Below are 144,179 nucleotides of genomic sequence, written 5' to 3' on the forward strand. Positions count from 1 at the left end.
CGACACTCACTTGTGTTGTGAGTGGAGCTCTTATGGAACTCACACCACTTTCCTGTGTCCTTCTTCGGCTTCGCAGTGTTGTCCTTTACTTGTGGCTTTGGCGGGTTGTCTTAGGTCGTCCCGCCTTGGCTTTGTCCTTTGTTCTGCGGTTTGGGGCACCTTTCCCTTGCTTCAGATTTGCAAATCCAAAGTCTTGCTTCTTCTATTTAAACTTCTACTCAATCTTGACAGCGTATCGGTATGTCGTGTCGAGTGAGGAGATGTCCAGGAACTCCATCTCATCCTGGATGTATCTGTGTAGGCAGTCGCGATACATGAGTACCAAATGTTCATTAGAATCCTTGATACCCAACTTCGTGCAAAGGGTATGAAAAAAATTGGTAAACTCTGGCACATCTTGGTCCCTTCCCTGCCGCAGCGTGGTCCACTTTATGTATTTGTCCTTATAGCTCCCGACAGGGTAGTACTGCTCCTTGATGGAATCCTAGAATGAATTCCAAGTGGGAGCGGCTAAAAATAGTGAAGTCGTACTTTCATCCTTCTGCTCACAGTAGGTTCCCACTAGTCCTTTATGTGGGGATGGCTTTGAGAAGAGCAAAAGTAATATTTTCCCAGCTGGAAAAATCATGAACAAAAAAATATCCTTCTAGCAGATTTAATCATTTATCTACGGTGTCTGCATTTATTTGGCCCTCAAATATGGGAATGTCAAAGTTTACTTATACTTTAAAAGGTGCAGAGCCTCCAGAGTCGCTGTTAGATGTGGATGCGCCACCGGTGGTAATCGTTGAAGGATCTGGGCAAAGTTATCCATCATCGTGTTCCTTTGTTTCTCGAGGGCCTCCTCGAGCAATATTTTGATAGGATCTCTTGCTCCCTCATCTTTCTTTTCTTCCCCCATGGGTGACTGTTGGGGTTTGCGAGGCTAATCTTGCAAAGGTTCAACCAGATCGAGCCCTAACTCCTTATATCCCGACCTCATTGTGGACATGCAAAGAAAAATAGAGAAAGAGAAGATTGCTCTGATACCACTGATCCATATTTAAACAAGAACGCAATAAATTACAAATATAACCACAAATACAGAGATGCAGTAGAAATAACACTTCATTTCATTAATATCAAATACTGAAATATGCTTACAAAGTTAGTAGAGGACTACAACTACTAACACAATTTCAATAGAAATTTCTAAAGACATTTCGCCAAAAAACGTCGTTTAGGGCTTCAAAACTACTTCGAAAATTCAGGGCCCGGAAAACTGCCAAAAATCATAAACTGTGCTACAATTAAGGAAAAATAATACATATAATAATAATGGTGAGGGTCCAAGTGGTATAGGCGGGTGCACCAATATCCACCTGGATAAAATAACCTACCATCTCTAACTACGTCATCCCTCTCCCACCTATGCCCACCATGAGATCTACTGCCATATGCCCCCATTTGTTTTGTCCTCTTGCCCATTGTTGATCCGAAGTGGTCCCTGTCTCTGCAATTCTGAAAAAACTCTAAAGGGTTATTGCACTGGCTTCTGCTTGTTTCTCCTATGCTTGCATGATTTTGTCATTATCTACCTTGCTACCTCTTAATTCTTCCTTCAAGATTCTCAATGTGTCTGCTAATTCAGAAGAATGCCCAACACCATGTTGCTCATCTGATCCATAGGGAGAGTCTTGGGAACTATAGTCTACCATCTTGTGAGTCATCTTTGTTGTTTTCTTCCTGCAAGATATATCATGTGAGCTAAACCAAAATATAAACATAATCAACATACCTCAGTATTGTTTTGGGAGGATATATTATTTGCAAGATCAACCAGATTAGCGCAATACATGTATAAACATAATCATAACAACATATATATATCATCCTAACCATAGTCTAGTCATCAATGCATGACCATATCAACCACACATCATGACCTCATGCATGACAACTACAACCATGTCAATGTATGCATAATCAACATATGTACGACATGCATGCATACACGATACATACAAACATTGTCATGCATAACCAGTGCATAACCGACCTATACTCATGATAAACACATCCAACAACACACCATCCACTTTCACATGGCGACACCACTGCAACCATGACCAACACCATGCATATGCCACAAGCACATAAACCACAAGCATAAAGAACACATATGCAATCGATATGAATGCATGACCAACACACCACCCATCTAGTCCAAGGGGTGAATCATGCTCTAATACTACTCTATAACACCCTCCTCCCACATTTACCCAAGTTAACTGGTTCTTTGGGGTAAACATGCGACGAGAGGCTACTAAGATTTGATTCAACTCCCCATGTACAGTTAAGGAAGCAAAACTGACAAAACATAACCAACCTGACCTTGTACACATGCTACAGAACCTCCAGGAGCCAACCAACCTTCCCAGGTGACCAACCCCTAAGCCAACCCACCATCTTACTAACATAAGGCCTCAGTCACTCCCATGATGTGGGCATGCATGTGATTGGGGCCCTCCAGTCACTCTCACAGCAAGGGCATGCAAGCGATTGGGGTCTTTTTCAACTAGTTTAGAGCCAACAACCCCGGATTCCGTGCCACTTTTTCAGGGCCAAGTCTTAGGCCACTGCCCAGAACTTCATGAAAGTTCCAGAAATGAAAAGTAACATTGAAACAATGATACAAATGCAAATACTTGAACAAAGACTTGACTGGACCCCTACTAGCCATGACAAACATTTCGTCAAACATGTCACAAATATGCATTCTACAGGTCATAACAACAAATCTGAGCATAGGGGTCTCATACTTATCTGAAAATCACTAAGAAGCATTGATGCCTTATCACATTAGCTGCATTATCATCTATTAGGTCATATATTCATTGTTCATTCATTTACAAATCAAAACATGATGAGATCCATACATCATCATTGTCATAAAACATACTCATAACCAACATATAAACAACAAAAATAATAAGGATACAACAACCATAGAATCCACATATAAACCAGTACATTTACACATGAAATACCAAGGAGAAGGAACTCTTATTAATGAATGCAAAAGCCAACCAGGTTTGGGACTTCCATGAACCACCCGACCATAGATTGGCTGAACCAAATATTTCTTTCAACCAATCACCCCCGTGCCATATTCCAAGCATGAATGTGGGACTCATAACCAAAAAAGAACCAAATGAGCATGGATGCCACCAGATTTCTCCACCTACACTGTGAGGAATTTTACTGTCTCCTAGTCTCTAGGCTTTACCGCAATCCACAGTCTGATTCAGGGATCACTAGGCCATAATCGAGACACCACCCTCCAGGCTTTACCATATATCCTGCCATTCATCGACCAAGGATTCTAGGCCTAATCAAGGGAACCCAACTCTAGACTTTAGTGTATATCCCGTCATTCATCGGTTGAGGATTCTTAGGCCCAACAAGGCAACACAAAATCTAGCTTTACCGCAAGCTACAGTCTAATTCAGGGGTTACCAAGCCAAGGCTTTATTACAATCCATAGTTTGGTTCAGGGATCACTAGGCCATGTGTTCTTCCTTTTAGAGATCCACCTCACTCAATTTTGAATCCATTCGACAATCCAACTCAACCAAAACATGAGAACCCCATCACACCAAGGTTGTCCAGAAATGGCAAGGTTAGGCTGAAAAACACCGTCACACTTGGAAAACCCCATGCCAATGACAATAAGCAAACCAATAACACACATGCATAACCATGCATGCTAAAACTAGTAAGGAAATCACACATGAAAATCGGTACCTACAAATAATCCTACTGTAGCTGTTAGATCCTGCTCTTCCTTGCTTGATCCTTGCTTTCCTTTGCCTTCTTTTCTTTTCTTGATCCAATGTTGAAGTTCTCCAAGAAAAATATATGTGTCAAAGAGTGAGAGAGAGAGAGAGAGAGAATAGAGAGAGAGCTCCAAAATTGAACTGAAAAAAGGTACCAACTAATTCTCAGAAGCCTTTTTATTAATGAGGCCTTTATTTTCTTAATTTTCCATTATTTTTCATCGTTTTCCTCTTCACATGCAACTTGTGAACTTTCGCCTTCATTCTCTCCTAATTTCGATTATGTTCATAAATAAAATTCCAATTAATGCCTTGTGCCTTTCTAAAGCCTTTGTTATTGCCTTTGCCAATTTCCTTAGCCACAATAAACCAAATGAACACTCACACTAGGATGTCTTGCCCAACATTCATCTTGGAATAAGTGTCCCATAACCGTGGTTATTATTTTTCCCTTATTAACTTTTATTACGTGGAATTTTCACCAGGGCTGTTACAAACACCACCTTTTATCTCTAGGAGAAAACCTTCGGGGAAGAAATACTTCCCATCTATGTCCATCATAGTCCATCACGGTGACGTTTTGAAACTTTGTTTCGTTGTGATGCGTCACCCTAGCACTTTGAAGGTACACGATGTCCCAATGCTTTGGAAATATATTTCACTCCGATGATTTGGTAATATAGGTCACCCTAGTGTTTTAAAAATACACATCACCTCGAGGTTTTGAGGGTTGGCCTTGTCAGGAAGATTCTTCTAGGGAAACTGTCCCTTGAAGGAAATCCTCTGACAAAACTCTAGTTTTGTTCCTTGACTGTTGTTAGCTAACGAACTCCTGTCAAGGGTAAAAAAATCAAGTATTCGCCCCTTTTTTCTTCTACTATGTTCTCGACTTCTATTGCAGATGTATTACAGGGTTAATAAAGGTTCATACACATTCACAAAGTTTCATACAAGACTTCATCGATTTCAATAATCCTAGAGAACCTTGTGATTCAATCTAATCGACTCAATCATGAACAAAACACCTAATTAATAAGGAATAAAATGCGCCACACAAGATCCACATGTCAATTCCTCTATTTTTTTTAATAATAATTTGATTTTTTTTTTTTAAATTAATATTATTAATATTTATAACTTTGTAATTAATAATTAATAAAAAAAATCATCACATTTATATTAAAAAAATTAATAAAAAAAATCTCTTTAAAGTTGCTCTCTTTACAATTACGACGATGGAATGAGGAAATATAAAATCCCTCGACACCATGTACAATTGTAACAACCCTAGTGAAAATTTAATGTAATAATGTAAATAAAGGCAAAATAAGACCACACACAAAGGGACACATATTCCAAGATGAATGTTGGGCAAAGATATCCTAGTGGGCATCACTAGATGTGTGCTCTTGGCTAAGGAAATTGGCAAAGGCTAAGGCAAAGATATTAGAAGGCAAAAAGGCATTTTTGGCACATTTATTTATACAAATAAAGGAATTAGGAGAAAAGGAAGGTAAAAGGTCACAGGCTGCATGTGAGGAGGAAATTGATGAAAAACAATAGAAAATGAAGAAATTAGAGGCCTCATTAATAAAAGGGATTATGAGGATCAGTTGGCAGGCTTGGTTGGTGGGGCTCTTAGTCATTTCAACCTTTTGTCAGTTCAAGTTTGGAGCTCTCTCATTATTCTCTCTCTCTCTCACTCTTGGTCACTTAGAGTTTTCTTGGAGCACTCTAGCTTTGGATCAAGGAAGGAAAAGTAAGCAAAGGGAAAGGAAGGAAAGCAAGGATCGAGGAAGAAGAGTAGGATCAAGCAGCTTCAATAGGAATACTTGCAGGGAACCTTTTGCATGTGTGATTTCCTACTTGGTTTGGAAATGCATGGCTTTGCATGTTGGTGTATGGTTCTAATCTTGTCGGTGGCATGGTTTTGTCAAGTTATGACTAGCCTTGCCTTTTTTCCGGATGCCATAATGTTGGGAAGTTTATTTCGGTTTTTAGCTCTCGTTTACCATATGGATTTCAGAATTCGGGGCGGAGTTGGTCTCAAGTTCCATTCCCAAAGGCTTAGGAATCCCTTGACTAGTTTTGGCAAGATACACGGTAAAGCTTGAGGGAGAGGTCTCGGTTTAGGGCCTAGTGATCTAGGTTTGGATTGTGGTAAAGCATGAGAGACAAGGAGACGAAAAATTCCTCAAGGATAGTGACAAATTATAGATGGCATTCCAAGTTCGGTTCGATTTTGATCAGGCACCGGTTTTGGTGTGATCACGGTTTGATGAGGGTGGAGGTGGTTTAACCTCTAGATTCCCTTGGTTGTTGTTGGATTGGTTGTTCTATGAGATCCCACATTCATTCTTGGAATATGGCACGGGGGTGACTGACTGAAAGAGAGATTTGGTTCAACCATGTCTACGGTCGGGTGGTACGTGGAAATCCCGAACCTGGTCGGATTTGCCTATGATTAATAAAAGCTAAGTTCTCTTACTTTTGCACTGATTTATATGTGGATTTAATGGTTGTCATATCTCTGATATTTATATGGTTTTATGTTGGTTATAAGCATGGTTAAATGACTAGTTTATGTCACGGTTATTTCATGTACTTACTTGTAATTGCTAAATGGATGGATGCAAGACCTAATTGATGATATAATAGTTCAATGGAGAAGGAGGTGATCCTTCTCGTTATGTTTCATAAGTTATTTCAGTCATTTATGTTCTGTCTTGTATCCTAGACCTGTAGGTTGCATTGATGCCAAGTGTTTGACAAAATGTCAGTCCTGGTTGGGGATGCTCAAGCCTAATCTTGAGGTTTATTTTGAGTATTTAGTATTGTTATGATGTCTTTGAATGATTCTGAAGGTTGTAACAAGTTCTGGGTAGAGGCCAGGATTCTGGGCTAGAAAAGTGGCTCAAATTTCAGGGTCGCTGGCACAAGTTTGCTGAGAAAAGTCCACAGTCGCTGGCACAAGTCTGCTAAGAAAAGTCCACAGTCTATGAGAGTAAATTTGAGTTGTTGGTCATTGTCTTGCCTATAACATGAGAGCGACTCTAGGTTAAAAGGCTTAAATCATCAGTGGGACTCAGGGACAGGCTGTCTGAGTGGCTGACATGTCTCCTAGGGGTGTTTTTACTGATGTGGATGGGTTTGTTTGAGGTGTTATGTTGTGTATAGGTGATGTTATGTACATGTTGGATATGCAGTGTTATGTACACATGGTGCTTTATGCATGTTGTACATATGGTGCTATGTACATATGGTGTTGTGTGCATGATTGTACAAGTGGTGTTGTGAGCATGTGGTGTCGTGTACATGTTGTACATGTGGTGCTGTGTGCATGTGGTGTTGTGTACATGTCGTGCATGTGATGTTGTGTACATATGGTGTCACGTACAGGTCGTGCGTGTGGTATTGTGTACACATTGTACAATGATGCAGTGTACAAGTGGCATTGTGTACACATTGTGCAGGTGGTGCCGTGTACGTGTTGTTGCGCACACGTTGTGAAAGTGGTTGCAGTGTACAGGTGGTACTGTGTACATGTGGTACATATGGTACTGGTGTAGATGCATGTATTGCATGGTGTTGTATGACGTGTGTACTTGTATGTGTGTGATGCACACTATGTGTATGTGCACATGGTTGAGGAGAAGACACTGGGTGTTTGTTTGGTGTGGCAACCGATCCAAAGTGCATATAAAATAAAGAAAAAGGTAGAAGCTAAGGATTGATGAAAGGATAAGTATCAACATTTTATTTCAGCTTTATTATGCATGTGATTTATGATTATGGTATATGATGATTATATGTGATCTATTATTATGGTTTATGATTGTTACATGTGATTTATGATTTTGATCTATGATGGTTGTGTTTGAGCTAACCATATGTGAAATGTTTATACATGATGTTTGATCAAACTGTTAGTTTGACTTGTTGTGACAGGAAGCGAGCAAGATTGCAAGTGTACCTTATTAACGAACTACCAATGAGGTATGGTTTGAGGTCATTTCGATTTATTTGAATCTAATGGAAATTACGTGCTTGGAACAAGAATGCATGAATATGCCCGGTTGGGTGGTTGAAATCAACTGCGAGAATTGGAAACAACAACAAAAGAAATTGGAACATGCAGCAGTATGATGGTAAAGTACTTCAGGAGTAGGGCCATTGTGGGACATTGATACCCAATAGTGTCCAGTGATTTCCATGAGCATGCTATGACTAATATAATGGTTTTGAGGAAGGTATATGCCTTGGTTTTGTATATTTTGATGCGAGGAATCCTTTCAAAGGGATGGATCGCCTGGGATAGGGGATGTTGGGGAACTTGGAAGGTGAGTGACTGCATGAAAGGGGGTGACCGGATTTCCTGGGGGACTGTGTAGTAGAGAAGGGAAGGTCACTGATATACTTGTTTTGGTCATGAGCATTTCCAGATGGAATCATATACACATTGAGAGTGCGCCCTGGAACAATGAGTTGGTAACTGTTCATTGAGGGGACAAGTGGCACAAGATTGTAGCATTGGACATTGGATGTAGTTTTGACTGTGGCAATGGACTTCCTAGGAAGGAGGTGAATCCTGGTACTACTTTTGAGGGTGGAGGCGTGAGCCTATAAATTCCCTTGTTGATTGATACAGGCATCACATCCTTTTATTTGCTGGTTTAGCAAATGTGCATATGTGTATATGTGGTTATTGTAAATACCGTAATGAGCTGTGTTATAAAGCTCCAGTATGCTAGTAAGGTTGTTATCTGGTCATGTTGTCATGGTGTTTTGCTTTTGAGCAGGTCTTCCATTGTAAATACTGCAACGAGCTAAGTTATAAAGTTCCATGGGCAGTGTGTTTGCTTTTCAATGATCTTTTTGAGGTTTTGGTATGGTTTAACACTAAGGACGGTGTTCCCTAAGGGGGAGGGTTATGTAACAACCTTGGTAAAAATTAATGTAACAATGTAAATAAAGGAAGAATAAGACCACAGGTAAGGGATATGTATTCCAAGGTAAATGTTGGGCAAAGATATCCTAGTGGGCATCACTGGATGTGTGTTCTTGGCTAAGGAAATTGTTAAAGGCTAAGGCAAAGATATTAGAAGGCAAAAATACATTTTTGGAACAATTATTTATGAAAATAAAGGAATTAGGAGAAAATGAAGGTAAAAGGTCATAGGTTGCATGTGAGGAAGAAATTGAAGGAAAATAATGTAAAATGAAGAAATTAGAGGCCTCATTAATAAAAAGGCTTATGAGGATCAATTAACAGGCTTGGTTGGTGAGGTTCTTAGTCAGTTCAACCTTTTGTCAGTTTAAGTTTGGAGTTCTCTCATTATTCTCTCTTTCTCACTCTTGGTCACTTAGAGTTTTTTTTTAGCACTCTAGCTTTGGATCAAGTAAGGAAAAGTAAGCAAATGGAAAGGAAGGAAAGCAAGGATCAAGGAAGAAAAGAATGATCAAGCAACTTCAACATGAATACTTGCAAGTAACCTTTTTCATGTGTGATTTCCTAGCTGGTTTGGACATGCATAGCTTTGCATGTTGGTGTATGGTTCTCTTGTTGTCGGTGGCATGGTTTTGCCGAGTTATGACTAGCCTTGCCTTTTTCCGGATGCCATGTTGTTGGGATGTTTATTTCAATTTTTAAGCTTTGGTTTTCCAGATGGATTTCAGAATTCGGGGCGGAGGTGGTCTCAAGTTCCATTCCCAAAGGCTTACGAATCCCTCGACTGATTTTGGCAGGATACATGGTAAAGCCTAAGGGAGAGGTCTCGGTTTAGGGCCTAGTGATCCAGGTTTGGATTACGGTAAAGCCTAACAGACAAGGAGACATGAAATTCCTCAAGGATAGTGATGGATTCCGGATGGCCTTCCAAGTTCGGTTTGGTTGTGATCAGGCACCAGTTTTGGTGTGATCACGATTTGATGAGGGCGGAGGTGGTTTAACCTATGGATTCCCTTGGTTATTCTATGAGATCCCACGTTCATGGTTGGAATATAGCACGAGGGTGTCTGGTTGAAAGAGAGATTTGGTTCAACCATGTCTATGGTCGGGTGGTACGTGGAAGTCCCGAACATGGTCGGATTTTCCTATGATTAATAAAAGCTAAGTTCTCTTACTTTTGCACTGATTTATATGTGGATTTAATGATTGTCATATCTCTGATATATATATGGTTTTATGCTAGTTATAAGCATGGTTAAATCACTGGTTTATGTCATGGTTATTTCATGTACTTACTTGTAATTGTTAAATGGATGGATGCAAGACCTAATTGATGATATAATAATTCAATGGAGAAGGAGGTGATCCTTTTGGTTATGTTTCATAAGTTATTTCAATCATTTATATTCTATCTTGTATCCTAGACTTGTAGGTTGTATTGATGCCAAGTGTTTGACAGAATGTTAGTCCCGGCTGGAGATGCTCAGGCCTAATCTTGAGGTTGCTTTTAAGTATTTAGTATTGTTATCATGTCTTTGAACGATTCTGAAGGTTGTACCAAGTTCTGGGCAGTGGCTGAGATTTTGGGCTAGAAAAGGGGCTCAAATCTCGGGGCCGCTAGCACAGGTTTGCTGAGAAAAGTCTATAGTCACTGGCACATAGGCCTATGACTGTCTTGCCTATAGCATGAGAGCGACTTTGGGTTAAAAGGCTTAAAATCATCAATGGGACTCAGGGACAGGCTATTTGAGTGACTGACATGTCTCTTGAGGATGTTTTGTTGATGTGGATGGGTTTGTTTGATGTGTTCTGTCAATTCCATTTCCTTAAGGTTACCAAGGAGATTGAATCCCTTATAGTGACCTCTCCCATCACATGTTTGCCCCGGCTGGTTGGTTACTTGGGTGGACCTAGGAGGAGGAAGCGTTACAACAATTACGATAATAAAACCACATAATCAATTCATACCATGGTGAGAAAAATGATTCTACATACACCCAAACTCTTAAAGATCTATTTGAATTTGATGCGTTTCACTCTATATTCATATGGTGCATGTCAAATAATAAACACCTTATATAACATGATTAAAACCACCAAAAACATAAAACATACCCAAAAAAAAAATAAAAATTAAAAAAAATAAAAAATTAATACTAACGGAACATCATCCCATCACCCCATACCAGGCTGAATTTGAGACATGACCTCATCTCTAACCATTCAACAAAATTTTAAAAAATAAAAATAATAATTTTTTTTTATTATATATAAATATAAGTTTTACTTTAAAGAGCAAAATTAAAATATTGTTCAAATTAATACATCAAAATGGATGTTATATGTGCCAAGGGACATAATAAGTGGGTATTAACTTTCTTACAAATTATTCCACTTTGGTTGAGAAACGTAATACCCAATAATATATAAGTTGATACCATAATATTTAAGACCTAAATTTAATTAAGGAAGTAATTAATAAAGTATAAAGCATAAAGTATGTTTGTCCTTGTTTTCCTTCGTAGAAAGTAAAGCTCGAGGGTGGAACGCATTTTGTTCAGACATTTCGGTGAACAGAAAAGGTACATTAGGGAAAGGAAAAGAGACAGGTTAAAGGACGAGAGGCGGGTTGGAGCAACGAAGAGAAACAAAAGCGAGGGTCTTTGTAAGAAGGAAGAGAACAGACAACCATGGCACCTGATCCAGAAGAAGACTTGAAGGAATCCAACCCCAGACCTCTTGACGAGGATGACATAGCTTTGCTCAAGACCTATGTATGTTTCCTATATCTGTTCCCCCGCTTCGCCCTGTTTTCCTCCCAGCAATTTTACTTCGGGACGCAGCCAAGTATTTATTTATTCTGTAAAATGTATATTTCATATTATTTTGCAGGGTTTAGGACCTTATTCGACCTCCATAAAGAAAGCAGAGAAGGAAATCAAAGAAATGGCAAAGAAGGTTAATGATCTTTGCGGTGAGCTTTTCCTTTCAGACCTCTTAAATACCGCTAATTAAACCTAATTACATTTCTTGTGAAGAGAATTTTGTACTGTGAAGTGTAACCTGCGATAGATAGTCATGTTTATTGACAGCTGGTTGAATGTCAAGTAGGAGGCCCTTACAATTGTGGATTCCTTGCCCGGCTTTGCGACAAGATAGATATCCATCTTCAATGCGTATAACTCCCCAATTCTACTTTTTAGCTCAACTAGTACCATGCATGTGAATAGATATTGTTAGTGAATGAACATCTCTAAGGAGACGTGCGAATTATACCAATTGAACAGAGATAATGGGAGATGAGCTCCTTGGGTACGCGGTAATGTCATTATTAGCTTATTTTGGAGTGCTAGTGATGCTTTAGTTTTGATTTCTTGCAAAAAGATGTCATTTGGAAAAATGGATTCAAGACAATGGCAATACCACCCAAAGACAGGTCTTTTACAAATGTATTTGTAACACAAGTATGCATAATTCCACACAAGTAAGTTATTTTTTGTTTTGTTCGTAATATGGTTGACTAAATGAAATTTGCTGGGTCTGGTTGTTGCTTGTGAAGCTCATCATTCATGTCATCTATCTTCTTCTTAAGTCGTTTCTTCATATCTGACTGTTATTTTTCGTCTAGACCATTCTTTCTCCGACCCCTGCTACTGCTTGAAGATTGCTTTCTTGTATTGGGATACCGCCTTATAGATGTTGCACCTAGCTCCGAGTCGTTGGGGTCACCTCAATTGTAGGTTCTCCGATTTCTGTGGTAGGTTTCTTCCCAGAGTCACTGTTTTATCCAGCTATTGATGACTTTCTTCCGAGGCTTATCAAGACCTGACTTGTGTAATCGCTATAACATGGGACAAGAGAACTTTTTTCTTGGCTTTTTCATATGCCTTCCCGGAATCAGCCATTTTGGATATAGGCTTCTTCTTCCGTCCCCTCATTTTATTGAGCCTTCTCCCTGCTCCATTCTAATAGAATTCCAATAAATCTAGGAGAAACAGAGTTAACTTTGCTTCATCAAGGACGTCAAGGAAGACAAAAAAATTGGGATGAAAAACTGCAAAGTTGTAATTTCATCCTCCTATTACGTCTTCTGGATTTCTGGTGACATTTCATCCTCCTAATTAATTTCTGGTGACGTTTGTTACGCAAACTCTTTCTTCTTCAATATATATTTCTACTTGTCATTCTTGATTCAGATTCTCTTCCAAGTTCTGCTCTTAGATCCCCTCCCAACCTTGATCCGTTTTCAACTTGGGAGTTAAAGTTTAAATACTCTTAGATCTCTGTCCTTCAACCTCGTCGCTTGGTTTGCCACCCAATCTACCACTCCTTTGGCAGATTTTATGACAGGTGATGTAGTTCAATAAACTTACCCGTTTGCTCCACGTCCACTGATCTTAGAGCTTCCGATTCTGAAGATTGAGCCTCCCTTACATCATGTTGATGATAATTTGGGAGTCTCCTTCCACATTAATGTCTCGAATCCAACCATTTGGTAGGAATCAGGATATTACCCAAGCAATTAAAGCACCGACTTCAGCTTGGTTGTTTGCATTGCCCCCAAAGCCTTTCATGTAGATTTATTTGATCTGAACTTTGGGATCTTAAGGACTTCACACCATGCTTTCCCTGAATTTCCTTTTGCTGCCCCATCAAAGTTGATCTTTTATTTGCCCTTCCACTGGGGGTTGCTAGGATGACTCCTTGAGAGTAGTCAGCTGTCTATTGGGAGTATCTCTCGTATTAACTAGATATGGTCAGAGTCAAGGGATTAGCTAGCGGTCTCAAGTTTTCTTCTACGTTTAGGTGGTAACCTTCAATAGGGGTGGGTCCTACTTCTGATTGCCTCTAAACTTCTGTGCCATATCATTCTTTCTCTCTCTCGTCTTAAATTTTAATAAACATGAGCTGCTGGTATTTCAAATTGCGATATTAAGACTTTTCATTGCCTTTCTACATGTCTTTGTCAATCGGGAAATTTTAATTTAAAATTTTCTTCAACCCATAACCATTTCCAAGTTATCAACCAATGCAGGAGGCTGTGTGATGCATTGTACTAGTCTGCAAGCAATGTACCCATAAAAAAAAACTAAACTAACATTCAAATGAACTGGTATGCTATTTGGATGAATTGGTCTGGCATATTTAGGAAGATCAAACCTCAGAAAAAACATGTCTATTTTTTAATCGTAAAGAAGTCTTAGACATTAAAGTTACAGTACTTTTATAGTAGATGTATAAAATGCTTCCTACAGGTTTATTGGCATGGGGTTGATTGAATACAGTCTGGACATACATGGCCTAATTTCCAAGAGGGATTATTTTTTCATACCAAAGGTGCTGTAGCTGCTGCGACTATGATGCAAAACTGGACGCATAGCATATCTATCATACTAGGCATGGCTCAGATAGAGTAGTTACTGGTGAAGAAATTTCTTCTGGCTTTGACTTTTAATGTAACAGAAATTTAATCTCTTAAATAGAGGTTTCCTGGATCTTAATCCTGTGAATTTTCAGCCTTGGCGCTGCTATGAAATATAATACGAAACAGCAGTGGAAGTGAACAATATTCCAATTGTAATGTCCTCTTCTAATTAAATTGCCCAAGGGAGGACGGAGTAGCCTATCAAACCTGGTAGGCTATAGTCAATTATAAAGGGGGACCCCACTATTCAATGTTTTTGGGGTAACGTTGGGTAAATTTAGGGTAATTGGAGGAAAACTTGTGAAAGAAGCCAAATTTGGGGCAAAGTGGAGGGAAACTTGTTAGCCTTTCAAATTAAAGTTAGGAGAAGAGACCTTAAAGGGAATCTATAAATAAGAGAGGAGTATCATTTTTCTCATCACGGTTGGTGGATATTTCTATTTTGTGAGCTAAGGCTCTTGCGTGTTTTAAGACCCCTTTCTTTCTGATTGTTTTCAGTGGTGAAAGATTCCACGGTCCACCCTCTCCATTCTGTTTGGCATAATTTTCTGAGGCATCTTCCATCTGATTTTGGCAAGCAAGGGAGGATTTCTGTGGATTGATTGATCTGAGGAGCAATTCTGTGGGCTCTGAGACCTGTTTAGGGCAATTCCAGGGCAGCAAAACCCTTATCTGGGTAGCAAGCAGCTTGTTCTGTGGCAGCGTAAGCCTGTTAGGGAAAATAACAAGGGCAGCAAGGTTCCAGACAGTCCTGAAACCCCAATTTCAGGGCATATGTTTAATCTGAGCACGTTTCCTTGCAACAACGAGGCCATTTTAAAGGTAAAATTTGGACAGAAAGGTCCCCTAAGCCCCTGGCCTGAGGCAGTGGCCCTCTTGGAGTGATTTTCAGTGGTAAAACAAGGTTATCAATGGCAGCGAAGTCCTGCCTGAAGCAGCAGAGGCCTCAGAGGCTAGCGTGGTCCATCGGAAGTTAGTCAGAGAAGCAACGAGCTTATCCTGTGATTTTGGACCCTGGTCTGAGTATTGTTTAGGGCAGCAACTCAAACCTAGGTCAGATTCGGACACAGTTTGTGGCAGCAAAGTGAAGTCGGGCTGGGAAGGGCTGTCCAAGCAAGCAGCGTTCTAGAAGCTGTCCGAGCAAGCAGTGTCCATTCTAGAATAGCAACAAGGCCAATTAGGGCTCTTTGTTGGCAACAGGACAGCAGGACAGCGAAGTTGTGGAGGCAGAGTAAGCACTAATGGAGAATTTGTAAGCTGGTTAGTTGTTACTGATAGGGTAATTAGTGTTGTTACTGTTACTAAATGACTAAGTGTTGTACAGTAGACCTTGCTGGTGTAACAACCCTAGAAGTGAATCTGTGAAAATTGTAACTGGATGTGTACTGTTGATATTATTAAAGATCATCCACTTGTTTACTTTGTTGTGTAATTACTGTCATCTTTGTTGAATTGGAAAGGAATGCTGTGATATTCGTACTATATTGTCTCATGACCCAATAACCCTTGGGGCACATTCTTCCTAAGGGATATTACAGTGGTATCAGAGTTGTGCATCCTACCATCTTGAGGGTTAACAAGGGAATTTAGATTGTTTGGGTGAGGGACCAACATTCAGAACAACAGTACGATGGTGGGAAGAATGACTGAAGAAAAGTTTTTTTAGAGCAGGAGATCAACCTTTATCTCCATCCAAAGATGTCCTTCCTCATTCGTTGGAGGAGGTGACAAGGCAACTACAAATGGTGGGACAGCCAGTTGGCTCTAGTAGCAATGGTTCCAGGAATGACTAACTTGGGTGAATACAAGCTATTGAGGCATAAAGATGGAAATGTAAGGCTTGTTGCACATCGTCTGAACAAAGTTTTAAGGGTTATAGCCCCTGAAATCCCTTATAAGGAGAATATAATGCAGGAAATTAGGGAGCTCCAAAATTCTTTGGAAGAAATGCAACTTGAATCAGATGTAGCTAAAACACTTGCATTAAAAGAGGAAGAGGCAAATTTGGTTCTTCGAAATAAACTTGAGCTTGCTGCCAATCGAAGCTCAGCCTTGGAAGAAAGCTATGACATGACAAGAAAAACCCAGTCTCTTAAGGTTTCAGTAGCAGGTGCACACCGAGAACTGGTGATGTCTCAAAATGAAGATGATGATATCTTGGGGAGCATTGATCAGTTTGATTCCATGTGCTATCAGTCAGGCTCGACACAGAAGCCTCCAGTTTTGAAATTTCCAAGCACAAGCCCTAGTGTCACTCTTGCTGATGCTAGAAAACAATCATATTTTATGGAAACTAGTGTGCGTGGTTCAAGCCATCCAACAATATAAAAAAAATTATATCTGCAATCACGGTGGGTAGGTAACTCTTTGTGCAAATGAACAGGACAATAGGAGGGAAAACACTGTGGAAATGAATGGAAAAGATGCATCGGAGCAGCGATTGAAAGAAGAATCAATTCCTAATCTAAAGAATGCTACACAAGAGCATGAGTAGCCCCAGAGAGCAGAGCAAGCAAAACTCAGAAACCAAAATTGATGGCTTTCTCATCAAGTTGGTATGGGTGCATATGAGCAGAATAAAGGGGAAGAAAACACAGAATTGGACGCAAAATCTACAGTTGAGTAGACATAAAAAAGAGAAGAGGGTGAGTCCCAGAGACGGAGAAAAAGGCCAGAAAGGGTGCAGATTAAGGGGGATGTGGATTCAACTGGTTTTTATCAGGTTCACTCTATTTTTGTCAGTGTTCAGGATGATGCAAACAAGCTTAGCAAATTGGTCACTGTAAAATCTGAATACCCCCTAAAGTTGCATGTTGTTTGTGTTGATATTAATGTTGTGCAAGGCGGCAGTAAGCAACAAGCTAACAGAATGAGGGTTTCATTGTCCAGTGGCATGCTAAGAAGTGTCCCTAGTGATAAAGAGAAAGTTGGTGTAGGGGCCAAGATCAAAGTTGTTGTTCGTAAAAGGCCTCTCAACAAACAGGAGATTTCTAAGAAAGAAGAAGATATTATAACCATTGAACCAAACCATACTTCTCTTACAGTTCACGAGACTAAGCTTAAGGTGGACTTGACGGCATATGTTGAGAAACATGAATTTGTTTTTGATGCAATGTTAGATGATCAAGTGTCTAGTGATGAAATGTACAAAGTGATTGTCGAGCCCATTGTTCCAACAATATTTCAACAGACTAAAGCAACATGCTTTGCATATGGGCAAACAGGTAGCAGAAAGACTTTTACCATGCAAACCTTGCCACTGAAGGCCTCCCAGGACATTTTGAGATTAATGGACCAAGTTTACAAAAAATCAAAGATATCAATTGTGCTTCAGTTTCTTTGAAATTTCTGGTGGCAAGCTTTATGATCCACTGAGTGAAAGGAGGAAGCTTTGCATGAGAGAAGATGGCAAACAACAAGTCTGTATTGCAGGCCTGCAAGAGTTTAGAGTATTTGATGTGGAGACTATTGAGGATTTCATTGAAAAAGGAAGTGCTTGTAGGAGCATTGGCACAATGGGAGTAAATGAGGAATCATCACGTTCTCATGCAACTCTTCAACTTGTCAAAAGATCAGTTCATGGCAGTAATTGAAAGCCTGCTCGTTTGGTTGGGAAGCTTTCATTCATAGATCTTGCTATAGTGTGGTGATGATACCACCGATGATGATCACCAAACAAGAATGGAAGGAGCAGAAATCGATAAGAGCTTACTAGCTTTGAAAAATGCATACGTGCTCTAGATAACGCTCAAGTTCGCATTCCATTTGGATGGAGAAAGTTAATAGAAGTACTTTGAGATTCAGTGATTGGTGACTCATGTAGAAAAATTATGATCTGCACCCTTAACCCAATTTACAAGTTTGCATGTGTTTGTTTAGGCCCAACCCACATGTTTTGTCATGCTGATATAAATTTTAGTATGCATTCATTGCAAACATTAAAAGAGTACTTCTACTATTTTTCACTTTCCTATCAGCTGGTAATTAATACAAAATTTAGGCAAACATTCACACATATGAGACACTTATTTTTGGTCAAGTTGACCCTGGAAAAACCCCACAGCCTCTTGGGGAAAACCGGTCTTCAAAGGAGGATTTTATTGCTTAAGAAATTACAAAATAAGTACAAAAATTCACTGTACTTATCTCCCTTTTTCTGCTGTAGCATTAAATGCAAATTCTGGAAATTTGTGACCACTGAACAATTCAGATTTTCACAAAATGCATGCCCAGAATTTCTGCATTAAATTCTCTGCCCAGCTCCTAGAGAAATGTGCCCAAAATCTGCCTCGAAAACTGTGCAACTGCTCCTCAATTTCTACGCTGAAGGGTGACTGTTCTGCTTCAATTTTCATGCCAGACAGTCTTTGAAATCCTCCTCAAAAATCATGCTGACTGAAGCTGACTGTCCCGAAATTCGTGCCTTGAATTTCAGGCATGAACTGAGCTGTTTCCTCAAAATTCGTGCTTAGAACCTCCTCGAAAATTGTGCCCAGCTCCTTGAATTTTGTGCTGCTGCTCCTCGAAATTCGTGCAGCTCGTCTCCTTGATTTCTGTGCCTCCTTGAAAATCATGCTGAGTACAAATCCCTCCTAGAAATTTGAGCCCTCCTTTCTCTGCTGTAATTTCTCTTCCTTCATGAAGCTTCTCCTCTCATCTCTTCTCCTTATGCTCTCTCTCAAGTGTGAAGTGAAGAATGAGATCCCTTTTCTCTCTTTTGTCTTCTTAGAAAAGATTGAATCCCTAAACCTAAGGTACATTGGTTGAGATTTAATCTCAAAATCTCAAGATGTGTGGTTGAGATGAAGTCTCCCAAATGACCCCCCTCACACGTTGGCCCCATCACTTAAAAGTTTCCTTGTACCTTTTTCAAGTTGTGTACTTTTTTCTGTTTTTTTCATAAAGTGATTTTTCAACTCACTTTAATATTAGGAAAGTACACTTAGTATTTTACACTTAAAGTCACTTTATAAATTACAATAGTTCTAATTACCTTTTCCACCAATGACATTAATATAACTCATAAATGTCACCAAGACAAAAGTAATTAATGTGTTCACTAGGCTAAAAGGGATAAATGCCTAGTAACACCTCTCCTTGGTACTATTTTCAACACTCCCTCTTACCGAGGAAGGTGTTGCTCACCACTCCCATCATGTCTCTGAAGAAAACATGCTTGCCTCTTGGCAAAGACTTGGTGAGAATGTCTGCTACTTGCTCATCAGTGGATATATACTCAAGCTTCACTGCTCCTCGCTGAACTCAATCTCTCATGAAGTGGTATCTCAACTCTATATGCTTTGACTGATTGTGAAATACTGGATTATCAGAGAGACTGTTTAATACAACTCTGATTATCATAGTAAATTGTAGTTGGTCTCAACATCTGACCAAATAATCCATGAAGCATCTTGCGAAGCCATAATGCCTTGCACCCTGCCTGACTAGCTGCCATATACTCTGCCTTTGTGTTGCTCAATGCCACTGACTTCTGTTTCCTGTTGAACCATGACACAACTGCCGAGCCCAATCAGAGACAACATCCAGAAGTACTCTTTTGGTCACTGACGCTGCCAGCCCAATCTGAGCCTGTGCAACCAATCAATTTGACTTCATCACATCTGACATAGTTTAAACCATGATCCACTTTGTCCTGTAAGTACCTCAACACATGTTTTGCAGCCACCCAGTGTACTCTCCTGGTCTCCATCATAAGTTGACTCAATGTGTTGGCTGCAAAACAATTATCTAGTTTAGTGTTGGCCAGATACATCAATGAACCAATTAATTGACGATACGAAGTGGGATCCACCAACTCGGAATCAACATCATGCAACTTCTTCCAGTTGGTGATCATAGGAGTAGCCATAGGCCTGCAACCATTCATACGAAATCTCCTCAAGATATCTTCTGCATACCTACTCGAGCCCACAAGGATGTGCCCATCCTCCTGCCAAACCTCCAACCCCAGATAGTAATGAATCAACCCCATATCATTCATATCAAACTTTGAAGCAAGATCTCTCTTGTAATGATAGATGAGATTGTCCTCATCTGTAATAAACAAGTCATCCACATACAGTACCAGAATGAGTGGATCGTCACTTACCAGGATAAAGTATAGGTTCAGATCTGTATCACTCTTCTGGAATGCTAGTACCATGCCCTCGGTGCCTGCTTCAGTCCATACAAGGCTTTCTTCAGCCTACACACATGAGACTCCCTCCCATGCAACTCATCCCTCAGGCTGCTCAATATACAACTCCTACATAACACCATTAAGAAAGTCGGTCTTCACATCCATCTGGTGAATCCTTCATCCCATCTCAGCTGCTATAGATATCACTGCTTTAGTGGAAGTATAGCGAGCAACTGGTGCAAAGGTCTCATAGTCAACTCTTTCTTTCTGTGAGAACCCCTGCGCCACAAACCGAGCTTTGGACTTCACGTTGCCATCAACAACATGTTTGATCTTGTAGAGCCACTTGGAAGTCACAACTGACTTCCCATTAGGATGTGGCACTACCTCCTAGACATCATTCTTCATGATAGAGGCATACTCCACCATGGCATCTCTCCAAATCTGCTGTCTAGTGGCCTCCTCAAAACTAGCTGGCTTTGTCTCCACAACATCTGCCACAAAGCCACCCAACCTCTCTGGTGGTCTGCTCTCCCTCATTGACCACTTGGGTCTCCCCACTGCCTCCTGAGCCTCCTTCAGGGTCTCCCGAAGCCATCTTGGCTTCCTCTTCCTTGCAGTAGTCTCTTGTGGTGGTATGGGAAAATCCTCAACTGGTGCCTCTCGTCCAGGCAAGGAAGGCTCTGAAATAACCAATGGAGATCCTGAACTCTGAGATACTGTGCCTAATGAACTTGCACCAGGTGAGCTTGTACCAGGCAAAATTGTGCCTTATGAACCTGTCACCCCTGAAGAAGGTGAACCTTCTGATCCTGATGTACCACGTGATGCACCTTAAACCTGTGGGGTTGCCCCCTGCCGAGGAGCATGTTGCTCTACCTGATCAACCTCCTGAGACCTCCTCAAAGCCCTCTCCTCCTCAAATGTCACATCCCTCCTTAGGGCAATCTTCCTTTGCGCAGGAAGATATATGCAGTAGGTTTTGCTGGTCTCACTGTAACCCACTAAGATACCCCTCTTTGCAGTGGGTTCCAACTTCGCCCCCTCTCTGCAGTGGGTTCCAACTTCGCCCTTTTCTCCACAGGGACGTGTGAATATGTAAGGCACCCAAATCTCTTGATGTGCCCAACTTTTGGCTTCTTGCTGGTATACACCTCCTCAGGAGTCTTGCTCTCCAAGACTTTGTGTGGGTCCCTGTTTTGCAAATAAACAACAATGTTACACGCCTCGACCCACAAGAAGAAAGGTAAACTCTGATCATGCAACATAGCTCTAGCTGCACCCACAATGGTCCTAGTTTTTCCTCTCTGCCACCTTGTTAAAATTGGCAACTAGGGCCAAACTCCATGTGGGTCTTCTTATATATGGCAACTGATATTTTTCTTGGATTCCTCTTGTCAAGAGGTGGAGGATTGATCGAAAGATCATCCGATTCCGACATGTATTCATAGAGATGAATTTATTTGTGTTATGTGACAATTCGTCAAGGTCGGCCAACATCCAAACTAACCCACTTGTCCTCAACGTTTCACCATAAATAGAAGAGGTCTTCAAGTCATTTCATAGTCATCTCTTATGATCTTTCTTCACTTTTCTTTGGGTTTTGGTGGTAGGAGAGATCTAAAGAGGATACGCTATCCTAAGAAGATACACTAGCCCTAGATACTGTAAAAAGAGAAGGCCTTACGCAGCCCTAAGAGGAGACACCTCTACATAGTTAAGGAGGATTTATCTACGCAAGGAGAGGTCTTCTATCCACAATCTTTAAAGAGACTAGGCCGCAATTTAAGGAGGGTTTTTATGTGCCCTAATTGCAGTCAGTACAAGCCCTGGCCGCAGTCATAGAGTTGGTTCTCATACGCTATTCAAAGTGTCCCCAATACGCTGTTCAAAGGGTCCTCAATCCGCTGTCCTAAGGAGAGGTCTACACGCTATTCAAAAGAGACCTAGTCGCAGTTCTGTGTGTGCGCTAGTCACAGTCCAGATGGAAGATGCACCCTAATGCTGGCCTTATTCCGTAGCAAAAGGACTCTATGCTGCCCCAACCGCAGTCCTCAAAGGTGATATAATCCGTAGACAATGAGGATTCTATGCAGCAAAAGAAGGCTTCTTATACACTGCCATGGAGAGCCCTAAATTACAGTTAGGGAGAGTACTCTAGATGTAGTTGAAGGGAGGAACATCTGGACACATAGGGGGCTAACATGCCCCTCTCCTTCAAAAAGTGTTGTCCTCAACGCTTGAGTAGTTCTTGATGCTTCTATATAAAATTGTTGTCCTCCCATGTGGAATATTCAGCGGGTAAGTTCTTCCACTTGATGAGATACTCTAAAATTGATCGATTTCGTAGTTGTTGGGTTCTTGTTTCTGTGACTGCTCCAGGTTCCAATATGATTTTTCCTTCCTCTTCAAATTCTGGCAATATTGTTTGAATTGGGATCTTTTGCAACTTTTGAATAAGTGGCCATACTTCTTCGTCCTTCTTCCATTCATCCCTTGCTTCGTTTATCCAATCTGGTTGGATAATAGAAATAGCACAAACAATGCTTCCACATCTGCATCCTTTCTTGAGAATGCATCTGCAATAAAATTTTGCTTCCCTTTTCTATAGATGATGTCAAAGTATAACCCAACATATTTGTGACCCATTTTTTTTGTTCTTCTAAAGATAATAGTTGTTCTAAAAAGTATTTAAGACTACCATGATCCATTTTTACCTAGAAGTGTCTTCCCATTCGGTAAGGTCTCCATTACTTAATTGCATATGGTATTGCCAACATTTCCTTCTCATAAATAGCTTGCTTGAGATGTAGCAGTAAAAATACCCAATCACCTACATCAAAACATTTTTCACTACAATGTTGATCTACCTATTGTTTCATTCGATTTTGCACCAAAGTGGTGTTATCCTTTAAAAGTTGGAGAACTTGTTGTTGATGCTCGATGTGATCTTTCACTGCTTGAACCTTTTTCTTCTTGATATGCCCCTCTATCTTTAGAGTTTGAGGAGTGGTAATTTCTTCCAATCCTTTACAAGATATGGTCGGATTCATTTCTTGATGCTCGATGTGATCTTTCACTTCTTGAACATTTTTCTTCTTGATATGTCCTTCTATCTTGATAGTTTGAGGAGTGGTAATTCTGACCAATGAATTACAAGATATGGTTGAATTCATTTCTTCTTTCTCAATGTGATATTTCACTTCTTGCACCTTTTTCTTCTTGATATGTCCTTCTATCTTGAGAGTTTGAGGAGTGGTAATTCTTGCCAATGCTTTACAAGATATGGTCTGATTCCTTTCTTCTTTCTCTGGGGTTGGGTCCTGGCGTATATCCTCTTATTTTGATGTTTCTTGATCCTTTTCTTCCTCCTCTTCATACTCTATGTAAAATAATTTCTTTTCAGCACACTTATGACCTTTAGTGCATTTGCTATCACAATTGTAACAAAGCCCTTTTTCTCTTTTTTTCGTCCAATTGTTGTGGTGTAACCCTTGTAGGTTGTGGAGGGCTAGGAAAAACAACACTTCCATCTTTATAGTTGTGAGGGGTAGACTTCCTTGTTGCCATAATTTTACTTTCCACTATGTAACAAAGCCCTTTACTCTTTCCAATTGTTCTGGTGTTGCTCTAAAGAAGGTATTGCTCTTTGCATCCTCATAATGTGCTATCATTTCCTCCGTGAAAATTGACCACGTAACAAGTTGTTTACGAGAACAAAGCCCTTTATACCATAAAAATTGATCTAGTTTTAAATATGAAGATGCAATACATACCTTTTCTAACAGTGGTACACCATGTAGATCAAAATATTGCTCCATCTGAAGTATCCAAATTACCGGATCCTTGCCATCAAACTTCCTCATCTTGCTTTTTCTTGATTTTAGGATATCGATCTTGAAATGACTGTAACTTTGTACTTTCGGATCTTTAAGTTCTGAAATTGCGACCTGCAGTAGCCCTCTGTGTTCTCTTTCCAATGCCACCAGTCTGATCCAAATTGGATTCTCAAAGAAGAGTTATGCCAAATCTCCCACAGTGACCTGATTATAGACTAGTTCAGTGGAGCAAACTTGTACGACGTGCCACGTGTCACTGTTTCGACCTTTGGCTTTGAAAAATATATACAAGAAACTACAGTTCGTCCTCTTTCTGTACCTTCTTACGAAATTTCAATCTGATGCTTAGAAAGAAAGTTATGACGATTTTCCCCAGGTCACTTTTTTGGAATGTAATTCAGGAGTCTGCAAAAAGACCAACTTCCTCAGATCATATCTTCGCAAATATAGCGCGAACAACTCTGAAATTCGGACCCGAGATTCAGTGCGATTTCGTTTCAAATGGTTTTTTTTTTGCTTTTGAAATGTCGCAGAAAAAAAGTTATAATGAAAATGCCACGATGACCTATTTGGAGCAGCGAAACCCTAGAATCCAAAGCTTTGATACCAAATGTTATGAAACCAGCTCACAAAAAGATAGAAAAGATAGTTGAACGCCTTAGAATTCAGCTTCTTTGAGGGGGCAACCTCCTTTACATTACACAAATGAACAATTCTTGGATGATACAAATGACAAGACCTCTTTTCTATATATAGGAGTCTAAGGGGTTATAATATAATCGGAGTCGACATGACAATAATAATGTAAGGGCACAATAATAACAATAGTGGGCTTCTATGGGGCATGATAATAACAATATGGGTACTACATGGGTACAACAATATAATAAGGGGGTTATACTAATAACAATAAGGGGTTATACTAGTAGTATAGGGGCCTAACATATTTAGGATCTTGTTTGGGTCTGATTAAGGACTCTACTGCTATAGCTAGCTACTTTGCTAGGCTGCAAGTCATAGCAAGCAACCAAGGCTGTTCCAAGACAATATTATAGTTTGCTTTGAGTTTGGATGGCAACATGGATTAGGAGAGACTCTCCTAGGTGGACTGAAGCCCTTGAAGGGCTTAGTTATCTAACAACTTGGAAGCATGATGATGGATGCAACATGGTTGAATGCAGCATGATGATGGAATCACCTTGGAGAATCAGTTGAAGTATGAGGATTGATAAGGTTGCCTTCACCTGAGTTCAGATTTGCAATCTTTGTAATCAGAACTTTTAGGTCATCTTCATGGTGAAGATCTCTGAAGCCTAATTTTGTTAAGTCAAAGTGTTGACTTCTGATGTATATGTACTATCTCTCTCTTTGCTAAACTATTGAAGATCATAAGAAGATTTGATCAAGGGTTTCCCCACATTGGGGTTTGTCCCTGGCTGGCGCCACATCTTGTGTCCTCTTGTCTTGGCTTGTTTTCTGATGTTTATGTTTGTTAAAATTGGCAACTAGGGCCAAACTCCATGTGGGTCATCTTATTCATGGCTGATAATATTTTTATTAGATTCCTCTCGTCGAGAGGTGTGTAGGATTGATCTAAAGATCATCTGATTCCGATAAGTATTTATGGAGATATGAATTTATTTTGATTATGGAATAATTATCAAGTTGACCAGCAACTCAAAAGCTCAACAGTCGCATCTATTCAACCATTCAACAATTGTGTATAAATACAGGAGGTCTTTTCCTCATTTTCACTCATCTAACTCATCACATCTCTCTCTCTCTCTCTCTCTTGTGCAGAAAAGAGGCTCTTCTCCTACTGCGCAGAAAGAGACTCTTCTCTCACACATGTGGAAGGAGGGTGCAAAATTTAGGGCTGCAACTGTAGAACCAAAAGTTTGACTAGTGTTGACCATCAGTTTGCCTCTCTAAACTGTGCTGTAGGTGAATCTGGATTTACTCTAAAGGCCACATTTTTTGGTGAAGGAATCAAGCCGATCCGACGGTCAGTTTGCAAGATATTGTTTGCCCTAGTTTGGCTGATCTAGGGTTTGCTGCTGCTGATGTAAATCAGATTTATGTACTATTTCTCTCTGCTGAATTATTGAAGATAAAGGAAGATTTGATCAAAGGGTTTCCCCACATTGGGGTTTGTCCCTGGCTAGCCGCCACATCTTGTGTCTCTTGTCTTGGCTTGTTTTCTGTCGATCGTTTAATGTTCTATCTGCACTTTACTTTATGTACATGTGATTGCTAATCTATGGAAAATAATAAGAAATATAAGTAAACTACTATAAGCATAGAACATACCATAAATTAACATGGTATCGGAGCTGAGGTGAAGACAAAGCCCAAGTAAGAGCAAGAGCAATCACCGAAGAGAAGATTGGCAAGGCTATCCTAAAAGAACTATGGGGTCCTCAACACTCTTCCCTACCGAAGACAAGCTCCGTGAGAAAGCTGACTATCACGGATGGAAGATGTCTATCGATCTAACCTTAGAAGATCAAGGAGTGTTGGACCATGTGAGAGGCAATATTGTTGAGCCTCCATCAAATGCACCCGTTGCTGCCAGGAAAAAATGGAAAACCGGTGAAGTCAAAACAAAGAAGATCATCCGGGATTCTATCGACAAGCGCTTGGTGGCCTACATTTCTGACCTGAACACCTCCAAGGAAATCTACGATAGACTGGTGAGTTTATTTAAAGTTAATGATGCAAATCAAGTTTTGTTTCTTAGAAATATGCTGAAGGAAATTAAGAAGGGCAAAGATGAGAGTATGCAAGCATACTTCTTAAAAATCACCGAGATTAGGAACGATCTCCTATTTATTAGGGAGACTATTACTGATAGGGAAATGGCACTCACGACTCTTGGAGGATTACCATTCGAATGGTACGTGTTCAAGACTACTCTTTTGAACAATAATGTAATTCCCGGTTTCGAGGAATTAATGGCTAGATGCATTCAAGAAGAAACAAGGATAGAAGAGCAAGAAATGCCCATGCCTAAAGGTCCTCCTGCTGCCTTTTCTTCTCATGCTAAGAAAAGAAATAATTCCGGGAAAGAAAGGTTGGACCTAAGGGTGGAAGAAAAGGACGATGTTACATTTGCAATAAAGCAGGTCACTATGCAAGGGAGTGCCCTGATAGAAGGGACTCACACCGGGATGATGGTCAAAATCCCTCTCATGGCAATCAAAGGAATGGCAGATCTAATAACAGAGGTAAAAGGAGTCTAATAACAGAGGTAAAAGGAAAGCTGGAAATCAAGGAAGAGGACAACCATTCAAGAAGGCTAGAAATTCCAGGTATGAATCCAACACTGTTGATAATAATCAGGATGAATATTATCTATCAGCTGCTCTATCTACCTCTGCTCCTTCAGACGCAATGGGAATTTGGCTCATTGATAGTGGTGCCTCAAGGCACTTCACTAGTTTCAAAGAAGTTCTCCATAATCTGATAGAGAAAGAAACTAACCTGGAAATTGTCCTTGGAGATAATATGAAATATCCCGTGAAAGGTGTAGGCAATGTCTCTCTTAAATTGAATCAAGGTAATACGATCCACTTACAGGATGTATTATATGTACCTGACCTCAAAAAGAACCTGGTGTCCATCTCGACGATGGAAGACAAAGGCTATAAAGTGGCCTTTAGCGATGGCAAGGTACGTGTATGGAAAAACAATGTTAAAGATGCCTTCACTCTTGGGTTTCGAGTTGATTCATTATATCAGGTCGGAGGAAGTCCGCTAGGTGTCATGTCTTGTGACACATCTCAAGCCTTGATCGAGAATCAAACCGAAAAGAAGATCAAGATCTTAAGGATTGATAATGGGACTAAATATGAATCTAACGAGTTTCATGACTTTTGTAAAGAGGCTGGCATCAAGAGGGAGACTACTACACCATATACTCCTGAACAGAATGGTGTGGCGGAAAGGAAGAACCGTACGATTGTGGAAGCTGTCCGTGCCATGCTCCATGATCAAAGACTTCCGAAGTTTCTATGGGTCGAAGTTGCAAACACCATTGTATATGTACAAAACTGATGCCCCCATCAAGCATTGGGTTCCAAGACTCTTGAAGAAATGTTCACCGATAAGAAACCTGACGTATCTCATTTTAGAATTTTTGGAAGCCCTGTATATTTTCATGTGCCGAAAGAGAAAAGCAATAAATTGGGTGCGTCTGGAAAGAAAGGAATCTTTGTGGGCTATGGTGAAAATACTAAGGGCTATAGAATCTATGTAGCTAGTCAAAGGGAAGTCGTGATTAGTCATGATGTCACCTTTGACGAAGATATGGCCCTCAGCAAGGTGGACAATCTTCCGACTTTGAGGAGCTCTCAAGAAGCCATCACCAGGGAACCGAAAGAAAAGGATGATGAAACAATGTTTGATGTGGAAGAATCAATGGATCCTATTGATCCACCTAAGCCTTCCTCTTCTACGAAGAGGCCCTCTTGGCTTGGGGGCTACTCGATGATGCTGAAGGGCACACTGCACCCCGAGGAACCTTCCGTGAAAGTAAGAAACCCAACAGGTATTATGGATACCTGACCATCATGAACACGATCATACAAAATGAGCCTTCATCATTCTCAGATGCCGTCAAGAATCAAGTATGGAAGGATGCTATGACCGAAGAATATGAGTCTATTATGAAGAATGATGTCTGGGAAGTAGTTCCCAGACCCCAGGACAAGACAGTTGTCACTTCTAAATGGCTTTACAAGATAAAGCATGCAGCAGATGGAAGTACGGAAAAATATAAGGCTCATTTTGTTGCTCGTAGCTTCTCCCAGAAGGAAGGTATAGACTATGACGAGATATTTGCACCTGTTGCCAGATATACCACCATCCGCTCGATCATAGCCCTTGCGACTTCACAAGGATGGAACCTACATCAGATGGATGTTAAGAACGTGTTCTTGCATGGTTCGATCAAAGAAGAGGTCTACGTGGAGCAACCCGAAGGATTTGAGATTTATGATCGAAAATCTCATGTATGTAGGTTGAAGAAGGCCCTCTATGGGCTGAAGCAAGCACCCCGAGCATGGTATGAGATGATCGATAGCGACTTAATGAAGCTGGGATTCACTAGGAGTGAAGTCGATCTTAACCTTTACTTTAAGGTTGAAGATGACAAACCTCTCATATTGGTGTTGTATGTTGACGACCTCTTCCTAATAGGTGCAGACCCTCTCATTCACAAATGTAAGAGGGAGTTGGCTTCTGAATTTGAAGTGAAGAACCTAGGACTGATGTACTATTTCCAAGGACTTGAAGTCTGACAGAAGCCAAGGGAAATTTTTCTATCTCAAGGAAAATATGTGGTGAAAATATTGGAAAGATTTGGTATGGTGGACTGCAAGCTTGTAACTACCCAGATGGAGCTTGACTTTAAGAAGTTAAGCGGTAGCGCTGCTAGACCTATTTTACGAAATGCCATCGAGTATCGTCAACTCGTCGGAGCATTAATGTTCTTGTGAACTCCCGTCCAGACATATGCTTTGCAGTCAACACGTTGAGTCAGCGTATGGTTGAACCTCACCACATACATTGGATTGGTGCCAAGAATCTGTTATGATATCTTCGTGGCACAATCACATATGGGCTCAGATACACTGCCGAAGATGTGAGACTACTTGGATACACTGATGCTAATTGGGCAGGCAATGTGGAGGACCGTAAGAGCACTTTCGGGTGCTGCTTCTCCTTGGGATCTGCTTCGATATCCTGGATGAGCAGGAAGCAAAAGTCGGTGGCTTTGAGCACCGCTGAAGCAGAATATATTGCTGCTAGCATGGCCTCCTGTGAGGCAGTCTGGTTGCGAAAGCTCTTCAGTGAGCTATTTGGATTTACATTGGATACCACCGTGATCCTATGTGACAACTAGAGTGGGATTTGTTTGTCAGAGAATCCCGTATTTCATGATCACTCCAAGCATATCGATATTAGGTACCACTATATTCGAGATATGGTGCAGCGGGGAGCTATAAGGCTCCAACATATCCGTACAGATGAACAGGTCGTCGACATCCTGACAAAGCCCCTAGGGAAGGTCAAATTCCTGACTTTTCGAGAACGACTTGGTGTCGTTCAAAGACCCTCTGATGAGGGTCCTGTATGATGTATTGAGCTCTGGGAGCTCCGGGGGTGCAGGGTACTTCTTGGAGAGACATATGATGAACAGGGTAAAAGAATCAAAACTTTCCCTGTGACACCCCGTGGCGACTATGTAGCAGGATGATTAGTTCTCCTGTGAGGTCTGGATGATGTGTTCTCCATGACAATTATGTAGCAGGATGATTAGTTCTCCTGTGAGGTTTGGATGATGTGTTCTCCATGACGATTATGTAGCAGGATGATTAGTTCTCCTGTGAGGTCTGGATGATGTGTTCTCCATGATAATTGTGTAGCAGGATGATTAGTTCTCTTGTGAGAACATGATTGATTAGTTCTCCTGTCAAGGAATCCTACCCATGTAGTCTGGGACTCATGGGAAGTACCTGTTATCTGATCAATGAGCAGGGAAATGAGGATAGGGACCATAGTAGTACCGATGGACGCATCGCTGTATCTACCGTACTCCCTATGATAGGATGACCTTCATTGATCTGGGATCAATGATATTGGTCTGGGACTAGTGGTAGGAGTTGTACCCACTATGACGCTGACTTCGGGTCGGTTGAGACTGGTCTGGGACTAGTGGTACACACTCTGAGACTGACTTTGAGTCAGTGGAGGATGATACTGGTCTGGGACCAGTGGTAGGAGTTGTACCCACTATGACACTGACTTCGGGTCGGTTGAGACTAGTCTGGGACCAGTGGTACACACTTTGAGACTGACTTTGAGTCAATATGATACATCCTCGATCATTTCTTCCTCTTCATAATTCGGACAAAGCAGAGCAGGGGTCAAGTTGTACAGGGCAGTGCATTTGATGGATGAATAGTAGTGACCGATAGATGAATTGCAGATGGAGTTCTCCTAAGTTGAGAGGGAGTGTTAAAATTGGCAACTAGGGCCAAACTCCATGTGGGTCATCTTATTCATGGCTGATAATATTTTTATTAGATTCCTCTCGTCGAGAAGTGTAGGATTGATCTAAAGATCATTCGATTCTGATAAGTATTTATGGAGATATTGTTTGCCCTAGTTTCGCTGATCTAGGGTTTGCTGCTGCTGATGTAAATCAGATTTATGTACTATTTCTCTTTGCTGAATTATTGAAGATAAAGGAAGATTTGATCAAAGGGTTTCCCCACATTAGGGTTTGTCCCTAGCTAGCCGCCACATCTTGTGTCTCTTGTCTTGGCTTATTTTCTGTTGATTGTTGTTTAATGTTTTATCCGCACTTTACTTTATGTACATGTGATTGCTAATCTATGGATAATAATAAGAAATATAAGTAAACTGCTATAAGCATAGAACATACCATAAATTAACAATGTTTATGTTCTATCTGCACTTTACTATCATGTTGATGTGATTGCTAATCTGAAAATGATAATGAGCTAATGGAAAAATAGACGTAAATTGCTCTAAGCATAGAACATACCTAAAACCAACACACCCGATTCTGCTGAGGGTTATAAGGCACAATGAGCTCCCTCTTGATGCCAACACTCTCATAAAAGTCCCTTGTCTTTGCAGAAGTGTACTCGCCCCCCTTGTCTGATCTCAACACCCTGATTTGCCTCCCCGTCTGGTTTCTCTTGGAATCTCTTGGAATACCTCATTCCTAGTCTTCAGGAAGTAAATCTAGGTCCTCTTGGAGTGGTCATCAATGAATGTCACATAGTACTCATATCCACTCAATGAAAGATGGGACATAGGACCACATATGTTAGAATAAATCAAGTCAAGGATACTTACAGCTCTGGAAAGGTCTCTTGGTGTACTTTCCCAAAGTACACCCCTTGCACACATCATGATGCTCTGTGTTGAAGTTAGGCATCCTTGTAGCCATCTCCCTCAACATCTTGAAAGCTCCATGGTGCAAGTGGGCCATCTTCCTGTGCCACAACTCACATAACTCACTATTATTGGTTTGCGCTACTGTAGCTCGAAGAGGCTGAAATAAAAATTTGTATAGTCTCCCACTGCAAGCTCCAATCACATGAGCAGACTCGATACTGGATCCCCTGGGATATATCAACACTTGTCCCTTCTGGAACAATACCTCATACTATCCTCCAAGCTAGAGACTGATGTCAAACTATTCTTTAAACCTGGAACATAAAGAACATTTGCCACCTTCAGAGGACTCCCTCTGAAATGAAACTGTCCCCATACCTGATGCCTTGACTTTGGAGTTGTCGCCAAGCACAACCACCAAGTCAATGCCATCCTCCAAAAGGCTCATGAAGTGCCCATTAACTTTGGTCATATGGAAAGATGCTCCGCTGTCTATGAACCAAGCACGGGAAGATGTGACATGAGTGGATAAATTCACCACCAAAGCACACTCTGAATCAAACATAGGCGTAAAATCATCCACATTTGCTGAAGCTTCATCTCCATGTTTCTTCTTACCCTTCTTGTTGGGACACTGAATAACATAGTGACCCATCTTCCCACGAGCAAAGCATTTCACTTTGCTCATGTCCTTCTCCTTAGCCTTTTGCTTCCCCTTCTCCTGCTTTGCCCCACTAGAAGACCCCTTCTTGATCTTCTTGCCCTTCTTGCCCTTTGCCGCAAGGGCAACATTCTCCTATTCACATCCCTCACCACTCTTGTTGCCACCTCTCACACTCCTTCTGATCTCCTCTTAGATGAAATCGTCCCACATCCTCCTCCAACCAAGAAAGTGTTCTTAGGCCACTAGGCCGTGGATAAAACCATCCCACTTCTCAGTGAACCTATTTAAGGCAATCCTAACCAATTTCTCCTCTGGAACGACCTCTCCAATGACAACTAACTCATCCTTCACCGGGAGACTCTGGTGAGGAAAGAAGTGACACTATTGGTGTTGGTCATCTTGGTGTTGCGTAGTTTTTGTCTCACCACCATCTTCTTGTTCTCATTAGAACTCTGGTGCAAAGCGACCAAGGACTCCCACATCTGATATGCATATCTCATCCTTGAAAGATGAGGGAATAAATGGTCCTTGATGGCATCTAGAAGGATCCTCTCTGCCTTCACATTTTTCTTGAACTCCACCAATTGAGTTGGATCAGTGGTGCTTGCACAACTGCTTCAACAACATTCCACACTTCCACCTCCTCTAGTAAAAGCATAATCCTCTCTTTCCATGGGCCAAAGTTTTCAACCCCTATCAATCTGTCCTCTACTCTCAACCCAATAGCCATGACCCCACAACCAACAAAATGAAGCAAATTTGGAAGCTAGAACCTTCCTCCCTCTAAATTGTTGTAGTCCTTAGGTTTCTGGCAAAGTTTCAAAGATATGTTTTGCTATTTGAAGACTTTAGATGCTTGCTGCCCTCTTTATCAGTTGACTGAAAATGAAGATTTGAGCCTCAACTTAGCTCAACTCGGCTCTGATACCATGTAGAAAATTTATGATCTACAGCCTTAACCCAGTTTACAAGTTTGCATTTGTTTGTACTTCTACCATTTTTCACTTTCCTATCAGCTGGGAATTAAGACAGAATTTAGGCAAACATTCACACATATGAGACACTTATTTTTGGTCAAGTTGACCCCCGGAAAAACCCACAACCTCTTGGGGAAAACCGGTCTTCAAAGAGAATCTTATTGCTTAAGAAATTACAAAATAAGTACAAAAATTCACTGTACTTGTATCCCTTTTTTTGCTGTAGCATTAAATACAAATTCTGGAAATTTGTGACCACTGAACATTTCAGATTTTCACAAATGCATGCCCAGAATTTCTGCATTAAATTCTCTGCCCAACTCCTAGAGAAATGTGCCCAGAATTTGCCTCGAAAATTGTGCAATTGTTGCCTTGATTTTTGCATTGAAGGGTGACTGTCCTACCTTGATTTTTGTGCCATACATTGGTTGAAATCCTCTTAGAAAAATTTGTGCTGACTGTCCCGAAATTCGAGCCTAACTCCTCCAATTTTGTGTAGCTATCCCTCAAATTCATGCAGTTTGTCTCAATTTTTGTTCCTCCTTGAAAATCGTGCTGCAAGTACAACTCCCTCTTAGAAATTCAATCCCTCCTTTCTTTGCCGCAATTTCTTCTCCTTCACGAAGCTTCTCCTTTCATCTCTTCTCCTCATGCTCTTTCTCAAGTGTGAAATGAAGAATGTGATCCCTTTTCCCTCTTTTGTCTATTTGGAAAAGATTGAATCCCTAAACCTAGGATCCAATGGTTGAGGTTTAATCTCCAAATCTCAAGATGTGTGGTTGAGATCAACTTTTCCAAATGACCCCCCTCACACATTGGCCCCATCACTTAAAAGTTTTCTAGTACCTTTTTCAGGTTGTGTACATTTTTCTATTTTTCTCATAAAGTGACTTTTCAACTGACTTTAATATTATAAAAGTACACTTAGTACTTTACACATAAAGCCACTTTATAAAGTACAAGTGACTTTAATATTAGAAAAAGTACATGTTACGACACTTCTAAGTACCTAAGAAACCAGATTCATTGAAAATCCTCCGTGTCCCGAATCGAGCAAATCAGACACGATTCACTGGGACACGTGTCCTTCGATCTAGTATGGGGAACGAGTACATCATATCCCGATTTTGGGACACGTGTCCCCTTGATTTGCGTTCTGCACGACCCATAAACGCTAGTTTTGGGTCATTTCTCCCTCACTTTTCTTTGTCTCTTTTGTTGTGGGTGTGTGGGAGTGAATAGCAAAGTGTTTGGGACCATTTTGGAGGCGATTCAGGCAACATGTAAGTGCATTTTGTTTCTATTTTTATTACAACAATTTATATGTGCATTTTTTATAAGTTCGTGCATTTTTTATAAGTTCGTGCATTTTTCTTTATTTTTTGACAACATTCATGGCTCAATCAAGGGCAGCAGGGAAGGGGAAAAAGAAGGTGAAGAATGTTGCCATTGGAGATGCCCCTCTTGTTCCAATTTCATCAGGGTCTGCAAGTGTTCGCGCTATTAGAAGTGGGGCTGCAACAACAACTTCAAATGTTGAGGGAAAAATTAATTTAGAAAGACATCAGGCTCAAGAAAACAAATATCCCTAGTGGAAGTATGTCAGAAGAGAGCAAGGGTCAAGCAACAACTTGAAGGGGGGAGGCAATGTTGCTTGGAAATGCAACTATTGCAACAATCATTTCATGAGCACTTATTACTGTGCGAAATATCATTTGTTGGCTTTACCAGGTTGTGGAATTGTAGCATGTACACAAGTGTCTTTAGCTAAGAGGAAAGAAATGGAAAAAGATGTCAATGTTGGTATGGGAAAGGTGGCTGCAACATCTAAGAAAAACAAGAATGATGATCCCCTTCCATTCTTGAGGAAAAGCAACAACAAATTTCCATTTGAGAGTTTTGGTGGGAGACAAGCAGCAAAAAGAAAGGTAGTGGCACTTGGTTCAATGGACAAGATTTTGCAGAAAGAGAAATGGGAAGAGCTTGATCTCACCATTGCATTCCTTTAATGAGAATTTCATATCCTTCAATGTTGCATTCTCACCTTTATTTATTGAGATGTGCCGAGCTCTAACTCAAGGGGCTCCATCAAGGTATGTGCCTCCTGGGTCAGAGAAGCTTAAAACCACATTGTTGACTAAGGCAAAGAAAGAGGTGGACAAAATGCTTGAGCCTATTAAATCAGTATGTCCAACATCTGGGGTTAGTATTGTTTCTAATGGATGGACAGATCCAACACGCCACCCACTCATCAACTTCATGGTGTCTTCCTTGAATGGTCCAATTTTCTTGAAATTAGTGGATGCACTTGGACAATACAAGGATGCACAATATATGGGTGAGTTGTTCATTAAAGTTATTGAAGATGTAGTTGTTGATTCTTGTGTGCAAATCACTACAGATAATGCTCATGTTTGCAAGGCTACTATCATGATTGTGGAAGCTAAATATCCACAAGTATTTTGGACACCTTGCATTGTGCATTTCTTGAATTTAGCACTTAAATCTATTGCTCTTGATATGCTTTGGATTGGAAGTATTATTGAGGATGCACGACATATTCGCAACTCTGTACAAAATCATACAAATGCCCTCACAATCTACAAGGAGTACACCAATCTATCATTGTTGAAGATTGTAGATACACGGTTTGCCTCTTCATTCATCATGTTGAAGAGGCTGAGGGAGGTCAAGACTACTCTTGGAGCCATGGTTATTTCAGGGTTGTGGTCTTTTTGGAGGAAGACAGATCAAGTAGCCTAAAAAAGAGTGAAGGACATATCGTTAGATGATGCTTGGTGTGAGAGGGTGGATCTACTTATTAAGATCATGGACCTTGTCATTGCTTTGCTAAGATTTACTGATAGAGACCAACCCATTCGAGGAGAGGTTTATGAGGGATGGGATTCCACGATTGAGTTTGTGAGGACCATTATTTTACAGAGTGAGTGCTCCGAGTATGAGACATCATTAGAGGCCTTCTTCACCACCATACATGATATTCTTGTCAGCAGATGGACAAGAATTGCACACCTTTGCATTGTTTGGCTCACTCATTGAACCCAAAATACTACAACCATGAGTGGATGAATGGTGGACCTTCCTGCAGATTCCCTCCTGACATGGATGGTGAAATTTCAGAGGGGAGGGGATGCATTGAGGCAGGGTTTTGAGGATAAAGCATCCCTTGATGAGGTGGAGGATGCCTTTGCAGAGTTAACCACTGGCACTGGTTGATTTGCAAGATATGATGTGATTAGAGACAGGGGGCTAAGAAGCTCTATTCTTGGTGGGCAACTCATGGGGCAATAAGCCCTCCTTTACAACAATTATCCATGAGGCTCCTCTCTCAAGTGACTTCATCCTCTTGTTGCGAGAGGAATTGGAGCACATATGGGAATTTGTATAGTGTCAAGAAGAGCAAGCTTGAGCAGTCCAGGGCGGAGACAATGGTGTATGTGCACACCAACCTTCGTCTTATTTACAGGCAGAGGAATGAGTGGTTGAAGGGAAAGACAAAGATGTGGCATGTCTTTCCTGATGATATGGGTTTGGACATCAGTGTTGAGTTGACATTGGCCAAATGATTGATGAATCATGAGCTACCTACTTCCTTGAGGCTTGTTTTGTATTTGCTATTTCTATTTGCCATTTGCATTGCTACTACTTATGTAACACATTTTGATTTTGATGACTTAATGAGAAAACTGCAGTTTCTTGTCTTTCTCCTATTGGATCATTGATGAATCTGTCACAATTTTATTTGTATGCATAATGTTACTTTGTAAAACTTACATCTAGATGAAAATCTATGTTTGAATAAATGAATTTGTACCATGAATGAGAATTTGTGTAAAGACATCTACTTTTTAATATATATATATATATATATATATATATATATATATATATATATATATATATATTTTTAATAAAATAATCAACGTGCCCGTGTCGGACAATTGAATCCTCGTGTCCTGCGTGTCCCGTGTCTCTGTGTTAGGTGACTTGACTAAGTACTTTTTCCACCCATGACATTAATATAATTCATAAATGCCACCAAGACAAAAGTAATTAATGTGTTCACTAGGCTAAAAGGGATAAATGCCTAGCCACCTCTCCTTGGTACTATTTCTAACAACTCACACATTGTCATGATATCCTGTATCTCTCCAAACTCGGACTCTTGTGAACACACCCTCAACATACTAAGATATGCTAATAGGGTTAAATCAAAGAAGGAAATGAGCTCTCCTGCTACAACATTGAGAGAGTCATCCACTGCTCCATTGACTCTACCATTGTCGTCATCACTGCTTTCACAATACACTTTTGAAACCAATAGCTAGGATCTTCAAAGGTATTGAAATAGATTTGGCTAGCATAAACAATCAGATGGTGAGACTTACCAAGATGTTACAATGGATCATGGTCCTCCAAGAGGACGAGATGATAGCCACCCATATTCAGCGTATGCAGATCCAATAGTGAAAATTAATAATGCTGTTGGGCTTGATCTTTCCACTGCTGAGGAGTCACAGGAGCAAGACAAGCAAACAACTTCCCAATCTGGGAGGAAGGGCAAAGCTGATGGACATTCCAATCATAATTCGAGAGAAAAAACAATAATAGGAGGCAGAGAGATATTTCTGGTGCAATTCATACAAGATTAAAGTCTAGGGATGCAATAGATTCAAATATGGCTATTTTAGATCTCGATGAGGAGCTTAATGTCGTACTTAAGGAAGAGGAGGATCTTGTGGTTGCTCATTGCAAATAGGTTGAAGACACAATAAATATTGTTATGGAGGAAATGAAGATGTTGTTTGAAGTCGCTCAACCAGCAAACTAGATAGAGAAATACATTTCTAAATTGGGTGATGTTATTGGAGAATCTGAGAAGGACGTGTTTGAATCAACTCCTATTAAGCTATTTAAGCAATGTCAAGTATGTTTTGCAAATACAAGACATGTAATCTGGAAAATTGCTTCATAATTTGCCAATGGATGCTGGTCAGTTTCTGGAATATTAGGGAGGTGTAAAGACAAGGAGATATTTATTGGTTGTACCGGCTTCCTTACCCCTGGCATTATCTATTGATGCAACCTAGATGTGGAAAAACCAAAGTTGGTAGTTTTTAGAGAGATTGTTGTGCTAGGCTTTGATCGGACAGAGTTTGAGGCTAAACATGTTTTCATAATCAGCAAGGATGGAACTTAGATTCCAATGTTCATTGTATCCAAGAAAGTCACCACTCTTGATAGTCCTCATCCAACTCTATTTATGGGGGGGTTTAATATCAACATCAGCCCAAACTTTAGTGTTGGTCGCTTTGTCATTTCAAGACATTTCGGGGTGGGGGGTGGGGGGCAGGGGGTGCAATTGTAAATATTCATGGTGGCGATGAATATGGAGAAGGGTCAGGGACTAATACATCGCTTGTTTTGGCTGAAGATGGGTTGTTTGGAAGTAATGAGAGGAAGGAATATGGATTAATTGAGAGGTTGTCATCCTTGAAACCATTAGGAGAGAAGAACAATTTCGTAAACCTTGGGGACTGGAGTCATAGTATTGATGTGCCGACTCTGCATTTGGTCAAGGACAAGCAATTTCAGGGAGGGGGGGCTGTAATGTCCTCTTCTAATTATATTGCTCAAGGGAGGACGAAGTAGCCTATCCAACACCATAGGCTATAGTCAATGATAAAGCGGGGAACCCATTATTCAATGTTTTGGGGTGTAACATTGGGTAAATTGGGGTAATTGGAGGAAAACTTGTGAAAGAAGCCAAATTTGGGGCAAAGTGGAGGGAAACTTGTTAGGCCCTCAAATTAAAATTAGGAGAAGAGACCCCAAAGGGAATCTATAAATAAGAGAGAGGAGAATCATTTTTCTCATCATGGTTGGTGGATATTTATGTTTTGTGAGCTCTTGAGGGTTTTAAGGCCCCTTTCTAGTTGATTGGTTTCAGTGGTGAAAGATTCCACCCTAGCTAATCCCCTTCTCTCTATTATGTTTGGAATAATTTCTGAGGCATCTTTCATCTAATTTTGGCAAGCAAGAGAGGATAGGGAGGATTTTTGTGGATTGATTAATTTGAGGACCAATTTTGTGGCACCAAGATCTGTTTAGGGCAATTCCAGGGTAGAAAAACCCTTATATAAGTAGCAAGCAACCTGTTTTGTGGTAGCGTAAGCCTGTTAGGCAAATAACAACAACAATGAGGTTCCAGACAGTTCTGAAACCCCATAAGGAATCCTTGCAACAGCGATGCCATTTAAGGGTAAAATTTGGACAACAAAGTCCCCTAAGCCCCTGGCTTGAGGCAACGTCTCTCTGGAGTGTTTTCTTGTGGTAAAACAAGGTTATCCAAGGCAGCAAAGCCTTATCTGAAGTAACAGAGGCCTCAGAGGCTACTTTTTATAGTAGTGTGTCCATCTGAAGTTGGTCTGAAAGGTGAGGAGCTTATCTTGTGATTTTGGACCCTAGTTTGAGTACTGTTTAGAGAGCGACTCAACCCTAGGTTAGATTCAGACACAGTTTGTGGTAGCAAAGTGAAGTCAGGCTGGGAGGAGTAGTCCGAGCAAGCAATGTCCACTCTAGAATAGCAATAAGGCCCATTAGGGCTCTCTGTTAGCAACATGACAACGAGGCAACAAAGTTCTGAAGGTAGAGTATGTAGTAACGAAAAAATTGTAAGCTGGTTAGTTGTTACTGATAGGGTAATTTAGTGTTGTTATGTTACTGTTACTAAATTACTAAGCGCTGTACAACAGATCCTGTTGGTGTAACAACCCTAGAAGCGAATCCATGGAAATTGTAACTGGATGTGTACTGTTGGTATTATTGAAGATTGTCTACTTGTTTTCTTTGATGTGTAATCATTGTCATCTTTGTTGAATTGGAAAAGAATGCTGTGATATTGGTACTACTACTATATTGTCTCATGTCCCAATAACTCTAAGGGCAAAATTTTCCCTAGGTATATTTCACCAATCCTTTGAGGCAATACCAGAGAAAACATAATGAAGTGTTCTGATAAGTTTCAGCCTTCTAGGGCAATCTTATCACTCATAAACCAGATCTGAAAACTCTTAGTTACAACAGTAAAACAACCCTTATTTTCTTCAATTACATTGTTAAATCACTGAACATTATTACCTGGGCCTTAACTTACGTCAAATCACGAAAACTTATATAGCTAGAAATTACAAAGCAAGAAGAACATAGATGGCAGAAAATCAAATCCTCATTTTACACAAATATAGGACAACTGAAAGTTTGGTTTTTATGATAAGATGAAGATGTACATACCATAGCTTTATCACAAGGCTAGTACAATTCATTAGCTATCCAAAACCCTAGCTAGAGAAAACTGAGAACCTTAGCTCAACCAAATAGATTCGACAAGCAAGATTCAGTTAAGCAAGCCCTCCAAGGCAAGATGTCTCCTTTTTCTTCACCAAATACAATCCAGGGTTTCATCTGGAAACCCTAATGTCCAATTATACAAGGTATGAAACCCATTTATTAGACATCAAGATGCTCCAAGAAGATCAGGAAACCCCACTGAATCCAAGAAAAAGAGAGACCAATTATAAATGAAGATATAAAAGAGAGGATGATTGGTGCATTCCTCCTAGTCACATCTCTATGCAAGAGTGAATAAGAATAACAAGTGTATGAATCGTTGATATTCTCCAATGTTTTCTCCTTCACAAAAGTAAACCCTACTCACAAGAGCAATCTCCAACAAAGATGTCCTTTGCCCATGTTAAATCTCTTCTAGGGTTTCATCATGAACCCTAGTGAATCACTCCAAGAAGACCATGTACAAAGAGAAGAGTACAATGACAATGATTAATGGAAGGGCTCTCCTTCCTCTATATATGTGGAAGGTAAGGAAGGCCAACAAGACAACGTGGACGAATGCCCTTACAAGCAACCCACAATAATCACATGTCGGTTCACACAAGTCAAGTGCTTCACTTCAAAGGTACACATGTTAAGCTCTAAGGTGATGTTGCACAAAATAAGTGCTTCGAGATGATGTGGCCGTATAAGGTGTGTCCAAACTCCTCTGCCACAAGCCCTTGTGGACTCCATCACTCTTGCTAAGCCATGTACTCCACTGGTTCCATTCCCCTTGCATGAACATTGTTGCAACCTAAGCATCCCTAAGCTAACTCCATGTTTGCACATAGGAATTCGAGCTACCCCCTGCTCTCTAGGGTCGTTGCCCTCCTTGAAGTGCACATTGGTCCTTCGCATAAATAAGATGATCTCCAAGTAAGCAAAACTTCCTATGTGGCCATCAAGAAAGACATCCCCCAAGTTGTTAAAAGAAGTCATACGCCCATTTGAAAAAAGCTAAGTAGACACTGAATTGAGGTCATTGAGTAAGCTATCCCCTATGTGCAAATCCATCATAGACCATTTCCCATGTGCTAATTTATCTCGGACCATCTAGCAGGTGAACATGCACCATATATGCCAAATCTCAAAGCATCCCCAAACATGGTGTAAACATTTCGAAGTAACTTGAAAGCGAGCTATTGGTGGTGGCTCATGTGGATTGTGGATAGGACATATGTGGTCTAATTTTTGTGAAGGAATAACACTTCTCCTTCAAAGAAGTGTTACTTCGCTTTCGAAGTAACTTGAAAGCGAACTATTGGTGGTGGCTCATGTGGATTGTGGATAGGACATATGTGGTCTAATTTTTGTGAAGGAATAACACTTCTCCTTCAAATGTTTGGAGGTATGCAGAGAGGATTAATTCATCGAGAGGTTTAAGCTTTTTAGGTATAATTACTATCAAAAGGTTAAACCTTTGGTTGAACTCTCTAACACCCTCAGATGCTTCTTTCTTCACTAAGAGGAGACATTGATTTGCAAGTAGTCCCACCCGTGTTCTACAATGTCTTTTTATTCTACCCATCTAAATGAGCAGACATCAATGAAGTCTTCCCATGAATGTATGCGTTTAGTTGGGAGAGTTTGGAGCCATTCCTTGGCATTTCCTTTAACTTTGACATTGTCTAATAGTTGCATTTGCACTCCCACATTGTACTCGTACTAGATGTATCTTTTGGTCCCATTGATCTACTTTTGTGGTCATTTGTTGGACATTAATAAAATCATATTATCTTAGGGATAGAACAAAAATCCTCATTGGCAGATCATCTACTACATCTCTACTTAAGTGGGAAGAACAAGCAAATCCAAAATTGGTCAAGTGTCTCTATGGATCATCATAAGTAATACCATGGTAGAGAGGCAACCACTTAGGGTTTTTAGGAATGGGATGAAGATTCCTTAGAATTCCATCTAGGTCAAGAGGAGTCATGGTGTAATCGATCCAATGCTTTTTAATGGTAGCCCTATTGAGTCTTTCAAGGATAGAAACTTCAGGGGAAGCTTTAGTTCTCACATGATAAGTTAAAATGGGATCAAACACTTCAAGCTTTATGATTAAGGAGTTGCCGATCGAAAATTTCTAACACAAGCTTGGGGGTGTTCTCATAAAAAATTATTGAAGCATAGATTTCGAATTTTGAGGAGGTAACTCCTCCCTGACAACAATGCCAAAAATGGTGTTGCGAAATCTAGTAGGCTCAGTGCAAAGCCTCACCAGGCAGGGCCAAACTTTATGGCAATGAGAGAAAGGGTTGCCATTGTGACCTCATCAACCTTTCTCTTGCACTTTAGTGGTATTTGACCACAAGGGAAGCTTCCCTAAGTCACTTTAAGGATATTCTAATGCTATGGCTAAAGGTGATGTATAAGAGGTCTATCGAGTGGTAGAAAGTATTGACGAAGCCTAGAAAGGCACAGATATTCTATGCTAAGGTCCAAGTACTCTACACCTAGACCAAAGCTATGAATGTTAGAAGTTAAGGTTTGGTTTATTTGCAATGACATGGTGCACAATGTCATACAACAACCAAAGAAAAGGCCTTTCAGTGACAATCAATAAGAAGGGACCAAGGACTTCCAATAGACACTTAGGGTTAGGGTCACTTAATGGGAAATTAGGGCTGAAACACATGCATAAGCAACAAACAAGGTGATATTAGCCCTAACAAGGAAGGATTAACCATGCACAATGCTAGATTTTGCTTTTATGTTATTTATTGATGCAATTCCTAATTTATTAAACACAATTCACTTTTATGCATAAATTTACCCTAGAAACCCTAACAACTAACCCTAGACTTCTAGGAGCAAGGTAAGAAGAAGAAACTTAATGAACTTTATGAATGATCAACACAATTATGATTAGTGCTTTATCGTAAATAGTCTTAATGGAGTTTTCTAGGGCTAACATTTCATGAAGAGGTCTTGATGGAGTAAGGGGGATGGCTAGGGCATCCACTTTTAAAACTATAACTATTTTCCCTGTGAGGGGAGAAATTAAATATAAGGAATGCACATTCAAAATTTCTGTATAGGCTTCAAATATAACAATTTTCCATGCAATAATGAAGCATGATATCAACATAAATTTAGCATTTAGTCATGGCATAAATAGAAACCCTACTTCACACATACAATATGCAAAATATCAAAGATAAAGCATGAAACTTACAAAATTCTCCAAAGAAGCACTTCTTTCAATCCTAGAAAAACATTTCCATGCAAAATACCATCTCCACAAGAATTCACACCATAGAAAAGTCACATCTTGCCCAAGTCGTGAAAAAGAGAGGCGGTGATGATCAAATGAAATGAGGTGGATCCTCTATTTATATGAGACTTAACACCCTCATTTTTACTATAATACAAGTAATTGCGTGTTCTACAAGTGTGAGGTTACAATGCAGCCTCAAGGCAACCTCGTAGCTCAGAAACATAACAAATAATGCCAAAATTTCCCATGTGCAGGAGAAAAGTCGCCTCCACTATGACATCATTCTCCAAAGGAGCTCAAAATGCCACAAGGAAGTGTCAAATGGGCTAATGATTGCTCCATATTCCAAAATCTAGCTTTTTATCCATGGGTATGCCTCCAAAGTGCCTCCAAATCATGACATCATCACCAAAATGCCCTGCATCACCCTCTAAATGGTAATATCTACTCAACCGTTGGGGTCAAATAGTGATGTGCAACCCCTTCCCTGTCATCTCAAGGATAACCATCATTATTCGGTCTTTAAAACAAGCAATGGCCATCAAACAATGTCAAGGCCAGCTTAGGGGGCATCCTGGGTCCATTTGGGCACATCATCAATATTCCAACACCAAGCTTCATGGGCTCAACGTTTTAGCATCTGGGGGTACTCGAGAATACCAAGTACCATGTGGAACCATCACATAGCCAAATGCCCTGCGCTCGGTGGGAAACTCTACATCAACAAGGTCATATTTGCTCTTGGGAACATGTAGGGACGAGATCTAAAGGGTTGAAAGTTTCCATTAAGGCAGAGTGTGTGAATAATTAGTTCGTATTTTGGGTGCGATCTATCAGTCTATTTAGATGAGGGTCTTGAGGAAGAGATTTGGAGACCAAGTGGTGTATGACCATGATCAAGTCTAAACCATTGTCATCTTTTTAATGCCTTGATTCTTCATTATCTAGACTCTTAACTAAGGAGTTAGAGCCTGAACCTGATTGTTGGAGGTTTTGCCAATTCCCTATGTGTAAGAAGTTTCCTTTTTTCCTTTGGGGTCAAAGATCACTCCCCCCTCCCACCCCCAAATTTCTCTAGGTGTAAGAAACTTCCCTAGGATTGCATGCAACACATGTTTGTCTAGCACAAACCACCTTGCGATACCCATCTATGCGTTTAGCGAGATACTCATGCTTTTGGTTTGTTCGATAGCCAATTCCAGTGCTTGATTAAGAGGTTATTTGGTCGATGATGGAGTCAAAGGTAGGTCAATTTGTGATCAAATTTCTACAGGGAGAAGGGTAGGAACTTGTAGATCATGTTTAAATGAAGTTGAGGCATGAGTTTGCATTGAAAGAAAGGGTGTTTCTTTGTTGATTGACAGGCTAGTGTTGATGCAAAAAAGGCCTAGGATTTTGGCAAAGACTTTGGCTTTAGTTGTAGTATACCTAGGGGGGATAATATGGGGTATAGAGGGAGGTACCCAAGGGAATAATGTAAGGATGATAAATAAATGGGCCATAATTAATAAATAAAGTGGTTAACCCACATTATGCAAGGGACCACAAGTAGTTAGGAAATAATGTGATAAGCCCATGGTATTGGATGTATGGTATTTAGAGACCCATGGTAATTACCAATGTTCCACCAAGGTTCCGGGACAAGGGGGCGAGGGAGCGAGGGGGCGCGGGAGCGGCCTATGCAAAAGCTCCCTACCATTTTTTAGGAAACGTGGGGGAGCGTCAGGGTCTTAAAAATTTATAAATATAAAATATAATTTATTAATTGAGTCCACTATGACAATTTGGTTTGAATTGAAAAGCTGCAAAGCATGATCATTGATATGAATATCATTTGACATTATCCAAATTTATAATATCATATAAAATAATAAATTTAAAATTCTAATTTATAATCATACATCAATGATCATACATTATGATTAAAGTTTAAAGTTTAAACCATATTGATGTTCCACTTCCTAATATGACATTGAATATTGAACAGCGAATATTCAATATTAACATAAAATTATAAAAGTAAAGTCTGATACATCATACATCAAGAGTCCAAATTTTATAGAATTATAAAAGATTAAAGTCAAGTCTGATACATCAAGAGTCATCATTGGCAAAAAATGCCAAATGCTAAAGGCTCCCATATGCTCTAAATTTTTATAGAAAACAATTTTATATTATTAGGCACGGCTGAAATTACCCTGAAAAAGCCACATTTTGCAGCTGTAGAAACTTTCTTTAATTTGAAATGAACATTACACTGAGCTTGCAATAGGTATAAGTTTATCTAACTGCAATGATATGTTTCATGCAATATAAACATCAATCTTTAACAGCATCACAAGACAAATAGTTAGTAGTAGATAAATATGGACATGATTAAAACTAAAAGCGTGAAACATATAAATCTCCAATTTATTATAATTATCTTGTTCGAATATAGCTTGACTGCACCATAAAACCTTCTAGGGAGCCTGAGATGTTCTGAACTGTAACATAGCTTTTTTAGTATTTACAATACTTGTACAGTGCTTCTCCCTTTGTGGATCCCTGGTTTGTACACTTTGACCATTGTCGATGTGAAATGATTCACTCAGAATAAGCATATGATTTTTATTTCTGGCAAGAAATGAAAAGTAACATGATATATTATGGATATCTTTTCATGAAGCCAACCTAATATGGGCCCTCACTTCACCTGGAGAGAGAAATAAGCATATGATTTTATTTCCAGCACGAAATGAAAAGTAACATGATATACTATGGATCTCTTTTCATGAAGCCAACCAAATAAGGACCCTTGCTTCACCTGGAGAGAGAGAAATAAGCATATGATTTTTATTTCCAGCAAGAAATGAAACACAACATGATATATTATGGATCTCTTTTCATGAAGGCAACCTAATAATGGGCCCTCACTTCACCTGGAGAGAGAGAGATAGACTGCACAAACAGAATATGGTCAGCTTTTATGCAGAATTATATTATATCTCTGAAACACCCGCAAATTTGCAAATCTGAAAATATGAAAGTTGGGCTTTACTCCACCTTGCAAATCTTCTGTTCAGAAAGAGCCTCGATAAACATCAACCAGTACAGACGAGACCGTAACTTGGAGAAGTTAGATATTTGCACCAAGTTCAACAGAGGAAAACAGAATAAAGTGATCATATGTGCAAATATATATTTTAGATAAATTGAACTGAATTTAAAATTCTTATGTATATATGAATACCTAGCCTTACTCAAGTATGCCAGTTGGTTGTTAGATATTCACATGAGATGAAATCAGCTCCCTCTGGAATGATGAATCCGAACGATGAAATCCAACGCTGTGAGTGGAGTGCTCAGCGAACTTGCAAAGGCTGTGCCGCTGCGAGTGTGTTGTTCATGGTTCAGGGTGCTGGTTTTATAACATGAAACAACGATTTCCAAAACCCTAAACGTTAATTAACTCTTAATTAAAGATTAAGTTCAGAGTTTAGTTAATTAAAAATTAAAAATGGTTTTTAATGCATTAAAAGTGTGCCACGTCCCCCTCGTCCCCCCACATCCCCTCTCGCCCCTTCTCGTCCCCCCACGCCGCCCCACATCCCCCTTCTCGGAAATGCCCCCTCAGGGAAGGGAAACGTTTCCCTGGCATGTCCCCCTGAGTTTCCTCCATTTTGGGAGCGTGGGGAAACGTCCCTTACTCGTCCCCAAGTCCCCCGGAGCGGGGGGAGCGAGTCCCCGTGGAACACTGGTAATTACGCATGGTATTGTATGTATGAAGCTATATAGAGGCTAGAGACATCCCATTGAGATGTCAAAAATTGTTGTATTGACAAGCATATGGCTTGTGGAGTATTCTCCTTCCTTAAAGAGTGATTGTATGGTGTTACCCTACCTCAAGGGTTTTGATATTAATAAAGATCAGAAAATTCTATATTTTGTTATTGTATTTGTATTGGGATTATTGACAATTATGGGGCATATTTGCAATTATAATATATTTATAGGTCAGATCTACTACAAGTGGTATCAGAGCACTTTCTTGCGCAAAGTGGGGAGACTTTTTTTTTTCTTCATTTTTGCAAGAATTTTTTGGGTGGCGAGTTTGCAGATCAAATTTGAAAATTTTGATGCAAAATTTGCAAAAACAAATTGCAGATTTGAATTCCTTGTGAAAAAATACCCAATTGAAAAAAAATTGTCGAATCAAAATTCGAATGAGAGAGATATCACTGATTTAAAATCAACTATTTTCTAGAATTTTTTTGACAACAATTCGTGGACAACGGCTCTCCACACATTTTTTTGCAGTTTTTGTGCAAAATTTCAGACAAATAGGTGCAGATTTGAGATCCTCTTGAAAAATCACCCCATTTTAAAAAAAATTGGTCGAATCGGAGTCTAGATGAAGGAGATATTGCTGATTTAAAATTAGCTCTTTTTTAGAAATTTTTGTGACAGTTGGACAGTTGCAACACATATCTGATTTCACAGAGTGCCCAACTTGTGATTCCAGTGACATGGGAAGATCCAGAATGGTCATTCCATTTCCTAAAATAGGTTATAATTAGGAGTCTAAGCTATATTGATCGAGTTATACCCATTTTAAATTTTTGCCGAAGTAAGTGATTTTCTTCAAAACCCTTACTCTATTTTAAGGGTTCTAGCAAATATGAAGTTTATAGGAAAAGATGATGACCCTACTATTGAAGAATTTCTAAAAGTGGGAAAGTCAACATTTCCGAAAGTTTGGAAAGAGACAACATGGCTAAATTTTAGAGATGAGATTGCCATATGGTGGGAGTCACTTGACAAAAAGAAGTTGGTAAGCCTTCCTAATGAAAAATTTGAAAAAGTCATTTTGGAAAAACCCTCTCATGCTAGAAGACAAGATAATAAGAAACATAAAGGGTTGTTTTCTACTGATATCTCCATACTATAGGTTCATGGAAGTATTCAAAAAGAGAATATCATTGTTGCTATTTGCCCTAGTTGCAAGCAAAATCTAATCAATATCAAATTCGCCAAACACTTGCAAGTTCTAGCACAACATATTGCAAACACACAGGTTGATGGGGCGCCCATTCAAATATGTAGGGATTTGAAGATGACCATGGATAAATATGTATTACATGTTGACTTTTATGCTTTAGACATGGATGAGGCAGATGTTGTTTTGGGTTATCCTTGGATGGACTCAGTGGGCACCATCAATATTAATGTACAAAAGAAATTCCTGAAGCTATGGTATAAAAAGAAGAAAATTACCCTGCAGGATATTTCCATTAGGAACTAGGTAGATTATGTGGAGGTAAAAGCAAAAATCTCTAATGACACTGATGCATATGAACCTTTGATGGTAGACAACCAAACACATACATCAAACCAGGTACTAGAAAAAGCACCAGACACCACTCAGGCACCAATAGTAGAGGAATTAACGAAAGATATACCATCAGTTAAAGCTTTAGCATATCACCACCTACATCACCCAACAAGACAACAACTAGCAAGGTGGCAACAAATTAGCAACAAGGAAAACAACCCCTGGACGACACACAAAGAGGTGTGATGATCCACCCACAACACATCAACATAGAGGAACCGCCAAAACCAACTTCCATCTCAAGCGAGCGAGGCACCAACTAGATCAAGTGTTCACCTTTCTTTGGGATGGCTAGATGCATGTGCATGGTACTAGTGGACTACTCTTTTGAGTAGATCTTATTATTTGTGTTCTTCTCATGTTTCGGGGACGAAACATGTTTAAGGGGGGTGGGATGTAGTATACCTAAGGGGGATAATATGTAGTACAGAGAGAGCCACCCAAGGGAATAATGTAATGAATTTGTAAGGACGATAAATAAATGAGCCATAATTAATAAATAAAGTGGTTAACCCACATTATGCAAGGGACCACAAGCAGTTAGGAAATAATGTGATAAACCCATGGTATTCGACGTATGGTATTTAGAGACCCATGGTAATTACCCATGGTATTGTATGTATAAAGCCTTTATAGAGGCTAGATACTCACCATTGAGATGTCGAGGATTGTTGTATTGACAAACATATGGCTTGTGGAGAATTATCCTTCCTTAAGGAGTGATTGTATGGTGTTACCCTACCTCAAGGGTTTTGATATTAATAAAGATCTGAAGATTCTATATTTTGTTCATGTATTTTTATTGGGATTATTGGCAATTATTGAGCATATTTGCAATTATAATATATTTGCAGGTCAGATCTACTACATTAGTAATGTATCCATTCCCAAAGAGTAGGAAGTCATCCACAAACATGAGATGAGTGATCTAAGCCTACCAACGATCTTAATTACCATTGGATTCGCAATGCTTAATTCAATTTTGAGTGCTCTGTTGAGGCCCTTTGTGATTAAAAAGAACAATAGAGGGGAGAGGGGACAATCTTGTTGAAATTCTCTTGAAGTGGGGAAGAAATGAGTTGCATTGTCATTAATAAGAATGGCAAAGGAGGCCACACTAATGTGGGTTTCAATCCATGAAGTTAATGGTTATGAGAAGCCAACTTAGACAAAGATCATTTTGAGATTGATCTTGTTTGATCATTCAAAAGATTTAGATAAATCATTTTTTCTATAAAGGCCTTCTTGTGGTTGACCTTGATAGTGTGAAACACCTGTTGGGTTGGTGCCAATGGCATCTTGGATGTCCCTCTCATGGAGGGAACACATTTGTTCTTTTGAAATAGTTTCCTATAATATGGGGTTTAGTGATTTACACCTACCAAGTCATCCACAAACATGAGATGAGTGATGTACGCCTACCAACGATCTTAATTACCATTGGATTCCTAATGCTTAATTTAGTTTTGGGTGCTCTGCTGAGGCCCTTTGTGATTAAAAAGAATAGAGGGGAGAGGGGACAATCTTGTTGGAACTATCTTAAAGAGGGGAAGAAATGAGTCGCATTGTCATTAATAAGAATAGAAAAGAAGGCCACACTAAGGTGGGTTTCAATTCATGAAGTGAATGGTTATGAGAAGCCAACTTAGACAAAGACCATTTTGAGATTGATCTAGTTTGATCAATCAAAAGCTTTAGATAAATCAATTTTTCTATAAAGGCCTTTTTGTGGTTGACCTTGATAGTGTGAAGTACTCTTGGGTTGGTGCCAATGGCATCTTGGATGTCCCCCTTATGGAGGGAATACATTTGTTCTTTTGAAATAGTTTCCTATAATATGGGGTTTAGTGGAGCAACAATAATATAGGAAATGAGTTTATATATTCAATTAAATCATGAAATGGACCGAAAATGATAAAAGATTAAGGGGTTGTTTTCCCTAGGTATGGTGGCGAGGAAGGTTGTATTGAAGGCAAGGAGTACCTTACTCTGAATTTTGGATTCCTTAATGACTTTGAAAAGGCCATTATTGAGTAAATCCCATGCATGCTTTGTCACTTGGCACATTTTTTAGTTAATTCATTGTGGTGGGGGCCATTGGTGTTTCATTGTTGTCATCATCTACCTATCTAGGAAAGACCACATTCATAGATAGTGTTAGTAAAAGCAAGAGAGAAATAAACCAATAATAACACAAACAATTAACATCACATGAACACCATATTTTACCTTGGAAACCTTTGTGGTAAAACCAACTGTGAATAATAGATCTATTTTTCCTCATGGATTAAAAGTAGCCAAGCTGACCAACATCCTGGCCCTGCCAAGTGAGCCTTCAACTCAACTCAAGCACATTACAATGGAAAATCCTCAAACCTTTTAAAGGCTTCATCACATGGAATCTAAAGGCTCTAATACCATGGGCCACCAAAACCATCTGCCCAAAACCACCACTGTGGACTTAACAACTTTCATTCTTTCATCAAGTTAGGTTCTTAACATCCCCCCTTTAAACTTGAATGGGGAATCTACATGCTCTCCTCCCTTATAACCTCGGTCTACTCCAAGACTTCGACAGGGGTACGCATGCATAACCATGTCTTAGAGTCGTATGCCCATATACACGTAAATTACAAATTTCATCTCTAAAGTAATTTTTGTTTGTTTCTTGTTATTGCTATCTAGCACTAATGCTACCATTCTCTCACGTTTGCACACCTACTCACAACGGGTGCTCCTCACCAAATCTTGCTCCTCACCAAATCTCGCTTCTGTGTCTGCATCTCACCAAGTGGGGCCTCTATTTCCTCTTAGGCAATCGTTGTGTATGCGGGTCAAATCCCAATTGGGCTTCTATGTGTTAGCTTCGACCTCAACATACAATGTGCCAACATTTGCAACCATAACCTCCTATAGGCCACGATCCCTTGGCTCAAATAACACTCATTGGGCTTTGTTGCCCCATTTCTTCTCTCCATTCAAGATCAAATTTAGGTTCCTTTCTAAGCTGAGGTGAGGGTAGCCCATGAAGCCTTTGGCTAGAATGTCTTTCCAAATTTCCTATCTATTGTTAATTGGACCATAAATGTTGAGAAAATCCATATTGTGGTTGTGCTCTTCCAAGAAAAGGGTGACATACTTGGCGTTCTTAGTTTTAACATAGTTGATTAGGGGGAATGGGAGTTCAATAGAGCTAGTGCATTCATATTTCTACTCAAGGTGTAGAGGATTTACAAGTGGCATCAATAATCATTGTTTCTTGTATAGAAAAACCTTGGGCTTATCTACATTTATAATTGCATGAAGGGATCTTAGCTTATGGGTAGATCTTAGGTCCTTGTTATGGATGGAGATCAAAATTATCTGGAACCCTCCTTGGGGCTTCAAGTTCTCTAAGTGCTTCATGGACGTTGTATTATCTACCTTGTTGGACCTTTATGTTATTCTAGTGATACTTTGATGTATTAGATTTTCTTTCCACTACCTTTTTGTTTGATGCATTGAGAGGGATCATATCCATTCCTTCACAAATGGTTTGGGGAGGAACCTTGATGGCCTTCTTGGTCTTTGATCAAGAGCAGTGTTGGTTGTCAAATTTGCCTATCGTGGATAATTAGCTCACTTACAAGGGGGAAGGGTGTTGGAAAAAGTAACTATGTTCGGTCTTCAATAATGTACTTGAGTCATCATGTTATGTACTTGTCAAAAGAATAAAGAAAAGAATTTTTATTATTATTGTTGTGACTTATTAAAGCATGGGTTTCATGCTTAGGTCACCATGTTTTAGGTCAAAGTCCCCATTGAGGACTTCTAGGATTTATTCTGAGTCTATAGAATTATTGTACATTTAAAGAGACCCTTCTTTGGCTTTTGAATCATGTAAAAAGGTTAAGTATTGAGTCAAATATGAATTATGTAACCTCCACACCATGTTGGCCTAAGAGAAGATCAAGTTGGCCTAAGGACCCATTCGACCCCACAAGAAGCCTATAAAAGGAAGCACATCGAATTCATTTGGAGCATCTCTCTCTCATCAAGTTCGAACTCTCTTGTTGCTGGGCAGAAGTGTGAAGTTCTCTTGTAGTTGGGAAAAGGTGCGAAGTCTGTTGCCGGGAAGCTGAAGTGAATGCGAGTTTGGGGGAGTCTAAGGAGACAAGGAAAATCAAAATTTTGGTGGTGGTCTCTCTGTTTCGTGCTCTGGATTGGGAGATCGAAGTCTTCCAAGTTGGACTACTGCCGAAAGCTGCCAGTTGCCGTAAGTTGCTGCATAGTCGAAGTTGCTGGGAAGAGGTCAAACTTCTGGAGGCTGACTTGGTGTGGAGGGAAGGTTTGGTCTTGGTCTAGGGTGAAGAGTCTCAAGGAATACTATTGAAAGGAAGAATTATCTTGACTGGGTTTTCCCCTCGAGGGGGGTTTTTCCCTGACATGTGCGTACATCCGGTGTCTATTGTTTTATGTGCTGCTGCTTTTTGTAATTACTTGATGAAATAAAGAAAGAAGATATAAAGAATCGTAAAAATAAGAAACATCACAAGTAATTATCAAGATCAAGAAAATCTTTACTTCCTTTATGATTTTCAAACAAGGGGGGATGGGAAGGTATGGGGTTGGTGAAAGCCAACAGGATACCTTTCTACAAGTTGCCAATGTTGATGGGGGAAACAAAGATGGTTGAACAAATAGTGGGCTTGGTTGGGGGTAAGATAGTTAGGGTAGCTATTAGGAGAAGTGTGAGAGGATGACGGGTCGACCATAGGGGGTGGCGCATCATAGAAGGTAGTGAACAACTTTCTTAAATAAGGGTCCCTTTCGCATTTCTTTAGAACTTGGGAAGTGAGGTCATTAAGTGGTCCAGTGATGCCCATTGATTTTGAAGAGGAAGGTAGAGAAAGAAAGGAAGTGTCCAGGGGGGCTTTACCGGTACCTTGAACCTGAGAGGGGCCTTCACCAATAAGATATGGTTATAACACTTTCCTATTAGCCACTCCTCTTCATACTCTTCCCTCTTGCTCTTGACAAGTCTCCTAGGGCAGGAGTACCTAAGGTGCCTAATTTCTTGGCAGAAACAACATCAAAAAGGAAGTTTGTGAAGTCTAGTCTTTGTGGGTGCAATCATACTCCATGGTTGAAACCAATGCCCTTCAACCCATATCTTGGCTACAACTAAGTTTTATTAGATTATGTTCATAAAACCATATAATATGTTTTATTTAGTAAAACTTATTTTTTTTATGTTATATCCTATATAATACTTCTTGTTATCTTTTTATTTAGATAAAGTTTATAAATCTTATATATCATGTTTTATATTCAAAAACCTATTTTTATTATGTTATACACTACATGATAATATATTTGTTGAATATATATTATATAGTGAGCTGAGATTGTTTCCCTCTTCTACACCATCAGGTGGTCACTGCAAGGAGGTTTGCAAGTAGTGATGAGGGGAGACTAGTAGTGTCTTGTCTCAACTTTGACGAGACAATTGGGTTTCTCATGATGGGACATAGGCAGGGGGGAGGGACTATGGAGTTGGTGGGTGCTATGGCTATGATTAAGAGAGGGCCTCCATGGTTAGGATTTCACTCCATTGAGCCTTGCTCATTGTGTTTTTGTTTTCATGTGATTTGATTTTGCTTTTCATTGCTATTCTCATTTGTTGCAAAGAATTCCTTTACCTTTAACATATGTTCATTGCCGGTTTTACAATTTTTGAATCAAACTTCAAGCAATTGTTCACTACAAACTCTTAGTACTTCAGATGATGTATCATAATCCTCACCACAATCTTTCTACTTGCTAGTTAATTTTGTTTGTTCGATGCTGTTGATTTACCAATTCACTGGTAAGTTTAGAGTATATTATTTCCTGTGTTAGATTCCCATCCTGGTGATGTTTGTTTTAGGTGCTTGTATACTTATAGCCTATATCATAGGGTTTACCATATCTCAAGCTTCAAGTTTGAATTTGCCTATTTTTGAAGGCATGCAAAAATTTGCTTTAGTTTGCTGTTTTTGGATAAAATTCATTCACCTTTTCTTGGTTAACGTCTTACCTCATGTCGATTGTCATGCTTCATTCACTCTGCCTTGCACTTGCACACATTCTTATCTCCTTAAGGTTTTCGCATTTCATGCTTCCCTCCCAATGGGTTACTAATTGTGCTGTGTAGTCCTTTCCCTCTTGACGGTTGATGATGGTATGTAAACATGCCTTGTATTCCTTTCCCTCCTGATGGCCAATGGGATATTTAAGGTTTATTCTTGCATAAATATGTGGGTTGATTCTTATATTCTCGCAAAGAACAGTTTATGTGGGTTCACTACTACAAACATGCATCACAATATTATGCGGGTGACATACTGAATCATTGTCTTTTATTCTTTTAACTCGAAATACAAATCCCGGGGAAACCTGCCAGACTCTTCTTCTCATTCGAAGAATGGTACCCAGGGTAAATCGGATGCTGTAGAAGCTCAAGGCTTTGTCAACAATCTCATGATGATCAAGATTTTCAAGAAACAGCTCACGAGAGTACCATGTCACAAGGTGGGATTTGAACCCAGGTGGGGAGGATAACAATTTTTCTTGCAACCACTTGAGTTAGATCCGCTTGACAAAATCACAATATCTTATACTTCTATTCTAAATATTATTTATTATATATGTGATATTTTAATATATTCTAAAATATAATTTATATTCTGAAAATATGTATATGGACAAACCTAATGGTGAAGCTCATCTGAATCTTAATGGGAAATTTGAATTCGAACTGAATTTCATCATTGCCAAACTCGAACTTGAACCCACATCATATGACTTTGCTTGTAGCATCTGGTTCACCGAGCTTTTTCTCTTTCATGTCAGGTGTATCGTAAATTTGTGTATTAAAGATTCAAAATTCACATTGAAGTACAAACTGCTAAATTATAAAATACTTGAAGCTGTTGTGAAATATCTACAAATTATGTTCACATTATTTTGGATCCAGTAAGTTCTCCGAAGCCTAGGAGCTGAGTAGAAGCTGGGTTTTTTAGTCTTATCCATGTCTATAATTTCGTATAAAATCGTGGCACATACAAATGCAAGTGAGAAACCAAAATAAATTGGTCAGTATGTATGAGTAAAGTAGCAACCAACATTCTAACAGCATCTTTCTGTTTATTCAGTTAACTAGTAGCCTGTCTGAAAATTTGAAGGCAACTGTTGACAAGTTGGTATTACATGTCTCAATGACAAGGAAAATGCTGATACATGCAATACTATGGTAGTGTTCTCTGCATTTTGTTTGCAGTTTCTCTGTTGGTTGCCTTTCATAAAATCTTATTCTTTTCAGGTTTCTCGTATACTATTGTTCTGCTGTTATGCATCTTCAGGCCGTGATCTCAGTTTTTGGCTTAGAGTCATGTTGAAACTTAAAAATATTCAAAAATCTACACTGAGAATAACTATTTTTTTCCCTTTAAATCTAGGGCTATTGTGTTTCGATTAATGAATGAGGTATGTTGATTGTAATGTTTCACTTGCACAGCAGTTTTGGTCTCTCTCAAGGAACTTATCTGTGTTCTATAAGTAGTTTGTGCTCCTCACAATAGGGGTGGATGGGTTGAAAGACATGCACATAGATTTAAATATTTTTAAATGCTATAATGATTTTGAAGATTGTTATATTGACAGGGATAAAAGAATCAGACACTGGCTTGGCTGCTCCCAGTCAATGGGATCTTGTTTCTGACAAGCAAATGATGCAAGAGGAGCAGCCTCTGCAGGTATTTCTTTGATCAACATTATAAAACTATGAATAAGAGGTTTAGATAATCCTTTATTTGGAAGGTATTCTTTTTTCTCCTGTAGATGCCTACTGCAAATCAGTGTCTGAAGCCGTCAGCATAGCATCTGGTTTGGTGGCAGTTTTAGTCATGCTTATATATGTAGCATGGTTTCTCAGTCAACAATGGCCAAATGTATCAGAGAGTGGAAATGGTTAGGGAAAGCATTATTTCATGCATCAAGCAAGTCGGTTTTTGTCATGCCTAAGTTATCACAATGTTTTTGTTTGTTCTTCTAGGTTGCACGGTGCACTAAGATCATTAACCCAAACACTGAGGATGCCAAGTATGTTATAAATGTTAAACAAATTGCTAAGGTATGCCAATTTCTCCAGATTGTATTGTCCTTATTTGAAATGATTATCCTATTCTAGATTTTATTGTGCATTAGTTGATTTGTGTTAGTCAACAATCAATGGAAAAATACTACTGTAACCTGGATGTCTCTAACAGTAAAATTATAGCGCCATCAATTTTTTTTTCTTGCAACAAAAAATTTAAACCGATGTTCACTTAAAACCCAAGATTCTGAAATGCATTTCATATATTAAGGCTGAGTTTTGCAAGTGCAGTTTGTTGTTGGATTAGGTGATAAGGTCTCCCCAACTGACATTGAAGAGGGGATGCGAGTCGGGTCAGTTATTTCCCCTTAAAGCTTTAGTGCATGTCTAATCTTTATAGGAATTTGTTTTATTAAAAATTTACTCTATGCGCAGTTGCATATATTGTGACACATATAAGAAATCATAATGTTGCCTTGTCAATTACTACTATACTTGCTAACTCGAATATAGTATGACATTTTTATTAATGTCATGTATAAATGTAGAGGTTTCTTCTGGCCACACCTTCTGCGCTTGGTCATGAATGTAATGATTGATGGTTATATTTTCTTTATGCAGAGTTGATCGCAATAAGTATCATATTCAAATCCCTCTACCTCCTAAGATTGATCCCAGTGTGACAATGATGACCGTTGAAGAAAAGCCAGATGTTACCTACAATGATGTTGGTGGTTGCAAAGAACAAATTGAAAAGATGAGAGAGGTCTGTCAAACTTGCTTATATTCTTTTAATTAGTTTTCAGATTTCTTCATATCAATTCTAGTTTGCTGATGGATTTGTAGAATTGACAGCCATCAATTTACCCAAAACTGCAATATGGAAAAATTGTGTGTCTTAGCAAGTGTTTTCTGTTGGTAATGTGAAGAGTGCCATGATTATAAATGGTCAGCAAGTAAAAATTTATTCGAACAGTTGAACAGACAATGGTGGCCAATCTCATCCTTAAAATTTTAGCAATAAAAAACTTAGGGGACTTTGGAAGATGGAAATAGCATGTATGCATATGTATGCTATAATAATAAATAAGGTAAATGCTAATTTTATATTCGCATCCATTCATATGTACTTCAGATGCATTTGTGTGTTCCTTTGTTCTCTAAAAGGACCATCATATGCTAATAAATTAGGAACAAAAATGTAAAGTCTATATATTATAACTCTCTTACAACATTACTAAATATTAGATTGTGCATGACACAACAAAATCTAGCACCTTAGTGCAAAACCTTACTAAGTGATTGAGACAATGTGCAGCATTGGAAGTGTTGCCACTGTCACCACATCAACTACTTTCCTTGTGTTTCCCTTGAAATTGTTACGGTTGTTGTTGTTATCATCATCCCGAGGTGTATCCCTTTCATTAGGACACTCCTTGGCATAGTGGCCAAACCTGTTACAATTGAAGCATCTTCCCTTTCTTCCATCTTTGAATCCCTGTCTTCCTTGACCTTGCTTCTTTGAACCAGCATTGTTCTTCTTTCTAGCATGATCGGAGAATGCAGTAGGATCATTGCTATTTGAAGGCATGTCTCTCTCCATCATCCTTGTCTCTTCTTGAATACATATAGTCAACAATTCATCAAAACCTGGAATTCGGTCATTGTTGAGGATAGTAGTGTTGAATACATCCCATTCACGAGGGTGACCTCCAAGGGAAATGAGAGTGAGCTCCCTGTAAGCAATAACTTCTCCAATAGGTAGAAGATAATTTTTGATTTTGGTAATCCTCATGAAGTAGGATTGGATATCTTCTCTTCTTCCCTTCTTTATGTCCTTCAACTTGTTCTTGAGAAAGAGGACTTGGTTTGCATTGCTAGCTTTAAACATGCTAACCAACTTGTCATACATCTCCTTAGATGTGCCCAAATCGGAGAGGTAAGTAACTAAATGCTTGTGAATAGAATCCCTGTTGATCTTCTTAGCAATGTTACCAGACTCGGAATCGGCAATAAATCGGCGAGGCAAAAGAGCGAAGAGTTTTAATCAGATCGGCAAAAAATCGGCAAAAAATCGGCAAATTCATTAAATAAAAATATACACATATATTGAATTAAAAAAACCATTTTTCATTAATATTGGGTAAAGGCATGTCCAAACAATGCATAATATCAATAGATGTCCAAAATATCATGAATAAATAAGTATCTCATATATATGTTATGAGTCCAAAGTTCCAAACATGATCCAAAGCACTGAGTCTTGAGTCCTTAGAAGCATATGCTTCTAAAAGTTTACAAAAAAACTGCATACTAATCAGAAAAAAATCAGCAACTAAGAGTCTAAGACTCTTAAGAGTGAGAACTAGAAGCGATTCCTTCCACTCCTTCGCTTGCTTGTCTCTCAAAGTTCTCCAAGTCATGAAGGCTTAAAAGAGGAGGCTCATCTGATTGAACCGAGTCTGCCGCATTTGTAGGTTGCAAATCTATCTCTTCAAGGTCGATTGGTGAATGATCCATACTTGTCATTATCATGAGACATTGAAATGTGAATTAAAGTTTCACTTTGAAGTTTGAAGTTTGAACTTTAAAGTACGAACTAGATTACGAAACCCTCAAATTCAAGCTCTCGAGTCTCACCTAGTATTTGTTTGTTGCGAAGTCGTAGATTGTAATGGACAAATACAAGGTCATTCAAGAGTTTTTGTGTCAATCGGTTGCGCTTCTTAGAATGTATTTTCTCAAACATGCTCCAACTGCGTTCACAACCTAAAGCGCTGCATGCTTGGTTTAAGATTCGAATGGAAAATCTCTTCAAATCTGGCGTATCACTACCAAAGTTTTGCCACCAAAGACCTAGCAAGTGGTAAGGGTTTGTGAGTAGAAGTACTAAATAGTAAAAACTTAAAAAGAAAAGAAAATTTAATAAAACATTTAACATACAAAATAAAGTTTAAACAAATTTAATGAATTGATGAAGCCTTCAAGCTGGGTACCTGGCAACATCTTAGACCTTTGTCTTATAGCACTGGTATAGGCAAACAATTTAGATGGTGCCCTATAATCTTGTAGTTGGGAAAAGACACGACTTTGATGTTCTGGATCAGGGAAGCACCTTTCCATGCATGTCATAAGTCCTCTGCCAACCTCCCCATCCTCATTAAATTTGCTCTTATCATAAAAATATTGTGGGTTTAAGAAGTACCCAACAACATGTAAGGGGGAATGCAATTGCCTATCCCAACATGCATCTATAATGTCCCAAAGAGGCATATACTTTGTCTCATCATCCTCATATCTTCTTTTGATGGCCTCCTTTGCGAGATCCATCGCCTCATAAATGTAACCCATAGCGGGTTTGTCACCAATAACCATCCTGAAAGTTCAAGCATTCAAATTTAAAGAAATATGAAACATTGTAAATAAAAAGAAGCTTGAAATGAAATTTAAAAAATGAAAAAGTTAAAAGACTTGAAGTACCTGAGAACTCTAACAAGGGACTCCGTCATAGCAATAATCTCTTCGGCATCTTTCCAGAAACCATCATTAAACACAAGTGCAACAATTTCGATGCCTTCAAGGGTCTTGGAATGTTTAGATCCCATCCACTCAGGTCCCAAGAACATGCTCTTCAGATTTATCTTTTGCTCAACCACAGATTGCAAAGATATGAAATTTGTTGCAAATCTAGTCACTGCAGGTCGAACAATTCTTTACCTTCAGTGTATTTTCTCATAACGTTTAGGACAATAGTGTGGTTGTATAGGTATTTGGTTATGGATTTTGCCTTCTCCCCAACCTCATGTATCCAATGAAGCTTACCAATGTCCTCAAGCATTAAATCTATGCAATGGGTAGCACAAGAGGTCCAAAAAATAGTGGGGTGCCTAATCTCAAAAAGTCTACCAGCAGCCATATAATTAGCTGCATTATCAGTGACAATTTGTACAACATGTTCTTCTCCCACTTCTTGAACAACTTCCTCCCTCATTTCACAAATAAGTTGGGCAGTCTTAACCTTGTCTGAAGCATCCACTGATTTGAGAAACATTGTGCCTGCGGGACAAGATACAAGGAAATTTATTAAAGTTCTATTCCTCTGATCTATCCATCCATCACTCATGACGGTGCACCCTGTTTCTACCCATGATGAACAAAACTCAGCTAGCACAAGCATGACATCTTCAACACTCTCTAACAACATATCTGTCCTAAGGCTCTCTGATGTAGGGGCTTTGAACCCTGGACCTGCAATAGCAATTGCATCAATCATAGTTTGTCAATAAGGACTTTTGGCACAGTGGAAAGGTATGTTAGAATAGTACCAAAAGTTAGCAATGGCCTTCCTTGCCTGACTATGGATATTTTTTTTTCCAACCAGTGGCATCCAAGGTAGGTTGGGAATCGGGTTTTGTGCAGGGAGCAAAAAAGGTGTTTATGTTTCCACCTCCAGTGTCGAAGGAAGGAGTCGAAGGACTCGTATGGCTTTGAGTTTGACTTGGCCTTGGAGGCATGTGTGGAAAACTTGGGAACGACATTGAGGATTCAACAGAGTGAGGTGACATGGGGATAGTGGTAGAAAAACTATCAACTCCAAGAGTTCCTATTTCAGTATTTTGCTTTGCTTTCTTGGCATTATGCTGATCTAACATCTCAAGGGCCAAGGCTGCTTGGTATTTGACATTATCGTCAACCTTGCTGCAAAGACCTATATCATGGCCAGGTATTTGTGCAAGGTGGAACTTGAATCTATAAATGCCTCCACTACATTCCTTTTTGCAAAATTTACAAAGGAGCTTGGGGTCTCTGGGAATCTTGTCACAATAAGCCCAAGCAAAGTCCTTCTCTCTCGACATTGTTGTTGCTTTGAACTTGTGTTTAATTTGTGGCTTCTGTTAAGATTTGGAGTCGTGGCTTCTATTTAATTTGTGGCTCCTGTGAAAGACAACAAAAAATCAAATTTAAAAATGATCCAAAAATTTAAAATATGCTAGAAATTTAAAAAATTAAATGAAGACAGATGTCAGTAAACATATAGAAATGTTGCCTTTCAATAAAACCAGAAAACATGCAGAACCCTGGTTTTATTCAATGGAGCACAACATAGCTCTAAAAATTGGCACAAAAGCACACCAAGAAAGTGCCATCATCTGTCATCTATGCATATGAAGATTGCTGCAAGATCACTTAGATCTCTGCCATGTATCAAATATATGTGTCAAATCACTGTCAAGTCTATATGTTAATATGTCAAGTCACTGTCAATGGAATCTATAGGTCAGGTCAATCACCATCCACAAGCATCAGCTCTATCTTGTATCAAAGGGCTCACAATGTATCACAGTCAACTTGAAGATTGAATATGTCACTATTTTATGAATGCCTCTGAAGATATATCATGTTGTGCCATCGAAGCTTTCTACAACAAATGATAGTTTCTTTGTTTCTTGAGAAGGGTTAAACAAAGGCCACAAAACATTTAGTTTAGTCAATGATCAGAGTTACCAAGGAAAGCTCTGATTAAGGCTGAGACTAATCATAAATATTGTAGAATTTGATTCAGAGAACTATCTTAAAAACTGATGCTCTACTAGATGTTTGATGATCTAATGATGCCTGGAATATACACTGATGCTTTAAGGTAAGTGTGCTTGTTGCTCAAGTCAGGGTAAGATAAGGCTTCAAACAACCATTATTTCTTTTTGATACACAAAAAGTTTGTTTCAATTCTATCTTTGTTTTGTTTTGTCTCAGCTCCAAGAATTGCGTTCAAACCTTGATTTCTGTTGTTCCACTGACACAAAAGAAACTGCCTTCGTCCTGGATCACAATATCACTATTAACAATATGACAAATTTTTGTGTATCATTCTGAGGTTAAGACTCTGGCCTATGCTACTAGCCTTAATAAGTTAATATTCACCAAACTCAGATCTCGGTGGGACCTCCACTGGCTCTTCAACTGGAATCTGCTCTCTCGTTGCTCTCATTGTTGCTTTTTGGAGTACGTGGTGCTGACTCTAAGCTACTGTATGTGCTGCTAAAATCACAATGTCACTGCGTTAAGGCTGTTATATACATGTGACAGTGCAGGCATTATTGTTGTATGCCATCGCAGTTATATGTATGGATGGAGTCGATGGACTAGCCGACTAGGCACTCGAGTATGACATCACAGTTATATATATGGCATTGCCGCATTAGCATCTCTGTTCTTCTCTGCTGTATCGCATCACAGTATCACGATTCACATCTATATCTCAGACATCATTATATATAAAGTTAAAAGGAATACCGAATACGTCACCGTTCACGCAGGTTACCTCAAGGCTGAAGGCTCACGCAGGTATATGAATATCTCAGCAATCCGGCTCTGCGGCGTCGAATGTAGCTCTGCGGCGGTGTCGACTGAGGACTCTGCAGACTCGGGACTATGAAACATTGAAACAGCTCACGTAACCGATAAAGTTATAAACGCGCCACAATCCGAAACCCAAAACCCGATAAACCTAAACGCAAAACTGGCGGGACTCGCAAAAAAAACGCAGAATCGGAATAATCGCCATACTCGTGAGTCAAACTCGTGTTGACCATGAGTCAAACTCGGTCAACGCGATTTGACTCGCAAAGATTCACTTCGGATCGTTTCATGGCCGAGTAGAGTTGGAATCGCGATTAATCGGCAAAATCGCCGATTCCTGTTTCACTGCTTCTTAGCTTTGACCTCACCTTTCTTGTACTTTGTCTTAGTGGCGATCAGTGCATTTGAAGGAGGTTCAACAATCTTTCCCTGCACATAGTCCATAGCATCATGCTCTTCCAAAGTCAAGTCAAGAGACATCTTCCATGCATGATAATCAGAGTTATCATTGAGCTTGTCATCAAATTTGAAGTAAGATGAGGAGGCCATTGAATCTTGTCCTTGTCCAACAAATCTTAGTGATTGATTTTCTCACTCTTGCTTGGGCTTTGTCTTCACCTCAACTCTGATACCATGTTAATTTTAGATAACAATGGTATGTTCTATGCTTAAGAGCAATTTTACTTCAATCTTTCTTATTAGCCCAATATCAATTTTTAGATTAGCAATCACATTGACATTGATAGTAAATGCAGATATAACATAAACAATAAGCAGAAGACAAGCCAAGACAAGAGGACACAATATTTGGCAAATGCCAGGGAAAAACCCCAATGTGGCGAAAACCCTTTGATCAAATCTTTTTATTATTCTTCAAAAGTTCAGGAGAGAGAGAGAGAGTACATCATACAAAATTTACTTGCCCAATCACTGTCAAAACAATCCAGCCAAACAACAGTCAACAAGATGCCCTAACTAGAAAGTCAACGTTGGTCAAACAAGCATAAAATCTCCTCCAAATAAGCTCGGTCAAGCCCAGTCAACTCGGCCTCTGAAGACAGTGAGAATCAACCCAAAACAATCCTGAAATTCTCCGTCAAACTTGGTCAACATAGAGTCAATGCTGCGGTCAAAGGTCCTGCAGTCAACTTGCTCCAAATTCCTCTTTTTTCGTGCCAAGAGATGCAACCTCAAAAGGTTGGATTATCTGCCTGAAAATCGTAGTCAAAGAAGGTGATTTGACCCTCGGTCAACGCTGGTCAATGTCCCTGCAAATAGTCCAAAATAGTGCTTCGATTTCTGCCTGAAATTTTCGGTCAACCCAAGTCAACATGAGAAGAAGAGCTTCTCCTTTGCTATACGAACCAATGAGGAGAGGAGAGAGAAAGATGTGTTGAGTGATGATGACCAAATGAGGAGAATGTCTCTTATTTATGAAATTCGATGAGAGGTGGAGACACATCTATTGGGGCTACTTGAGCCTACATTAGACTTTTGGCTGACCTTGAAATTTTGTACATGTGTGAGAATTAAATTCAAAATCTCACTTTTGCTCATCCAAACAAGATGATCTTTAGATCAATCTTACACCTGATCATCTCCATCAAGTTCTCCGAGGTGGAGTTTGGCCCTAGTTGCCAATTTTAACACTCTTTAAATGGACAATGACTCGAATGAATTAGGATAAATTCTAGAAGTCCTCAGTGGGGACTTCAACTTAAAACATGATTACCCAAGCATGAAACCCATGCTTTAATAAGTCATAATAATAATAATAATAAAAAATAAATCTTTTTCTTTCTTTTGATAAATACATTTCATTATGACTCAAATACAACAATCTTGAAATTCTCGGTCAAACTTGGTCAACATAGAGTCAATGCTGCGGTCAAAGGTCCTGTGGTCAACGCAGGTCAACTTGCTCCAAATTCCTCTTTTTTCATGCCACGAGATGCAACCTCAAAAGGTTGGATTATCTGCTTGAAAATCGTAGTCAAAGAAGGTGATTTGACCCTCGGTCAACGCTGGTCAATGTCCCTGCAAATAGCCCAAAACAGAGCTGTGATTTCTGCCTGAAATTTTCGGTCAACCTAGGTCAACATGAAAAGAAGAGCTTCTCCTTTGCTGTACGAATCAATGAGGAGAGGAGAGAGAAAGATGTGTTGAGTGATGATGACCAAATGAGGAGAATGTCTCTTATTTATACAATTCGGTGAGAGGTGGAGACACATTTATTGGGGCTACCTAAGCCTACATTAGACTTCTGGCTGACCTTGAAATTTTGTACGTGTGAGAATTAAATTCAAAATCTCACTTTTGCTCATCCAAACAAGATGATCTTTAGATCAATCTTACACCTCTCAGAAAGAGGAATTCAATAAAAAGATCATCTCCATCATTTGAGTTCTCCAAGGTGGAGTTTGGCCCTAGTTGCCAATTTTAACACTCTTTAAATGGACAATGACTCGAATGAATTAGAATAAATCCTAGAAGTCCTCAATGGGGACTTCGACTTAAAACATGATTACCCAAGCATGAAACCCATGATTTAATAAGTCATAATAATAATAATAATAATAAATAAATCTTTTTCTTTTTTTTGATAAATACATTTCATTATGACTCAAATACTATAATCTTGAAATTCTCGGTCAAACTTGGTCAACATAGAGTCAATGTTGCAGTCAAAGGCCTTGCGGTCAACTTGCTCCAAATTCCTCTTTTTTCATGCCAAGAGATGCAGCCTCAAAAGGTTGGATTATCTGCCTGAAAATCGTAGTCAAAGAAGGTGATTTGACCCTTGGTCAATGCTGGTCAATGTCCCTGCAAATAGCCCAAAACAGTGCTGCGATTTCTACCTGAAATTTTTGGTCAACCCAAGCCAACATGAGAAGAAGAGCTTCTCCTTTGCTGTACGAACCAATGAGGAGAGGAGAGAGAAAGATGTGTTGAGTGATGATGATCAAATGAGGAGAATGTCTCTTATTTATACAATTCAATGAGAGGTGGAGACACATCTATTGGGGCTACCTTAGCCTACATTAGACTTCTGGCCGACCTTGAAATTTTGTACATGTGTGAGAATTAAATTCAAAATCTCACTTCTGCTCATCCAAACAAGATGATCTTTAGATCAATCTTACACCTCTCGGAAAGTGGAATTCAATAAAAAGATCATCTCCATCATATGAGTTCTCCAAGGTGGAGTTTGGCCCTAGTTGCCAATTTTAACACTCTTTAAATGGACAATGACTTGAATGAATTAGAATAAATCCTAGAAGTCCTCAATGGGGACTTCGACTTAAAACATGATTACCCAAGCATGAAACCCATGCTTTAATAAGTCATAATAATAATAATAATAAATAAATAAATCTTTTTCTTTCTTTTGATAAATACATTTCATTATGATTCAAATACAATTTATGAAGACCGAACCTAGTTACATTCTTCAACACTCTCTCTTAACTAAGGAGGTATTCATACTTACATACACAAGTACATGGAAGATCTCAAAACACATGAACCATGAAGAGTTTAGGCACTTACGGTGCCACGGATTAGATTCTTGACAAGGGCTATCTATCCGGGTGGGACTAAGATGGACTCAAGCTTTCAACCAGTCTAGGTACCATCATGCTTACTTGCTAACCATCAACCCAGGGGTCTAGGTGCATATCCAAGGTCAGAGCTCCAAGACCATTGCCACCCTCCCTCTTACTTCAGGAGCTAGACATCAACACATATGTCCTCCCAGGTATTTTACACACAATGCCTCAACGCATCAAATCTCTCTAACCTTAAGCATGCTTTTCAAAAAATTTGAGAGATTTACCTGAACAGTCATAACCCCAATCAGTAACAACTTATCAAATACTCATGAGTAAACACAAACCTTTAGGGTCTTCTGATATCTTGATGCTGTCTCACAATTCATCACAATAGGACTTCGAGGCTTCCCAAATAAATCTTGACAAAGGTTTCCTCCATCATTCAACTTCCTTTCCTATTTCACATGCAACACTAAATTCAACTTTCCTTCTTTTAGCAACACCTCAATATTCATTCTCGAATTTCTTCTTCAAGGTATCCATCATAACTATAATATGTCCTCCCTCTCAACTCGGGAGATATACTCTTTTCTTTATCCAGGCTCCTTCTTAACTTAGGGAGATCAACTTCTTTTCTATGACATTGACGAATTTTTCCTGGCGTCCATCCTTCTTGATCATCACCATTCATATAACTTCCTTCATCACGCTTATCAAATCAACTTTACTTGTGAACATCATCATCATCTTGAAGATCATGCATGAACATATATATAGAGGCATGAACATAACTATATCAATATCATACAATAATGGAAGCATTAGACTTTAGACATCAAATACCTAAACTTAGTTAGGTTCATAATCAACAAGAGATACATACTTTTATACTCCAATTTCTTGCTTGGGTTAGCTTATAACCCCTAGATCACATTAGTAATTCAATCAAGATATCGGTCTCATTATATCCAGGGCCTCAATATTTCTTCTAGAGATATGACATACTCTACTATAATATATTGCAAACCCTAGAAGTAATAAAAACAAGTACACTTACAGTACATCTAACAACCTTAGAATTCATATGTAAGACTTCTACTAGGATTTAATGCAAACCCTAGATTCCATCTTTAAGATACTACAATGCAATCAAGGTTTCAACTAAATGACCAACCTCTACTAGGGTTTGTTGTAAACCCTAGATTTTATCATCATAATGGAAACAATATCATCACATCATATCCTAGAACATCAAACTTCTACTAGGGCTTAGTTACAAACCCTAGAACTTATCAACAAATAGGTTAGCACAAATACATATCTAGGATAATCATGCACAAGCATATCATAACATATATAGGACAAACCCAAGAAACAAATATTAATACATTTAAAGTCGGACATATAACAATCTAGATTAGACTAGGGTTGTGATCATACAAACAAACATTTACCTAGGGATTCATTCCTAGGAGCTAACTCTCGATACACAAGGGTTTTACTCAAACCCTAATTTACCAAAACCTCAAGGTCTAGGAACACATTACCATCCAACCCTAAAGGACTAGGGTTTCCATAATACTAAAGCTCCAAACATGATATTACTATCAAAACCCCAAACATCAAAAGAATAGTATTTTCTAGATTTCATCAATAACCCTAAGTAGACTAGGGTTTTTCACATTAGCATTGACATACCCTTAGGTTAGGGTTTTATAGAGAACCTTTTAGGGTTCTACAAACATAATGATTTTAATGAGGGTAGATTCAATCTAATGATTAATCTCCCAAACAAGAATCTCTATGATTCAAAGGTCCTAGACATAACACTTGTTAGTAATGTAAAGCAAATTTCTTAGAATGAATGAATATACCTTTATCACGAAGAGAAACAAAACTTATAGTCTAAGACATACCTTTGAGTTTAGACAAACCTTATAGGACATCAATTCCAATAGAACTTCTATGCTTTGTCTTGTGAGGTCTTCTTCATAGCCCTTGAGCATATCAACAAGCTTTTCCTAAACAAGGAAAATATAAAAAGAAATGTTATTAGCATCTAGTGTAAACACATCTAGATAAGAAAAGGAAAACCAAATATAAAAGATAATACTTATATTTTGAAAAGTGGTGAGGGCTCCCTCTTAATCCAATCTCGAGGGATACCTATAACTTTAACAAAACAATTCAACAATGTCTTTCCAAAGAATGTTAAACCTATAAGTGCTAGAAATCAAAATACAAAACAATTCAAAAACTTAGAGTAGAAGGATAAAGTCCCTAAGAGTTCCTAGCAAAATAAGTCTTTGACTTCGGATTCATCCTTCTTTTTCTTCTTTGGAGGTCCTTCATCAACAACATTTGCATATTCCCTTTCTCTCTTTTTGTTTCTCGGATTCTCAGGACAATCACTTTTATAGTGACCCATTTTGTGACAATTGTAGCATTCGATTTTGGATAGGTCTATCTTCCTTCTAGGCCCTTTAGACTTCTTGAATGATCCTTTGTTCTTGTGATGAGCAGAATAAGCATTTGAAACTTTCTCCTCTTCATTCTCCTTGTTGCTTACTAGAGAAATTCTGACTTCTTCCTGACTGCATGCATTCCATAGTTGTTCGAATGTAGGAGTTTCCTTTCAACTGTTGAGACCTGATGAGAAGGCACTCCATGATATTGGTAGTCCTAGAAGTACAATGATTACAAGCTCCTTTTTAGGTACTATCTCATCAATTGCCTGGAGTTCATCTCTGATTCTAGCTATTCTCACAAAGAAGGATGCCACAATGTCTTCTTTTGTCATCTTTATAGATCTTAGTTCATTCTTAAGACTTGCTATTTGACCAAGATTCTTGATAGTGAATAATTTGGATAATGCCTCATACATCTCTTGAGCAGAATCTATGTTGGATATATATGGAATGAGGTTATCCTTTATTCCATCCACCATTAGTGTCATGGCCAATATTTTTATTTCCTTGAACTTTGCCTTTTTTGCATCACTTGACTCATTTGTAGGTTTCTTCACCTTTCCTTTGACTAGATCCAAAACTTTATTCTTCTCGAGGATGAGGTCTATCCTCTTCTTCCATGCCCTGTAGTTGGATGCTCCTTCTAATTTGTTTTCTCCCTTCATTGAGTTAGACATTGTCCTTGAAGATGATAGACTTGACTTCTTATATGATCCTTTCGATAAGCTTTATTCAAACCTCTTATTTTCCTTTTAATAGATCTTTGAGCTGCCTTTTTCCTCCTTCTTCACTTTAGCTCTTATACCATGTTAGAAAATTAGAAAGGCATAAATGTTTTCTTTATATAGATAATTACTTGTGATATTCTTATGTTTTTCTTATGTTCCTTTTTTATCTTGTAGTTTATCAAGCAATTACCAAAACAATATCACAAAGATCACAAACACTAGATGTAGGCAGAGAACCATGGAAAAACCCCTAATTATTAAGGAAGAGTTGTTGACTGGGAGGAAATCCCAGTCAACAACTCTTCCTTAATAATTTCAGGAGATGATCCAAGACTCTTGACCTAGACATAGACTTTCCAAGTCAACCCTTTCTTCCTTCTGTAGATGATAACTCTTTTAACAATAACTTTGACCTAGCAACAACAACTTGTAGCAGCAACAAAACTTAGATCTAGTAGAACTTCGACCCAATAGCAGCGCAACAACAACTTCGACCCAACAATTAGCCCAACAACAACTTGATCCAACAGTTAGCCCAACATCAACTTCGACCCAGTAGAAAGACTTCGATCCAGTAGCAGTACTTCGACCCTCTAGTAGTAGACCAGAAAATCCACATGTGTGTGAGAGAGAGATGACCCAAAAATTTCGATCTTGTCCTTTCCAGCAATTCTCCTTCTTCTCTTGGAATTCCACACTTTTTTTGCCTCCTCTTAGATATCAAACTTGTGTGAGAGATGCCTTCAAATGCATTTAAATTGCTTCAATATATAGGCTTTTGGTGAGGTTGAATTATCCTGTTTGCGGCCGACTTGGTGTGGAGGTGACAATAATTTATTTGACTCAATAGTAATTCTTTTTACATGATTCGAAAGCCCAAGAAGGGCCTCTTTAAATGGACAATGACTATAATGACTCAAAATAAATCCTAGAAGTCCTCAATGAGGACTTCGACCTAAAACATGATGACCCAAGCATGAAACCCATGCTTTAATAAGTCATAATAATAATAATAAAAAAAGTTCTTTTTTCTTTCTTTTGATAAATACATTCATTATGACTCAAATACAATTGATGAAGACCGAACCTAGTTACATTCTTCAATAAAGTTGACCTCAGAAAAACCCCACATCCTCTTGGGGAAAACCGGTCTTCAAATGAGGATTTTATTGCTTGAGAAATTAGACTAATTACATAAAATAAACACAGTGCTTATCTCCCTTTTCAGCTGAAGCAGTAAATGCAAATTCTGGAAATTTGTGCCCATTGTAATTTTCTGATTTTCACAAAATTTACATGCTCAGAAAATTCTGCATTTTCTCACAGCCCAGCTCCTTGAAAATCGTGCCCAGAATTTTGCCTTGAAATTTTGCTGAAGGTGCCTCGAATTTTGCATTGAATGTGAGACAGATTGCCTTGAAAAATGTTCTTGTCTGCTGCCTAAAAAATGCGTTAACAGAGGCTGTTGTCCTGAAATTCGTGCCTCGAATTTTGGGCTTGACAGCAGCTAAAACATCCTCGAAAATCATGTTGTACAGCTCCTCGAAATGCATTCTACAACCCTCAAAAATTGTGCCTCTTGCCGCCTCGAAAATCATGCTTGCTGTAGCTGCCCTCTTCCTTGAAATTCATGTTGGTGTTTGCCCTCCTTGTCCTAGAAATTCGAGCCTCCTTTCCTGTTGCAATTTCTCCTTAGCAAACTCTCTTTCTCTTCTCTCTTCTTATCATGCTCTCTCAACTATGAAGCTAAGTTACCAGGATACGGATACGGATACGGATACGGATCCGGATTCGGATCCGGATCCGTTGGATTTTTGAAAAGCCAGGATCCGGATACGGCGAGGATACAGCAAGTACAAAAATATATAATAATATTTTTAAAAATTTTAGAAAATACATTTGATGTTTAAAATCAAAACCATTCATGAATCACAACATTAGAACTAAAATTATTACATAATTTATGAATCTGAACACTGAAATGATGAAATTAAAAAACTAACAAATAAACATATAAATATTAATACCAACATATTGATATAATTGTTAAAATAAAGTTATAACATAAAATATATATATTTTTTATTTATAAAAATTAAAAAATATTTTAATTTTTAACAACCAAACATAAAGTTATATAAATTATGACTTATAAAAATAAAAAATTTAAAATGAAATATAAAACATACGATTTATTAAACATAAATATATTGATTTAAAATAAATAAATTAAAATAACTTTATGGAGTAGTCTTTAACGCGACTTTTTGAAAGCCTTTCCGGCGATTTTTTCCGGTGAAAATCCGGCAGTAATTTATTGGAATCCAAGTTTGATAGCTAATTTCTGCACAATGAAACCGTCCCAGGGGTTTTTCAGGGTGCTGAATCCGAATATGCAGTTAAAAAACCATTTTAACTGCAACAAATCATGATTTCATCTCAATTTCTTCCGCCGGATTCTGTCACCGGAATCTCAAAAAGTCGCATTATAGACAACTCCTAACTTTATTATATATATTAACATCAAAATAAACTTTTTAATTAAATATTAACATCAAAATAAACTTTTTAATTAAATAAAAAGACTTTATATTGAAAGCGTATTTAAAAAACATATTGATTTAAAATAAATAATAAATTAAAATAGCTTTATTGTATATATTAACCTCAAAATAATTTTTTTAATTAAATCAGAAAATCTTTATATTGAAAGGTTATTAAAAAACTTAGACGCATAATTTTATTGAAATCTTTATTTTTATATATATATGCGGGAAGATGGTGTTAAGAAACTTCACGCTGGTATTAAGAAACTTCACACGTAATCTTAATAAAATCATTTTATATATATGCGATATTAAAAAGCTTATATATATATGCCAGATGATATTAAAAATATGACCCGTAAATAAATTAAAATAATTTTATTATATATATATATATATTAACATCAAAATAAACATTTTAATTAAATCTGAAATTTTTATATTGAAAGCTTATTAAAAAAACAAATTGATTTAAAATAAATTTATTATATATATATATATATATTAACCTCATTGAAATCTATGCGGGAAGATGGTATTAAAAAACTTCCCGCTTAATCTTAAAAACTTCACGCTTAATCTTATATGCCAGATGGTATTATAAACATAACGCATAATTTTATTTAAATATTTATATATATAAGCCGGCAGATGGTATTAAAAAACTACGCCTAATTTTATTTAAATTTTTATATATAAATTTATATATATATATACGCTGGCAGATGGTCACTAATTAAATCACTACCTGACCGTACGCGGATCCTAGCGTATCCGTATCCGTACCAGTTTCGGATTCGGGGATCCGCGGTTCCACCTCTTGCACTCAGCGGATCCGGTAACGTAGCTATGAAGTGAAGAATGAGATCATTTTCTCCTCTTTTGTCTCCTTGGAAAAGATTGAATCCCTAAACCTAGGATCCAATGGTTGAGATTTAATCTCCAAATCTCAAGATGTGTGGTAGGGATCAACTCTCCCAAATGACCCCCGTCATACATTGGCCCCATCACTTAAAAGTCTTTTAGTGCTTTTTTTCTTCTAGTTGTGTACCTTTTTATATTTTTCTCATAAAGTGATTTTTCAACTCACTTTAATAGTAGGAAAGTACACTTAGTACTTTACACATAAAATCACTTTATAAAGTACAAGTGACTTTAATATTAGAAAAAAGTACATAGTGCAACACTTCTAAGTACCTTTTACATCCATGACATTAATATAATTCATAAATGCCACAAAGACAAAAGTAATTAATGTGTTCACTAGGCTAAAAGAGATAAATGCTCTATTATAGAGAAATTTGAGAGCCAATCCCAAGGCAAATGGTGACAATCCCAAGACAAATGGGTGACAATCTCAATGCCTTTACATGCAAATTCGAATTTCCCAAGTGGCCATTCGATTTCCTCTATAGAGGTCCACGCAAGGAGGAGAACTTGTTGAGGTGGATAGGACATGTGTATGTGAGAGTGGAGTGGTAGGAGACCATTCTCCATGTGTATGTGATTTTCTTTTGTGAAACTCGTGGTCCCCTCAAGGAAATTCAATTTCCCTTTTTGTCACATGTTTCTCCTTGATTCTTGGTCCACATCACTTTGAAACTTGATTTCAACTCCTTGACAATTTTCCACCTCATTTCCACATCATTTAACATGTGTGGATTTTTATTTTCTTCAATTTATTTATTTGCTGGCTCAATTTATTACCACATTTTTCACTAAACTTAGGAAAAGTCGGTTTTGAGGGTTTAAAACTTATTTTTTACCTCTCAAAGTGTGTCATAGTTGAAAGTTGAGTGTGAGAGGTGTAATTTTGAGCACACATACCCCATACAACTTCTCTAGACATCACTTATTACATATTACATTCAAATTTTATTTAAATTTCCGTCTTGCAGGAAATTTAAATTTTTTTAAAAATGACCCCTAGATCTAATCAAATTCCACGAAATTTTACGAGTGATATAGTATGGTAATATGCAATGACTCTAGATAATAGGACTCACCCAAGGCCTTGCCTTCAAGCCGTGCTCCGGCTTTGGGGTTATGTTTGGAGGAAAGTACTCAATTAATTATTAAGCCCCGTAAGGATATAATAATTAACCAAGTGAAAAAAAGCTCCCATATATTTCAACATATCTTCGGATCTTTCATATGTGAGCCTTCTCCTTACTTCCTGGTGCACACTTGTTCCAGATCAGATCACACATGAATAATCCATTACTTGCACACATACACCTTGATCTCCATCTCTTTATATAGCTTTTGCCTTAGCCAATACCATAGGAAAATCCTTTGGTAAAGTTGATGGTATTCATTGACAGGATCAAATAGACGTTGCCACTTGGCAGTGAACCAAAACTGGCCAGTTTATGCGAAAGCCAGCTGGTTCTGTCATAAATTGGACGGTTTATGCCCGATTTGACTAAAAAACCGGCGAGGAGGGCAGTTCGACCCGGTTTTTCTATAGGTCTGGTGGCTTTGGTTAATGAACCAGTCAGTTTGATTGGTTTACGGTTCAAACTGACTGGTTTTGAATACAATTCATCATATAATGAGCAATATTAGGTCTGCTGGTTGACTTGCTGTCCAAAGTTGGAGAATAAACTCTCCTGTGGGGTTACCCACTTTAGGTGGGTAACATTGCTAATGCTCTATGAAACCGGATTCGTCCAAACCCCTGGACGAATCCCGAATCGGACGAATCGGACACGATTCTGTCCTGACACGTGTCATGTTTCAATGACTCGTCGTGTCATATCCGGGTACGTCGTGTCATGAGCGTGTCAAAAAAATGAAGAACGTGTCACGATTTTGGAATCGAATCCTGGTTTCGGATTCGTTTTTCGGGCTGCTGGTAGGTTTAAGTTCGCTGTTGTCATTCCCATTTGATTGCATTTGCAACCTTAACATCGATTTGGAGCGAGTAACAGCGATTTGGAGCGGCGGACCGCATTGCAATTTGCAGGTTTAAGGTTAGTTTGCTGAGCTGTTAAAACTTAATATGTATCACGCCTTATCAGTGATCAGTTTGCATAAATTGCGTGACACAAAACCCTTGAACCACTGTAATGTTGGGTATATAGAACCAGTCACCACAACGTATGGAGCAACGCCATATAATCTGAGCCACTGAAATCTAACAATGCTCCAGTCGTTAAGAACGAGCCTTTGAAATCATGAACGAGTCGCCAGTGTTATATTATCACTGTGCGATCCATTTCTGTGTGAGCTATAGATAGATGCGGGCCACCATGATACATATATGAACCATAGTTAAATTAATAAATAGACAGAACAAAGGTATACGCCACGGCCCACTGTGTTTTATAATAAAGGTTACATATGTAATATTTCAGAGCTGCAATGACAAGAACTAAGTCTGTGCATCTTGTTTATTACCTTGATGATGGAATGAGTGAGCAGAAGCGTGTGTAATAAGAGTGTTGGGTTTGGATATTTTTATAAACGGAGTATGGTATTCACTATTCAGTTGGCAGAATGGACACACTTGGCTTTGTCTGAAATATGTATCTCATGGCCACAGCTTTAAAGTAGAAAATGCTTGCGTAATGTTCAACTTACGGCTATCGATATATACAAAAACATCATAATTTAGTTCTGCAGTGAAGATCCATGTTAGAACAGGCCATTAACCTATAAATCAGAGTCAAGAATGAGTTCGTTGTACATTTCTGGGCATAGTTTAGCCTCCATAATGTGATTGAAATGCTAAACGGAGTAAGTGTGGGGTCATCCTCTGCGTATTATTGAATTCTGGGCCGGGTTTCTCCACATTGGCATGAGTTGGAAAGAGCTGAAGTCTTCCTCTTAGTGGCTGTGCGTATAGCTGATAAAGATAGCCCATTGTGCATAGGCCTAGAGTACTCAGAAGTGCCACAAATTCAACATATTTAGGGCTGCTGAGAACACTGTCTTTTATAACACTCAGACCTTGGCCTGTCCTGGCAGTGTAGAAGTTTAGAACACTGTCTTTAATTTTTTATACAGCAACATAGAATACATTATACAGCCAGTTGGCAGTGAGCCACTGCTAGCCTATAAAATGAACTTGATTCTTGTTCATTTCTTTTGCTGTTTGCATTTTAAAAATTTTACAGCAGTTTGACTGTTTGTTCATTTTTTTTACAGGTTGAGGTAACATGGCTCAATCAACGGCAGGGGCAGCAAGGAAGGGCAAGAATGTCATGGGTAGAGATGCTCTTCCTCCCCCAATATCATCAGAGTCTGCTGCAAGTAATCTTGAGGGAAGAGGAGTTAAAGACAATGAAAAATATCCATTGTGGAAATATGTCGCAAGAGAGGATGGGTCAAACAGCAAGGGAAAGGGAGGAGGCAATGTGCAATGGAAATGCAGCTTTTGTAACCTTTCTTTCACAAGCACATATCACCGTGTGAGAGCACATTTGTTGGCTATACCTGGTAAGGGGATTGGAGCTTGTAAAGATATTCCTTCACAAAAGAGAAAAGAATTGGAAAAGGAGGCCCATGTTGGTATGGAACATGTGGCACTGGCTTCAAAATCAAAAGCACCCAAGGGCAAGAATGAAGACCCCCTTCCATTTTTGAGGAAACCCACCACCAAATTTCCATTTGAGAGTTCTACTTCTACTGGGGGACAAGCATTAAAAAGAAGATCACTTGGTCCAATGGACAGGATTTTCCAAAAAGAGAGACGGGACGAGCTTGATCTCACCATTGCCTTCTTCTTCTATCAAAACTTCATATCATTTAATGTTGCACGTTCACCTTTATTTGTTGAGATGTGCCGAGCTCTAACTCAAGGGGCTCCAGCAGGGTATGTGCCTCCTGGGTCAGAGAAGCTGAGAACCACATTGTTGACGAAGGCAAAAAAAGAGGTGCAAAAAATGCTCGAGCCTATTAAGGCATCATGGCCAACATCTGGGGTTAGCATTGTTTCTGATGGATGGACAGATCCAGCACGACACCCAATCATCAACTTCATGGTGTCTTCCTTGAATGGTCCAGTTTTCCTGAAAGCAGTGGATACACTTGGCGAATACAAGGATGCACAATTTATGGGTGAGTTATTTATTAGAGTTGTTGAAGAGGTAGGTGTTGATTCTTGTGTGCAAATCATTACAGATAATGCACCTGTTTGCAAGGCGGCTGGCATGATTGTGGAAGCTAAATATCCACAAGTGTTTTGGACACCTTGCATTGTCCATTCATTGAACTTAGCACTGAAATCCATTGCTTCTGATGTGCTTTGGATTGGAAGCATTATTGAGGATGCAAGACATATCCGTAACTTTGTGCAAAATCATACAAATGCCCTCACTATCTACAAGGAGTACAGTAATCTATCATTGTTGAAGATTGTTGATACACGGTTTGCATCTTCATTCATGATGTTGAAGAGGTTGAGGGAGGTCAAGACTGCTCTTGGGTCCATGGTTATTTCTCAGTTTTGGTCTTTTTGGAGAAAGACAGATCAGGCAGCCTCTAAAAGAGTGAAGGACACGGTACTAGATGATGCTTGGTGGGAGAGGGTAGATCTAATTATTCGGATCATAGACCCTATCATCTCTTTGCTTCGAGTTGCAGATACAGACAAACCCATCCTAGGAGAGGTTTATGAGGGATGGGATTCCATGATTGAGTCTGTGAGGAGCATTATTCTACAGAGTGAGTGCCCCCCGTATGAGACATCACCAGAGGCCTTCTGCGATACCATACATGATATTCTTGTCCGCAGATGGGACAAGAATTGTACACCTTTACATTGTTTGGCTCACTCATTGAACCCCAAATACTACAGCCATGAGTGGCTGAATGGTGGACCTTCCCGCAGATTCCCTCCTCACATGGATGGTGAAATCTCACAGGGGAGGAAAGAGGCATTGAAGCGGATTTATCATGATAGTGCATTGCTTGCTGAGGTGGAGGATGCCTTTGCAGAGTTTTCCACTGGCAGTGGTCGGTTTGGAGGCTATGATGTGATTAAAGACAGGGGGCTTAAGAAGCCCTACTCTTGGTGGGCAAATCATGGGGCAACAAGCCCTCCTCTTCAGCAGTTAGCCATGAGGCTCCTCTCTCAGGTGACTTCATCCTCTTGTTGCGAGAGGAATTGGAGCACATATGGGAATTTGCACACTGTGAAGAAGAACAGGCTTGAGCAGTCCAGGGCAGAGACAATGGTGTATGTGCACACCAACCTTCGTCTTATTTACAGGCAGAGGGAAGAGTGGTTGAGGGGAAAGACAAAGATGTGGGATGTCTTTCCTGAAGATATGGGTCTGGACACCACTGTTGAGTTGGCATTGGCCAACATGGATCTCGGTGATCCAGTGCTAGACCCTATTAGTTTTGATGACTCAACCTCCATACCAGCAGATGCAGAGGCGACTATGGATACAGGGGAGGAGGAGGATGCAGAGGAGAGCAGTGGGGACCATGATGATGGGGACAGTGATGCTGATTCTGATGCTGATTGATGCCTTGAGGCTTGTATACCTATAGTTGTTTTATATTTTCTATTTCTATTTGCCATTGGCATTGCACCAACACTACCTATGTAACAGATTTTGATTTGATGACTTAATGAGAAAACTACAGTTGTCAGTGTGTTTATCTTACTATCTTGTAGTTGTAAGTTGTCTTTCAGTTATGAATTATGAATCATGATTTAAATTTTTAATAGATTTATGATTTTATCATTTATCATTTATGTGACCAGTACCACTGACATTTATTTGAATTTTGTATGTACTATGCATGCTAATAGCTATAGATGAAGATCTATGTTTGAAATCAATAAATTTGTATCATTAATTAAAATTTGTGTAAGAAATATGCTAATAACTAATTTTTAAGATATATATATATATATATATATATATTTTAATAAAATAATATATAACGTGTCCTAACATGTCTTGTTCCGGGGGTCAGCGTGTCCCGAATCCGACACCACGAATCCCGAATCCTACGTGTCCCGAATCCCCGTGTCAGGTGACTTAGCTAATGCTTCATCATCCAAAACTATGTTTCTTGCTTTTTTGTCATATTCTAACATCAAACCTAATTCCCAATGCAAAAGCCAATGGCTGACTCTATTCTGGTGTAGATTTTCTATTGGAGTTTGTGCTTTCTGTCAAATTATTTCCACAATTGTTTTTACTGAAAGCAATTGGTGGATTGTCTACGGTGCTCATCAGGGCAGTGCACTTTACATTCATTGTCAACATCTTTACTTGCTTCTTGTGACATGTAACTAGATTTTGCATGTACTTTCTCTTGTTAAAACTTGATGTAATCTGACCACTTGTATTTTGTACATATTTTATTTTTCAATATTGTAATATGTGTTCCTGTAGAAGTTAAACTTTGCCACCGTTCATTTAGGCACCATAGTCAAACTACCCAGAATGCTGTTCTGCTAGTTTGTCAATTTCTTGGTTTGACCAGCCTAAGCCATTGTTTGATGTTTTCCTATTTTAGCCATGCTTTCTTGTCTAACTACTGTTAGATTATGCTGTTCACCTAATGAAAATAAAAATGAACATTGATTTCCAATATTTTATCTTCAGAAACATTTAATCCTTTCACACTGTTTATCCTTTTGTGCCCAGATTGTATAGCTTATGTAATACAAAGTGGTTGTGCAAAAGCAACTCTTATAGCTATAGTAACAACAAGAAGAAAAGATCTAAAACCAAAGATAAAAGACTAGCTCAAAGAAAGAAAGAGAAAGAGCATGATGAATACATGATTGAAATCTCATCATGACCATGTAAAGAGGTGCTGGAACTAGAAGTTGAGTTTGAAAGATGGGGGAGAAGAAGAAGAATAAGTCTCTACATCTGAGTCCTTGATTGTTATGGAGGAGTTGATAGACTCTCTTATAAAGTCTTTTTGAGAGTGCTTAGGGCTGAGGGGACACCACCTTGTAATCCTCAGAGTGATCTTGTGGGGGGAGCTCTAGATTGAGAAGGCCCATCACTCCTAACATTTTGAGCCAGGGAAGAATCTTTGAATGGATGACTAGTTACTCAATCGAGTGTGGAGAGTGGTACTTTTCACAGAGGGATTTGTCTCAGGTTTGGCCCCTCCGATTGCTTTGTTTGCTAGCTGATGAGGTCTAGCCCGAGCTCTGGAACGAGAGCTCCTCAGAAGTCTTGCAGAAATGGGATAACTCTTTGGGTTGTTGAGAAGGGATTTATGGTCTCATTAATCTGACATTTACACAGAAGCTTGAACTTTTATATGCTCTTAGTACATTGAGTCAGTTGAAGAATATGGATGAATGGTGTGATCCTACTAGAAGGTTCTGGATGGGGAGGATTGTGATCTATACCTAAGAACCTTCCTCGTAAAAACAATTAAGCATTTTTGATTTGGGTAATGAAAAATGTGGAGAGGGAGCCACCTGACTGCCAATAAAGGTAGTATATTCCCCCTTTGATCTCATAATAACTGGGACATTTGAAGATGAGGTGATCCATAAACTTAATGTCTTGAATGTAGCAAAACTAACAAAAATCCTATTCAAGTGAGGAAGGTGGTGATCAATCTTAACTCGAAGTTGATAAGAGCCAACTTGGCAATGGCCATGGGGAATCATGAAGGCTTGCATCAAAAGTTGTTTATATATGCATGTTTGACAATAAGAACATCTCTTGATTGCAAAAAGTTCTTGGAATAGAAAGCCATATTTGGGGCAAGACCATCGAGAGGCATGGTCCAAGTGACCTAAATGTGCCATGTATAGATGTCCTCAATCCAGTTTAGATGACAGAAGGTGGCTTGGAGCGTCTTACCTAGGTAACCATCCATTTTTGAAGGTCACAAAAGAGGTAAAGGTCATCAAGCTGTCTCTGTAGCCCCTTAGGAATGGAGGCTAGGAGGATCATGTCATTGACATAAAGAAGCAAAGAGATGGAGGAATGGTAGAGAAGACATCCATCCCTATCTTTATATGCTCCTTGATTCTAATTTATCAATGAAAATCCCAGAGAGAATTGGAGAGAGAGGGCACCACTACCTAACCCTAATGGTTCTGTTGATGAACTTTAGGAGGCCATGAATAGTGTGAAAATGAACAAGAATTGAATTATAGAGTTTCTTGATGGCAGTTAGAAGTGTCTCCAAGATACCAGTGTTGAGCAACCTTTGAAATAATGCCTGTGTTAGGACCGAGTCAAATGTCTATTGAAAGTCAACAAAGCAGCAGCAGAATTTGAAAGAGTGATGGTATGCCTCATTAATAATGGTTCAGACTCAACTTCAGAGAGAGAGAGAGTTGATTGTATTATTTGGTGTCATAATCAATGTTTCTGCAATGATATGTGTTGCTAAGTTGGGAAACCACCACTATGTAACCATAAAAGACATGTAACTTAACTAATTGCTTATAATTTCTTAGAATAATATCAACATTCAGAAATTATTGTGGGAGTATTAGTTCCTTCTAAATTGGTGCTTGGATTATTGTTCTATAGTGATGACAGTAATTCATGTTGTTTTTATGCCTTTGCTAGCTTATCATGAAGCTGTGCAGGAGAGTTTAATTGGGGTTATAACAAGTTGAATAGTTCTTGCATGCAGGCTGTTGGTAGCTCATATGTTTCTTTAATATTGTTTTAGCTTTTCTATTTTGTAGCCTTTCCTACGAGAGGCTGAAGTGACTTTCATAAGCTTGATATTTGAAATGGCATTTTTCTCTGTTGCGCTCATTATAATATTTCATTATTTTCTTTGTTTATGCAACTGTGACAATTTCTCCTATTGTTATTCCAGGTTGTGGAGCTTCCAATGCTTCATCCTGAGAAATTTGTTAAGCTTGGAATAGATCCTCCGAAAGGTGTCCTTTGCTATGGTCCTCCTGGCACAGGAAAGACACTATTAGCTCGAGCAGTGGCTAATCGTACTGATGCATGCTTTATTAGAGTTATTGGAAGTGAGCTTGTTCAGAAGTATGTTGGTGAGGGTGCTCGAATGGTACGGGAGCTTTTTCAGGTTTGTAAATTCTAGCTCCCCTTTAGATGCTGTCTCTTTCTTTGTTTATACTTGTCAACAAATAATATTATTATGTCTAAAATGATTTTTTTACAGGTTTTATAAAACATCAAACCATAAGTCTTGTTTATAGAATCAAAACATTAAAATATGTATCACAAAAGATTCAGATAGCAATGAGAAAAATTGTTGATTCAAACAAAGAATAGAACTTGTTTAATTATATATTTCTTGTTGAGTGGTGCCAAAATGAGATTCTGTAGCACTAATTAAACTAAGTGTTATTATGTCTTGTGAGCATGGTTAACAGACATAAAAGTTTAGTAGGTTTTGGGAGGTGGGGAAGGTTTGGAAAAGGTTGTGATTTCAGAAAAGCTTGAAAGGGTGGGAAACATGGAAAATGTAAAAGCTTTACTTAAAATTATACATATTACTGAGAAATTTGAATAATCAGAGAAAAATAATGAAATCAGCACTATGTTTTTAGCTTGTATAGTGAAGGAATGTGATGTGGTGGTGGTGGGGTGCTGTTGGGCTATGAAGTAGTTTTTTTGAATTTTTGATTTGTTTGATTTATTTTTAATTTTAATTCTTGCTTTTTCAAAGAAAGGTACGTTGGTCTGGTTTCGATCAGTTTGTCCGGTCCAAAAGTTTCAGGGTCTACTAAACCTGGTAACTATGATTGTGAGGGAGAAACTAGAAGCTCCTCTGAAGCTCCCTATACATTTCTCACAGCAGAAATGTATAGGGAGTTCATCAGATGAGCTTAAGAAAGCCTAAAGGTAGCTGTGTAAATGCCTGGTCAAACCAGTGGGGATTTTTGATTAGTTGAAGCATACATTTGGTATCTCAACCAATGGAATAATTTCTTTTAGGACACAGATAACTGTTAATTTCTTTATACCCAATTACAAATTTACTGTCTCAACAAATAAGCACAGATCTGAAATAAACAATGCTTTCTAATCTGATTTGTAGCAATAAATATTCTGGGTTTTTAACCAAATAAACAGCAAAAGTGAAAATACTTGAAACCAATCACATGCAATCACATGCAACAAAGAATAACATAGATATACCCTGGAAACCCCAGTGTGGGGAAAACCAACCAACATTGGGCTTCTCATTCAGCTTCAAGAGAAATATGTTTTACAGCAGACTTACAAGAATTTGCACCTGAAAATACATTGCAAAATATCTTGGCCCTCTCTCTCGCTCGGCCCTTGTATGATCCACACGTGCAGAGTCCAGTAGAATAACTTTTGCGCACAGGCAAAACTCGGTCTCATGGCCCAAGAGAAAACTCAGCCTACTGGCTCAAGATAACTTGGCCTGCACGTGCCATGGTAACTCGGCCTTTCCGCTGATATCACTTGCCTTGATCTCACTCTAGCTGGCTTGATCTAGCCTCTTCTCTCTCTCGCTGCCAAATATCGAGTTCCACTGAATCCCAACTCGTGCCAAAACAATTGTATTTCTCCTTTGGCTAGAACCCCCTATAAATAGATCGAACCCTAATCTCAAGCGAAATCCATAATCTCAACAGTTGAGATTAGATCTTACTTTACTGATATCAACAGCCACGACTTAAATCTGTTGTTGACTTCTTTTCCCTTTTACAAAAAGGTACCCAACAATTAAATTAAACTGTTGTCTAAAGTCCTGACTTAAGAAATTTATTAATTAACTGCTGTAGGAGATAATTAAGGTGATTCACTGCATGTCATGGCCCCTGATACATGCAAAATCACCTTCCAAGGTACAATCTCAAAACTCCCTCTTAGTGAGGAAGGTGTTATGTACAACACCCAACTTATCCCTGAAGAATACAAATTTGCGCTTCATCAATGACTTCGTTAAGATGTCTGCTACTTGCTCATCTGTGGGAATGTATTTTAGCTTTACAGTTCCCTTCTACACACAATCTCTGATGAAGTGGTGTTTGATCTCAATATGCTTTGACTTGCCATGGAATACTGGATTCTCAGGCAGTTTAATATAACTCTAGTTGTCACAGTGAATGCCAGTCGGATCTAGCTCTTGATAAAAAATCCCAACAAGGAATTTCCCAATCCAAATAACCTCACATGTCACCACACTAGCAGCCATGCACTCGACCTCTGCAGAATTCAACGCAATTGACTTCTAGTTCCTGCTGTACCGAAAGATTGCTCCTGATCCAAAACTGAAGCTGCACCCAAAAGTACTCTTCTTGTCCACTGTATTGCCTTCCCAATCCACACGGTGTACCCCTCTAGCTTCACTCCATCCTACTAAGTGTACCTCAACCCATACTCAACTGTTCCTCAGTGATATCTCAAAACATGTTTTGCAACTACCCAGTGAACTCGCTTAGGATCTACTATAAATTGACTAAGTGTGTTCACTGCAAAACAAATATCTAGCTTGGTGTTGACCAAATACTTGAGAGAGCCAATCAATTGTCTATACAAGGTAGGGTCCACTGCCTTTGATATGGAAGTATTGATCTTCTTGTATTTGGTCACAAATGGTGTAGCCATAGGTCTACAGTCCTCCATCTTGAAATGTTTCAAGATCTCAACTGTGTATTTCCCTTGTCCAAGCAAAATATCTCCCTCTCCCTGCCATATCTTCAACTTGAGAAAGTAGTGCATCAATGTCAAATCCTTCATGTCAAACTCTGTTGCAAGGTCCCTCTTACAGTGGGCAATGAGCTCCCCAGACATTGTGAGAAATAGGTTATCAACTGTTGAAAATAAGGGTACCAAGGAGGTGTTTTTAGTGTTTTTATCCTTTTGGCCTAAGAAAACCTATTAATGTCTTTTTGTTATGTGACATTATGAGTTTTATTAATGTTATGGAGGCAAGTTACTTTTTATCGGTGATGTACTATGTACTTTAATATATTAATGTTACTAGTGTTATAAAGTGACTTTATGAGAAAAATACAAAGTGCATTTTTTAATATTAAAGTGAGTTTTATTTTTTAAAGGTTCTTTAGGAGAGAAAAAGTGCACATGGTACAAAACATTAAAAAGGTAACTATGAGACTCATTGATTGAGGGGGACCACATGAAAGAAGAGGTCAAGAGAGAGACTGATCTCCACCCTTGATTTAATGAGTTGAGATTTAATCTCAGCCATTAGATCTCAAGGGTTAGGGTTCTCGTTTAATGAAAAGACGAAACGGGAAAAACATTAATTCTTGATTCATTTCTAATGAGCATTTGATAGGAGGTGAGAAGAAGAGTTTGAGAGGAGGCTGAGATTGCATATCTGGAAGGAAGGAAAACACATAGCTAGGGGGCTCCCAAAAAATCAAGAAATAGTAGGCCAAGATTCAAGTTATAGGCCTGCGCTGATTTGTTGGGTGGCTGAGAGTGATTCTATGCATATTTTTTGTGGAGGAGCTGCTCGAATCTGCCAAAGTCATAGTAGCTGGATTGAGAATCTAGGAGATCTGCCTCACTGTTTATTCTTGCCTTGAGAGCACGAGCTTTGAGACACCTTTAGCGTGAATCTAGGAGGCATATTTAGTAGAATTGAGGCATGAATTTTCAAAGGAACACCTTCTGAGTTCCAATGAGAACACATGCCACTAGAGTTTCAATGAGAACAAGAAGATGGTGTTGAGGTAGAAGCTAAGAAACACCAAGATGTCCAAGATTGACAATGTGACTTCATACCTCACCAAAATCACTTAGGTGAGAGATGAGTTGGTTGTTGTGGGAGAGGCTATCCCTAAGGACCAGTTGGTCAGGATTGCGCTAGATGGTTTCACGAAGCAGTGGGATGTATTCATATATGGCATTGTGGCCAAAGAGCATTTTGCATACTAGAGCAGGATGTAGGATGATTTCATCTAGGAGGACACTGGGAGGAGTGCCAAGAGTGGCAGTCAACTTGGTGGGGGAGATGAAGAAGAGAATGTTTCCCTTGCAACTATGGGCAAGAAGGAGGCCAAGAAGGGGTCTCCTAGTGGAGTTAAGCAGGATAAGGGGAAGTAGAAGGCGAAGGAGAAGGACATGAGCAAAGTGAAATGCTTTGCTTGTGGGAAGTTGGGTCATTATGTTGCTCAGTGTCCCAACAAGAAGGGCAAGAAGAAGGGAGTTACAACTTCGGCAGAGGTGGATGAGCTTACCTCGAGATTTGAAACAGAGTTTGCCTTAGTGGCGGGTCTTGCCACTCATGTCACGTCTTCCAATGTATGGTTTGTAGACAGTGGAGCATCTTGCCATATGATTGGAGTGAGAGAGCACTTCATGAGTCTCACAAAGGATGATACTGACTTGGAGGCTGTGCTTGGAGATAACTCCAAGGTCAAAGCAGCAGGAGTGGGAATAGTATCCTTTTAAAGGGAGTCACTTATTCCTTTAAAAGTGACTGATGTTCTTTATGTTCCAGGGCTGAAGAAGAACTTGATTTCAGTCTAATACCATGTTAATTTTTCATATGGCTACATTGTTATTTGCTTTGATAATTGCATTTCTTCATTAACACATTACGTTCACCCCATAACATTATAACATTATTTAGATCTACATCATTATTCATTAGCATATGCAAATTATGTAGAAATAACAATATCATCATCATCTATGTAGCGAAACATAAATGAACAATAGAATAAAAACATGCACACATAGAGACACTAGGATTAGTCTTTGATACTTGCTTGTGAATCTTAGTTATCTTCTTTATGTTCTTTAGTTATATCGTTTCATCAAATAATATCAAGAAACAATAACAAAAAAAGAGGACACAGATATATGCTCTCAGCCAGGGCAAAACCCCTCCAAGGGGAAAACCCATATGCTCTTCTCTTCTTAGAATCTGCTTCAAATGAGATATAGTGACCCAATCCCTAGACCAACTCCAAGACCTCCCCTTAAACTGCTTCTTCCTTGCAACTTCGACCTGCCAACAACTACCCAACTACTTGACCCAACAACTTTGTCCTTCCAGCAAATACGTTCGAGCAACTGCTGCAGAAACCCTAATCTATCTTTCTTCTGAGACCTTCTTGGAGCGAAACAACTCTCCCTAAGGTCAACAAGGTCAAGAGAAGGATTTTTCTCTATCCATCAACTTGTTCTTGCAATTCTGCTCCCTAGGAACAACTTTGCTCCCCAACAATTCAGCGCTGCAACTTCGTCCTCTTTCTGGCTGCAGAAACCTTAGTTTCTTCGCACGTGTGAGAGAGATAGAGCGAAAGTCTAGGAGAAGCAACAATGCCTACCGTGTATATATTCTTGCACAAAGGAAAGTTGTCCTGAGGGGAGATGTGAGATTTGAGGAAGGGCCTTGAGGTCTCAGGAGGTTGATCAAGTTGATCAGGTAGAGCAACAAGCTCCTCAATAGTTGGCCACACCACAGGTATCAAGGTCTTCAGGTGATACACCAATTCAGGAGGATCACTTAATTCAGGAGGATCACCTAGTTTTGGGGTGATAGGTTCACAGAGTCTAATATCACTAGGCACAGGATCTCATAGTCCGGGTTCACCACATACCACAGGAGGGCCTTCCTCGTCCGTAGGAGAGGCTTTAGTTAAAGATTTTCCCATATCAGTTAAAGAGGCTCCTATAGGGAAGAGGAAGCCAAGATATCTTTGTGAGACCTTGAAGGAAGCCCAGGAGGTAGTGGGGAAACCCAAGTGGTTAGTGAGGGAGATCAGACCTCTAGAGAGGTTGGGTGGCTATGTGGTAGATGTTGTGGAGACAAAGCCAATTAGTTATGAGGAGGCTACTAGTCAGCAGATCTGGAGGGATGCCATGGTGGAGGAGTATGCCTCCATCATGAAGAATGATGTGTGGGAGATAGTGCCGAGACCTGAGGGGAAGTTGATGGTGACTTCCAGGTGGCTCTACAAGATTAAACATGTTGCAGATGGCAGTGTGGAGAAGTTCAAAGCTTGTTTTGTGGCGTGGGGGTTCTCACAGGTAGAGGGAGTTGACTATGAGGAGACCTTCACACCAGTTGCTCGTTATACCTCCATTAGAGCAGTGATATATATAACAACTGAGATGGGTTGGAGGATTCACCAGATGGATGTGAAGACCGCCTTTCTCAATGGGGTTATTCAGGAGGTGTAGATTAAACAACTATAGGGCTTTGAGGTGCATGGGAGGGAGTCTCGTGTGTGTAGGCTTAAAGAAAGCCTTATATGGACTGAAGCAAGCACCGAAGGCATGGTACGAGAGGATAGATGCCTACTTGCAGTAAATGGGTTTCTAGAAGAGTGATGCAGATTCGAACCTATGCTTTATCATGGTTGGTGATGACCCACTCATTCTGGTTCTGTATGTGGATGGCTTGTTTTTTACAGGAGAGGACAAAATCATCCAACACTGTAAAAGAGACCTATCTTTAGAGTTTGACATGACTGATTTGGGATTGATGCATTACTTTTTGGGGTTGGAGGTTTGGCAGGAGGATGGGCATATCTTCGTGGGCTAGGGCAGGTATGCAGGTGATAGTCTAAAGAGATTCCATATGGAAGGTTGCAGTCCTATGGCTACTCCTATGATCACCAACTGGAAGAAGTTGCATGCTTCAGATTCTGAGTTGGTGAACCCCACCTTGTATTGTTAGTTGATCGGTTCTTTGATGTATCTGGTCAACACTAAGACCAGATATATGTTTTGCAGTCAACACATTGAGTCAGTTTATGATGGAGCCTAGGAGAGTGCACTGGGTGGTTGCGAAACATGTGTTGAGGTACCTACAGGGCATAATGGACTATGGTCTGGACTATGTCAGGGGTGATGGAGTTAGATTGATTGGTTGCATGGACTCAGATTGGGTTGGCAGTGCTAGTGACAGGAAGAGTACTTCTAGGTGTTGTTTCTCGTTGGGCTCAACAATTATGTCATGGCTCAACAGGAACAAAGTTCAGTGGCACTGAGTAGCACAAAGGTAGAGTATACGACAACTAGTTAGGCTAGTTGTGAGGCACTTTGGCTTCACAAGATGCTACATGGGTTATTTGGTCAGAGGCTGAGACCAACTACGATATACTGTGATAATCAGAGTTGTATTAAACTCTCTGAGAATCTAGTATTTCATGATCGATCAAAGCATATTGAGATCAAGTACCACTTCATTAGAGACTAGGTTCAGAGGGGAGCTATGAAGCTTGAGTATATATCCATTGATGAACAGGTAGCAAATATTCTCACCAAGTCATTGCCAAGGGGAAAGCATGTATATTTCAGAGATAGGATGGGAGTGGTGAGAAACACCTTCCTTGGTAAGAGGGAGTGTTGAAAATAAGGGTACCAAGGAGGTGTTTCCTAGTGCATTTATCCTTTTGGCCTAGGAAGACACATTAATGCCTTTCCGTTACGTGACATTATGAGTTTTATTCATGTTGTAGAGGGAATTTACTTTTTATGGGTGATGTACTATGTACTTTAATATATTAATGTCACTAGTGCTATAAAGTGACTTTATGAGAAAAGTACAAAGTGCACTTTTTAATATTAAAGTGACTTATGTTTTTAAAGTAACTTTATGAGAGAAAAAATGCACATGGTACAAAACATTAAAAAGGTAACTATGAGACTCATTAATTGAGGGGGACCACATGAGAGAAGGGGTCAAGAGAGGGAATGATCTCCACCCTTGATCTAATGAGTTAAAATTTAATTTCAGAGATTGGATCTCAAAGGTTAGGGTTCTCTTCTAATGAAAAGTCAAAAAGGGCAAAGGAAAATTCATTCTTCATTCATTTCTAATGAGCATTTGAGAGGAGGTGATAAGAAGAGTTTGAGAGGGGGTTGCGATTGTAGATTTGGAAGAAGGGAAACTCAATTTCTAGGAGGCTCCCAAAACTCGATTTCTAGCTGAACCTTCAGGCATTAGTCCTGGAATATTGTGCAGGGATAGCAGGCTAGGAATCAAGGGATAACAGGTCGAGATTCAAGGTATAGGCCTATTATCCACAACTTGTGGGTAGTATGCAGAGGAGAATATTTTTCTCCTAGATGGTCCTCAACTAGCAGCCGACAACCCCTTGCAGCCTCCATATAGCTTGATGTGCCATTATTTCTACAACCTGAGGCAGCGAGGTGGTTCCTTACCCATCTGTTATGATTGTATGTTTGAAGGTGGTCGTCCCGACCCCAAAGGTATGGCTTTTCATCGGTACAGTTGAGTAATTTCCTTATCATGGACACTTTTGGGCATGGATTGGTGGGGGGATTCGACGGAAAGAGTGGGCTAGGTTCGTGCTCATGTCTCCTTTGCCCGATTTGGTGGTTATCCTTGTATCCTAGTCCCGTGGGATCTCCTTTACTGACCATTAGCTTCAGGGTTGGCACTACTTGGGAAATCCCGATTTTGGTTGTGTGGTCCTGCTTTCCGATACCATATACATCACTCCTTTTTGCTCATTCTAGCCCCATTCATCATTTTTCCTATCCAGGTCCACATGTGTCCTCTAGGTCCACAGAGGGTTAGCCTCCCCCTTCCCTTCTCCACAACTTGGGTTGGGCCTGGAACGATGCCCTAGAGGTTGATGCAGCTAAAAAGAAAAGAAAAAGCATAATTTGGCCTCTCAATAGCAAATGTACCACAAAATGCAAAAGATGGCCGAGACATACAAATTTAGCACGTGGGCAAAAGCCACACATGAGTTCCACCCCTTTTTTTATGGCCATCAGCTTGGTTGCTATGGGCCCTAGATGAGCCCCCTCCATTAAGGAACCCATGATTGTCCCATCCGTTGGTCGACAATGAAATGCCCCACCTTAAAAAGGGGTACCTACTGCTATATCCTACGCAGCATGCTCTCATCCCCTAGAGACCCAAGAAGTTATGAAGAAAAATCAATTAAAGGCAAAAGGCATATGAAGAAGGGTGGAAAAACAAAGGTCGGGGTAACTCATGAGCCACGATTTGCTCCCTCCTACACTCATATACCCAGAGGTGGGCTTCCCTTGCTTCCCTTATTATCGCTGCCCTTGTACCATGGCATGTGGCTTGGAGCATTCCCCTGATCCCCACTTCGTTCCATTACTATATCATTTGCCACCTACCACTTGATGGGTGTACCATGGACATGTCACCCCCTTTAAAGGTTGAAAGCACCTAACAGGGTCCTTGGTTAACCCCCTTAATGAGCTTGGAGACACTTGTACAAGCCAAAGCCCACTATGAAAGGGCATGCCACCATGAAGTGACCATTGATTTCATGACTTGTAAGCTCTTTTACTGTATTATTCTAATGATTTGTTGTATTAGAGAGCAAGGGTATGCATTAGATCTTATGCAGGATTGCAGGTGGGTCTCCATTTGGGTCCTGGTCTCCCTATACGGGGTCCTAGCATTCTAGAGAGCCACATGACACTTGTAGGATGAGCATTGAGAGCCATGGGCCTCCACTATAGCAGAAATTACTTGATGGATCCCCAACACTGCTCGTTGATGGCTCGTGTTCCTCCTTTTGGATGAGGATGATGCACTTGGTTCACCATGCCTAGCTGGCTCTACACTTGCACCATACACCTTGCAGATGTTCACTGCAGGAGACAAAGGGAGGGCTTATATCATCATCCTAGCCCTTACAGATGGTTTACATGCATTTTCGATCCACTTGGAGACCTATGAGGATGTCCTTGTGCCCCCACACCCACTTGGGAGCACCACAGGCTTGGAAGACAAGGGGCCAACCCCTTTCCACTATGTTTGGAGTCCATTCTCACATCATGGCACACTTTGGACTTCATTAGGTCTTCTCAAAAGGCCCAACGACTCATTTTGTTGATCATTCTATCTTCTTGAGAAGAATACTTTTATGTTATTGAGCTATCTTGGTGGGCTTGTCACCAAGCGATGTTATTATGGCACAATATTTTGTTATTTGGGGCTTGATTAGGCCAATTAGGCAAATCAAACTCATTAGAGATTGTATAAATAAGATGAGAGGTGATTCATTTTTCTCATCATCACTTGGATTGGGATTTAGTAGCTACTTGAGAATTTCGCATTCCCTTTTTGGAGGACGAGTTTGGTTTCATGGACTGAATTTTGATGTTTGGATTCTATCTTTTTGATCTTGGAGCTTCATTATTGGCACAATTTGATGATTGGATATATTCATTTGTACATGTAAGTGATCTCTTTCATGCTTATTCTTGTTATTTAATTTGTCACTTGAAATGACGCTGGGATTTTCGCTATATAAGTTTGAAATTTACTACTTTTCTATGCAAAATTGTGGAAGTTTTGATCTTTTGTAGCGTTGCATCATGGCATGGGCCATATATGAATGGGTGAATGTTCCTAGAGATTATTGTTGTTGAATACATCTTGATAAGTCATCAATTATTGCATATTGTGTTAGAAAATCAGAATCGCAGAAATATTTTTTTATATAGATAATTACTTGTGATTCTTTTATCTTTATGTTCTTCTTTTATCTTTTAGTTCATCAAGCAATTACCAAAACAATAACATAAGGACAACATATGTAGGCGGACAACCAGGGAAAAACCCCTATCTAGGGGAAAACCCAGTCAACAATTCTTCCTTCAATAGTTTCTCGAGATAATCCAAGATTCTAGACCTAGATAGAGACTCCCTCCACACCAAGTCAACCCTCAATCCTTCTTGCAGATGACAACCCTTTCAAAGCAACTTCGACCTGGCAGCATCAGTAGTAGCTTCGACCTAGCAGATGTAGCAGCAACAACTTCGACCAAACTTGGAGAACTTTGAACTCCCTTGATACACCTCGAAATTGAGTGAGTTGTTCCAAAATTTCGATTTTGAGGCCTTCTATCTTCCTCTAGAAACTCGCACTTCTTTCTAGCTCCCTTTCCAGCCCTTAAACAATTTCTCATTTTTCTAATTTACAGCTTCAGAGATCAAACTATGTGAGAGAGAATGAGATGATCCAAACAAATTCAAACTCCTTGTATTTATAGCCTTCTAGGGAGGTCAAATTACTTGTCTTGAGGTTGACTTGGTGTGGAGGAGACTAAATTCATTTTTGACTCAAAAATAATTCTTTTTACATGATCCGAAAGCCCAAGAAGGGTCTCTTTAAATGTACAATGACTCTAATGACTCGGAATAAATCCTAGAAGTCCTCAATGGGGACTTTGACCTAAAATATCATGACCCAAGCATGAAACCCATGCTTTAATAAGTCATAATAATAATAATAAAAATATTTTCTTCATTCTTTTGATAAGTACATCTTAAATACATTTATGAAGATCGAACCTAGTTACAAATTTCAACGCTCCCTCTTAACTAGGGAGGTATTCATCATTACAAGTACAAGGAAGATCTCAGAACACATGAACCATGAAGAACTTTAGGCACCACAATGCCATGTGCTAGATTCCTGACCAGGGAACCCTACCCAAGGCTCTCCAACAATTTAGGCATTACAATGCCATGGACTAGATTCTTGACAAGGGCAATCTATCCAAGTGGGACTAAGATGGACTAAAGCTTTTAGCCTTTCTAGGTACCATCAGGCTTACTTACTAACCATTAACCCAGGGATTTAGGTGCGTATCCGAGGTCAGAGCTCCATGACCAACACCACCCTCCCTAATTCAGGAACTATTTATCAACACATAGTGCCGACGAGATGTCCTCCTAGGCAATGTTTCACTCACAAAGCCTCAACTTCCCGATCGGTAACAAATCCTTCCCTATCCAATCAAGTTGATCGTCAACTCTAAACATGTAAATACAGGCTATCAAACTTCCGAGAGATTGATCTGTACACACACAACCCCAATTAGCAACAAACTTTCAAATGTACGTAAATAGATACAAACCTTCGGGGTCTTCTAGACAACTTGATGTTGCTTCACAATTTTTCATAGTAGGACTTAGAGCTTTTCCAGTGAATCTTGACAGAAGATTCCTCAACCGTATAACTTCCTTTCCTACTTCTCATGCAACAACATATTCCACAAATCGATCTGACTTTTCTTATCATAGCAACCCTTCAAAATACATTCTCTAATTTTCTTCTCTCACTCATGGCCTTCACTAAAACCTACGGTTGTTAATCCTGGTCTAGTGCATGACACATGAAGTAGAGAACCATATCCATCACTCCTTAACCAGGGAGGATCTAATCATTCCTATACAAGGAATATACCCAAGTTCCCTCTTAACTTAGGGAGATTTCTTTCATTCAAGTTCCCTCTTAACCTAGGGAGATTCCTTTCATCCGTGCTCCCTCTCAATCTTGGGAGATTTCTTTCATTCAAGCTCCCTCCTAATATAGGGAGATTTCATCCAGACTCCTCCTTATCTTATGGAGTTCTACTTCTTTTCTATGACATCGAAGAATCTTTCATGGCTTCCATGCTTCATCAAAGTTATCATGATCATTGTCATTCATATCATGCTTATTATATCAACTTTTCGTTATGAACATCTTCACCATCTTGAAGATCATGTACCTGCACAACTTAGATATTAACCATATCAAAATCATGAAAGCATTGAACTTTATATATTAGATGCCCAAACTTAATTGCAAACAAGAGACACTTACTCGACAACTCCTTGTTAGGGTTTTTGTCATAAACCGTAGTCTATATCATCAAGACTTTGAACATTTCATAACAACCTTCGTTACATCTAGAGTTTCAATGTTTCTTTCAAAGGTATGACATACCCTACTATATCATATTGCAAACCCTAGAAACAATTCAGACAAATATAGATCTACAATGTATCTAACAACTTTCAGAATTCATATGTTAGACTTCCTACTAGGATTTCATACAAACCCTTCCATACATGAGATTTTAAAAATGAAGCATAGCTTAATCAACGACATGACTAGCTTCCACTAGGGTTTTATGCAAGCCCTAATTTTTCTCAAACTATCAAACATTAATCATAACAAAAACTTCAGACTTCAACAATCTTACACAAATCTCAAATTATCACATGGTCGTCACATATCAGAGATTTGGACTTCCACTAAGGTTTAATTACAAAACCCTATAATTTACAAAACTATCATCCTAGAGGATCAAACTTTGACTAGGGCTTAGTTCCAAACCCTAGGGCTCATGACCATAAACAATTAGGTCAACTCATATATCTAGGATTCTATCATCATGCACAAGCATATCATAACATGTGTTAGTCAAACCCAACTACACATATCAATAAGAGTTAGACATATAACAAACTTGATCGGACTAGGGTTTGATGGGACAAACACACACATATCAAGGATTTCATTTCTAAGAGACTAAGACATTATAAGGGTCTTGCTTACACACCCTGCCAAACCCTAAATATATAGGGTTTCAATAGAAGAACATAGCAAACCTTAAATTACTGATATTTCAAAGGTTTGGGATTTCAGACATTGCGATTCAACCCTAACAAGTTAGGGTTTTCATAACCATACCAAAAACCCCAAACATGACATCATCAAAGCATCAAGCATTTTCTCCAGACTTTAACAATAACCCTAAGTAGGCTAGGGTTTCCACATCATCAACATACCCTTAAGTTAGGGTTTTCAGAATGAACCTTTCTAGGGTTCCACAAAAGTAATCAAAGATGTGAGGAGGGTGGATTTATCTAATGATGAATCTCCTAATCAAGAATCTTTAATATTCAAGAGAGCTACACAAAAAGATGTTAGTAATAGTTTAGCAAGAATGAATGTGGAGAGAGCAAAACTTGTACTTCAAAACATACCTCTTGTTTCTTAACAAACCTTGTAATTCCAATGCTTTGTTTTTGAGAGGCCTTCTTCCTTGAGTCTTCAGCAAATTTTCCTAAACAAGGAAAATAATAGTAGAAATGTGATTAGTATTTAGTGCAAACAACCTTAGATAAGTAAGGGAAACCAAATATAAAAGATAATACAATGAGTAAGATACGTATCTTTGGAAAGTGGTGAGGGCTCCCTCTTAATAGAGTCCCTAACAAATAGGTCTTTGACTTCGGAACCTTCCATCTTGTTCTTCTTTGGTGAAACTTCTTCGACAAAGATTGCTTGATCCCTGTTCCTTCTTTTATTCCCCAGATTCTTAGGATAATCCCTTTTATAGTGACCCATCTTATGATAACTGTAACATTAGCCCTTTGGAATTCTTGAAGTTTCCTTTCTTCTTGTGATGAGCGGAACAATCATTCGAGATTTTCTCTTCTTCACTCTCCTTGTTGATTACTAAAGATATTCTGACTCCTCCTTGAATGCATGCATTCCATCCACTATTAGGCTTGTGGCCAAAATCTTTGTTTTCTTTGCTTCACTTGATTCATCTGCAGGGTTCTTTACTTTTCCTTCAACTAGATCCAAAAATTTATTATTTTCGAGGATTAGATCTATCCTCTTTTTCCATGACATGTAATTTGATGCTCCTTCTAATTTGTTCTCTCCGTTTATGGTGTTAGACATTGTCCTTGAAGATAGTGAGCTTCTTCTCTTATAAGAGCTCCTTATATAATCCCTAAATCAATCATTTAGATCCCTTCTAGTAGATACTCAAGACTGACTTTTTCCTCCTTCACCTTAGCTCTGATACCATGTTAGAAAATCAGAAAGGCAGAAAGATTTTCTTATATAGATAGTTACTTGTGATTATTTTATCTTTTAGTTCATCAAGCAATTACCAAAACAATAACACAAGGACAACAGATGTAGGCAGACAGCCAGGGAAAAACCCCTATCTAGGGGAAACCAGTCAACCATTCTTCCTTCAATAGTTTCGTGAGATAATCCAAGACTCTAGACCCAAACAAAGACTCCCTCCACACTAAGTCAACCCTCAATCCTTTTTGTAGGTGACAACCCTTCCAAATCAACTTCGATCTAGCAACATCAATAGCAACTTCGACCCAACAAATGTAGCAACAACAACATCGACCAAACTTGGAGAACTTCAATCTCCCTTGATACACCTCAGAATTGAGTGAGAGTTATTTCAAAATTTAGATTTTGAGGCCTTCTATCTTCCTCCAGAAACTCACACTTCTTTCTGGCTCCTTTTCCAGCCCTTAAATAATTTTGCATTTTTCCAGCTTCCAACTTCAGAGGTCGACCTATGTGAGAGAGAATGAGATGATCCAAATGAATTCGAAATCCTTGCATTTATAGCCTTCTAGGGAGGTCAAATTACTTGTCTTGAGGTTGACTTGGTGTGGAGTAGACTAAATTCATTTTTGACTCAAATAATTCTTTTTACATGATCTGAAAGCCCAAGAAGGGTCTCTTTAAATGTACAATGACTCTAATGACTCGGAATAAATCCTAGAAGTCCTCAATGGGGACTTTGACCTAAAACTTGATGACCCAAGCATGAAACCCATGGTTTTATAAGTCATAATAATAATAATAAAAATATTTTCTTCATTCTTTTGATAAGTACATCTTAAATACATTTATGAAGATCGAACCTAGTGACAAATTTCGACACTCCGTCTTAACTAGGGAGGTATTCATTAGTGCAAGTACAAGGAAGATCTTAGAACACATGAACCATGAAGAACTTTAGGCACTGCAATGCCATGGACTAGATTCCTGACTAGGGCAATCTATCGAAGTGGGACTAAGATGGACAAAATCTTTCAGCCTTTCTAGGTACCATTAGGCTTATTTACTAACCATCAACCTAGGGATCCAGGTGCATATCTGAGGTCAGAGCTCCATGAACAACGCCTCCCTCCCTACTTCAGAAACTAGACATCAACGCATAATGCTGGCCAGATGTCCTCCCAGGCAATGTTTCACTCACAAAGTCTCAACTTCCTGATCGGTAACAAAACCTTCTTGATCAAACAAATCTTTCCAATCAAATTGATTGTCAACTCTAAACATGTAAAGACTTGCTATCAAACTTCCAAGAGATTTATCTGTACAAACACAACCCCAATTAGCAACAAACTTTCAAATGTACATAAACAGATACAAACCTCCAGGGTCTTCTAGACAACTTGTAAAATTTTGTAGATGTTCTATGCTAAGAGCAATTTCACTTTTCTCACAGCAATCATACAAGTAGATAAGCAAAATGCAGATAGAACATATAAGCAGATCTTACAGAAGACAAATCAGAAACAAGAAAAATGTATGTGTTCGTTTCGGCGGTCAACAGGATGCTTCAACTAGCAAAGTCTCCTTTGGTCAGCCAGCCCAGCATGTGTCACAACAACCCTCCAACCAGTAGATGAGTCAACCCAAGTCAGTTCTACAAAAGTCAACGCTGTCCTGAAAAGTCAACGCAGGGGCAGCAAGCTAAAAGTCAATGCAGCAGCAAAACGGTCAACCCTTTGACCTCGATTTTTGTGCCAGGTAGTACGGCCTTCAAAAATCAAACCTCCCACAAGTTTTCAGCTTGTTTGGACCAAGCGTTGACCAAAGTCAACGCTGGTCAAACTTCTGCAAAACCCTAGCAGCAGAAACCCTAGCAACAGAAAAATCCTCTTCGTCCTTCCCACGTGTGGCTGAAATTCGTCCTCCAGGTAGCTCGTACTTTTAGGATGAGAGAGGAAGATGTGAGTTGTGTTGTTGAAATTCTCTCCAACTTTTCCTGTATATATATACATCAATGAGGGTGTGTGACACATCTGTTGGGCATGTGAGCCTACATTACAAAACTGGCTGACCTTGCACATATAATTAATTAAGAATAATAAATTCAAAATATAAGTTCTGCTCATCGGATTAAGACTATTTTTATATGGATTTTACACCTCTCAGAAAGAGGAATCCAACAAAAATATTAGCCTCTTAATCTGAGCATCAGAACATGGAGTTTGGACCTAGTTGTCCAAATTTAACACTCCCTCTCAACTAGGGAGAACTCCATCTATTAGTGCAATTAACATCGTGAGTCATCCCACCGAAACTTGCTTTGCTGGCTTCTTTATTTCAGAACAGAAGTGGGTCAGTCACAAAGACATCATTCCCCGACTGACATAATCAGTCCAGAGGTCCCAGACCTCACAAATCTTGATCCCAGATCAAGTGGTTGGACCATGCCATCCTAGATAGAGAGTACGGCAATCTCTGATGCGTCCATCAGTCTTTGCTAATAGTCTCTAGCTTTTCCACACCTCATTGGCCAAATGAGAGGTACTTCCCATGAGCCCTGAACTCAATGGGTAGGATGCATACGGGGCACAGATTAAATGAGTGGCGAACCAGCTCAATAATCACAAGGGTGGGGCAGAAGCATTATGAGTGCTTATAGCTCCGAGAAGCTATCCCCAAAGCCCCCCAGAGCTCCTAGAGCTCATCGTCCAACAAGACCCACATCATAGGGTCTTTCCACGACACCAAGACTCTCACGGAAGGTTAGGAACTTGACCTTCCCCAGGGGCTTAGTGAGAATATCCACGACCTGCTCATCAGTTCCTATATGATCGAGCCTTACGGCGCCTTGCTGTACCATATCCCGGATAAAGTGGTACCTGATATCAATATGCTTGGATCGGTCGTGGAACACAGGATTCTCAGTCATATGAATCCCACTCTGATTATCACAGAGTATTACAGTGGTATCTAGCACATGTTGGAACAACTCACTGAAGAGCTTCCTCAACCAAACTGCTTCACAACAGGCCATACTAGCAGCAATGTATTCGGCCTCCGCGGTGCTCAAAGCCACCGACTTCTGCTTCCTGCTCATCCATGAGATCGAAGCAGAACCAAGATTGAAACAGCATCCAGATGTGCTCTTACGATCCACCACACTGCCAGCCCAATCGGCATCAGTATATCCCCGGAGTATCACACTCCCGGCAGTGTATCTCAGCCCATGGTTTATCGTGCCCCGAAGATATCTCAAAAGATTCTTGGCACCAACCCAGTGAAAATGATGAGGCTCAACCATCTGTTGACTCAAAGTATTCACTGCAAAACATATGTCCGGACGGGTGTTCACAAAGAACATCAAAGCTCCTATGAGTTGACGATACTCAGTAGGATTTGCCAAGATAGGCCCTGCAGCGCTGCCACTCAACTTCTTAAAGTTGAGTTCCAATGGTGTCGACACGGACTTACAGTCCACCATCCCAAATCTTTCTAGAAGCTTCACAATATACTTTCCTTGAGAAAGGAAAATCTCTCCAGGTCTCTGCCAGACCTCCAGGCCTAGGAAATAGTGCATCAGTCCTAGGTCTTTCATCTCGAACTTAGCAGCAAGCTCCCTCTTACATTGATGAATGAGAGGGTCACCACCTGTCAGGAAGAGGTCGTCCACATACAGCACTAGAATGAGAGGCTTTCCTTCCACAACCTTAAAGTAAAGGTTTGGATCAGCATTGCTTCGAGTGGAGCCCAGCTTCATCAAGTAACTATCCATCCTCTCATACCAAGCTCTGGGTGCTTGCTTTAACCCATAGAGGGCTTTCTTCAACCTGCAGACATAAGTGTCTTGATCTTGAACTTCGAATCCCAGAGGTTGTTCTACATACACCTCTTCCTTTATTGCACCATGCAGAAAAGCGGTCTTGACATCCATCTGATGAAGACTCCATCCTTGCGTAGCAGCAACGCTAAGATGGATCGGATGGTGGTATATCGAGCCACAGGTGCAAATATACCGTCATAGTCAATTCTCAATCATCATGGATCTGCACCTCAATGACTGTAATGTTGCTCTCATTATACAGCATCACATTGCTACCCCAAATCAACAAGAATGACAGATCTGGTCTTTTCATTGTAATATACTCCTAGTGGAGATTCATATTTTCTTTGCTGTCTATGCATCATCACGCTGCATGCTACCCATGCTGCCTTTGCATCATCACGTTGCAACACTACAACACTGTCAGATCTGCACTAATTGAGGCTTACGATCACCCAATCAAGCCTCCAAATTTGCTCCCACAGGTTGCCCAACCATCTGATCCAAAACTGATCAAATTCCTTGACCCAACACAAGGCATAAATTGTTGTTCCAATCTGTTTTCGCTGCTGCTCCTAATTGTGACTGGTTAGGGCATCCATATGCTGCAACAGCCCTTAACCAAGTCACCAAACAGCCTTCAAAAACTACGTGCTACCCTTGTATAAGTCCTCTGCATCCACGCTGTTGATTAGGGCTCAATCTAGCCCCAAAACAGTCCCACGCAATGCCTTTTCAGTGGGGTAAGGGCCTGCGGCCTACCACAGGTGGCTTCCTGTACCCACGGCCTGCTGAAACAGAGTTTCCAGCCCGCACATAATATTCAAATCAACCCAGAATTTTGTCTCCTTTATTGAGGCCTTTCTGCTGGTTAATTTTCACTCCAAAACAGTCATAGGAGTGACCTAAACGTCCCCTCTTCCTTCACTGGAAATGCCCTTACCTGCACCCAATAAAACAGAGATTTAGGGCCCAATATACTGCAGATTTAGGGCTCCTATTCTTAGCGTGTAAGGGCCTCTTGGGACAGCGTATAAGGGCTCTTTAGAACTGCGGATTCTCCTCTAGATCTCTCTGTCCACAAAACCCAAACACGTGGAGAGAGTGCAGTGGTAGTCTCCCTCTTAATGCCAGCTTCTCTGCAAAAGTCTTTGAACTCATTTGACTCATATTCAGTGCCATTGTTAGTCCTCAAAATCTTGATCTTCTTTCCGGTCATATTTTCCACCAAGGCTTTGAAGGTACGGAACCACATGAAAGCCTCATCCTTCTTCTTCAAGAAGTATATCCAGGTTTTGCGAGAGAAGTCATCAGTAAATGTCATATAGTAAGAACATCCCCCCAGGGATGTTACAGGCAACATACCGGAAAGATCAGAATGGACCAGTTGCAATATCTCAGATGTCTTTGTGACACTTGAGGGGAAAGGTCCCCTTGTATGTTTTCCTACAGCACAGCCCTTACATACACCTTTATGATTATTTCCAAAATCAGGCATCCCTGTCACCACCTTCCTTGCATCTAGACGCCTGAACATAGGAGCATTCTTAAGCATATCAGGTATAACCATAAACTTGACTTTGCTGCCTTGAATAAAGACATGCTCCAATTGGGATACTTTTCCATCCTGTCACTGTTGTTCATGGACTGAGCTTTGATTACGGGTTAGGGCTTCAACTGAAACCTACAGCAGCCCACTACATAATTTGATGCAGCTTCCTTCCCTTTATCAGATCTGGGAACTCGCTCTCCTAGATGACTATTCCTGCACCCTTTTTAAGCTTGATTAGACCTCTAAACAACTGCTACAGGACTGCAGCAAGCTCACCATAGGTATGTCTCCTATTTAGAAGAATTCCCAGCCATAACTATCCCAGAAAAGCCTTCTTCTATTGCTGCCTCCCTTTTATAAGCTCCTATCCTCCAAGCTGATTGACCTATCAATCAAAACATTACCAAGGAGTCATCTACAACCACCTTGCTGTTGCCTCCTTGTCATGATTTCTGTGCTTTACTGCTGTAGCTTCTTATCTCTGGTTAGGGCATCCAAAAACCCTCCAAAAATCTACCACAACAGTCCTCCAACCACTGTGTTCCCTTGTCACCCTTTGCTATCCTTCTAGGCTTCCAATCTGCTGTTGTATGTCCCAAAGAAACCACCTCAAGGCACCCAACAGATCTCGGATCTGCTACAGCAAGGAGTTTGACATTTAGACAAGGGTTTACACCTTTAGTTTGGGCTGCGGTGTCTCCTTAGGAGCTGCGGCTAGGCGAGAGGACCCTTACTAGGTCTCTCGGCCTCTCAACAAACCTCCACGCATGCTGCTGTAACATCATCACCTGCGGCCCAAAACAGAATACCCAAATACTGTAACTATGCACAGAAAACCCTTTAACCTTACCGCTGATCTGTGTTTTTGTTTAGCAAGGGAGACATGCCACAAACTGTCCACACATCTGCTCTTTAGGTACCTTCTAGCTGTGGCTTTCTCCACAGAGAAATCTGCACCAAAACGCAGAGAAGAACCTCTCCTAAACTTGGCTGCACTCTCCTCATCCTTGCCTCAGATCCACACTTCAAACGTAGAGGTGTTCTTAACCTTTTTGATTCTCTTCTTATACTTGTGTTTAGCAGCAGAGGCATTTGATGGAGGTTCTTGAATCTTCCCTGTCACATGATCTAGGAGATCATGATCTTCTAATTTGAGATCTAATAACATCTTCCAGGCATGGAAGTCATCACTTCCAGTCAGCTTGTCATTCTCCCTGAATTCAAGCTTAGAGGAATCCATTTCCTTCGATGATGATTGCTATAGATAGAGTTTGTCTTCACCTCAGCTCCGATACCATGTAAAATTTTGTAGATGTTCTATGCTAAGAGCAATTTCACTTTTCTCACAGCAATCATACAAGTAGATAAGCAAAATGCAGATAGAACATATAAGCAGATCTTACAGAAGACAAATCAGAAACAAGAAAAATGTATGTGTTCGTTTCGGCGGTCAACAGGATGCTTCAACCAGCAAAGTCTCCTTTGGTCAGCCAGCCCAGCATGTGTCACAACAACCCTCCAACCAGTAGATGAGTCAACCCAAGTCAGTTCTACAAAAGTCAACGCTGTCCTGAAAAGTCAACGCAGGGGCAGCAAGCTAAAAGTCAATGCAGCAGCAAAACGGTCAACCCTTTGACCTCGATTTTTGTGCCAGGTAGTACGGCCTTCAAAAATCAAACCTCCCACAAGTTTTCAGCTTGTTTGGACCAAGCGTTGACCAAAGTCAACGCTGGTCAAACTTCTGCAAAACCCTAGCAGCAGAAACCCTAGCAGCAGAAAAATCCTCTTCATCCTTCCCACGTGTGGCTGAAATTCGTCCTCCAGGTAGCTCGTACTTTTAGGATGAGAGAGGAAGATGTGAGTTGTGTTGTTGAAATTCTCTCCAACTTTTCCTGTATATATATACATCAATGAGGGTGTGTGACACATCTGTTGGGCATGTGAGCCTACATTACAAAACTGGCTGACCTTGCACATATAATTTATTAAGAATAATAAATTCAAAATATAAGTTCTGCTCATCGGATTAAGACTATTTTTATATGGATTTTACACCTCTCAAAAAGAGGAATCCAACAAAAATATTAGCCTCTTAATCTGAGCATCAGAACATGGAGTTTGGACCTAGTTGTCCAAATTTAACACAACTTGATGTTGCTTCTCATTTTTCATAGTAGGACTTAGAGCTTTTCCAATGAATCTTGATAGAAGATTCCTCAACCTTGTAGCTTCCCTTCCTACTTTTCATGCAGCAACGTATTCCACAAATCGATCTGACTTTTCTTATCTCGCAGCCCTTTAAAAAACATTCTCTAATTTTCTTCTCTCACTCATGGTCTTCACTAAAACTTTATGGTTGTTAGTCCTGGTCTAGTGCATGACACATGAAGTAGAGAACCCTCAACCCTGTCCTCATATCGAACACTGGTAGCCATTGTAGAATAACCCTAGAAGAGATTGAGACACTGAACTCAGAGCCTTTGTCCTAATACCTGTGTCAAATCTCTAGGCTTTGTATTCAGAGACCACTGCTCTCATACCATGTTAATTTCTTTAAACCCAGTTAAAAACTCACTGTCTCAACAAATAATAACAGATTTGAAATAAACAATGCTTTCTAATATAAGTTGTAACAATAAATATTCTGGGTTTTTAACCAAATAAACAATTGAAATGAAAATATTCAAAATCAATCACATGCAATCACATGCGACAAAGAATAACACAAATATACCGTGGAAACCCCAACGCGGGGAAAACCAACAAATGTTGGGCTTCTTATTTAGCTTCAGGAGAAATATTTATTTACAGTAAACTTACAAGAATTTTCTCCAGCAAATACGCAACAAAAGATCTCGGCCCTCTCTCTCACTCGGCCCTTGTACGACCCACACGTGTGGCCCAACAGAGGAATTTCTGTGCACATGGAAAGCTCGGCCTCACGGCCCAGGAGAAAACTCATCCTACTCACTTAAGATAACTTGGCCCACACGTGTCAAGGTAACTCGGCTTGTCTGTTGATATCGCTTTAGCTGGCTCGATCTAGCCTCTTCTCGTTCTCGCTACCAAATATTGCACTCTATTTAATCCCAACTTGTGCCAAAACAATTGTATTTCTCCTTTGGCTTGAATCCCCTATTAAAAAGATCAAACAATAATCTCAAGTGAAATACCTAATCTCAATGGTTGAGATAAAATCTTATTTTACTGAGATCAGCAGTCACAACTTAATCTGTCATTGACTTTATTTTCCCTTTTACGAAAAGGTACCCAACAATTAAATTAAACTGCCGTCTAAAGTCTTGACTTAGGAAATTCATTAATTAAATGCCATAGGAGATAATTAAGGTGACTTGCTGCATGTCATGGCGCTTGATCCATGCAGAATCACCTTCTAAGCTACAATCTCAACAATAACTATGCCAACATAGGGGGTTTGATCTGTGATGTCCAATGCTTATCTAATGCATATGCACTTTTCTTAGCTATTATAGGATAGATAATTTATCTTATATAATGCTTTCCTGTCTGTAATATGCTTGTTTATTATTTTAACTTCTGCTGCTAAATATGTTTATCTTTGGTGTTGTCTCCTGAGCCATGATTACTGATTCAGCTGTCTTGTTCCCCGCCTTTTATGGATGCGTACATCATTGCTTTATAAGAGTGCACATTGATTAATGCTTGTTTCTTTGCTTTGTGTAGATGGCCCGGTCAAAGAAAGCCTGTATTGTCTTTTTTGATGAAGTGGATGCCATAGGTGGTGCTCGCTTTGATGATGGTTTAGGTGGTGATAATGAAGTACAGAGAACTATGCTTGAAATAGTGAACCAGTTGGATGGTTTTGATGCTCGTGGAAACATCAAAGTTCTAATGGCTACAAACAGGTTTTAATTTTTTTTTCTTCCGTCAAGTATTTGGTAATTAATAGCTGTTAAACATATTGCACCTTGTTGAAAACACCTAGAGCTATGTGAACACATTTGGTTAAAATTATGCTTTCTTCAGTCTCTAAATCTTGTATTATTCTGTACTTTTTTTTTGTGGATGAGCATTTGTCGGTTGCGAAAGGATTTATTTTTCTCTCTTTTTTATTGTTTGCCTTGATAAAATATTGAAAGGAATTTCAAATTTCTTCTTGGCTGAAGCTATCCACAATGTGGTACCAATTTTTTTTTTAACCAAAGGTATGGATTGAGATTGCCTTCACGGGATCAACCATTTATCTGCTATGTTACCAGGTTTCGGATACGGATACAGATATGGATACGGATACGGATCCGCCAGTTTTTTGAAAATGCAAGATCCGGATCTGGCAAGGATACGTCACCTACAATATATATATATATATATATATATATTTTAAATTTTAAAAAACACTTTAGAGCTATTAATTAAATATTAGACAGTGGACACTTTATAATTATTGATTATATAACATATATCTATATGATATACATGCTAGAGATGACAAATATCATAATATGAAATATAATTATTAACTATATAAGTTTATAACTTTATAAAAAATCATTATTAAAGATATATAATATATATTATAACTTTATATTATATAAGAGGGAACAATAAAATATATATTAATATTAAATAAAGAGAATGCTAATATACTATTGTTATAAATCTACCATTTGTTGTTATATAATATAATAATTATAATACTATTTGGCATTTGATGTAATTAGTAAATTACTAATAGTTATAAATTGACTATATAATAGAATTCTGAATATTTCATAACTATAAAATTTAAATTGACTAAATAATACTAAATAGTTAACTGTTATATATATAGTCTATAGAATGTCATTCACTGTTATATAAACAATAATACCATTTGGCATTTGAATTTTGCAGGCCTTTAAAAACAAAATAAAAAAATCGACTATTTGGCATTTGCCTTTAAAAACAAAAACAAAAATTAAAATCGACCATTTGGCATTTGCGGGCCTTTAAAAAAAACAAAAAAACATACAATCGACCTTCCAAATAAAACAAAAAAAAATAAAAAACCGGACCATTTGTTGTGTATTTTATATGACATTTGAAAAAATAAAATTTTAACCTGTCAGCTGAGCAGCAATGGGCAGCAACGAGGTGGTGGCTGAGCACGGTGGCTAAGCGTTCCTGGCTGGGGCAACAACTGACTGATGGCAGCGTTCCTGGCTGGCGGAAATGGCTGACTGACGACGACTTCCTCGACTGCTTTGTCCCGACCAGTGACAGCTTGTTCAATGGCTATGTTGCTGTGCTCACTATTGCTGTATGGAGCAAGGCCCATTCAATATTCAACAATTGCTGGGTGGGATATTCAGTGTGAGTGCGGACAAAGGGGAGGGACCACGTCTATAAAACTAAAAGTAAAACCTAAAACCAAAAAACCTTAAACCTAAAGCGACAAACAGTCAGCCCAAAAGGTAAACTTAAAGCGACAAACAGTTACCCATTTGGGCGGTTCCAACAACTTGGCAAATTTGGCTCGGGATCTGTTTCCTCCGTCAATGAAGCGTTTCTTAAATAACAAAATCTGCACACATACGTATTTTAGCCGTATTTTGGTGGATCCGGATCCGGATCCGGTTCAAATTCGCGGAACTGCCATTCTGCACCCTCTCGATGCCGGATCCGGTAACTTAGTTTATTTGTGCCTGAAAGCTAAATCAAACAAGGTCTAAACTATAAACATATTTGGTCCAGAAGTGTATGGGCACCAATTCAAAGGCCTTTCTGTAAAGCCAGAAAACATGTCAAGATAGTTTGGCAAATGTATGCAGCGTGTCCAATCATAATAGTCCTGGAGTTGTTAGTTTCTCTGCAAACCTGGAACCCGACACCTAATTCCTAGCAGATTACAATTCTACTGATTAAATGCACAACTAGGTTCCTAACACGATAAATTTAGCGGAAGCAAAATATACCAATCTCAATCACAAAATAAGTGACAACAGATTTTATCCAATCGTAGTTTTTCATTAGAATTCTGAACTTACTTGGGCTCCCTACCTGGGAAAATGGCCCAACTGAGGAAATACATACAACAACTGGATCTAATCGAGCTGATCAAGTCCACCTTGGATGATCTGTATCTCCTTGCTGCCCTGTTCCTTGGAACCCACACACTCATTGAGATGCCTTTTTCAATCTTGTGTTGCTGTATGGTGTTTGTTTTCCCTTCTCCAAGCCTTTCTTTTATAATTTTACATTGAGCTAAATCCCTAACCCTAATCTCCAAAGTGATTGAAGGCCAAGATTAGATCTCACCTCACTTGAAATCAAGGGCTGAGATTAAAACATTATCACTAAAATAAATAATTTAAGATTATTTTAGCTCAATGAGCCAACATAATAATTATGTGCTTTTCCTAAGTTAGATTTAAAGTGGATTACTATAGCAATTTGCTCACATTAAGGAGATCTTGGGCAACTTCTGTATGCCTAGACACTTAGGCCTGTGCAGAAGTACCTGCCCAAATTACAAACATCAACACTCCCTCTTAGCGAGGGAGGTACTTTTGCCACTTGGAACTGACTTCAATTCTGGAACTGTATCGGCTGCCATCACTGCTCCATGCGAACTAGAAGCCTTTTCTGTTGTCTGGTCTAGAAACATCCTCGAAGTCGTGCTTTACTTGGCCTAGTTCCTAGAAGCCTTCTGCTCCTAAACATCATCTTAAATCATCTCGTACCAAGAGACCTTCTTGATAGATTTGGAGGAACCTATCGACTACTCCCCTCTTGAACCTGAAGGCTAACTTCCTCTGAGCTGCTTAACCTTCAGAGCTACCTATTCCTTCTTCTCTGTCACTACTTTGCTTTGTGCCATCGCTCAAATAGGCTGGCCCTTTAGCCTATACATGTTTCTCTCTCTAACTCCTATAACATATCCCTCTTTAGAGCTAGATCCCCTGCGTCTGATTGGTACCTTCCCATCCTTGAATGTAACATAGAACCGCTTCTCCATCATAGAGACTCAGAGGAAACTCCACTTGAGTTTTGGCACCCACAACACGTCCTTTACTTCCTTCCTGCCCCATGACTCAAGTTGATTTTGATAATGCTCTTGAAAATATCAGTGTCAGATAACTTTTGATCTCATCAAAGATAGGTTTTCGTATCAGAAACAACAAATGTTTGCATCATTCTGTTTATGACCTAGGGATTCCTTGTAGGAACAATAGCTATGGAGGCTCAGCATCTCATCAAGATGTTTGTAGTCATGCATGTAGTATGGAGCTAAAACTTTAAATTAAGCTTTTAATGTTGTGATGAGCAGTTGTCCCAGAAAACTCCTCTATGCGTTAAGAGTCTCAGAGCCTCTTGTTATGTATCCAAATGTTTAATTAGTAATTATACATGCATGCTTTCTTTTGAAGTCTTGTAAAAATTTATGAACAGTTCAAAAAAGTGTGGCGGCATTAGTGATAAAGAACTATAAAATTCCCTTGCGATTGGCATTAATAAATATGCATGGATCAGGTTTGCCCTTTTTTATAGATGACTAAAATTGACATGCACATAAAATATTAGCTTGTATATAGATATTAGAGATAACCAATAAATAAATTTGATATACTTTTATAATTACACAATGTAGAAAATATTAATGAATGGAGACATAGATCCCTTAGTGCATGGGGCTTCACAAATGCCTTAAAACTATCTATTGTCATCTTGCCAGCTTGAAATTCTTTTTCATCATTTTAGCACCACACATTAGTTGCATCTCCTCCTCAATTTGGGGTTACCTAGAATCTTCAGAATTTTGAGTTGTGTTTTATTTATTTTTTTATATTTCTTTCCCATTCTTTTTTTTACTTCTCTTGGAACAGTCCACAGCAAAAATATATATCTAAACTGTTGTGTGTTTTTTTTCTTTGTAATGGGATGAAATCTGAAAAGTATATCTTGGAATCTTGATATACTTCTTTTGTGAGATTTTCAGGCCTGACACTCTTGATCCTGCATTATTACGGCCTGGTCGGTTGGACAGAAAGGTTGAATTTGGCTTACCGGATTTGGAAAGCAGGACTCAGATTTTTAAGATTCATACACGTACCATGAATTGTGAGCGAGACATTCGTTTTGAGCTGCTTTCCCGGTTATGCCCCAATTCTACAGGTATCTTAATGCCACTGATACCTTGGTTTAATTGAAATAATGGTATTACATGATAGTCTTGAGATGGGATAGGCTGGCACAGTGAACTGATCATTTGGTACAAGATTGCATCATCATTCTTAGATTAACTTATTAGAAAGCACATTTCTAGAGAGGATTGCTATCATAGACTTCATTCAGGTGGGAGAGTTCAGAGATTTTTTGGACTTTGAAATATAGTTCAACCTGATTATGCAAGCTGTGAAACAATCAAATTTGTCTTATTATAGTAATTTTACCTCTGCTGGATCAATTCTGATATGTTGCTTGATGTGGCATTCGAACTCTGCCACAAGAATGAAAAGAAGCCCGAGTATTTATTGGTGGGTATGTTTTGATGTTTTGCAGGTGCTGACATCCGGAGTGTCTGCACTGAGGCTGGGATGTATGCTATTCGAGCACGTAGAAAGACTGTTACCGAGAAAGACTTTCTTGAAGCTGTGAATAAAGTCATTAAAGGATATCAAAAGTTTAGTGCGACACCCAAATACATGGTTTACAACTAAAATTTTGCTCCAATATTTAATGTCTTATATTTGATGATGGAACATGGCCATTCAACATCCTTACCATCTATGTTTAACTTGGTTGCTGTCGTAAGTTTCTGTAAATGGACTTGCATATTCATTATCAATTTATTGGGACCATACCAATCATACCGAGGCCAAAATTACAAAGCTTTTTTTGATCATTGATTGGGATTCAATTTCCATCATGATGGATATTTCGTGGATCATTAAAAATTATCTTGGCAGAAATGATTTTATTATGCTATTGGCACATACTATGCTTTTACTTGGAAGAAATGAAGGAATCCTGTCAATGCATCAAACTTGGACATTGTGGTTGTGTGCCTAATTTCTCTAATTGTCTCGTTTTCAGCTATCTGATTTGCACATTGGCAGTTTAGAATGTGAGGTAAAAAACTAATCAGATTTTTGGATTTAAATGGTTTGATGTGCTTTAAATTAGGAAACAGGTTCTGTGTCCATCTTGTGCAAAGGACAAGAAGAACCTTTTGGGTTTCCTTGGTAATTGCTTGTTTAATGTTTTTGTCACAAACATCCGAGGCAAACAATGAACACCAATTAGATTATTCTACAACTGATTTAGGTTCTTTGCAAATATCAAAATATAATTGAAGTTGTGAAAATAATTCTGGTGGGCGAGGCACCAATGGAGGATCCATGGACTTTGATTACTATGAATACAACTGCAATGCAGTTTGCATTACTACAGGGTTAGGGCTTACCCTAACTCGGTTCTAATGAATGCATGAAAATGTTTGGATTCCATCTCAACTTTTATTATCCTACGTGAGGGGTTGTTAGGGCATTTTGTTTATCACTTTGTTGGTATTGCATTGAGACGGGGTGAAGATGGGTGCATTACACTAACAATGCATTTTTCACCTAATCAAGTAAGAACAAAGTGGATATGACATTTAATTACCAAGTACGTTTAGTGTGGAAGATGGGTCTTTAGGGGCTAGTAGAGGAAAACGAAAATTGGTTACTTGGTAAAAAAAGAGAGATCTAAGGAGAGTATTGTTGAAATTAGTAAATCCAGAGTGATGAGGATCCACGATTGAGGAGCGGCAACGACAAAAGTGAATTAAAAGGTCAGGTTGGTTATATAAAGATCACACCTAGTGTGGTGGATAGGCTTTGTAACTGCTTCAGCCACCGTTAAGCCTTTGTGTTGATTTTGCAAGGATATTGGAATGGATAACTTGGTGAAATGTTTCGCACTGGTTAAGGCAGATTATTTGATGGCTATAATTGAGAATTAATTGTAGGATGATATGGATTTTGGTCAGGTGCAGGAACAGGAACTCTTTTATTAGTCATCTTGTACAGCCTATCAACGATATGATGCTGTGATCATGTCCATATATGTTAGTGACAAGACTAGAGTTGATTGTCACGAAGGCTACTGCAAATCCCTGTTGCAAAATATTTCGGTATGCAGTGGCAGAATCACCATGATTGTAGCTGTTTTCCAATGTGTATCAAAGCATTTAAATTAGATAGAGATTAGGCAAATGGAGACTAGGCTGTGCATTTCCGTTTGAACCTATTGTGGAGAATAGATTGATTTGAAGATGTTTGGTATACTTTCATTTTATGCATACTTGAGTTGAAATCCACAAGGACTGTGTCCATACAAAGATGCTGCAATATTAAATTGATCACAGTTTGTGTATTTTCTCTTTTTAAGGATTAGGTTTCGTCTTAGCTATAATTAAGAAGTCCAGCTAATGGTGTCGGGCTTTAATGACATTGAAATGTAGGATTTTATAATGTTCTCCCACACTATATATGATTTGTATATTATAAAGTGCTACTTTTGTTTGTGTCCTTTAATACCTTCTTAAGAGATGGAGCTTGGCCGTGTTATACTTAAACAGGGCTGTTTACCTATTTTTCAAGGATCAGTCAGATTAAAGTCCGTAAACATTGAGTACCTGGGTTGAGCTAGAAAATTTCAAACAACCAAACCCATATTCTTGAGTAAAAAACCATGATGTTTGTTATATCAAAGTCTAATCAAAGCATTACAAGCTGGATGGAATCATTTGTTACGGGAAGAATTATTTTTAGTCTTTCGATTGTGCCCAGAGCAGTGCTATTCTCAATAGGTAGGGGAATGCACTTCACTAGCAAGGCTTTTTATCATATATGAAAATAAGAGTTTTTTGTTATTATATTATAACTAATTAATAAATAAAAAAAATCATCAATTGAGATTTTTGGATGCAATTCATATGGAAATAGCCGTAAATGGTTCTACTTCTTTCCGAGTCCTAAGGTTTATTTTTCAAACAGAATTGATATGTTATTGCAACTTATACTTGCGATGTGCATATATCAAAAGCATGTTTCAGAGTAGGTGACTGTGTATCATCTTCCATAACTAAATATATCTCTTTGAACCTGGAAAAATGACTAATTTTACAGTTTATAATCTCGATAAAACACATTCATTAGTTTGTTTGGCCTATTTTTTTATTTGTAATTTGCAAGCATCCCTGATACTGTTTGTAGATAGAATTAAAAGATCCATAGAAATAAACTTGATGCAAAGAGCTATTAAAATTCTTTGTCGAGTGGAAATAGTGATAGATGTAGAGGAGTTTACTTGCAAAATTTGTTTTATTAAAAAATGCAGCAGTTGTCACATGTTTTGTCATTGTATTATAATTAAAATTAAAATGTTATTTGTGTTGATTTTTGTTTTCAAGGATTAATTTTTTAATTATATTGTTGATGGTTTTCTAGAGTGAACTGTTTAGCTTGAAACTTTTAACATTTTTAGCAGACACTCCACTCATTATCAAGGGACAGATAAAGCTAACAGGGCTAAATGAATAAAAACAAATCAAAGCTAATTGAATGAAACAAATCAGAGGAGGAAATATAAAACCAAAGAGAAGGAACAAATAAAGCTAAGAGGGCAAAATGAATAAAACAAATCAAAGCTAAATGAATGAAACAAATCAGAGAAGAGGAAATATAAAACCAAAGAGAAGGGTTGTTAACAAAGCTAAATGAATGAAACAAATCAGAGAAAGGAAGAATATAAAGTGAGGGGATCACGGTTACCATGGGAGGGAAAAGAAAAGTAAATGCATAGGTAAAATTATAAATAAAAGGTTCTTATACAAACAGGTAAGAGTAAATAAATTAAAAGAAATTTTATATTAAATATATAAATCAAGGTGTTTAAGATTTCAAATAAAGGAGAAACTTAATAGATAATTTTTAGGATATTGAAATTAACAAGTAAATTAAGCAAGGGTGAGCTCAAGTAACTGAGAAATAGATCAAAAGGCCTCAAAATGGATGGCAAAGAATAAAAAAAAGATGAGAAGAGAGAGGTTAATGATGTTGGATAAGATTAGAAAACAAAGAGGAGGTGGAGAGGATCAACAAGGTCAAGGTGATAAATGAGGGCTTGCTAGGACTAACTAACTCTATATCCATATTCTCTCTTAAATTTATTTTGGTTCTTTTCAATTTCAAGGTTTTTGTGGATAATGAGAGAGTGTAATGGGGAGCAAAGGCTAAGAGTTTAGTTTGATCAAAACAAATTAAGTGTTTAGAGTTAAAAAGTGTTCAACAATGGTGGATATGGTGATGTGGTTGTGGTTGATGTCAGTTACATGTTCCTTCAGTTGGCCATAAATTTTAAATAATTTATTCTATTTGTTACAACATATTGTCTTAGTCAGTGGTGGCTTCCATGTTGGTTATACAATCATAATGTAATTTTACATAAACATGGGTCGAAGTGAGAAATGTTATATCCCGCCCCCTTAAAGGAACGCCATCCTTGGTGTTTAATAAACAAAGAATAAAAACAAAAACAAAAACTGAGCTTGATAATTACAACTCTTACATCACCAATATCTTCCATGTCATGAATTTCCATTTTAAGCCATGCCATTGATTATCCATGGTCTAGTCACCTCTAGACCACCTGGTATTCCAACACATTCCAACATGGTTGTTCGTTGCTCCACATGGTGTCCACGGGGAACAAATTTAGCGCATTGTCTTCTTGGACACACCTAATGTATCGGGTTCTAGTGTCACCATAATGACCTAGTCCCTAGGGTCTTCAACTCCATTATGCTCCCGTTGTGCTACTCTGATATCACTTTGTAGGCTCCATCATGTACCTTTGTTGGATAGTTCATCAACTCACCTATATCACAAGCATATAGTTCTCATGAGTTCAATCATAATAAATTTAAGTCAGGTTAAGTTAAAATTTCAATTGGTAATGCTTTGAACATATACTTATATGTGAGATTATTCTTGGCTTCCTTTGCCTCCAAAAGTAACAAGTCCAACTCACTGTCTCCATTGAACATGCCCTCTCATGCTCACATCCTAGTAAGCACATGACAAATTTCTTCACCCATCATTTACTCACCCGTCCAAGCGTAGACAACCCCCATCCCAAGTAGTCTATCTAGCCAAGGGTTTTCTTGCATGGGCCTCCATCTAGTACTCACCTTTTTGACCCTATGAAATCCCCATCTCAGGCAATCTACCACTCCTGGTTTTCAATTAAGGTATCAGTTATGGCTTGCAACCCTATGACACTTTGATTATATCATGGGAGCAAGACATAATCGATACCTTGACTGAAAGCTTGCTATGTGTCAACTCCATATTGAGCAAGGAATGTATCACACGTTTTGCTCATGTTTGACTATAAAATGCATCTTTCGACACAATAATATCATGTTTTGAAGTTTTGATAATATATTTTTTTACACCATACTTAAAAAACTCATGTTATTAATATTAATATTAATATTTGTTTATTTAAGCTAAGAGAGTTTAATTCGAGCGGTTAGGAGGAATGATGTTATCCTCACTACTTAATTTCAATTCCAACTAATTTGTTAAATGTTGGACTCTTAACAAATATGATATCATAATAACTAAGATATTATAAGTTTGTTTATTTTTAAAAACAAATAAAGTCAAATATATTTAGAATAACAATTATAAATAAATAAGTCAATTGAGTTTACCTTGGGTGGTTGGAAGAAATTATTAAGACCCTCTCCACCCAAGTTGATCTCCCACATGTGACATGATGACCTTTGATGTAATGAATTCAAGCCTATGATGTATTCCTCATGAAATATGGAGAGTGTTTGGTAAAAAAAAACTATAAATAAATAAACATTTTTTCACTGAATTAAGCAACCCATCAAAAACTCTCATTTCAGAAGCACTAAGTTCAAACAATATATTTATAGAACAATCAAAGGTAATTTAGTCAAAAGAATAAACAATTTTGTGTTGGAATTGCTTTAGAAGTGTATTGTTTAGTTCTTGAAACGTTCGACATTTCTGGTGAACACTTCACCCATCAGCAAGGATAAAACGCTGAGTGAGAGATTGAGAAGAGAGAGTCCAGGGATAAATAAGATTTGATGAGGATGAATAAATATTTGTTAAGATAACACCCATCTTCCCCATGTCAAGGTTCCTTAGAAATCATCCACCTTTAAAAAATGGCTAACAACCATCGTTAATAATCACAAACAATCTATGGTTACCCAAGGAGGGTGCCCCAACACGAACCCCCCTATTACACTCTCACTCAAAGAATAAACATCCCACCATGAAGATCAACATGGTTGTTGTCTGCTAGGAAAATGCACAATGTGTCAACCTAGCGACGCCCACCACCACCAGGGTAATTACTTGTATGAAGCAAGGAAGTGCACGCGAGTGGGGTGTGCGGGAAATAAGATGTGTGGAGCAAAGGGATGTAGAGGGAAGGGATGTCCAGAGTGGGGGATGTGCGGGGCCTTCCTTGGGAGTGCTCCTACTACTAGGCAGGAAATATCTGAATGTCAACCATCATGCCCACCCATTTTTTTTGCTCACAACCCTTCTAATGAATATTCCATGTATATGTTTTGTCAGTGCATGTTCAAGTAGTCTTTGTATAGTCAACTTATAATATGTATTTTTTGTTTAGCTTATGTTATCATCAAACAAATATATCATAACCTCAAGATCTTATTGCTCAACCTTTGGTTTGGTTTCCCACTAAGCAGACTAGAGACTAGAGCCAACAAGTATTTTGATCTATGTAACTTCTTGAAATCGACAATACAAAGTGCCTTAATTTTAAAAAAGTCATGAGCAATCTATGGAACAATGTCATGGTTGTTGTAACCATGGTTCTTAGATCTTTTACACACTCGTGCCAAAAGGATATTAATATCCCATATGTTTGATTCATAAATGTATAACATTTTTTAACATTTGGTGGAGAAATTGGTGATGTGTATGATTTGATTGTTGACAATGAACACGTGGTAGGTTGCACTGATGATGGGATCCATCTCTGGAGTTTCCAATTATTAAGAGATCATGTGAAATTATATAATGGTGCAATTTAATTGTTCATTGTTTTGGTTTTTTTAGTTGGAATTGGGTGATGTAATTTTTTTGAGATTGTGGTTTTTGTGGTTTGAAATGTATTTTTGAATGCATAAATAAATTTAAAATTCTAAAATATTTTTGAAACACTCAAATCATGTAAATTTTATAACTCAAACTTATTACTCTAACAAATCCCTATCAAAATTTAGATTAAAAAATGTCTACCAAATTTTAAGTGAAATTAACCAAAAAAAAAGAAAAATGCTTGAAAACACAACTTACATAATTACAACAAATTAAAAAATTCTATATGAATTGATTACCGAATAAATGTGAAATTTCTCATTATGCCTACTCATATTATGTAGCCATGTAGTTTTGTAGGCCATATCAACGTCAAAATAGGATAGGGTGCAAAAGGTTAGGAGGAGTAATAAAGCAAAGTTTTTATTTCTTTCATGGATATAACATTTGATCTTTTATCCTAACCTTGAGGGTTAGCTCAATTGGTGGAGTCCTATTTGTTAAAGCACCTTTGCTATTGAGAGGTATTGGGTTCAATTCTCTTAACACTCTTAGGGTCAGGCCCTATGGTTGAACCGATAAAAAGTAATCTCTTTGGGTGGATTTTCCTAGTACAAATATTTTATGGATGTTGCGATCATCGATCTTCGGAGCCTATAAACCACATAAAAGAAATTTCATCATCTATCCTAATTAATTATATTAATATACTTAAAAAAAATTGATTTAAAATAACTAATACATATTTGTTTTTATTAATTGATTGATAACATAGCTTTTGACTCAATATTGACCTAAATAATACATGTTTATAATAAAAACGTGTATTTATTCATTGATAACATAACTTCTCGCTAAATATTGACATAAATAATACATGTTTATATAAATATAAACACGAATATTATATGCTTTTTTTAATTCATTGATAACATAACTTCTCGCTAAATATTGACATAAATAATACATGTTTATATAAATATAAACACGAATATTATATGCTTTTTTTTAATTCATTGATAACATAACTTCTCGCTAAATATTGACATAAATAATACATGTTTATATAAATATAAACACGAATATTATATGCTTTTTTTAGCTGTATGATATGCAAATTTTAGATTCACAAAATGGTTATGTAGTTAATGAGATTATTAATGAAAAGTTGGAGTAAAAATGTTGTGAAGATGACCCAAAAAAAATATTAGAGAAATTTTAATGTGTTTGGAAAAAACAAAAAGGAAAAGAAACTAAATTAAGGTAAGGTTCTTTATTATTATTAAGTAATTTTGTTGTATAAGTAAGTTTAATGATTGAAAACATGTTTTTCTTTTTATACTTTTCAAATCTAAAGAGGTTAGAATAAGTATATTTTTATTAATTTTAACATTCAAATTATATTATTATTATTAAATATCATACATAAATTTTAAATTTGAATGAACAATTATACACATTTTTTGCATTTTAGATTTGAACAAACATCATATTCGTGTTTTTTTAGATATGATAAAATTTCAATTTATATAATTGAACAATATATATATATATATTTTTTTTTTCCCTTGGAAAAGTCGTAATTTCCATTAATTTTGAAAATTACATTTTGTAGATGCCGAAACATTGCAAAGACAAGGCTATGTAGCCTGACAAAAAATGGTTGACACAAGTGTCAAGTGCAGCGAAAAAAACACTGATAAAATAAACCATGCCTGGAGCACTGAGATGCCAGATAGGGGGAAGATCAAGTTTTGCATGGGAACGAGTTGAAGTGGGTTTTCCTCACCGGGTCGAGGATTTTCCTTGTCAGAGTCCGAGGTGTCCGATTTATGCTGCCTTTTGGTTCCACTGAGTTCCATTGTGTCGAAAGCCTTTTCCGGTTGCGATTCCATGGGCACTTGTGGAGATTGTTTCTGCGGTTCTGCTTGGCTGTTCTCATTTGGGATGGGCAATTCCTCCTCACCTGCTTCCTCTTCCTCAGGGTCTGGTGGGGGGAATGTCCACCCTTTTTTTTCCCGGATTTCCTCCTTCTTTGGTTGTCTTTTTTGGAATCTGGGCAGGCATTTTGTAGGTGCCCTGTCTGCCGACATATTCTACATCAGAATGTTGTATTTTCATAATCTATTGTTTGCATCCAGCTATGATCTTTATGCTTCAGTACTATGCGGTCCGGTAATCCTTTGCTGAGATCAACTTCCACACAGATACGTGCGAAAGTGTAGATTCCATCTTCCACTCGCTGAGTATCCATTTTAATATATCTGCCAAAGGAGTTTCCGATGCATGCGAGAGTCTTTTGGTCCCAAAAATGTGCAGGGAGGTTATGTAGTCGTACCCATACTGGCATCCTGGAAACGATGAAGGAGTTTGCATCAAACTCTGGGGTCCAAGGTGTAATGAAGAGTCCTGAAGATCCCCAGAACCACGGTCCCTCCTGAATTACTAGGGCCCTGACCTCTTCTGAAGGGAGTTTGACTATAAAGAAGCCTTTGGAGCAGAGCATGACGTCACAATTAAGAGACCATTTTGTGAAAATCCAGTGAAAAAGGTCCATGGGTTTTGGCCAGAAACCGTTGAAGCGACAGATGAGGGCTTGTTTTTCGTAAATGTTACGTACCTCCTCTACTTCTGCTGTATCTATTGTTAGTTCAGGTGTATAGTTCAGTTGCTCCACGATATATGGGCTGGGATCTGTTCCGGCCTGCTGTGGAGCTGCAGAAGAAGATTTTCCCCCTTGTAGAATATGCTTGTAAGATGTTCCTTCGCTTCTGTGCTGCTGGTGTGGTTCTGGGCTGTGTTTTGCTTTGGATCCACTGCCCCCTTCTGTTTGTTTTCGTGGGCCGCTGGCTGCTGCACCTCCACGCAGCCTCATGTTGAGTATAATATTAGATCCTGGCTTGATGTTGTAGTCGTCAATTGCTCTGTGATCTTGTAATGATCTTCCCTCAGAGAGCAGATGTTGATATCCTTCCGGGAAGCCAATGTGATTGGCAATGTTTTTCTTCAGATTTGAGACACTGTCTGAAGCTTGAACCCAGATTAGGGTTGATTTCCCAGAGGGGGGCTTTATAATGATTTGGAAGCGAGGATCTGGTAAAGTTTCCGCCACAGAGACCGTGGGAGCTGTTCTCCTCTGTTTTGTATTCAGGCTATCCTCGTGCCATATAGCCCCTTCTGAGATCTGGGGAACCAGATCGGTGAAGAGTGCCTGTGCGAGACCCATCACCACTACCGAACAATGCTTGTTGTAAGCGCAGTGGACCGGGTAGCTGAAGTTTAGCGCGTCCCAGTCCCGATGGCCTTTCGCAAACCAGAGTTCCAGAGTTCTTGGATCTTGGCGTTTCCTTTGATTGTTGTCCGGATCGGGTAGATCCAGGCCAGATCTGGGGTGTTTGTATCTGTTCACGGCTGGAGGGAGCAGATCCGCTTCGTGCGGCCAGCCTCCGTTGATTTCAGCGTTTGATCCGATGGGAAATCCTGCAGATCCAATACCCACAACGCCCAGGACCCCCTTCCTTTTTCCTCCCGTGGCATTGTTCTGAGCATCCGGCTTTCCTGCGCATTTCTGAGAGTGGCTCGTCCAGATCCCTGTTGCAGTGGGCATGAGCGCTGCATTGTCTTTGTTAATTCTCTGATTCAGAACCCCCCTTCCGCTGTGGCCGAGATATGCCGCCGTTGAGGGCGCATGAAGGTTCCGGGCATAATCCAGAGTTCCGTGTTTCGATTCCACGCTGCCTGGGATGTCTTTCCCAGCTTCTTGCTGTTCGTGGTGAAGGGTTGCAGGGGCGGCCATGGCAGCAGTCTCCGATCGCGTAGCTAGATCTCTAATTGAACAATATTATCTACGAATATAAGTGAAAATATCATGTATGTAAATAATTGAGATGTTGTTGATTTTGCATTCATTTACCAATCTTCATTTTCGGGTTTATGCATCTTGTATTGATCCCTCCAACTAATTGGTTTGTGTATCTCCAATAGAATGACGAAGTGGATTCACAAAAAGTCAAAAGCTATTTATTAAGTAAATCACACTAGTCCTATTAGGTCTTGTCCTATAAGTGGTTTTTGGGTGTGTGCTATATTCTTTCCATGACTACCCCACGTGTGGGAGGGGGTGGTAGCCCCCTTGCACAGGGTCCCGGGAAGCGCCCCGAGAATTTTTTTTTGACCCTATATTAGGTGGGCGGATCTACCTATGGTTTTGTGCATGGATTTCACACATGGTTTTGGGCATGATGGTTTTCTGTCTATGGTATTTTGTAGATCCAGTCAAGGGAACTACGGTGATATTCTAATATAGGGTTAATGGATTGAGGTTTATGGATGTTTCGACATGTATATATCTGTATTGTAACATTGAAAGGAAATAATGAAAAATCAATCTGGTAGTCTCGGTTTTGGGATCTAGGGGAAAATATCTATGTATATCTGATTAATGTTTTATGCTCTCACCATTGTTTATTTTCTTCTTTAAAGAATTCGTTTGTAGGTAATTTGTGTATGGGGTTAAAACCTACATTTGGTATTAGAGCTGTTTCGACTTCAAGGGGACGCCTTTGCTGCTGAGGGGTTTTGCTCGAGCCTATGGTAGACCTTGTTCAATGGGAGATCTGTGGGATCGATTCTTGTGGTGAAAGAAGATGGGGAGCAGTGGAAAGATAAAAATTGAGAAATTTAATGGTTAGAGTTTTTAGTTGTGGAAACTCAAGATGGAGGATCTACTGGTGGATAAAGATCAGTGGATCGCGGTAGATCCGGGTACTAAACCAACAACAATGTTAACTAAAGACTGGGCGAAGTTGGATTGGTAGGCAAAGAGCATAATACGATTGTGAGTCTCAGATTCAGTATTTCTGAATGTATTAGAGGAAGTTTCGACGAAGGATTTGTGGGACAAGTTAGGGACTTTGTACCAATTTAAGTCTAGTGAATAAACTGTTCCTACAGAAAAAGTCGTATAACCTGACGATGAAATATGGAGACTCGGTGACAGAGCATCTCAACGCCTTTAATATGAGTAGGCATAATGAGAAATTTTGGACATCCATGGCTTTATTGATGCAAACTGGGCTGGAGATCTGGATTAGAGAAGATCTATAAGTGGGTATGTGTTTAACCTATTTGGAGGTGCAGTCAGTTGGATGAGTAAGAGACAGTTTGTAGTGGCACTTTCAACTATAGAGGTAGAATACATGGTAGCCACTCATGCAAGCAAGGAAACAATTTGGTTGCAAAGATTGTGTTCAAGTATGGGGTTAGTACAACGAGCTATAAGGATAGATTGTGACAACCAAAGTGCAATTTTCTTGGCAAAGAACCCTTCTTATCATTCAAAGACAAAGCACATTAATGTTCAATATCACTTTGTGAGGGATATGGTTGAGGACAAAAAGGTGTTGCTGGTAAAGGTGGACACTTTGAAGAATACTACAGATGCATTGACAAAGTTTATGAGCACTGAGAAATTCTCTTGGTGTAGAGAAACAATGGGCGTTGTAGGGCTGGACCAATGACTAAGCTCTCTTATGGAATGAAAGCAACAAGTGGGAGGATGTTGGGTGTGTGTTATATTCTTTCCACGATTACCCCCACGTGTGGGGGGGTTAGCAGCGGGCGGGAACCCCCTTGCACGGGGTCTGGGGCAGTGCCCCGAATTTTTTTTTTGGACCCTATATTAAGTGGGTAGATCTACCTATGGTTTTGTGTATGAATTTTGCACATGGTTTTGGGCATGATGATTTTCTGTCCATGGTATTTTGTAGATCCGGTCAAGGGAACTATGGTTATGTTCTAATCTAGGGTTAATGGACTGGGGTTTATGGATGTTTCAACATGTATATATATGTACTGTAACATTGAAAGGAATATAATGAAAAATCAATCTAGTAGTCCCAATTTTGGGATTCAAGGGAAAATCTTTGTGTATATCTGTTTTAAGTTTTGTGCTCTCGCCATTGTTTATTTTCGGCTTTTGAAAATTTGTTTGCAGGTAATTTATGTATGGGGTTAAAACTTACAGTGGTGCCAAGGGAGGTAGAAACGAGAAACAATTTCTCTTAGTTGACCGACTATTGAGACCACCTGACCACTCCCCTCCAGTTCAAGCTTAAGATCCGAGTGATTGAGTTTTGCAAGTACAATTCCATTTTAGCTAACAGAGAAAATCATAATCTAGTAGGTGTTTAATAGTTCAGCACGATATCATGGAAATTGAAAGGAAGCAGAAATCATCCTAATGAAAACCGGAAACTAATTAAGAGTGCTTCTAATAATTGGAGAACAACCTATCAAAGGTCACCATTTTGATGACCTTTGATAGGTTGTTCTCCAATTATTGGGGGCACTCTTAATTAGTTTCCTCAAAATACTTTCCTCAAACATCAACAATCTTTATTTTGGGGTTTGTTGTTTCTTGAGATTGTTATTGGCTGCTTAGGAACTATGTCAAGGTATTTGTAATTTTTTTTCGCTCTCAAATTGGCCCTTGGGTTAGAGGGGCTCCCTCAATAATTGAAATGAAATTGTTGTCCACTATCACTAAACCAAGACTTATTGAGTATAAAAGGCCATATCTGTTGAAGAATGGGATGAAAAGGTTTGAAGAGAGTTCGCCATAAATTAGGATTAAGGTATGTAAATATCCTAGATCAATAACCTATCCATTGGACATAGAGTCAATCATGTCAAGACACCAAACTATGCGTTTTTAATAAATGATGGAATGAATATTGTATTATACTCTCTAAACTACGGGACAATGGGATTTAATAGACCAATCAACAAGTTACATTTCAACTCAAACAAACATTTACGTATATTTAAAGGGATGAATTGCAGAATGAGAAATATAAACTAAATTATCTAAAACATTAAACCAATGTACAAATCTCTTAACGAGGAAAACGTATTGGAATAATATTTCAGTAATATACATTTGAATATGCAGTTGTTATATGTCCATGGGTCTTGGATAGATGGTGATCGGGTGCTCTGTTAAGGCACTCCTTGATGTGAAGTCATTAGTTCAATTCCCTACCCCGATCAGAGTGGAAAATTAATACTGAACTTTAACCTCTCAAATAGTAATTCATATGACCTCAAGCTATTATGCTATTATGCCTATGCAAAGACTTTGAATTATGGAAAACATATTAACACAATGAAAAGAAAGACTATTAATGATTGAAATGAGAATCTACTATGATTGATCCAAAAGTATCATCCACAATTAAAAAAATAATACAATTTGTTCTCTCCCACCATTGAAGTCTTCAACTGATGCGTGCATGCCTTCAAATGCTAAGCCGATGCCTCAAATCTTTATTTTTAAGTGCATGCCTTCAAATGCTAAGCCGATGCCTCAAATCTTAATTTTTTTGTTAAAAATAAAATTGAAGATATGGTTGTGGTCAAGGAGTCAACATCTAATGTTATGAGTTGTCTCGTATAATCTTGAAAATAAAAATTTGTTTTCTGCATCAATTCTTCAAATAAAAATTTGTTTTCTGCATCAATTCTTCAATACTTTCATGCTGCCAGCTCGTTTTCAAGCTATTCATTTTCTTTCAACTTAACTTAGTTATTAGTGGCACAATTCCCCATCATTCTCATGAGCTACCTGTCTTAAAAGATAACTTGTTCACTTTCAAAACATAAACATATATAGAATTGGCATTGCTGCTAGCAACAAGTTCTCATCCATTTGGTCGGAAGAACCCCAAAACAAGTTCTCATCCATTTGGTCGGAAGTACCCCAAATTTCTACTAGGAAAATTCTTTTGAGCTGTCCATCCATTATTCACATTGTAAATTCTTATCTGATGATCAGAAAAAAAATTCTTATCTTACCTGATTATATCTCCTGAAAAAAAATTCTTATCTTATCTGATTATATCTCCTGAAAAAAAATTCTTATCTGATGATCAATCCTATTCTCGCAGTTTATACATCTTTCTGTCGTTACAAAACAACATGGCAACATGCACAATCACATATGGATCATGGACTCATATTTTGAGAGAATCCTTGTATCGAACGAGTCATTTGTGTGCAACTTGAAAATGAGCCTCTCCACCCCCAAGGCTCCCATAACCCGCCAGCACAGCCCAGCTGAAACTCTTGCTTTCAAAATAGTGTATCGATACAGCTTGCTCATTTGACCCTTTCTTAATAGATCCTTTGAATTTTTCCAGTGAAAATGAGAGCCATGGGGCCTCTCATGTCTGCAATCTTGGAATACAAATTGGACATAAATTGGATTGGTAGAATATGTGGTTTGAATGCTCTCCAAAGTGACAGGTGTTTTGGCAATAGTGATTGCATTCAATAATGGTTTTGCAAGGCCTACCGCATTACAGTTTTCAAAATAGAAAACCATATCTTTTTGTTAGATAAAAGGTAGTTACAGTAGCATAGTTCTATATCTTCTGGCTTTCCGAATCTGACAAGGAAAAAAAAAAAAAATGCAAAAAAAAAACTTAAAAACTTTTCTTCTTGTAATGACTGAAAAATGTAGAATTCCGTCCCGAGTATAACAACTGTAAATGTCGAAGCACAAATCAAGGAAGCCCATACAATTAGAAAAAACGAGTGTCTCTCTACAAAAGCAGTGATTTGGGTAACAAAAACCCAAGAAATCACGAAAAAAGTTAATGGACCAAGACTGGGGAATCTAGTAAAAAGAGGAGCACAAGCATGTTATGTCCCTGCTACCGGGAAAATAACCAGAGAAAAGAGATTTTCCATTGGGACAGAGGGGAAGACAGGCAAATAAGCACTGGCCTCTATAGGATGAGAAAGCCCGAGCTGAGAAGACTACCTTCAAAGAAAGCCTTATAGCATATTACCCCTGGCATATCAGTGCACCGACACTTAGGCGGTCAGCCTCTCGTGTGGGCAAAGGAGTACTTAAAGGTCCCCTTAAGGTCACTGATTTGTTGTGCATCAAATGTGGAGCGTCCCTACGCCTATTCAATTACTATGTCCCTATGACTATTCAATTATTATTACTATTATAGAGTCGTTTGTTGTAACTTATTTTTACCTTCTAATATTTTTTATATTTTTATTGCATTTTCAAAGTATAAGAGAAAAATAAAAAGTAGAAAAAAAAAGAAAAATAAGAAAAGAAAAAGAAATATGTGAAAGGGAAATAATAATAAAAAATAAAAGATTTTTTTACTTTTTGGAAAGCGTCCATATTTAAATGCTTCTTACTATAGTTTGTTACATTTCATTTTTTAAAATAAATTGTGGATTTGTAATAAGGTGATGTGACCGCCTCCCACAAATGGTTAACAAGCACATATTGTTCAATGGCTAACGTTTAACGCGCTAATATCAATGGTCCTAGGTGAGTAGTGAGATCCCAGACATTCCCAAACGATAATGGAGAGGGGGGGTGAAGGTCCACAAAGATGGTTCTTTATAACCCGCCTTGCATACATGGTAAGCGCCCAACAATTGCAGCCCCCTCCACTCAATACCACTTAAAATCTCTACTCCCCCCCAAAAATCACTCACCCACATTGTCATATCTCCCGCCATTCTTATCTCCTGCCATTTTTACCATTTGCGAAGGTTACTCTACATATAACCATTGCTATCCCTCCCGCCAAATCTAGCAAATGACCATTGTCCATTAATTTTCTCCCGCCAACGTTCTTCAACATTTAATCATTCATGCCCATAATGATTAAGTTAACTAAAAACCATTATTCGCTCCTAATAAAACATTGTTATCCCTTTCAAATCGACCATTTTCGAATTCTCCCTGTCAATGTAATACTCAGAACAATACTGCAAACAAAATCCCAACAAACAACGACTTCCAACCATCATCTTTTCCAGATAACTCTCTCAATCCTCAGCGATTTTGTTTTTCCTAATGGCTTCCCATAAATGAAAATTGAAAATGTTTGTAGATAATCCTCTGCTACCCCCTGTCATTAACTTGGACGAACTCCTACTGGTTGACACTCAGTTTAAAATTCTAGAAACCAATTGTGAATTCGACTTATACAAACTTCACAATTGGGCATTTCAAAAATACGAAGACGTAAGTGATGAATTCTATTTTTGGGAATTCCTACTACCCCAGTTTTTTTTCCCTCAAACCCATCATTTTCCAGAATTTGTCACCTAGTGTGCAGTCCGATATCTTCCTAGCCAAAGAGTTGTAATCACTTAGAACAATGCAACTCTTTTCGATATAACAAGTGAGTCAATTTTCCAAGCTATCCATCTAAACCCTCAAAACTATCTACACCCTTTTTCTTCTGATGATCTAATGGAAATCTATCAGAAACTTTCTTTCTCACAAAGAGCTCATATATTTGAGTCATTTTTACCAGAAAACTCAGAATTACCCAAAACAAACCCACCTTATCCCTCTGCAATGTTTCCTGAGATGTCTAGGCAGGTTATCTCCTTAGTGTCTTGTCTGTTAGGATATCCTAGTGATCAATGGGTTAATGAAGTCATTTTGGGCTTTCTATCAGTGTTCTCTTCTGGTAAAAAACCTTCAATTATGTTCAACTACAGTCAATTTCTTTCCGATGTAATTCATGATCAATTTTTAAAGTTCAGTGTTGAAGGATCATTTAAGCATTAGTTAATTTTGGTTTACTTATTCTTATATCATCAGTCATAAAGCTTCAAATTTCCTTTACAAAAGATGGATGTTGAAGGTAAGCCCCGGTCAGTGATCCATTGGACATCTTTAGTGAGAAAATACTATGAAGAGTTTTCTTTGAGTGCTTTTGTCTATCAATTCTTGTATATAACAACTTATTTGTTAAACAATGATGTAGTCCCCAGGGTTTCAACGGAGATCAAAAGAATTTTACATATGAGTGAGAAGACTAAAGTTGGAGACTGGTATTTATATTAGAATTTCACTGAACTGAGATTTATGCCTACGAGCTTCAACCATATAAATTACCAGTGTTCCTTCCCATGAGGATTTTTTCACTCGAGTACATTAGACAAATGATGAACATGGATAGGGTTCATTCTTTTTCTAGAAAACAAAAAGATCAATTTAAATTGAAAGCACATGTTGGTCCATTCACAGTTAACACTAGAGTTGCAGAAAAACAAGTCAATGACTTATTAAGCCAGATGAAGTTTAAGTTGAGTTTTAGTTGGTCATATGATCCATTAGGAGTAATCTCATCAATGAGAATTGCTCAGAAATATGCACCATATATGCATATGAAAAAACTTGAAATTGAGCAATATGCCAACAAGGAAGAATGGGTAGAGAATACATTGTAGGAGGTTGAGGAGCCAGTTTCTAGTCAAACAACATTGGAAACTCCAAGGATGACAGAAAAAGAGCTAAAGAGACCAAGAGAAAGTATATCTCCAACAGGTTCAAAGTTACAGAAAGCAACATTTAAAGTATTCAAAGGGAGGAAAACTATAAATTTGGATGAAGAGTCTTCAGAAGCTCAAACTTCCGAAGAGATTACTATAGTTGTACTATCAGCATAATCTACTTTTTCATTACAACAAACTCTCGAAGCTACATTGAATTCTCCTTATTCTTCAAAACAAAAAAGTATTTTTTCAAAATTCTTAAAGATGAAGAAGAAAAATGAGGCACTAAATACTTCCACATATGCACAGTTCTAGACACAGTCTTCCACAACTTAGACTAGATTACCTTCTGCCCTTGACAGTGAAAAGTGTCAGTTCCAATTAGCACTTTTGGAACCAAAGTTCCTTTTACCTAAAAGTGTTGAAGATTACAAAACCTCTGTGTTTTCATTTGACACCAAGAAAATACATCCTAATGATCAAATTGACCTTCACAAGCAAGCATGAGAAATGATATATTCATATTTGACAAGTTCTGCCATGACAACTTCTACGCTACAAGATTCTCTGAATAACATTCATTCCCAATTAAAATTGGAAAAGATGTCATCCCTAGAAAAAGACACTAAATTAAAAGGGCTTGAAGATTTTGTTATAAAATTAGGATTAGATCCTAAAGATATAAAGGCAACTAAGGAAATCATCAAAAGAAGAAATGATGATATTCAAGCATTGAGGAAACAGTTGAGGCTACCAAAAAATGAACATCCACAGGCTCAAGAAGTCAATCAGTTAGAGAAGGAGAAAGAGAATATGCTTCGAACTATTGTTGAGCAAAACATACAAATATAGAAGATGGAAGCAGAAATGGAAAATTTGATTAAGGAAAGAGAGCTATAACTCAGCATTGGAGTGACAAATTCTACAATAGCAACTTCAATAACAAGAATTTCTACAACAACAATGTCCACAACAGAGATAGAGCTCACTGGCCAAAATTCAGCAGAGCAGTTGTCAAAATCTCCAGGAGACTTGTCATTAAAAGATATGGAAATTGAAAAACTCAGAACTCAACTCGAGAAAATTCAAGATGACAATATAAGGGATGATAATGCATCTCTGGTTGAAGTTCAGAAAATTTTTAGATTAACCAAGAAAATAGATAAATATGAGAATGAGTCATTGATTGCATAGACATTAGCCGAGGCAAAGGAGAACATATGTATTGATATAAATTCTACCATTATTGAAATTTGGACACCTATTCAAATCATTTTTAAACAGGAGGAGTTGGTGCAAAGATCAAAAGCAGTCATCACATGAACCAAAGAATATTTGGAGCACATCCCTGGAGATGTTAATAAAATAATCAAAGTACTCAATTATAAAACAAAAGAATAACTGAAATAATTTGGAATTGAGGACAAAACTGATACTGTACTAGAGGTAAGAAGAGTTTTGAAAAAAAAAATGATGTTACAATTAGAGAAAAAGTGTCAAAAATTAGAAGCGCATATTAAAAATCTTCACAAAAAATTCAATATTCTACATCAGAAAGGATTTCCAGCTCTATGATATTCTAGTGGTCAATTGATTCCACTAGAAGATTATTTGTACAAATTGCATCAGATAACAACAAACATAACCAAATTTTCCAAAGTCAAAGGGATAATCAGTGGTAAAACATTCCTAAAAGGCCTATATTATGATCTTTTCATTCAACATGAAATTAACCATTTGTTCATCATTAGGCCAACTTTTGAAAAATACACAAAAGTCGATGAGGCATATAGGAAAGTAACAAAATTTTCTATCCCATATGATAAAATATGGGATAAGTTACTTGAACTCATCGAGTAGAACAAAATGCAATGAATTCAGTGACCAGTCACAGGGAAAGAAGGAGGAGTAAGTTGAAAAGGAGTAGAAAGCAGAAAATTCAGTTAAAGGCAAAAATGATCAAACAACACCCTTAAATTGTGCGCTGATTATTCGAATCAATTTAAAATAGCTACTTTCTTGTTCTATTTTTGTATATCCAAAACAATTTAAGATATTATTTCATTTTGTAATAAAATTTATGTTTAGATCTAAGATATTTTAGAATTAGATTATGTATTTGGTAATTTGAAGACGTTAGGGTTGAACCCTTGTAATGAACCAGTGACATGATTGTAATGTTCAAAGCTATTTCTGAAGATAATTGAAGGATTCAGGATTCATTCTAAACAACTTGTGTATCTATGTGAGTTTGCCTTGTTATCAATTATGTTTTTCATATTTATTTCTGCACATGTTCAAGGTAACATAGAAGTTTGGGCAAGGCTAGATTGAATGCCAATCTCCCTGAAATCCCCTGCAAAATTATATTTATTAAAAGAGATTAATTAACTGAACAATTTGTCTTAGTTAATTCCTTTAAACCTTTTAATTGTTTCCTTCTGTCATCTCTTGGATGTGTATTGGTTGGCTATAGAAAATTTCGACACGCATCTATTGTATATGATAAATTAGATGTTCAATACGAATGTTTAATAATTATATAGCTTCTTAATTTATGCTTTTAAAATAAATTTAAAGATTAATTATGTTAGGAATGAAAATCAACCCTTTAGTTTTCTCAGAAATACTTAGAAATTACATTTGTTTAAAGGCTTAATGAATTGGTCATCCAATTAAATAAAAACCTTACTTAGATGATTTGGCATAGTTCCCCAACCTAGAACTGTCTACAAAGATACAACATTGCCTACAACCTCCAACTCCTCAATTGCCATCCAATTGACACACCTCAATAACTCCCATTAACCCAGTAGCTCTTCCCTACTATTGGAACCTAGACCCCCAAACCAACTAAAGTGATAGGACTGCCTGGACACCAGTCAATGTGTGTCCCATACCCTCTAACACCATTTGATGAGGCCCCATCAAAATATCCCACCAGCCTGGTCGACCCTATTTCATGAGGCCTACCGCATAACATAGGTTGAAAAATTTCATATTTGCACCACATAGTGTAAAAGGCCAGTTTCAAGGATGTCTTAAGAAACAATAAACATTTACTCAATGTCTAAACACTCTTGATCTCGAAAATAACTGACCATGCTTATCTAGTGTTGTGGTTTCTTAGTGAAAGCCTTTCAATTCCTGTAAAAATAGTGTGCCTTGAATGTAACTTTACTCTTTAATTGCCACTATTCACCTTAATATCAATATATTTAAATTTTCATGTCTCTTTGGGCTTATATGAAGTACTTATCATGAGTTTCAACTTGTTCAAATTTTTGCCACATAGGCTAACATGTTTCTAGAGAATATGACCTAGGTGGAGGTGGAATTAAACCCTCTAGCTACCACTTGAGCTATTGTCCTGTGACACATCTATTCACTGTATTAAACCACTTCTTGATTTTCTTCATTCCAATATAATTATGACATTACTCGAATTTCTATACACTCACAACCTATTTCAATGCATCTGAAACTTTCCTATGTTCACCATCCATGGAATATATGTGTGTGCGCGCTTTGAATTTGTAGACTAAGTGGAAGATTATTCCAGTGCCATTGCACTTTGACTTCCCACTTCTCATTGGTTTCTATTCCATGTATTTAACTCCAACACCCAACAATGCCACCAACAAATAATCTTTTGATCTTCCAATTCATGACTCCTCAAAATAAGATAAACTTGTAAACTCATAGCCGATAGTTGATTCAGTATCTACATTTCCAATGTAACTTGCATCCACAAAGCTATGGACATCAAGTAGTCACATAACTATTTTTCATTGCAATCATTAATCACATTGATAGAAATATGCATAATTATAGGTACCATGCATGTTATCAAAAATTCTTTTCACAAACATCCAATGTTCCTTCCTTAATTCACCATGAACTTGCTTACAAGTTTACACTGCATGAGGACTTGATGCATAAGTGACTAGCCTAAGTTTATCTATACATAACTTTGTGGTAACTTGTTCTTACAATAAATGTACTATTATACTATATGGACTCATTGCCCATCTTAATTGAAATATCATCTTATTTTCTAAGATGTACTTAGCATACGGAACTAAAGTGGATATCAATTGTGCTTACAAATGATGGAATACAATATTATTCATTATATCCTAATATACTTAAAGGGGCTATGTCGGTGAACAGATTCTCTAAACCAATTTCCACAAGGTCATAATTCTTAACAAAGAATACAATCTAAAAAAAACAGTGGTGTTGTAACCTTAAACTCCATAGAAGTGATTTCATTTGGCATTATATGTTTATAGTTATTTTATTGCATATTATTCATAAGAAAAACAATAGTGTTGTATTCTTAGGCTTCATAGAAGTTATTTCATTTGGCATTATATGTTTTTTAGCTATTTTATTGCATATTATTCATAAATTTTTAAGATTCTTTGTGTGATATCTTTCATTTTATTGAGAAAGGAACTTAGGCTAGGTAATGACCTCTAAAAATAGACATATAAACAACAATACAAGGGACATGAGGTAAGTATATTATTGAAGTTGCTTCTCAAAGAGTTCATGGCTATATAACTAGCAAAACATAAACATAATGTCCATTCCATAATGATAATTTTGTAGAAATTAATGTGTAGGTTCGAAACTGGTCATGAAATTTACTAAATCACAAGACTCAAAGCTACTCTATTGCTATGCGGAAATCAATTCACAATCTAGAATACAAATCATAGACATGAAAAAGGAAACATTAAACATGCACAAATATTTATCTAGGGGAAAGTAACTGCTCAAAACCCCTTCCTATCTGTACTGCATTAATAAAAGAATAGAGATGAATATGTATGATTTCTCAAGCCTGAGCACAACCTGCAAGTGTATAGTCTATCTCTCTACCTGCCTGGTTGACTTTGGCCAACATTTAGCCAGTTTTCAAGCCCTCCAAGCTCCTATTTCCTTGCGTTGTTCCTTGAGGAATTAGGCCCCTATTAATTAGGAAATTCCCTCATCTAGACTGCGTAATTGCTTTAGGTCCTTCCTCTAACTGCATGCACCACTTGTACACATCGAAATAGTCTACAAATGATAGTACACTTCCTTGGAATCTCCATTTCAACTAGGTAACTTAAATTCTCTGCATGCATGAGCGAATTTAGGCTAATTTATCAGTTATTTGGATGATCAGTGAGTGTGGTTGAAGTTCCACATCCACAAATTGACCTTCCACTAGTTCCTCCAACAGTTAGAACTAGTTTAACTGACCATAACTCAATTTAACCAAATTAGATTGCTACAACTGAAATTAACTCAACCTAGACTCCTAAAATTTAGGAATCACTGCACACAAATGAACTTCATGCCCTTAACTTGAATTAACTAAGCTATACTGCTATTTTTTAGGAATCAACTCAAGCAAACTGAAATTAAACTCATTAACTTGAATTGAGTGTTCTTAACTGAGTGACAAGAGCCATGTTAGCTCAGTTAACTCCTCCAAGTTATTTGCTGATGTAGAATTTCAAATTTCCTCAATTTAATTAAGACAAAAATCAAATTGAGACTTTTTTGCTGCATTTTCAACAAATTTAAAGTTATTTCCTAAAAAGGAAAATAACATTACATATCGTGATAGATCATAAAAAAAAATAATAACCTTGACAAATTCACAATAGTTCCAAAAATATAGAAGCTAGCAAAGAGCATAGCCTCAACATATTGACAAAATTACTAGAGATCATAACCTTTACATATTAGCGAAATTCCAAATGCTATGAAGACATTAGTAAAATAATAAGATATATCTACACATATGCAAGTTGATATGAGTAAATTTGAGCATTTCAAAGTATATCCAAGTAAGGGCAATTAGAGATGAACATAAGACTATTAAACAACCCTAAAAAGCTCTAATTTTGAGAAACATTTAATAGACAATTGGTGTTGTTCTTATTGAGAAGGAAGTCTTGAATCTCTCTCTTGGTATGGTTTCAATAGTTCAACAATTCCTTGCTATTGACTCAATTTTCCATATAATAGACATATAATTTGGTATCTTAATTTTTCCCCACAGACAAGTGATCATAGGTGTAGTTCTCCTTTGGCGTTTGGTTCAAAATATTCCTATTTTCCTTGCATTACTTGATATAACCTCCTAACGTCAGATTCTTTGTTTGAAGGTTCCAACCAAGGATTTCCTTCCTTAGGGTCTAGAGGTATGATTATTACTCTACCATTTCCCTATGATTTTATTTTATCTTTCTCTAGGGATATTCTGGCTTTCATTTTCCTTCCCCACAATCTTCTCATTATTAACCCCATATATGTGGTAGTTCTTTGACTAGTTTGATGACTTCAAAGTAAACCAATTTTGTTATTCCCATCATGTTTGTTTCTACAACTTTAAGCAACACAAAGGGCTCTACAAATATTTAGTCTATAAACATTAAGAAGTGCCTTGACATAACTAAATTAGGTATTTTCATTGACTTTATACTCAAAATTGACCATGAATAGAGGAATCAAAAAGCCTTTAATCTCCAAATAAACTTGAGGATTAATTGTCAGTTGGCTTGTCTTATTGATTTGATTGGAACAAAGTTTCATTATGTTTTCATTGATGTCAAAGTCTGAGGGACCCTGATCAAAAGATCGAGAACAAAGTTTGTGGCCAAGCACAAAGAAGCAGAGGAGAGTGCAAAGGAACAATGGAAAACCTTGACAAATAATGATTTAGCCACCACTAGATGTTTGATTATTGGACCTTGGAGTATCGACTATCTCACAAACAAAAGGATCATGGAATTCTGATATCCAATAGGGTTGGCACGTGATCATGTCCCCCAATCACGAAGTGCTAAGGTAAGGTGCCTAAGGGCTAAGCGTCCTCAGAATACATACTTGGTACTGGGTGTCTATTTGAAGTATTAAAAAGAATAAATCGGTATCAATGTTTGACATGAAAATGGTTAACCACTAATGCTTGCTAAAATGTGATTAATATGTGATTAGTGAATACTGGATATGTTTATGATACTAAGCATACTAGGCACTAGATGCTTTACTGATTGAGCATCCTAGTATGATGTGAGCATAGATACACTATGACACAATAGTGATGGGTCCCATATCAGAATATCAGGCATTAGATGATTTATTGATAAATCACTTCATAAAATGGCCAATGATTTGGTATGACATGGAAAAAATATGACAGGGTATCGTGTGGATGATAGGTGGCATTCACTTTTGGCCTTTTTGGATGACCAATTGGATAGTTTATGGATGACAAGTGGCAGTGGCAGATCATGACACATGGTAGATAATGACGTGGAAAAGGTGGGTCCATACCAAGATACCAAGATGAATAACATTGCACAATTATATCTAGTATCTAATATGACAAAAAAATAGGCCTTCACTTGTAGAGGATGGAAAATAGTTTAAACAATCCATTAGTTCACAAAAAAAGAGTACCACGGTACTAGCATGGATAACAATGCGTGGGCTTCTAGTATGTGGAATTTCGGTATGAAGGTTGAGGTCTCAGCGTGTGGTCACATGGGATCAATGGTTTAGAGCCTGCAGATAAAGGGTCATGAAAAGGCATGCCCAAGTATCCAAACATCCAGTTATACAACAATGGACCCTCTTTATGGATCTAGACTCTGGATCGATCGAAATTGATCCTTTAAGACGTGATCTTGGCTCAAGGTCATGAGGGCTTGATGGATTAGCCCGAGAGCTAGTCAACAATTGATCATCTAGGAATCTGAGTATTGTCAAGAGTTTCCCCGTTAAGAAGGGACTCAAATTATGGATTTGTTAGAGAAATTAGTTTATATTGTGGTTACAACACATGGTCATTGCATGAGTTTGGTGGTTTCATTAGAGAAATTTTGAGGTCTAAAATGGGCATCCTAAGGAATATTATAAAATAATAGTGGAAATAATAAAAGAAGATTAGATTACATCATCCAATTTTAGAGGGAAAAAAGAAAAACTACTTTTTTCAACTTATCTCCCTACGATATTAATCAAATTTCAAGCGGGAGCACTCGTTGGATGTGGAATTTAATTCCTCTTCCAAGGAGTGCCCATTTTACATACTTTCGATGGACCCTGCTACATGAAAAATAAGAAATACATGAAAAAACTTGATTTCAACCACTTTTTTCATGTATTTCTCATTTTTTGTGTAGTTGGGTCCATCAAAAGTATGCAAAATGGGTACTCTTTGGATGAGGAATTAAATTCTGCATCTAACGAGTGCTCTTGCTTGAAATTTGAGTAAAATAGTAGAGATATAAGTTGAAAATACGAGTTGAAAAAGTAGTCCTTTTTATTTACTTTTTAATCTTTTTACCTTTTTACTCCAAAAATGGTGAATCATCGCCCATGGTTGACATCATCATCTTGAATCCTATTGGTTCTTATAAATTTAATTTTTGTTGTACATTTTTGTTTTGAGACCCATTTTAGACCTCAAAATTTCTCTATGAGCCCTTTGGGCTGAGCAATTATGAAAAGTTTACAGTTGGATCATCTGGATATCTAGCTTCTTGTGGTATTTTCGATTTGGGCACCAATTTACTTAACTCCATGGTTTTATCCCAAGGTTTCTTATGCGGCTCATAGTATAAACCCTATATGGGGCTCCAAGACTTCTTATCGACCCAAATCATAATTAAATGACTTGTCAGCTGTGATCAATCCATTTGGTACTAAATAAATTAGTCTATAATTCGTAAAGAGTGTGTGAAAGAAACAAAACTTAGATCTGGCGTAGAGACAATCAATTATAAATTTTATGGAGCCAAGCATGAAGAAGTCTAATGATGAATTCTGAAGAAGACATGTAGCTTGTGTAGTGAACTTGTCCAAAACATAATTTCAAAGTAATGAAGTTTGTGGAATGCAAAGAAGTATGAATTGATGTTGTTAGGATGACAGTGAGTACTAAAGTGAAAGGAAAGTGTTACAACAAGTGAGAGAAGCTAATCCATGCCACAAACCAATCCTGTAATGAAAAAAGTGGAATGGAAAAATTGAGTAGTATAGAGAAAAGAACAACATATCGAATTTTGAAGATCATCATCAGTGTTGTGTGTAGAATTCTGAAGATCAGAGCAAAACAAATAATAAGTAAAGTAGAGGGGATTAGTGTCTCCTTCAAGTTAGTGTCTATAAATTAGTGGATTGGTGTCTCCTTTAGGTTGGTGCCTATAAATCAAGGGATAGGTGTCTCCTTCCAGTTGGTGCCAGTAAATTGATGTAATAGTAGGTTGGTGCTTACAAAAATATTCAGACAAATAAGAGTTTGTTTTTTTGTTTGTTTTTTTTTTTTCCTTTAAGGGTTTCTATGTACATCTGGGGTTTTGATGTGTTTCTTATGTGATTGATGTTTATATGGTTTGAATTGTTTATAAAATGATAAATTGGCCATTATACTGATTTAAAACCACCCACCGCCCTGCCCACCCCGCCCCCCCCCCCGCCCCCCTCTTAGTATAATCATAATTACAACATTAGAATAGTTTCCTTCAACAACAATCTAACCATTGGAAGGAAGATCCAACAAGAAACATGGCTAGTCAGGATGGTGGTTTCACAAATATATCTCCTCTATTTAATGGAACAAACTATGCCTTCCAGAAATTGAGAATGAGGGCATATCTAATGTCTCTTGGTTTTGGTGTTTGGGATGTAGTGGTGGATGGATATAAAGAGTAAAAAACTCCTTTGATTAATAAAGATGACAGACTAGATTTCACCTACACTGCAAAAGAAATGAATCTATCCTTAGTTACCTCTTGAAATCAAAATTTGTCAAAATTATGCCTTGAAAAATGAGAAAAGGAGACGTGGGACAAGTTACATAGCACTTATGAAGGAGATGAGTATGTAAAGAGAGCTAAAATTCAAGTTCATCAAATGCAGTTTGAAAGTTTAAGGATGAAAGAAGATGAAAACATAACAACTTTCTTCCTTCATGTGGATGAGATAGTCAATACTATTAAAGATCTTAATGAAGTAATTAATGAAGCTATAGTAGTTCAAAAGGTTTTGATATCTCTCCACTCTAGATTCAATGCAAAAGTTTCAACCCTGGAAGAACTCAAATACCTTTAAAAAGTTATCCACAGATTGGCCTCATGGTATCTTGACAACCTATGACATGAGGACCATTAAGGAGAAGGTAGGTTCAAGATAAGCAACCTTTAAAGTAGAAACAAAGACACATGATGATCATGATTGGTCAAGATCCGAATCCAATGAGGAAGAAGCATGATTTATGAAGAAGCTAAAGTGAGGATCTAGTGAGTATAAAGGTAAGCTACCTTTCAAGCTTTTTAGTTGTGGTAAAACTGGCCTTTATGCTTCTAAATGTGCCTATGGTAAGATAGATAATGAATGTGATGAAAAAAAGAGAAGAAATCTAGGAAAATCAAGTATAAGACTTTCAATAAGAAATATTTTTATTCTAAAGAGGAAAACAACTCATCAACAGAGGAGGATGAATGATCATAGAAAAATATAAGGCTAAAGAATTGCTTCTCATGGCCACAGATACCCATAGTAAGGGACAAGAGGAAATGAAGTCAGATGAAGAAGAATGTGAAGTAAATCTGAATTGATTAGTGCCTTGAGAGAAGTATAAAACCTTAGGATAAATAATTAAAATATAAGAGATCTACTGATGAGGTATGAAAGGAAATATCATGACTTTGATGAAACATCAATCTTCCTCCTAAACACTCAATTAGAAGAAGAAAGAAGAATAAAAGAAGTGGTGAAAAGCCAACTAAAATAAAAGGAAGGACATTGTGAGAAACTAGAAGCTAAGATTGTTTCCTTTAGAAATGATCTTGAAAAGGAAAATGATGCACTGAAGTTTGGAAGGAGTTTTAAATTTTTAGATAATATACTCAACAAATAGAGATTCTTTTTTGTTAAAACTAGCATCAGTTATCATGAAGCTGTTAAAGGAGAATCGAGTTCAAACACATCAAAGAAATATTAACTTGAAATTTATGTCAAATTTCTCAAAAATTATATCAATAAAAACATCAACAGTAAAGAAGGAGAGGAACAACAAAGATTTAATTCTCAAATGAAAGAAAGCAACACTAGGCAAGGAAGTGAATACCAACCAAGAACTAGGAATCCATTCAAAATAATAATTCCTCCAAGAATGCCTTTTACATCCATGTACCATGATTTATTTTATGGCTATTGCTACTCATTTACTAATTTGGTCATAAAGTTATAAACTACAGAGCCAATGCTAGAAAATAACTATGCCAAAATTAGAAGTAAAGAAAATTTTCAGACTTCAAGAAATAGGTATGAAAAATGTATAAATTTCCAAAATATTAATGAAAGAGGTAATAATTCTTTTTCTCCCCTGATGAATCTCATTGAGTGCAACAATTGCAACAAGTATGGACACAAAGCAGTTGATCGTAGAAAAAGTTAAATCAAACCTCACAACCATAATAAGAAAGTAGAAGAAGTAAAAACGACTTGGAAGGATAAGATATGAGAGAAGAAAGAAGAATGTGGCTTTGTTTTGTATGCACGACATCAAGGAAGTCAATGGTATATTGATAATGGGTGCTCAACAACATGAAAGGTAATAAAAACAATTTTCTCTCTCTAAAATAAAATAAAGGATGTTGTGTTGCCTTTGGGAACAATGCACGAGGAAAGATTATTGGCAAATACATAGTCGATCTTGACAGTGGCAAAGGTAAATCTCAAAATGTCTTTTATGTTTATGGACTCAGGAACAAGCTCTTGAGTGTAAGTCAGACGTGTGATCATGGGTATGATGTCAACTTTCACTCTAAAGGGTGTGAAATCAAGAAAGTAGATATAGGGAGAAATGTGGAAAGTGCATCAAGAACCCCAAGCAATGTGTATATTCTTAATGAAGATAATGAATAGTGCTACATGGGGAAACTTGATGAAAGTTGGCTTTTGCACAAAAGAATGGATTATATCAATTTTGATAACCTAGTAAAACTATAAAAAAGGAGGCAGTGAGAGATTTTCCCAAAATTCCAAAACCCGATAATACAATCTACAAATCCTGTCAATTTGGGAAGTAGAATTGTGGGCAATTTAAGGTAAAGGAACATACAACAACATGACTATTGGAGCTAGTTCGTACAAATTTTTATCGACTAGCAAGTTCAAAAAATCCAAGTGGTGAAAGGTATTTCATGTTTATAATAAATGAATATATTAGGTTGATATGGGTTGCATTCTTAAAAGAAAAATCTAAAGCATTTGGCAAGTTTAAAATCTTCAAAGCTCTAGCTGAACATCAAATTGATTTGAAAATCGTGTATGCAATATGATAGAGGAGGATAATGTATATTTAATGAGTTTAATGAATTATGTGAAAAGCATACTTAAAAGATAGTTCTCAATAGTTAGGAACCCTAAGTAGAATGGTGTAGTTGAAAGGCAAAACATAACAATGAAACAAATGGAAAAAACTATGCTTGAGGAAAGAAAGTTGCCAAGAACCTTTTGGGTTGAAGTGGTTCACACAACAATTCATATTTTGAATGAATCTCATATCACAACAAATAGTAACAAAATACCTCATGGATTGTCGTTTGGAAGGCCAACATCAATTAGACATTTTCAAATATGTGTTAGAAAATGCTATATCAGAATAAATGTGGACAATTTGGGAAAGTTTTATTCTAGAGTTTATGAAGACATATTTTTAGGTTATGCAACCAAACACAAAAACTATAGATGCTGTAATAAATTACTGGACAAAAAATTTGACTGCATTTATGTGAAGGTAGATGAAGTTGTTGGATGATTTAATTGTGAGTTAAATCCTTGTCATTAATTTTCACCCCGAAGTTCATAGATTGATGAGGTATACCTGTACTATATGTACTAGGTGGTTATTTATCAGAATAGATTAATATAATGCAATTGAAACTAATTACAAAGCAAATTAAATCAATCCAATCCAAAACAATCCACACCAAACACAAAGAAATTGAAATCGCACTTGCATAAAGGAAATCACACTGGCAGAAATTGAAATCACACTTGCAGAATTGAAATCACACTACACTTGCATAAATGAAAGTCACACTTGCTGAATTGAAATTAAACTCACACTTGCTTGAATTGAAATCACACTCACACTTGTTGAAATGAAATCACACTTGCTGAAAGGAAAAATTCACTTGCATAAAATGAAAACACACTTGCATAAAATGAAAACACACTTGCCGAATATAAATGAAATAACATAACTACACTATGTTACCAATATGTACAAAGATGTGCAAACTGTGGTTGATGGGGGTCCTCCATTCCTTAGCAAGCACACTGAACAATTATCACATCTTGGAGATCAAAGTAACAATATATATTTCATAAGATGAAGTTACAAGATATTACAAGAATTCTCTATCTTCTTCTCTATCCTCACTTTACAAATTACATCTTGAATGAAACTATGAACTTCTAACTATCAACTAGCCACTAGCTACTAGCTACCTAGCAACCTCTAAACTCTTTGTATGAAGGATGCACTCCTATTTATACAAAAATCGAATATAACTATTCAATAAATATAGATCCTTAGATCTCTCCTAAATCCACATTTATCTCTTGTGGTTACAACGAATCACCTAAAAACGTAAGATACAAATCCTTTCAAAAAATTTCATAGTTTTTTATAAGAGACATCCATGATACTTCTCCTTTGAATGTGCTTAGTTAATGATCCACATATTCTACAAATATTCCACAAATCCTCATGAGTTGGAATTTGAAATTCGAATTTGTGTTTGGGTGGCCAAATAGGACCCTTCTAGAATCCCCAAGTAGGCATACAATATCACAAAACTCATAGCACTTTTAGATATATATGAAAAAGTGTAAATTTCCTAATATTTAATCATAAAGTATCTTAAAATACTTAAAATAAATGACTTAGAAAATAATAATGATAAACCCATATGATCATGAAAATTGTTACTTAATGTAGGGTTATGGGGCTATAGAGTTACGAAATGAGGGTAAAATGATGGAAATGTGGGTAAACGTGGATGACATTTTGGAGACCCAAAATACCCCCCAACTGAAGATGTTGCATGTCCTCATGCAACTATTGCATTGATTCCCTTAATCATAAGTTGATCTTCTTGAAATGTTTTTTTCTAGATGAGCTTTGGTTTTGTATTGATTGTCTTTTAACTTTGCATAATCATATCATTTGACAATTTTATTCTTTTTGCAAAGTGTACTTTGAAATACATTTGATTGCAACATATATTT

At 38.2% G+C, this 144,179-nt stretch overlaps 1 protein-coding gene and 1 pseudogene across 1 annotated transcript; both read left to right on the forward strand.

Annotated features, from left to right (window-relative positions):
- The first annotated feature begins 11,277 nt into the window (after positions 1–11,277).
- On the forward strand, positions 11,278–112,429 carry LOC149227249 (26S proteasome regulatory subunit 7-like). The gene is made up of 10 exons (XM_089377728.1): positions 11,278–11,540; positions 11,659–11,740; positions 57,433–57,524; positions 57,824–57,901; positions 58,157–58,218; positions 58,487–58,631; positions 83,302–83,520; positions 107,122–107,303; positions 111,377–111,552; positions 111,940–112,429. The coding sequence occupies exons 1-10, from the start codon at positions 11,457–11,459 to the stop codon at positions 112,095–112,097; spliced, it is 1,278 nt and encodes a 425-aa protein (XP_089233854.1). The 5' UTR covers positions 11,278–11,456; the 3' UTR covers positions 112,098–112,429.
- On the forward strand, positions 15,965–38,853 carry LOC149227250 (kinesin-like protein KIN-13B; annotated as a pseudogene).
- Positions 112,430–144,179: the final 31,750 nt, after the last annotated feature.

Source organism: Pinus tabuliformis, chromosome J (assembly GCF_031772625.1).
Source record: "Pinus tabuliformis cultivar Carrire ecotype Pingquan chromosome J, CPIR1, whole genome shotgun sequence".
Taxonomy (NCBI): domain Eukaryota; kingdom Viridiplantae; phylum Streptophyta; class Pinopsida; order Pinales; family Pinaceae; genus Pinus; species Pinus tabuliformis.

Bases quoted from the DNA above. Each gene is read 5' to 3' on its own strand.
- LOC149227249 (XM_089377728.1), top strand. From the start codon at position 11,457: ATGGCACCTGATCCAGAAGAAGACTTGAAGGAATCCAACCCCAGACCT. The intron at 57,525-57,823 runs GTATTTCTTTGA...TTGTTCTTCTAG, and splicing joins AAGAGGAGCAGCCTCTGCAG to GTTGCACGGTGCACTAAGAT. The intron at 107,304-111,376 runs GTTTTAATTTTT...TGAGATTTTCAG, and splicing joins GTTCTAATGGCTACAAACAG to GCCTGACACTCTTGATCCTG.